Consider the following 124,587-nt stretch of genomic DNA (forward strand, 5'->3'; position numbering starts at 1 on the left):
TGGGGAGCTCTTCTTCTGCAGGGATGCTGATTAAATGCTCAGGAAATGGTGTGAAGCACAGCCAATTCTTGTTATTCACAGTAGTTATTATCTATAAGGTTGTGAATTAGCAAACACTGAACCATTGCTCCCAGGGGAAATTCAGGGTGAGGTTCAGTCCTGGTCCTGGATGAGGTTCCTGAAGCCTCTGGTCATGACATTTTTGTCAGCTGACCAATACATAACCTTGTTTTATGTGCATTTCTATTGAAAGACACCTTATTTACTCTATATTGTTGATTCATTAGCACTGAACTCACCGCCAGCAGTGCTAAGTCAGGCCTAAAGGAAGCTGATCTAACTCATGTAGTAAAGCGTGTCACTGCCTCATTGCACTTAGGAACACTAGAAGGCCCTTCAGCACTACTTTTGGGGCCATTTTCGATATCAAAATCACCAATAAAAAGCACAAAGTATGAAAAGTGGGCACTAAATAGACTGTGAAAAGGACACGTAAGATCATGAGAGCTGAAACAAGAAGGCAGAGCGTGCCTTGTTCAAGCTCAGCAGGGAACAAGTCCATCAGGTCACTAACATTTTTCCACATGTCTAGAATGACCACAAAAGTATTAGGTTGGCTCAAAAGTAATTACTTTTAATGGGAAAAACCGCAATTACTCTTACAGCAATCTAATACTATGAGTAGGCCAGGTGCAGTGGCTCACACCTGTAATCTCAGCACTTTGGGAGGCTGAGGCAGGGGATCACTTGAGCTCAGGAGTTCGAGACCAGCGTGGCCAACACGGTGAAACCCTGTCTCCACTAAAAAACACAAAAATTAGGCCGGGCGTGGTGGCACACGCCTGTAATTCCAGCACTTTGGAAGGCCTAGGCGGGCGGATCACGAGGTCAGGAGATCGATACCATCCTGGCTAACACGGTGAAATCCAGTCTCTACTAAAAAACACAAAAATTAGTCTGGGCGTGGTGGCTCATGCCTGTAATCCCAGCACTTTGGAAGGCCAAGGCAGGCGGATCACAAGGTCAGGAGATCGATACCATCCTGGCTAATATGGTGAAACCCCATCTCTACTAAAAAAATACAAAAAATTTAGCTGGGTGTAGTGGCGGGTGCCTGTAGTCCCAGCTACTTGGGAGGCTGAGGCAGGAGAATGGCATGAACCTGGGAGGTGGAGCTTGCAGTGAGCCGAGATCTCGCCACTGCACTCCAGCCTGGGCGACAGAGCGAGACTCCATCTCAAAAAAAAAAAAAAAATTAGCTGGGTGTGGTGGCACAAGCCTGTAATTCCAGCTACTTGGGAGGCTGAGGTGGGAGAATCGCTTGAACCTGGGAGGCAGAGGTTGCAGTGAGCTGAGAGCACAGCACTGCACTCCATCCAGCCTGGGCAACAGAACAAGACTCTGCATCAAATAAAAAAAAAGTTATATGAGTATTGACTTTTGGATTACAAATAAATTTTAGTGAGTAGGCAAATTTGCCAGTACTTTGGTAGGTAATGAGGATCAACTGTGTGTACAGAAGGAAGCATGAGGCTTCAGGCCGGGCACAGTGGCTCACACCTGTAATCCCAGCACTTTGGGAGGCCAAGGTGGGTGGATCACCTGAGGTCAGGAGTTCGAGACCAGTTTAGCCAACATGGTGAAACCTTGGCTCTACTAAAAATACAAAAATTAGCTGGGTGTGGTGGCACACGCCTGTAATCCCAGCTACTTGGGAGGCTGAGGCAGGAGAATTGCTTGAACCCAGGAGGCAGAGGTTGCAGTGAGCCAAGATCGTGTCATTGCACTCCAGCCTGGGCAACAAGAGCAAAACTCCATCTCAAAAGAAAAAAAAAAAAAAAAAGAATGAGGCTTCAGAGTGGAGAGGAGGGAGCAGCAGACAGAGGATAATTCACAAAGGGGTTACCATGAAGCTAAACTTTGAGGGGTAAGTTAACTTCCCCAGGTAGGAGGGGACTCTGGGTAGAGTGGGCACCATGCACAGGGGCATGAGACAACAGGGGATGAAGTAATGTCTTTAAGGTGATGGTGAAAAAACCAGCGGCGAACATGTCAGGAAGAGCCCTGATGTCCAGGAACCTAGGAAAGGGCAGCACTTCCACACCCACCCCTTTTCACAGGGTTTTTTGTGAGCTGGGTGGTGCCAACTGCTATTACAGAGAAACCCCAACTCAGTGCTTTGACCCAATAAGCATATGATTTTTTGCACACATTAGAGTTCAACATGAGTGATGGGTGAGCAGCTTTTCATGAAGTGATTGAGGGACCTAAACGCCTTCAAAACTGTGTCTCCCCCACCCCTGAGGGCCTCAGAGTCCTGGCTGACGATCAGCAAAGGGGAAAGGTGGAAGGTGGACAGTTGCACAGGGGTGTCTACCTGCCGCACCTTGAAGTGACTCACGTCCCTTCCATCTACAGCCTATCATCACACGGCCCCACCTAGATGGGAGGAGGGATGGGGAATGAAGTCCCCAGCTGGACAGCTGCTTCCTAGGAACATGTCTACTACATGTTCATGTACTCTGGAGGAGAAATGTGACTCTTGGTGGACAGCTAGCTGTTTCTGCCACAGGCCCTCACATTAGTCTATCAGACTACAGGGCAGAACTGAAAAGCTATAGCCGGGCGCAGTGGCTCACCCCTGTAATCCCAGCACCTTGGGAAGCTGAGGCGGGTGGATCACCTGAGGTCAGGAGTTCGAGACCAGCCTCAACATGGAGAAACCCCATCTCTACTAAAAATACAAAATTATCCAGGCATGGTGGTACATGCCTGTACTCCCAGCTACTCGGGAGGCTGAGGCAGGAGAATTGCTTGAACCTGGGAAGCGGAGGTTGCAGTGAGCCAAGATCGCACCATTGCACTCCAGACTGGGCAACAAGAGCAAAACTCTGTCTCAAAAAAAAAAAAAAAAAAAAAAAAAGAAGCTGTGGTCAGTGAAGTCTATGGAAATGGAGTGTCAAGGTGCAGTCTAGACAGAGTAGATAGCCAATAAGTGCTTGGTGAATGAATGAATGAATGAGAAATGCTTTATGCCTCATTCCCAGCCAGCTGGCAGGGAAGGGAGCATTCTCATTTTTCCTGCCGTCAGACACATTGCTTCCTGTACCTGATGTCTGAGTCCATTCAGGCTTCTATTACAGAATACCATAAACTGGTGACTTATAAATGACAGAAATTTATTTCTCACAGCTCTGGAGGCTGGGAAGTCCAAGATCAAGGTGCCAGTAGATTCAGTGTCTGCTGAGAGCCCACTTCCTAGTTGATGGAGGCATCTTCTCACAGTGTCCTCACATGGTAGAAGGGCCAAAAAGCTCCCTGAGACCATTTCACAAGGGCAGTAATCTCATTCCTGAGGTCTCCCCTCTTACCACCTAATCACATCTGAAAGGCCCCACCTCCTAACCATCACCTTGGGAGATTCAAGATTGAATTTTGGGGCGGACACAACATTCAGTCTGTAGCACCTGGAGAGGAAACGTGACCACAGGAATAGAAAGAGGGATGCCCAGAGAGAAGAGGTCTAAGTAACTGCAAGTCTGGTTTGTACCTATGAATATTCTGTCCATTTAATTCAACTTCTTTGGGATTTGGGCTACACAGACCTTCTGCAGGACTTGGAAAACCCAACGCATGACTGAGTGGTTAGAAATGGTTTGAAATAGCCTGGAAAGACTCCAGGGAGGAGAGAACGGAGCGCACACGCGCGCGCGCGCACACACACACACACACACACACAGAGCTGGGGCTTATCTCTAATCTCCATGCGGATTTTAATCCAGCCTTGCATGCAATCGCCTCATAACTCCACATTTCCAATTTATTAATCAAATGCCATCTATGAGGCAATGTTGTGGGCCCCACCGGTGTTTCTGCATTTGATGGTTGCTGAATATCTATGCTTCAGCAACTTCCATCCATGCCAAACAAGAAAAAAACAACCACCACCTTTTCTCCCCAGAGCAAATTCACACTCAGCAAGGATAATCACAAATCCTCCACAGGTGAACAAATCAGAATAAATGAGGAGTCAACACACCCACCAAGGCCTGTGAGTTACGGTATCAAGGCAGCCGTCAGGGAGGGTCGTGGGTTAGGGAGTGCCTCCCTCTTCTAATCACAGGCACCATTTGAAAAATGCAGGAGAGGGGCCAGCTGCATCTGCCAGGGAGACTGCTATAAGTCGTCTGTGTGCTTGTTCCCTGGCATCCCAGGGTCAGGAGTCCTGAAGCTCATCTGGCAGCTGCTGTGACAAAATCTTTCTGATGGCTCAAGACATTGGCCTCTATGATCTCATTTACATTCATTGTGTGTACATTAGAAGGGGAGATATTAATACAAAAGCATGGCTATAGAAAAGGGATGAATTGTTTTTATTCAAACACAGAATGGTCAGTAGCAGACCCAAGGTTGTACTACTTGGAGATAAAAGTCTTTAACTATGGGCCCTAATGCTGTCCCTGCTCCCCACGTGCCTGCCAGACTTCCACCTCCTCCTCATCTGATCCAGCAATCCAGCACACACAGGCTTGGCTGGGATGTGTGCAGAGAGGAGAGCCAGGCTCAGCCAGCTCCTGGCTTCGTGCCCCTGTAGAATGGTGCTTTAGAAATACGTGCTGCACAGATGAGCATGTGACTTAGTCCATGCCCTCTTCTCCTCATTGCCTCCAGCAACTTTCCTAAAGGGAAGGTAAAGTCTTGTCATCCCCCTGCTCCCTCCCCTACAATGTGGAAATGCCTGGGAATTTCTGCCCTTGGACCTCCAAGCCACGCCCCTTGGGAAAGTGCCAGGATAGTGGTGGGGTGCTCAGAGGTGGGGACTCCCACTTACCTGCTTTGGGTGACTCTGGCCTTAGCTGGCCCTGAGTTGGAGGCCGCCTGGGAACTGTGGGTCAGAGGAAGTCAGCTTCAGCTCCCTCAAATGTGGGGATCTTCCATCCCCAAGTGACCCACTCAATCTTTGGGGCTGTCGTGCTGTGAACTGGTCAAGAGAAGTATATGATCCAACTCCTGACTCAAGAATCTTGCCTGCTTGATGGATGAAGAGGGAAGGCGGATGGAACCAGCTGAGTGGAACCAGCCACAGAGCAAGCACGAAGTGACAAATCACCCAGGGACGAAATCATGCAGGCAGGCAGTTGGGCAACCTGAATCCATTTCATCAGCCATTGTTTAATTTATTCTTGGTTATACTTTCTGCTTTATTTCCAACACAATCAAAACCAGATGTGTGCAAAAGTCACGCTATCACCCAGCACAGGATTACCTAAGATCTATTATAATGCAGCTTCATGCCCATTACAGTATTCCCATGCCCCTCACAGGGCAGCGTGCATCTGTTTTAGTGCTACCTAATGTCTGTTAGGTGCAAGCTGGCCCACACATGGCTCCTAGGCAGAACAGTCTACAAGTGACAGCGTGACCAGAGAGCAGAGACAGGAAGGAGGCCCAGACATGAGTGTGGGATGCTGCAGAACAGCAACAGGATGCTTCTGCTATCCCCAAATGTTATCTCAAATACCTCAACATCAATGCTTTCTGTTCCATGTTCCTCTTCTCCCTGGACAGCCCCTCCTTCTGAAAGTCAGAACTGTCTGCTCTTGAGCTTGCCTTGAGGGAAGGAAATAATTTAGATAAGCAGAGAGGAAGACAGGCAAGGGATGTGGTGGGGCAAAGGCAGAGATGTATCTTCACAGGTCCCTGTCCTCAGCACCCAGAATCACCCCTTCCCTGTAGGAGGGAGCTGATAGAAAGAGGGGATCTCCATCCAGGAGCCACCCACCAGGCAGCTGGAAACATTTGCCAACAGCAGGTACACCTAGGGCTCAGCAGAGGGTTGGGTGAGCATGGTCTTGCCCAGTTTGTGCCACACTGAGCACCGGCTGGAGGAGGAAGGGGCCAGAATGCCATCTGGACACAAGTGCTCCCTCACCGCCTGGGCCTGGGTCGCCTCAGGCTTTTGTGTCAGATCAGCCACTCCCTCTACAGATAATGCTGCTCCAGGCAAAGAGGCTTAGGTGGGTCTCCAGGGCAACTGCAGCTCAGGAGCTGGCCCGCCTCCATGGTTCATCAGGGAAGCTGTGGCTCCAGCCTCGCGGGACACATACACGCACGCGCGCACACACACACACACACACACACACACACACACACACACACACACCCCACAAACAATAGTCCAGGCTGGATCTTTCCTCCTGTCTCTTCTCTTGGTAAAACTTCTCAGAGAACCAAAGAGAGGCAAAATCCTGAGGCCAGCCGGCGGCAGCAAAGAAGCTGAGGGAGACTTGAGGATGTAGACTGCCCTGCCCTGCTGTGGCTGCTCAACTTTCTTTTTTTTTCCTGAAAATATCCAGACACTCTCTTCTCCCAGACTGGGAAGCAGAACGCAGGCCCCCTGCTGTGACGCTGCACCTGAGCAGAGGCTGACCTCAGAGGTAAGATGGAGGTCTCCCCAGGAGACAGTGTCTTCCCGACCGGCACCCTGGCACAGCTGCACCTTTGGAAGTTAGGGCTGAGGCTTGAAGCTGGGTGGGGTGGCCTCAAGGGGTGTGGCAGGCTGGGGAGCCTAGAAAGCCGCCCACCTCCGGGACCCAGATGGCCACAGGAAGGCCCCTTTAGTCCTCATCAGTTCCACAGGAGTTGGAACCGATGAGGGTCCTGCAGCTTCCTCGGGGCTATAGCCTGCTCCTTGTTTTGTAAACCTGTGGGAAGCCACTGTTTTTGCCTGTTCTGGAACTGCAAGCCTCTCGGGGAGGACCCAGCTCCAGCAGGTTCCCTTCTGCCTTTATAGAGTGGACACAGGCAGGGGGAAGGAAAGCGAAACCCAAATCAGAGACTCTTGCATGGGTTTGCGAACTGTGATTCAAGCATCTACTAAGTCCAAGGCACAGAGTCAGGCTCTGGGGATGCAGCAGCACCCAGGGCACGAGGGTGATGGATGTGCCTCAGTCCCCTCGAACATGGAGCAGTCTGTGCATCCCTGATAACATGCCCAGGAGAGTGGGCCCAGGCAGATGGGTGCAGGGTGGGGTGCCAGGGAGATCGGGCCTAGAAGGAAAGTCCAGCTGCGACCAAGGGATGAGGGTCAGTCCCCTCCCACTGTGGTCAGTCAGACCTGTGTACACGCCCTCTCCTGGCTGCACCTCTGCCTCAGAATGGGAAGGACTGGCTGCCATTCACTCATTCATTCAGGAACCGCTTATCAAGTGCTATCATGTGCAGCAGATTCAACCCACATTCCTCTCGCCCTTGCAGAATTCATAGCTAGGTGAGGAAGAGATAAATACAACCCAAAATGTGAGAAACGTGTTTGCTAGATGCCATGGTGATGGGCCCTTGTGTCAGGCCCTGGTGGCTGGGATCAGTGCTCCATGGGTGGGGGGAAGTGAGGGGCCGGCTGCAGGGAGGAGTTGTCTCTTGAGGGGTTCCCGACAAATGAGCAGATGTCTGTCAGGTGGGCAGAGGATCCACAGGTCAGGCCCGCTCATACCTGGCTTGGTGGATTACAGGTTTTTTTTTGTGATGCCAAAGAGAAATAAGGTCAATTTGCAATCTGTAAAGTTGGACTTGGGCCTTATCAAACACAGAGCTGGGAGGCAGATTAGCCAGAGAAGCACCTACTCTCTGTCCCCACTGAGAAGTCTCTGCCCAGACTGAGGGTCTGGCGTCAGCAGAGCCAGCCTGCCCCTGCAGTGAAGCTGCCAGTGTTCTGGGACAGCCTGACTCAGGTGCTGCTCCATGCCTGGGCCCAGCGGGTCACACAGGGCAGCCCCTCACCCTGGCCTGCAGATGCCTAGCTCAGCTTCAGAGGTGGAGGACCCGGGCTGGGTCCCCTGGCCGTGGCTCCCTTTGCACTGAGAAATTAGCCTTCCTGGGCAAGGTCTGCACGCCCTCACTGTTTGGCTGGGGCCGGCACAGGGCCTCAGTTCTCACTAGAGGTGAGGGCACTCTCATCCCTCCTGCAGGGGGTCAGAGCCCTGCTTCCAGCTCCAAGGTCACACTCCCCATTGTTCCCACCATTGAGACATCCCTGGTCCCCCTCTGAGTGCCAACTGGAACCAGAGACTCCTCTTGCCCTTGAGGCACAACGCGAGAGTTTTTCCAGCACAGCTAACGAGCCACAGCTGGTAGTGGCGCCTCCCAGGAGCCACAGAAAAGACATTATCCTCAGGGATGTTCAAAAATAGGCTGAAAGGAAGGCTCTGAGAGTGTGGGGGTGGAAGGGGTAATGAAGGAGAAAGGAAAGAGGAAAGAGAAGATCAGAGAATGGAAGATAACGGGCGTGGGTGAGTGACGCCAAAAGGCAGAGACAGAACATGCGATGGCTTCCCCATCATCCACTCTGCTCTGTAAACTCGAGGCCTCACCACCTGGGCCTTCTCTTGAAACAGGGAGGCTCAGCTCTCCCAACACGGTGACCAGAAGCCAGGGCTGGGGAAGGCCAGGAACAAAGTTGGGGTCAAGCTTGCACCAAGCCAGGGGATCCTTTATTTTTGTGCCCCCTTTGGGAGTCTGTGAAGCCTGTGGACACGTTCTTAGAAAAATGCTTCTAAATGCATAAAAGTAAATTCATTGGGGTACAAAGGAAACAAGCTCTATTGAAATGCAGCTATCAAAAAAAAAAAGAAAAAACGATTTATGATATAGTAATATGTGTGCTTCCCTATCAACATGTGAAATAATAAAACCTAGTAGCAAGTCTAATAAATGCCACAATTTCATAGTAGTGATGAGCATACCAGATAATTCAAGAATAACAACTTTAAAGCATTTTGTGAAAAATCTGTGATTTCTGCTGGAGATAAAGCCATGGGGCTACTGATATTACTGTGGTCTATGGCCTTCATTCATAACTAAAGGAAATACCACATTTCAGTTAAAGGTTAGTGGAAATAAAGATGACTTTTTTCCCCACCCAAGTTCATAAATCCCTGAATTTTCCCTAGGACCCAAGGGTAAGAATCTGTACTAAGCGACAATGGTAGCCACTGATCTAGGTGAATCAGCTTATTGTTAGTTTATAAAAATAAAACATTTACACAGACATAATCTCATTTGATTTTCACGGTAACTTGAAGTAGGTACCTTTATTATTCCCTTATAGATTGGGGAAACTGAGGCTTGGGGCCATGAAGGTGACTTGGACACAGGCAGCATACACGGGAGGGGAAGGGCGTAGGAACAAAATTCAGGTTTTCTCTGCTGAAGGCTGCACTGTCTCCCCAAGCCCAGCCTGCTCCACCTGAGCTGGTGATCAAGTAGAGGCGGAGTGGGCGTGCAGCCAGGCCGCCCAGCATGCATCTGAGGTCAAAAGCGGGGGAGGGTACTGGACCCCAGGGCCCAGACTCCACGGAGGGAATATGGGGAGAGGGAACGGAAGGCATGTATGTGTCAATGGACAGCAGCAACTCTGTCCCCACCCCGGCTCCCAGACAAAAGAGGGAAACGCAGCCCAAAGATTCTTACTAAGGACCCCAAGATGGATAGGGGTCTTAACAAGCAGGGCCCAGCCCATGTTCCTAGCTGGCTTTCATTTCTTTTCTTCTTGTTTTGTGTCATCATTGCATTTGGTCATCTGTCTCCTCTCTATAGAGACTTCAAGAACTCTTTCCAGGTGGGGTTTTTTTTTTTTTTGACAGAGTCTTGTTCTGTCACCTAGGCTGGAGTGCAGTGGCACCATCTTGGCTCACTGCAGCCTCCACCTCCCGGGTTCAAGCAATTCTCATGCCTCAGCCTCCTGAGTAGCTGGGATTACAGGCACCTGCAACCACACCTGGCTAATTTTTGTATTTCTAGTAGAGATGGGGTTTCACCATATTGGCCAGTCTGGTCTCAAATTCCTGGCCTCAAGTGATCTGCCTGCCTTGGCCTCCCAAAGTGCTGGGATTACAGTCGTGAGCCACCGCTCCCGGCCTCCAGGTGAACTTTTTAGCCACCTGATTGTGTCTCATAAGAATTACAACCCCTGATCACTGCACAGGATTTGTATAGTTTACCGAATGTTTTCACATATTGTCTCCTGCCCGAATCTCAGAGAAGCCCTGTGGAGTGGGCTGAGCTGGTGTCTGAACACCATTTTATAAATGCAGAAACCAAGGCCTCGCTGGTTAATGAGCAGTAGCGGTTATGCAGAGAACAGGGGGCAGGCACTTCCTGGGCACACCCTGCACTGCTTACACAGCCGAGGCCCAGGAGTCCTCTTCCACTCAGGAGAGCTGTGCCTTTGGTGGCATCGCAATTGCTTGTCTGCTTGTTTTCCCCCCTCTCTTGAGTGTATACTCCTTGAGGGAGTCCCAGCACCTAGCACAGCGACAGGCAGGTCACACACTCCTCCTGTGTCTGCTGAGCGAGTGAGTGGATGAGAACTCAGCCCTGCGCCTCAGTCTCCAGGCCCTAGGCCCTCCCCGCACACGCCACTGTGCAAGGCCTCGATGCCCAGGCTTGTGGGTGAAGAAAGGCACAGCAGCAGAAATGAGCAGAATAGGGACTGCAGGCAGGGGTCCAGAGGAACAACGCAGGCCATCAGGTAGAGTGAATCAGGAAGGCTTCCTGCACAAGTGAGTTTTGAGGTAGAGCTTTCCCAACTTTTAAACTTGAATATGTATAAACATGCAGAAAAGTGTGATAAATATCTATCAATATCCCCCAGATACAACAATTGCTAATATTTTGCCATATTTGCTCTTGTAGGGGCCAAGGGCTTGGCCCTATGAAGGTTCACTTAAAAATCAACTCAAGAAAGGCTGATTAATTGGAGAAAAGGCGTACACATTTATCACAAACGCGTACATGGGGAGAATCACAGAGGAACTGCTCACCCCACTCTGTGATTCGGAAGCTTATATATCATCCTGGCAAAGCAGGTTATGGGAGGGGGAGAACAGCAGTTCTGGTGAGAGGATTACTAGGGAGAATGAACGGGGCAGGGATCAGAAATGAACTTGTACATTATCCTGGGAGAGGGTCTGTTCAGGTGGGGGCTCATTCTCGGTCTTAAGAAAGGGGAAGAAAAAAACCATTGTTCCCTTTGGTGGATCTGGATCTTAGGCAGACAAAGGCTTTGGAAGAGATGGTGGCCGTGGGGAGGGCCAGAGAGACCACGAGGCTTCTTCAGCTCAGCATGTCCAAATGCCATATCTTAGGATATTGGTTTCTGAGCCCCAACACCCTGTTTATGGGGTGTGTGTATACATATTTATGTAATGTTTTCTGAACTATTTGAATGTAAGATATTGTAGACACCCGTAAACATTTCAGCACCTCCCAAGATTGAGCTATTGGCCAATATTCCGCAGATAGTTTTCTTTTTTTCTTTTCTTTTTTTGGAGACAGAGTTTTGCTCTTGTCACCCAGGCTGGAGTGCAATGGTGCAATCTCGGCTCACTGCAACCTTTGCCTCCCGGGTTCAAGCCATTCTCCTGCCTTAGCCTCCCAAGTAGCCGGGATTACAGGCATGCATGCCTGGCTAATTTTTGTATCATTAGTAGAGACAGGGTTTCACCATGTTGGCCAGGCTGGTCTCGAACTCCTGACCTCAGGTGATCCACTTGCACTGGCCTCCCAAAGTGCTGAGATAACAGGTGTGAGCCACCGCGCCCAGCCCCATGGATTATTTTCTAACATCCAGCTCATATTCAGATTTCCTCAGTTATCCTAATTTTTTTTTGTTTGAGTCGGAGTCTCTCTCTGTTGCCCAGGCTGGAGTGCAATGGCACGATCTCAGCTCACTGCAACCTCTGCCTCCCAGGTTCAGTCGATTCTTCTGCCTCCCGAGTAGCTGGAATTACAGGTGCCCGCCATCATGCCCAGCTAATGTTTGTATTTTTAGTAGAGACGGGGTTTCACTGTGTTGCCCAGGCTGGTCTCGAACTCGTGACCTCAGGTGATCCACCCACCTTGGCCTCCCAAAGTGCTGGGATTATAGGTGTGAGCCACCACACCCAGCCTTTTTCTCTTTTAAATATAAAGAAGGGGATCTTTCCTAACTTGATAAAGGGTATCTCCTTTTTTTTTTTTTTTTTTTGAGATGGGGGTCTCACTCTGTCACCCAGGCTGGAGTGCAGTGGCGCGATCTCAACTCACTGCAACCGCTACCTCCCAGGCTCAAGTTAGCTCAAGTTATCCTCCCACCTCAGCCTCCTGAGTAGTTGGAACTACAGGCGCATGCCACAACGCCCAGCTAATTTTTTATATTTTTGGTAGAGACGGAGTTTCACCATGTTGCCCAGGCTGGTCTCAAACTCCTGAACTCAAGCCTCCCAAAGTGCTGGGATTACAGGCATGAGCCACCGTGCCTGGCCTATCCTAATTTTTTAAAACAAGGATTCAATCAGTGTTCATGTGTTTGAGGCAGGTTGTAAGTGCCTTTGACTGAGTGGGAACCATTCATCATGGGAAGACTCTGAGGTCACCGTGGCGCTGCCACTCGCCAGGTGGTGAGCCAAGTGCGGGCGCCTTGGGGCTTACACTGAGGAGTTGGCTCTGCCACGGTGGTGAATCTGGAGCCAGGGAGTGTAGAAAATTGTGCCAGACACTCAGCAAAGGTCACTCTTGCTGTTGTTTAACAGACTCCCCCAGGCACCACGTCCTTCCCAGTCTCAGCCGAGGTTCAGGTTCTGGGGATACCCTGGGATAAGGCGGCCCCCTCTGGAGTCTGTCTAGCCTGCCCTCCTGCCTCTCTGTCTCTGTTCTTCCTCCCTCTGTCTCTCCCTCCCTCCTTTGCCCTTAAGAACTTAATCGGACCCACTGAAGAGTCTTCTGGGGGAGCAGCTGGCACTGGGGACAGAAATAGCACCAGCAGAAATCTTGTTTCTGCCAAAGCCTCCAGTCCTGGCCAGAGTTGCGGGAAGTGAGGGGATGGGGAGGAGATGACTCAGAACACCCTCCTCCCCTGTGAGACCCTACACCTGGGCCAAAGAGGCTTAGAGCCCACAAAATTCAGGACTCAGTTGGGATCACTCCACTCAGCCCCTGCCATCTGGAGTTGGGGGAGGCGGGTCACAAAGCACCTTCTCTAGCGGCCAGCTCAGGTCGGGAGCCTTAAGCCCAGGGAAGCAGGACCCCATACAGGCTGCACCCCAGACTGTACTCGGGCTTGCTTCTGGCCTTACTCTGCCTTGAGGTGAAGTGTCTGGGGGTCCAGGAGACATGCCACCCTGTGGGCACTTCCCTTCGAGATCAGGCTTAGGGACTGAAATTAGAATTCCCTGCCAGACAGTCGCCCGCCCACTTCCCCACAGAAGGGGCCACTGAGCAGGGCAGACAGCACTGCCAGCGAGCAACCCTAAGTCAGAGGGTGGCAAAGAGGTGGCTGGTTGCAGGGGTGTGGCTGGGCCTTGGAGGTGAAAGCTGGGGTGTCCCCACACGTATTTGCAAGGCCCCTTACCATGTGGGATGAAGCGGAGGTGGGAAGAGAGGGAGGCAGGCTGAGGGCCGAGAGCAGTCCCAACCCACCTCCATGTGCCAGAGAAGAACTCTGAGGAGTCCAAGAATGCTGTCTGAATCTCACCCTCCATGTTGTTAGGAAGGTATAGTTCACAAGGGAGGAAACGGAACATACTTTATTTAATAGTTTGTTAGCTTATGTGGCCGTGGCATGGATATTCTGCAGTCAATTTGCCCTGGAGGCAAAAGTTTTCTTCAGTGTCTCCCATTTCTTCTCTCACATTTCTCCCGGCCACAGGAGAACCCTCTACTGCCAAGCCACTCTCTTGCTCTCTTCTTTCAGCTCAAATTCAAACCCAGATTAAGAAGAAAAAAAAGCTCCCTAAGCAGCTTTGGAAAATGCCTTCTTGTTCAGGATCAGGTCAGGTCAGGTCTGTGGGGCTTGTTCCTTGATCCAACTGTTATAGCTTCTCCATCATTTATTTGTTCCTTTGTTCGGGCATTCATTCATTCATTTGTTTGCTATTTATTAAGTGCCTACTGACTACATGTCCAGCCCCGGGGATGGAAAGGTGAATAAGGCACAGGCCCTGACCACATACCACACCCGGGGTCAGGGGAGGTAGGCAGTCACGTTCTGTAAAGTGCTCCTGAGCTCTGAAAAACACCTGTGCAGAGTGCAGTCAGGGGACAAAGTAGAGAGTGGCCACATCTACCTCGGAGATGGGAAGGTCAAGAAAAGCTTCCGAGGGTGCTGACCCTAGACCTGGTCTCCATGCAGAATGGGCAGGCATTTCAGGCAGAGGGAGGAACACGACAAAGGTATGGAGCTGTGCAATAGCCTAGCACATTCAGTAGCCCTTGCAGGAACAGTGACTCCGCATGCTTGTAGTGCTCTTCAGTGGCTACACCATTCACTCTTTTGGTGCTAAGCATCAACCTAACCCATAGACTTTTAAAAATACAAACACTCCAGGGAAAGTGACACATTCAGTTACAGTTACAGTCCTTGTGCCTGAACTGATGGAATCCTTTAGCCTTAGGCGAGGCTCCTGATGCTCATGGCTCTCTGGCCATGACACCCCCACCCCTGCACTCCCACCCCCCAGTACACACAGTACTACCCAACCTCTTTATTCTGGGCACAAAAAGCAGGTAAGGGCTAAGAAGTAAACGTCCTAGCTGCTACTGACCCCAGGAGTAGGGTCTAATGGTTCGTCCTTTCGTCCCACTCTCCCAGGAAGCGGTCAGCTGTGTAATCCGAAGCCTCCATTGATGATAGGCTTAGGTTGCGTGGAGAATGAAAGTTCTCAGATTTCTTTTTTTTTTTTTTTTTGAGTTGGAGTCTCGCTCTGTCACCCAGGCTGGAATGCAGTGGCGCCATCTCAGCTCACTCCGCCTCCCCAGTTCAAGCGATTCTCCTGCCTCAGCCTCCTGAGTAGCTGGGACTACAGGCATGTGCCACCATGCCCAGCTAATTTTTGTATTCTTAGTAGAGACGGGGTTTCACCGTGTTGGCCAGGATGGTCTCAAACTCCTGGCTTCAAGTGAGCTGCCCTCCTCGGCCTCCCAAAGTGCTGGAATTACAGGCATGAGCCATCATGCCTGGCCTGTTTTCAAATTTCTTAATTCTGTTGGTTGCTAAAGGAGTTGGTCATTCAAGTCTCCATCGGTAAGTAGAGATTTAGCTGTGGCCTTCCAGAAGGCTGCTGCTACCCCATCATAATATTCTCCTTTGTGTCTGATTATCTACATTAACAATTCATTTCTCTGGGTTAAGCCCTGGGGTGCAGGGTGGTGGGAGGGTGGCCTAAAAATACATGTGTCCTCTGGAGGTGACACCTCCTTCATCACCATGCTGTTGAGACTGAGTTCATCTGACCTCTTTTCTCTGCATATGGAGGATCTAAGCAGAAATGGGATCATTGGTGCATGGAAGGGGGAACGGCTTGGAGGGAGAAAGGTGCAGAAAGGTGAAGTGAGACCCCTCGAAGACCCACTTCAGGCTTTAGCTCGGGAATGTCATTTCCCTTCACTGTTGTCAGAAGCACAGACCACATCTGACAGGTCATGGAGTAGCTCATTCACCCATTCATTCATTCGTTCATTCATCTACTCGGTCTGTCCTTCACTAAATTTGTATTGAGCAGGCCTGTGTGGGGGCTCCATGATGAGTTAGGCTCGCTGCTGTCAGACCTCCACCTGTCTCACCTTGTTCTATGGCCGGATCCTCCCTCCACCTGGGACCCCTTCTCCATCAGCCCATGTGTCTGAAGCCCACACTCACCTCTCAGCCCACTCTGGCCCCTTTCACCACCTAGAGTCACTCCTTCCCTTCCCACATCAGTGCTGACTCTATGCTTCACCAGCAGAGTTCCCTCTCTCCATTGATGTTGCAGCGTTTACTCAACAAATCTTGCCTCTCCTGGAGAGCAGGATCCTGGCATCATCCTTTCATGTTTATGTCCCTCCACAGATGTGTACACAGTGCTTGATTAATGCTGAATGAATGAATGGTGGGTAAGTTGGTTTTTTTCAGGTTAATGTTAATCCATACAGTTTTTTTTTTTTCAGACGGAGTTTTGCTCTTTTTGTCCAGGCTGGAGTACAATGGTGTGATCTTGGCTCACCCCAACCTCCACCTCCCGGGTTCAGGCAATTCTCCTGCCTCAGCCTCCCGAGTAGCTGGGATTACAGGCATGCACCACCACACCTGGCTAATTTTGTATTTTTAGTAGAGACAGGGTTTCTCCATGTTGGTCAGGCTTGTCTTGATCTCCCAACCTCAGGTGATCTGCCCACCTTGGCCTCCCAAAGTATTGGGATTGCAGGTGTGAACCACCATGGCTGGCCAACCCCATAGAGTTCTAAGTGTCTTTCGTCAATAGGCTGGAGGCATTTAGAAACTGAGGATGTTTTCCTGGTAGACTGACATAGGATGTATCTGTTCTGAGTGTGTGTGTGTGTATGTGAGTGTGTGTGTGTGTGTGTGTTCCCCTTAAATCATAGGGAAAGCTTGTGCTCAGCCATAGTCCATGTGTTTCCAGCTTTGTTGGGAGTTAGTGGGGATTCAGGAGGCCCTTTCTCTGGGCACAATCCTGGGGATGCTTTAAGGATCATAATCACAAGAGTCTCTTACTTTTATGTGATGTTTACAGTGTACAAAGTTTATTCACAACTGCTTCTCACAACAGCCCTATCTTGTCTTACAGAATTAGAAATGATTGCTCAGGGAAATTAAGCCACCTACTTGAGGCCACTCAGCTGTTAGGGCAGAGCAGGTCTTCTCCCCTGGGTCCCAGCTCTCCTCTCTCCTCCTTGGGTTCCCAGGTTCCCCACCCTGACTAACAGAGGAGCCCAGGAAAGATGCACATCTGTCCTGTCTCAGCAGGGCCAGGGGCTATGTCTCTCATCTCACGGCTTCGGTGGAACGAGGCCCCATCCCGGCTGTCCACCAGGAGCCCTGCTGAGATGGTGCTGGAGACACTTATGATGGAGCTGACAGGGCAGATGCGAGAGGCTGAGAGGCAGCAGCGGGAGCGCAGCAATGCAGTCAGAAAGGTCTGCACCGGTGTGGACTACAGCTGGCTGGCCAGCACACCCCGGCCCACCTATGACCTCAGCCCTATTGAGCGGCTGCAGCTGGAGGATGTCTGCGTTAAGATCCACCCATCCTATTGTGGGCCTGCTATCCTCAGGTGAGCACTGGCATGGGGACCCTTGCTAGGCTGCAGGCTCCAGGAAAGGTGGCTGCAGTGGCAGGGGCCTGAGGCCACCAGGACTAGAGTCAGGGAGCCTGGATGACCTAGTTATCTGTTAGAAGGAGCAAGAGGGAAAAAGGAGTCTGAAAGAGACCATGAAACGCTGGGCTAGGGTTAGGGGTCCAGCGGGAGGCAGGAGGCAGCTCCTGGAGGCGTGTGAGTTTTGATTCAAGAGAACACAATACTTTTGAGTTTTCTCTTCTTCCTGCCCAGATTGTTATTGTCCTGGATTTTAACTTACCTGGCTTCTTTTCTTTTGTCAGTTTATCTTCAATATTACCTTCTTGGAGAAGTTTTCCAGACATTTCTCCAAAGTCAGATTCTTAATTATCCTAGCTTATGTTAGCTTTCATGCTAGTCTGACCACAGGTGAGTGTGTGTCTGTGTGTGTGTGTGTGTGTAGGAAGGGTTCAAACAAAACCCTGGGGCACTGCACATTTAGAGCTTGGGTGCAACAATGTTCCTTGAATATAAATGTAACCTTACTGAAGCTGTGACCACATGGTCCTGTCTCAGAAGGATCGGTGCTGATGTCAAAGAAGCATCGAGTAATTTCAAAATAACTCAAGTTCTTTGTCTACATTTCTCTTTGTAAAGGAATATAAATCCACAATAAAACATCTTAAAATTCCTGTTAGTCTCCCAAAATCTTCCCTCACCCATCCCTTTAACCAACATATGCATTTATTGTACACCTTTTTCTTTGAAATTCCCTTTAAAAGCTCCTCTCCTTCAGCCCCTTTCACCTTCTTCAGCCCCGTCCACACTCCTTGGTTTTTGCAGAGCTTTTACCACCCCTCCCCTTTCTTCCTCCAGACAGAGAACCTTACTCTCCCCCAGCTCTGATTCTGTACTGTGGAAGCCTCCAAAGTGTATCTATTCCAGAAGCACCTGGGGACAGGGGTGGGTCATGGGGTGGAGCTGCTGAAAAGGGAATCTGGGCTGGCAAATCAAACCTCAAAAGTGAGGGGGAAGGCTGGGTACACACAGGTCATGATTGTCCTGTCTCATTTCCGGTCTCATGTCACTGCTGGGAAGTCCTGACTCTCAACCTGGTGGAGGAAACCTGGTATTAAATAGACTTGCTAACATTAACTTGTGAGCTCTAAGCAAAGATAGCCTAGGCAGAGTAAACAGCTTGGGAAAACACACAGGGCCTTGGGAGAAGCTGGGACATGTCGGGGCCACAAGTGATTCTTCCCAGCTGATGTGCAGGGTCTTCCAGGGAAGTATCAGGGGACCCCTGTGCATGGCAAACAGCTCACCTGGAAGGAATATCACAGGGGCAGTGACATAATCAGATATAGGTTTCAGAAAGATCATGCTGGCCAGTGGGTGGAGAAGAGACAGGAGAGGCTTAGCCAGAAGGCTGCCACGGCAAAGGGCTCCCTTAATGCTTTGTCATCAACAACCTTAGGTAAGTGTCAGGATCTTTACATATCTTAGTTCATTATAGCTCACACAAAGGCCGCTGTCATCTCAGATTACAGACGAGGAGGCTGAGGCCAACCGAGGCCAGAAGTGGCAGAGCTGGGATTTGAACGCAGGATTGGTTGAAGCAGTAGCAGCGTGGGGTGGTTCCTGATTCGCTTCAGGAGCAGAGTAGAGTGGACTAATTGGCCATGAGGATGCACGGGCAGCCCCTCGGGGTTAGACGCCCGGGGTGCCAGACCCGCTGTTGTGGGTGAATGTCCCCAGCGCCCTCCCCTCCCGCCCAGGTTCCGGCAGCTGCTGGCGGAGCAGGAGCCCGAGGTGCAGGAGGTGTCCCAGCTCTTCCGCTCGGTGCTGCAGGAAGTCCTGGAGAGGATGAAGCAGGAAGAGGAGGCCCACAAGCTGACGCGCCAGTGGAGCCTGCGGCCCCGCGGCAGCCTGGCCACCTTCAAGACTCGCGCGCGCATCTCCCCCTTCGCCAGCGACATCAGGACCATCTCCGAGGACGTGGAGCGGGACACACCGCCGCCACTGCGGTCCTGGAGCATGCCCGAATTCCGGGCGCCCAAAGCCGACTGACCCCGGCGGCTTCCCTGCCCAGAAGCGGAGCCTTCTGCAGGGGGAATGATAGGCCGGTGACCGGAGCGCCGGGCCCTGGAACCTCCCCACCTAGGCCTGACGAGGAGAACCAAGAGGCGGCCCCATCCCAAGACGCTGCTATAAAATGAAGCAACTCCCTGCCCCATCCTCTTCCTCTGGCCACAAAGCTGAGTTAGGTCGTAGAGCGGCACCGCCCTCTCCCTCTCCTGCGCTAGTCTGCAGGAGCAGCCCCTTCCCTAACTGGCAGATTCAAGGTTTTGGAAGACAGACCATTGCCCCATCCTCATCTCCTGGTTCTGTCTAAAAGGGGACAGTTGCCCTGCCTTTTGGCAAGACCTAGGTTCTCACCCCAATTTCAGGGATGTCCCATTCACCCCCCTACCCCCATCCCCAATGAGAAGGGACCTGTTGGCTGGTATGCCTTCTTGCTAGTGACTGGCTGAGCTCACCACTGCAGGTGGGTCACACACAGCCTCATAGGCAGGCACAGCTGGAAGGGACCAGAGAGACAATTAGATCCACTCTCTTCAGCTAGTAAATGTGGAACTTGAGGCTCAGAGAGGGACACTTCTTCTGCCTTTAACTGCAGCCAGCTCCTCATGAACAGTGAGATTGTTCCTGCATGAATAGTGTCTGTTCCTGAGTTTGGAATCCTGGGCTATGAAGGGACAGGTCCAAAGGCTACATCTCTACCTACCTGTGGCCTGATCCATCTCTTACCTTGGCAGTGGGATGAGAATCTAAGCTGCTCTCCAAGAAGTGTAGCTAGGGGTGGAGGTAGGTTACTCATTATCCCACGCCACAATGTCATCGCATGGGCTGTGGCCAGTCCCTAACAGCTTCTTCCAGAGGCTCAGCTCCAAGGCCTTCAGATGCTGCCCTGAAGAGCCCAGGTTTCTCAATTCCAGGGTTCCGCTTTCTGCAGCTGGTCACACCTGCTCTCTGGCTTTCTCCAGAAAGTGATGCCCAAACCCCTGACTGACCTTGAGGCAGCTGAGTGAAATGTTCTAGAAGAGCTTCCTGCAACTTCATTGTCCTTCCCTTTTCTAACATGGTTAGGCCTTGATGATGGGCATGTGGATTACCCAATGTGTGGATCACCCATGGAAAATCTGGAAGGCCGGGAGGCCTTCCCACACACTCTGGGGTTGAAGTGGGGTGTAAGGGGGATGGGTGGGGAAGTGTCTACCCTCAACTACCAGCGCACATGCAGAAAATGCAAGTGGACCTTAATAGTAGCCTAAATAAAATACCCAGAGGAGATATAATCAACAGGGGGGAAAAGTCTGTGTATTCCCTCAGTGGAAAAAAGTTCTTTTGGATGATTTGGTTTTGAACTTCCCTTTTGAAGTTTTTTTGGATTTTCACTTGAATCTGGACAGAGAATCATAGGATGGTGGAAAACCTCTGATCCAACAGTATCAAGATGAAAGAGTTGATTGGCTTATTAATGTAATTGGTAGAAGTTGAGAATCACTTAAAATATACATCTTAAACATCTTACGTATTTTATTTGAAGACATAAAAAGTTCACTTGGTTGCCAAACTTTTTTTTTTTTTTTTTTTTGAGACTGAGTCTCACTCTGTTACCCAGGCTGCAGTGCAGTGGCGTGATCTCGGCTCACCACAACCTCTGCCTCCCGGGTTCAAGTGATTCTTCTGCCTCAGCCTCCTAAATAGCTGGGACTACAGGCACGTGCCACCACCCCAGCTAATTTTTGTATTTTTATTAGAGATGGGGTTTCACTATGTTGCCCAGAATGGTCTTGAACTCCTGACCTCGTGATCCACTCGCCTTGGCCTCCCAAAGTGCTGGGATTACAGGCATGAGCCACTGTGCCTGGCTGCCAAACTTTTGATGTGGGTCCAAGCTGTGCTTTTTTGTGACCTATATGTTTTGTCTGGTGGGAGTTCTACACTTAAGTTTTCTTGGTTTGCACTTTAATCATAACAATAAGAACAACTGGCGTAAAAGAGTTTTGGAACAAGCAGAAGTGACCCTTGGTAAGCAGACCGCTCAGCTGGTAGGGGCAAAAGTGTTGGGGGAGGATTAGAAAAAGGCCTCCACATTGTGGGCTTTCCGGGTGCCCTGGATGTGGGTCAGCAAATGTTTTAGAGGAAGTAGTTAACCTGGAGGGAGATTCAAAGGAGGCTGGATAAGAGAATGTCTATTTTTCTCCTTCCCTATCACCTTACATGTACCTATTCTCCCCAAAGAGAAGGAAGACCTTAGGCTTTCAATGTGGTGTTCTTTCTTAAGTTTAAGTAACTGGCTGCCAATGAAAACCTTCCCTTCGAGCCGCAGGCATGTGGACAGAATCCACCACCCTCCTTAGACACTCCTCAGACTACTACAGGCTATCCCCAGCTGGTGGCTCTCAAATTCATGAGGGTCCAGAAGTTGTTCCTCTGGATTCAGGTTGTTAAAGGGACTAATGAGGTCTGCTTCCATTACTATTATTGAAACCTCAATAACCACAAATAAAAGAACAAAAAGTTTGAGAGTGTCCTTGTAAGTATCTGATGAGTGGCTGGTGGTATTTTGGAGGGGACAGGTTGAGTGTGTTCAAGACTACCACAGCCAGCCTGTTTGCACCCAGCTCAATACCACTAGCCACTAGAGGGCGTGGGTGGGAGGCTTGTACTACTTGGTGACTACATTTTTTTTTTTAACTTATGAAAATCTTCAAACACAAAAATGTAGAGGGAAAAGTTTAAGAAGCCCCATATACCTACCATGAAAGTTTAATAGTTACTAACATTTGGCCATATTGTCTTTATTTTTGTGTGTGGAGTATTTTAAGATAAATCCCAAGGTGTTGTGACAATTCACCCCTGAATACTTCAGTATGCACTACATAGGAATAAAAACTTCTTCCTATGTAACTATACTACCATTATCACTCCTAACAAAATTAACAGTGATTCTTTAATATTACCTAATGCCCTGTCCATATTCACATTTCCCTGTTCCCAAGAAATGATTCTTGCCATTTATTCCTTTGAACAAGGATCTAATCAAGTCCCACACATTGACAAGAAAGTTGCAGTTTATTTTTTTGTTGTTGTTATTTTATTATATTTTATTTGCAGTTTGTTTTACAGTGGTCATATAGTATTATGTAATTCCATAATGAAGCATTGCTTAAAGATAGAGTGCTTACGGAACACTCATGTTAACATGCAATAAGTTAGTGACTGAACACAAATGATAAAAATTCTGCAAATTAGCCTAATGATACGCTTTACTCAGATCCTCGTTATGTTATTTGATTAAAATTCTTCCATAGTTGGAACCAAGATTCCTTCATACTTTGAAACGTAATGTTAAAAACTGGTAGTGGCCTGGGCATGGTGGCTCACACCTGTAATCCCAGCACTTTCGGAGGCCACGGCGGGGTGGGGGGGCAGATCATGTGAAGTCAGGAGTTCAAGACCAGCCTGGCCAATATGGTGAAACCGCATCTCTACTAAAAATATGAAAATTATCCGGGCATGGAGACACATGCCTGTAATCCCAGCTACTTAGGAGGCTGAGGCAGGAGAATCGCTTGAACCTGGGAGGTGGAGGTTGCAGTGAGCTGAGATGGTACCACTGCACTTCAGCTGGGCGACAGAGCCAGACTTTGTCCCCCCCCAAAAAAAATTGATAGTGACAATATATCTAGCCCGACTTTTCATTTGATGAAAATACTTGTCACATCATATGTTTTATTTACTAGGACATGCTTGCAAATAGCAACCTAAAACCTTCTCCCTTTTTCTTGCCATTTAGAAACAAAACACTAACATTTATCAAAATAACTCAGGGGAAATCTGAAGAATTCCAATAGCAGATAATGAAAAAAGTTTGTCTATTTTTGATGCCATTGTTCATCACATAGTTAAATTTCAGTCTATGTCTTAATATTCATATGGTCTCCCAAAAAAACACAATGTTACTTCAAAATTTATTCATAGACAAATTATTTTTAGAAAATTATTTTGATTTATTACCTTGACTCATTTGTTAAAAGGGGAAATTGACATCTATTTCCCTTTACAAATATTATTACATATTGCATCAAATTAGCATTATAATATTAAGGTGCTAAAGACAAAAACAAAAATTATTTCTTTAACATATTCAAGGCAAAAATAATAATTTAAGTTTCTAAAAATGTGCAAGTTTTTATATAACTGTAAAAGGTGTTCACAAGCCAATAGAGGTTGGGAAGTGTTTTCTAAAACATTTTATTGTATTGCATTCCAGTTACAATTCCCTTGTTGAAACAAACACAATATTCTTAAAGCTCGGCAATAAAACTTGGAAGTTTTCCAGCTCAGTCTCCCAACTCAGCTAGGATTTGATTCAGGGAAAATTACATTCCAGGAACAAGCTGTTCCTCTCTAAGTGAACTGAGCACTGCAGCTAACTGCTTCGAAGCCACTTCTGGCACCTGCTCAGGGCCATAGGCCTCTCTAGAATCCAAGGCAAAGGGGGATACAGTTGAAGTTAGCCTCTCCTTAGTAGAAAAGAAATCAAGCCACTAGGGAAAAAAAAAAAAAGTCTCCAAACTGTAAAAGGAACAGGGGAAATGTGTACTTTATCCAAATAAGCCAGCCCAATAATATTGCTGTGGACAGAAAAGGCTTTGTCATCAAGAAACTCTTTTATTAACATTTTAATGACCCTTTACAGTTTACAAAGTGCTTTCACTCATGTCATCTCACTTGATCTTGACCAGGGATTGAGGTGCATTATGTTTTGTTTCAGATTGGGCATTACGTGGCTGCCTAGAACTGGAAGCCAGAGTTCCTTCCACATGCTGTCAGCATTATAGATCTTTCTGTGTTCTTGGAACAGTCCCCAACTACTCTATCACTGTACTTATCACAAAGTGATGTCAATGCACATGCTTTTGCTGTTGCTTCTTCCTCTCACTTTGCTGTTCCCCCGCCTCCAGTAGTTTGTGAAATCCTTAAGTGCAGGAAGTAGGTCTTTTACTTCTGTGTCCCCATCTTCTGTGCACACAGTAGGTACTTTACAAATGCACTTAACAGATAGGTGAATAGGGACACCAACATAGAGAGCTTACCTAGGACAGAGGCAGAGTGAAGAGAGGAGTGAACACTGAGGCAATTATGATACATCTGTATCATTCATTAGATTATACATTCTTTGAGGCACTGTGGTGCTCATGTCTCATTTCAGTTTGTGTAACTCAAGATATGTCACTCAGACAGTAGTCAAAAACCTAAGAATGTATTCCTTTACTCATCAAATATTTACTGAACAACACCATGGGTAATAATTATAAAGGAAATGGGGCAGAGGTGTGGTTACCCATAAGCCTTCCAGCCAGATAAGACTCTTGCTGTCTTGAAATTATTAATGATTTTTTAACAAAGGTCTCCAAATTTAATTTTGCCCGTATGTAGCTGGTCCTGATGGCACCCATAATTGGGAAGTTCAGGGTTGTTACTGACCAAACCTGAGCGCAATGGAATGTGCTCTCTCTCCTCCTCCTCTTTTCCTCCTTCTCTCAGTCTCTTTTCTCTTCCTCTCCTTCTCCTTCTTTTTTTCCATCTCTTAGCTCTGTCTTCTTCTGTGTGGTGGTTGACTCTTTTTTTTTCTTTTTCTTTTTTTTTTTTTTTTGAGACTCCAAGTCTTCCTCTGTCGCCCAGGCTGGAGTGCAGTGGCGCGATCTCAGCTCACTACAAGCTCTGCCTCCTGGGTTCACGCCATTCTCCTGCCTCAGCCTCCCGAGTAGCTGAGACTACAGGCACCCGCCACCACACCCGGCTAATTTTTTGTATTTTTAGTAGAGACGGGGTTTCACCGTGTTAGCCAGGATGGTCTCGATCTCCTGACCTCGTGATCCGCCCGCCTCGGCCTCCCAAAGTGCTGGGATTACAGGCGTGAGCCACCGTGCCCGGCCAGTGGTTGACTCTTAATCACCTCTTTAGTGTGATCACATCCCTCCCTGCAACTAGAAAAGATGGCTGCTGGTAGTTCAGGCTGATGTGTCCCCAGTTTAGCACTCCCAACACCCATATACTAATCCCAGAGGAAGACCTTGTGGCAGAGCCTGGCGAGTTAGTCACCAAACCTGCTTTTCGTTCTGCTGAACTCACAACTACATGGCATTTCCAGCCTCCCTTTCCTTAGCAGTAGCCATGTGACCAAGTTTGGCCAATAGGATGTGAGCAGATATGAAAGCCTCCATTCCAGTTTGGCCCATTAAAAACCTTCCAAAAGTGATTCTCTGTTCTCTTTCCCCATTTGCGGGCTGAATGGAGAGGACTCTGAGACCTAAGAAGAGAGGGTAGTCACAAGATGAAAGGGGCCTGGGTCCCTGAATGACCACATGGAAGGCCATATTGGACTTATGTGAATTACAAATATACTTCTATTTGTTAAACCACTGAGATTTGAAGTTTATCTCTGCAGATGTTGGAGTAACTGATCTGTAACCAACATACACCTTGATTGCCCCTACTTGGGATGTCTACCACCCTTGGACCAATTACTATTGCTGGGGAATGAGGTACTAAGAGTGACCTAGCCTGGATCATGTGCCCTTCTGGGAACCTAGGGCACCAGATCACAGCCCCACTAGGACCACATGAAGTGAAAGGGGGGTGTTGTTGCTACAAGAAAGTGGATGGGAAAATATATGAGATGCCCCTGCCGACCCTGAAATCAGCTCCCAAAGCTCTGCCTAAGAGAGCAATCTAAAATCTCAAAGGGTCAAAAGATGTACTCTTTGAAAATCTGAATAGCTTAATATTAAAATGACTGTTGTAATATCATCTCAGTTCTTCCAAAGACCTTAAAATTACCTTTAATCTCACATCAAGGTAATTCGCAGAAGCTTCCATCCTACTTTTATTCTTGCTTCAAAGACGACAAATAAGGTTCCAACTGAAGGTCTCATGGGTGGGAAAATGAGAAAGTTTTTTTGTCTAACTGTCCGTGGCCATATCAACCTTCTGCCCAGGTGTAGATATATACAGGAAGAAATGACAGTCACTCATTGTCCCTACTGTGAAGTCAGCTCACTATTATTGCTTTCTGAGAAACTTTTCGTTTTGTTTTTTTTTTGTTTTTTCTCTGCCACTCCATCTTATCTTAAAAAGTTTCCTGTTTTTGTTGTTGTTTGGTTGGTTGGTTGGCTTGGTTTTTTAACCCATGAGCAGATTTTGCTCTTACTCAGGGGGACAAAAGGAATTTAATGGTCTAGATAAAATTGTTTGAATTTTGAGGCTATTGAACATTTTGGATTATAGTTCTGGTGAAATTATTCTGCCACTTACATCTTTGCAAATCATTCACTCTCTTGAGGCTCCTGTTCCTTATCTATTAGAGAAGCATAGATACCTTTCTACTGCCCAGGCTTGTGGTGAGGTTTAAATAAGATCAAATGCTTTCCCAACTATAAAATAACTTTCAAGTTTAAGATCTTACAGTTGTCTGTGACAGTCTTCTCTTCAATTAGTATGGGTAACTGAAAGTCGATTGAACACACTGAAGAGCACTTTTCACCTTTCTTCCTCTGGAGTGTCCAGACCTGGCTCTTTAATCATTGCCCTTGAGCCCAATTTCCCTCATCTTTTAGATCTGTGGTTCTCAAGCTTGGCTGCACATTAGATTATCTGGCACCCAGGCCACATCTCAGGCCAGTTAAATCAGAAACTTGGGATGGGACTCAGGCATCAATTTTTCTAAAGTTTTCTAGGTGGTTCCATTGTGCAGCCAAGGCTGAAAACTATGGTTTTAGATTATTCTTTCTGGGGAAATCAGGAAATTCTCTGTTGGCACAACTGAATCTATTTAACTCTAACACATGCACAAATGATTTCATTTCAATAGATTAATGCACTTTGGACCTATTACAATGGTTATGTGATCTTATGTTAGAGATAGATGGTTGCAAAGTAGTTTATCACATAGATGTTTATCAGCTGTGATCGATGTTTATCATCTCCTTAGCAGCATTCAGGAAATGCTTGAAGATGAGATGTATCTTTTTTTTTTTTAGACAGAGTCTCGCTCTGTTGCCCAGCCTGGAGTGGAGTGCAGTGGCACGATCTTGGCTCATTGCAACCTCTGCCTTCCAGTTTAAGCGATTCTCCTGCCTCAGCCTCCCAAATAGCTGGGGTTGCAGGCTATTTTCATATTTTTTTTTACAAATAAAATACCACCATGCCCAGCTAATTTTTGTATTTTTAGTAGAAACAGGATTTCACCATATTGGCCAGGCTGGTCTCGAACTCCTGACCTCAGGTGATCTACCCACCTCAGTCTTCCAAAATGCTGGGATTACAGGTGTGAGCCACCATGCCTGGCCAAAATGTATCTTGTCAAGAGTGCTGCAAATACCATTTTATAGCAACTAGAAGATGGAGAGGGTGATAAGATCTGAGCTTTTTTTATAAACCTGCAAGAATACAATTACATAGGATGAAAATTATCTGGTGTCTGTTATGGACACTATTCATAAGGGGTGAGAGAGAGAGAAGGAGAGAGAGAGAAAAAATGAGAAAGTTGTAATCCAGCAGGTAGAAATAGCTGTCTGGGAATGGGTTGTAGGGAACTCTTTCTTTCCTGCTTCTTGTGCCAAGTGGTAGAACTGGGAGGGAGGCAGCTGGAGCTAGTAAAGGTGAGTGGGAGGGTGCAGGTGCTGCCCTTGTCCTCAGAACAGGTAAAAGTGACATGTTTGACCGTTGGGCTTAAAGCCATCTTCAGATGCGAGCCGGTCCTGGGAATCAAGTTTGTTCTTATTTGCAGAGGTCCCGTGAAGGCCCCCTGGTGGTCATGGGCGGCTCAGCCAGAGAGTCCATTGTGCTGGCTGTGGGATCCCCATGGATCAGCGCCTGTACCAGAGCAGAGTGCGCTCTGAGTGCACCATTCTTCTCCAGCCGGAAGCAGCCTCCCTTTGCAGGTTTGCCCAGGATAGCCTTTGGCAGGACAAGAGACCTGCGCCATCACATCCTCTCTCAGCTGCAGACATGGAGCACCTGCTGTGACATCTACAAACAGTGTGACCTTGGCACAGCTACTTAACTTTGCTGAGTCTCAGTTTTCTCATTTGAGTAACAATATTTGCACGACAATGTGGTTGTGGAAATTAACTGATATCAAGGCATATAAAGCTCCTGGAACCAGAAGGGTGTTCAAAGGCTTCTTGCTGTGTTATGTGTGTGCTCTTATTTTCCACTTGCTCACTTGCCTCTGGGTCCTCAGTGACCTGTCCCCATGGTGTAGCCTCTGTTTCCTGAGGCTTAGCTTGGATGCCTCCCACCTACCACCACATCGCATTGCTTTCCTTCAGTTCATTTTCTCATTTGACCTCCACACTAACTCTGGGAGGTAGATGAGGAAGCAACATCCTTTCCAGTGTAGCCAGGAGCTAAGCAATTTGCCCACCATCAAACAGGAAATCACTGGCAAGAGTAGCAAGAAAATGACCCACCATTTTGGGACACTTACTATGTGAGTAAGGCACATGCTGAGCATGGTGCATGCATTATCTCATTTTATCCTCACAAACAACATGGTGAGGCAGGTATTTTTATCTCCATTTTACAGGTACAGAAGCAGAGGTTTAGATGGCTGACTTTTCAAAGTTGTAAAGAGAGTAGCAGGCATAGCCAGAATTTAAACCCATTTCTCATCAGCTGTAGAGGCCTCTCTGCCTCTCTGGCAGTAACTTGAACTTAGTTCTCTTGATTCCTAGAAAACTGCTTCTTTTGCAACATGATGCTGCTCTAGGAACAACTTAGCATATCCACAGCTACCAAAAGCACAGTGCTTGATTTCTCTTCTCTTTTCCCGGAGACGTTTTTACTTAGGATAACTTACTGCCTAATGCTGAATAGCCAAAAATGTATGCCTCTCAGGACTCAGAATTTTGATGGCCACAATCAGTTGGTCCCCAGAAAAATATCAATCCCCGCTTTGTTCTCACAGGAGAGCTCCAAAAGAGAAGTATAATTCATTTTTTCTTCCTCTTTTCTATTTTCTTAGGTGTCATTCTCTGTTATTCTGTTGGCTGTCATTTTTGTCTTTTGTGGACCAGTTGATATAGACAAACCACCACTAACAACCCAGACAGCCTGAGAATGGATAATACATGTGGCTTGACTGCCTCCTGAGATATTTCATGTCCATTTACCCTGAATGACTAACACGTCTAAGAAAGAACACATACTTCTTTAGCTGAGGATGCTACCCTAACTTGACCCACATAGGAAGCAGATGTTTCCTCCTGGCCATTTGCCCACTCCATGTGACTTGGGCTTTTCACACATGGTGGCTGGGTTCTGAAGGACAGAGAGTGTGCCAAGAGCAAACGGTCCAGGCAGAAGCTACAGGCTTGTTAAAAGCTGGCTATGGACGTTTTAAGACATCATTTTTGCTTTGTCCTATTAATCAAGCAAGTCACTATAGTCAGCCTACTTTTTTGGGAGGGGAATCAGACTCCAGCAGGGAATTGGGGTAGCTGATCCCTCAGCAATATTGTTTTTTTTCTCTCTTTGCTAGTTTGGTAGGATAAAAATGTTATTTTAATTACATTTATTTCATTACAAGAAAGATTGAACATGAAAAGGGACATGTACTGGCAATTTGCATTATCATGTGAATTACCTAGTCAAATATTTTGGCTATCTCTTTCTCTAATTAATCTGTTAGGGTTTTGTCTTAGGACCTTTTGTGTTGCTATGTAGGAGCACCAGACACTGGGTAATTTCTAAAGATAAAAAGGTTTATTTGGCTCATGATTCTGATGACCGGAAAGTTCAAGACCTGGCATCTGCATCTAGTGAGGGGCTCAGGTTGTTTCCTCTCATGATGGAAGGCAAAGGGGAGCCTGTGTGTGCAGAAATCACATGGCAAGACAGAAAGCAAGAGAAGGGAGGACAGAGGCCAGGCTCTTTTTAACAACTAGCTTTCTCAGGAACTCAAAGAGTGAGAACTGACTCACTCCCAAGGGAGGACATTAATCTATTCATGAGGGGCTACCTGCATGACCCAAACATCTCCCACTGGGCCCCACCTTTAGCTTTGGAGATCAAATTTCAACATGAGGGTTGGAGTAAACAAACATCCAAACTATCGCAGACTGCAAATATTAAAAACATTAAATTTTGGTCTATTATATATATTGTGACTTTTTTTTCCAGTTTCAATTTACCTTTTAATTTTTAAAGTTTTTTTCTTTCTTAATCAAAACAGGGTCTTGCTCTGTTACTCAGGCTGGAGAACAGTGTGTGATCCTACCTCACTGCGGCCTCAAACTCCTGGGTTCAAGTGACCATGCTGCCTCAGCCTCCTAAGTAGCTGGGACTACAGGCATGCACCACCACACCCAGTAAATTTTTTTAAAATTTTAAACTTTTGGTAGAGACAGGGTCTTGCTATGTTGTCCTGCCTTGGCCTCCCAAAGCACTGGGTTCTTTTAATATTTTACAGTGCTTTTAAAAAATTATCAATTATAAGCTGGGCGTGGTGGGTCACACCTGTAATCCCAGAACTTTGGGAGGCTGAGGCAGGCGGGTCACTTGAGGTCAGGAGTTTGAGACCAGCCTAGCCAACATGGTAAAACCCCGTCTCTACTAAAAAAAAAAATTAAAAAGTTAGCCAGGCGTGGTGGCGGATGCCTGTAATCCCAGCTACTTGGGTGGCTGAGGCAGGAGAATCGCTTGAACCCCAGAGGCAGAGGTTGCAGTGAGCCAAGATTGGGCCACTGAACTCCAACCTGGGTGACAGAAGGAGACTCTGTCTCAAAAAAAAAAAAATTCAATTATTCCATTAGATTCCAGTTTCAAATTTTTTTTCAGCTTCAATAATGTGTAGTTAACAAAAATTGTATATATTTGTAGCACACAATGAGATGTTTTAATATACATTTAATTGTGAAATGATTAAATTAAGCCAATTAACTTATTCATCACCTGACATACTTATTTTTTGTGTGTGGTGAGAACATTTAAGATCTACTCTCTTAGCAGTTTTCAAGTATACCATGCATTATTAAGTACAGTCACCATGCTGTACAGTACATCTCCAGAACTTATTCATTCTGTCCAACTGAAACTTTATACCCTCTCTATTAGTCTGTTTTTATGCTGCTGATAAAGACATACCTGAGACCGGGAATAAAAAGAGGTGTAATTTGACTTACAGTTCCACATGGCTGGGGAGGCCTCAGAATCATGGCGGGAGGTGAAAGGCACTTCTTACATGGCAGCAGCAAGAGAACATGAGGAAGAAGCAAAAGTGGAAACCCCTGATAAAACCATCAGATCTCGTGAGACTTATTTACTATCATGAAAATAGCATGGGAAAGATCGGCCCCCATGATTCAATTACCTCCCCTTGGGTCCCTCCCACAACACATGGGAATTCTGGAAGATACAATTCAAGCTCTTGTAGGGCAGGCCTGGTGGTGACAAAATCTCTCAGCATTTGTTTGTCTGTAAATGATTTTATTTCTCCTTCACTTATGAAGCTTAGTTTGGCTGGATATGAAATTCTGGGTTGAAAATTCTTTCCTTTAAGAATGTTGAATATTGGCCCCCACTCTCTTCTGGCTTGTAGAGTTTTTGCCAAGAGATCTGCTGTTAGTCTGATGGGCTTCCCTTTGTGGGTAACCCAACCTTTCCCTCTGGCTGCCCTTAACATTTTTTCCTTCATTTCAACTTTGGTGAATCTGACAATTATGTGTCTTGGAGTTGCTTTTCTCAAAGAGTATCTTTGTGGTGTTCTCTGTATTTCCTGAATTTGAATATTGGCCTGCCTTGCTAGATTGGGGAAGTTCTCCTGGATAATATCCTGCAGAGTGTTTTCCAACTTGGTTCCATTCATCCCATCACTTTCAGGTACACCAATCAGACGTAGATTTGGTCTTTCCATATAGTCCCATATTTCTTGGAGGCTTTGTTCGTTTCTTTGTATTCTTTTTTCTCTAAACTTCTCTTCTTGCTTCGTTTCACTCATTTGATCTTCAATCACTGATACCCTTTCTTCCAGTTGATCAAATCGGCTACTGAAGCTTGTGCATTCGTCACGTAGTTCTCGTGCCATATTTTTCAGCTCCATCAGGTCATTTAAGGACTTCTCTACATTGGTTATTCTAGTTAGCCATTCGTCTAATCTTTTTTCAAGGTTTTTATGTTCTTTGCGATGGGTTCAAACTTCCTCCTTTAGCTCAGAGAAGTTTGATCTTCTGAAGCCTTCTTCTCTCAACTCGTCAAAGTCATTCTCCGTCCAGCTTTCTTCCATTGCTGGCGAGGAGCTGCATTCCTTTGGAGGGAGAGAAGCACTCTGATTTTTAGAATTTTCAGCTTTTCTGCTCTGTTTTTCCCCCGTCTTTGTGGTTTTTATCTACCTTTGGTCTTTTGGTGACTTACAGATGGGGTTTTGGTGTGGACGTCCTTTCTGTTTGTTAGTTTTCCTTCTAACAGTCAGGACCCTCAGCTGCAGGTCTGTTGGAGTTTGCTGGAGGTCCACTCCAGACCCTGTTTGCCTGGGTATCAGCAGCGGAGGCTGCAGAACAGCGAATGTTGCTGAACAGCAAATGTTGCTGCCTGATCATTCCTCTGGAAGCTTTGTCTCTGAGGGGTACCCAGCTGTGTGAGGTGTCACTCTGCCCCTACTGGAGGGTGCCTCCCAGTTGGGCTACTCTGGGGTCAGGGACCCACTTGAGGGGGCAGTCTGTCCTTTCTCAGATCTCAAACTCCATGCTGGGAGAGCCACTACTCACTTCAAAGCTGTCAGACAGGGACATTTAAGTCTGCAGAGGTTTCTGCTGCCTTTTGTTTGGCTATGCCCTGCCCTCAGAGGTGCAGTCTATAGAGGCAGGCAGGCCTCCTTGAGCTGTGGTGGGCTTCACCCAGTTCCAGCTTCCTGGCCGCTTTGTTTACCTACTCAAGCCTCAGCAATGGCGGGCGCCCCTCCCCCAGCCTCACTGTGGCCTTGCAGTTCAATCTCAGACTGCTGTGCCAGCAATGAGTGAGGCTCCATGGGCATAGGACCCTCTAAGCCAGGTGTGGGATATAATCTCCTGGTGTGCAGTTTGCTAAGACCATTGGAAAAGCATAATATTAGGGTGGGAGTGACCCGATTTTCCAGGTGCTGTCCGTCGCCACTTCCCTTGGCTAGGAAAGGGAATTCCCTGACCCCTTGTGCTTTGACCTGACCGAGCATGCTTTGGTTCATGCTCAGTGGGCTGCACCGACTGTCCTGCCCCCACTGTCTGACAAGCCCCAGTGAGATGAACCTGGTACCTCAGTTGGAAATGCAGAAATCACCCGTCTTCTGCGTCACTCACGCTGGGAGCTGTAGACTGGAGCTGTTCCTATTCAGCCATCTTGGAACCCACCCGATTTTCTTACTTATTATTGGTCTGTTCAGGTTTTGGATTTCTTCCTGGTTCAATCTTGGTAGGTTGTATTTGTCTAGGAATTTGTCTCTGTCTTCTAGATTTTCCAATTTATTGCCATATGGTTATTCATAGTAAGTCATTAATGATCTTTTGAATTTTTGCAATATCAGTTGTAATGTCTCCTTTTTTGTTTCTGATTTTATTTGTATCTTCTCTGCTTTCTTCTTAGGTAATCTGGTTAAAGGTTTGTCAATTTGGTTTAACTTTTCTTTCTTTTTTTTTTTTCCTGAGACTAAGTCTCGATCTCGGCTCACTGCAACTTCCGCCTCCTGGGTTCAAACAATTCTCCTGCCTCAGCCTCCTGAGTAGCTGGGATTACAGGCACCTGCCACCACGCCCAGCTAATTTTTTTTGTATTTTTAGTAGAGACAGGGTTTCACCATGTTGGCCAGGCTGGTCTCAAACTCCTGACCTCAGGTGATCCACCCGCCTCGGTCTCCCAAAGTACTGGGATTACAGGCATGAGCCACCGTGCCCAGCCTGGTTTAACTTTTCAAAACAACAATATTTTGTTTCATTGATCTTTTGGGTTTTTTATTGCAATTTTATTTCTTTCTGCTCTGATCTTTATTATTGCTTTTCTTCTACTAATTTTAGGTTTGGTTTGCTCTTGCTCTTCTAGTTCTTTTTTTATTTTCTTAGCCTCCCTCACGCCCTGCCACCTTCTGGTTCTTTAAGATGCATTGTCAGATTGTTTATTTGAAGTTTTCCCAAAGTGCTGGGTGGCTCACACATGTAATCCCAGCACTTTGGGAGGCCAAGGTGGGCAGGTCACTTGAGCTCAGGAGTTTGAGACCAGCCTTGGAAACATGGCAAAGCCCTATCTCTACAAAAAATTAGCCAGGTGTGATGGCACACACCTGTAGTCCCAGCTCCTTGAGGGGCCTGAAGTGGGAGGATCACCTGAGCCTGGAAGGTCTCAGCTGCAGTGAGCTGTGATTGTGCCACTGCACTCCAGCCTGGGTGACAGGTGACAGAGTGAGACTCTGTCTCAAAACAAAAAAAAGAAAAGAAAAGAAAGAAAGAAAGAAAAGAAGAAAAGAAAGGAAAAAAAGAAAGAGAAAGAAAAGAAGGAAAGAAAGAAAGAGAAAGAAAGAAAGAAAGGGAAAGTCTTCCTCTTTTTTGATGTAGGCACTTGTAGCTATAAATTCCCTCTTAGTACTGCTTTTGCTGTATCCTATGTTTTGGTATGTGTGTTTCCACAATCATTTGTTTCAAGAAGCTTTTCAATTTCCTTCTAAATTTCTTCATTGACCCACTGGTCATTCAGGAGCATATTGTTTAATTTCCATATATTTGCATAGTTTCCAAGATTCCTCATGTTATTAATTTCTAGTTTTATTCCATTGTGGTCAGAGAAGATGCTTAAATTTTTTTGAATGTTTTAAGACTTGTTTCATAACCTAACATATGGTCTATCCTTGAGAATAATCATGTGTTAAGGAAAAGTATGTGTATTCTGCAGCTGTTGGATGAAATGTTCTGTAAATATCTATTAGATCCATTTGGTCTACAGTGTAGATTAAGTCTGATGTTTCTTTGTTGATTTTCTGTCTGGAAGATCTGTCTAATGCTGAAAGTGGGGTCCTGAAGTCTCCAGCTATTATCGTATCAAGGCCTATCTCTCTCTTTAGCTCCAATAATATTTGCTTTATATATGTGGGTGATCCAGTGTTGGGTGCATATATATTTAAAATTGTTATATTCTCTTGCTGAATTGACCCCTTTATCATTATATAGAGACCTTCTTTGCCTCTTCTTATAGTTTTGGTCTTGAAATTTATTTGTTTGATGTAAGTATACCAACTCCTGCTCTTTTTTGGTTTCCATTGGCATGGAATATCTTTTTCCATCCCTTTATTTTCAGTTTATGTGGGTCTTTATAGATGAAGTGTGTTTCTTACAGAAATAAATCAATGGGTCTTGTTTATTCATCTATTCTGCCACTCTACGCCTTTGACTTGAGAGTTTAGTCCATTTACATTTAATATTATTATTGATAAGTAAGGACTTACTCCTGCCATTTTGTTATTTGTTTTCTGGTTGTTTTGTGTTTTTTTCTTTATTCTTTTTTATTTTTCTCTTTTTAAGGCTACTCAATCTTTCTTCTTTCCTTCTTGTCTTCCTTTAGTTATGATGATTTTCTTTGGTGATATGATTTAGTTTCTTGCTTTTTATTTTTGTGTCTCTATTGTATGTTTTTTGGTTTGAGGTTACCATGAGGCTTGCTGATACTATCTTATGATCCATCATTTTAACCTGATAACAAGTTAACACCGTTTGCATAAAGAAACAATCAAAAAGAAAGTGAATAAAAACTCTATGCCTTAACTTCATCCCCTTGCTTTTTAACTTTTTATTGTCTCTATTTATATCTTATTTTACCAGCTATGTCTTGAAAAGTTGTTGCAGTTATTTTTGATTGGCTCATCTTTTTTTTTTTTTTTTTTTTGAGAATGAGTCTCACTCTGTTGCCCAGGCTGGAGTGCAGTGGTGCAATCTCCGCTCACTGCAACCTCCACCTCCCATGTTCAAGTGATTCTCCTGCCTCATCTTCCTGAGTAGCAGGAATTACAGGTGCCCGGCACCACGCCCAACTAACTTTTGTATTTTTTATAGAGATGGGGTTTTGCCATGTTGGCCAGGCTGGTCTTGAACTCCCGACCTCAAGTGATCCGCCCACCTCAGCCTTCCAAAGTGCTGGGATTACAGGTGTGAGCCACCGACTGCACCCAGCCTGGTTCATCATTTAGTCTTTCTACTTAGGATGAGTAGTTTACACACCACAGTTACAGCGTAATAATATTCTGTGTACTATTACCAGTGAGTTTTGTACCTTTGGGTGATCACTTATTGCTCATTAATGTCCTGAATGAAGTACTCCCTTTAGCATTTCTTGTAGAACAGGTGTGGTGTTGATGAAATCCCTCAGCTTTTGTTTGTTTGGGAAAGTCTTTATTTCTCCTTCATGCTTGAAGAATGTTTTTGCTGAATATACTATTCTAGGGTGAAAGATTTTTTCCTTCATCACTTCAAATATGTCATGACATTCTTTCCTGGCCACTGAAAAATCTGCTGCTAAATGTATTGGCACTCCAATGTATATTATCTGTTTCTTTTCTCTTGATGCTTTTACGGTCCTTTCTTTATCTTTGACCTTTGGGAGTTTGATTATTAAATGCCTTGAGATGGCATTCTTTGGGTTAAATCTGCTTGATGTTCTATAACCTTCTTGTACTTGGATACTGATACCTTTCTCTAGGTTTGGGGAGTTCTCTGTTATTATCCCTTTTCAATAAACTTTCTACCCCTATTTCTTCTCTACTTCCTCTTTAAGGCCAATAACACTTAGATTTGCCCTTTTTAAGCTATTTGCTAGATCCTGTAGGTACGTTTTTATTTTTTCTTTTGTCTCTTCTGTGTATTTTCAAATACACTGTCTTCCAGCTCACTAAGTCTTTCTTCTGCTTGATCAATGCTGCTAAAGGGCTCTGATGAATTTCTCAGTATGCCAACTGCATTTTTTTTTTCAGCCAGAGTTTCGCCGTTGTTACCCAGGCAGGAGTGCAATGGCGTGACCTTGGCTCACTGCAACCTCCGTCTCCCAGGTTCAAGCTATTCTCCTGCCTCAGCCTCCCAAGTAGCTGGGATTACAGGTGCCTGCCACCACATCCAGCTAATTTTTGTTTTTTAGTAGAGACGGGGTTTCACCATCTTGGCCAGGCTGGTCTCGAACTCCTGACCTCAGGTGATCTGCCCACCTTGGCCTCCCAAAGTGCTGGGATCACAGGTGTGAGCCATCTTGCTCGGCTGCCAACTGCATTTTTCAGCTCAAGAATTTCTGCTTGATTTTTAAAAATTATTTTAGTCTCTTTTTAAAATTTATCTGATAGAATTCTGAATTCCTTCTGTTATCTTAAATTTCTTAGAGTTTCCTCAACACAGCTATTTTAAATTATCCATCTGAAAGGTCACATATCTCTTACTCCAGGATTGGTACCTGGTGCCTTATTTAGTTCATTTGGTGAGGTCATGTTTTCCTAGATGGTGATAATGCTAGTAGATGTTCTTCAGTGTCTGGGCATTGAAGAATTATTTATTGTAGTCTTCACTGCCTGGGCTTATTTGTATCTATCCTTCTTGGGAAGACTTTCCAGATATTTGAAAGGACCTAGGTGTTGTGATCTAAGCTGTATCTGCTTTAGGGAGCACCCCAAGGTCAGTAATGCTGTGGTTCTTGAAGACTCATGATGGTCTTGGACAAGATCTGGGAGAATTCTCTGGATTACCAGGAGAGACTCTTGTTCTCTTCCTTTACTTTATCCCAGAGTATTTCTCTTTGTTCTGAGCCACCTAAAGCTGGGTGTGGAGTGACATAAGCATCCCTGTGGCCACCACCACCATGACTGCACCACCACTATGACTGCTGACCTGAAGCCAGCACAGCACTTGGTCTTGCCCAAGGTCAGCTGTAACCACTCCCTGGCTACTGCCTATGTTCGCTCAAGGCCCTGGGGCTGTACAATCAGCAGGTGGCAAAGCCAGCCAGGCCTGTCTCCTTTCCTTTGGGGCAGCAAGGTCCTGCAGGCCCTGGATGAGTCCAGAGGTGCCAACCAAGAGTCAGGGACTAGAGTCGAAAATCTTAGAAGTCTACCTGGCGTTATATTGTACTGTGGCTGAGCTGGCACTCAAATCACAAGACATAGTCCTTCCCACTCTTCCCTCCTCTCCAAAGGCAAAGGAGCATCACCCTGTAGCCACCACCACCCCGGGCCATGAAGCGTACTGCTGGACTATGTCTGATGTTCTCTTAAAGACCAAAGGCTCTTAAGTCAGCTTGTGGTGAATGCTGCCTGGCCTGGGACTCACCCTTTATGGCAGTGGGCCCCCCTCTGGCCCACGGCATGTCCAGAAATACCATCCAAGAGTCAAGTCCTAGAATTAGGGTTTCCATGAGTCCACTTGATGCTCTATCCCCTGTGGCCATGCTGGTTCCTAAGGTGCAAAACAAAGACCCTTTTATTTTTCCCTCTGTTTTTCTCAAGCAGAAGGAGTTTTGCCTCATAGCCATCACAGCTGGTAATATGCTGAGTCTACCCTGAAGCCAGCAAGTCTCAGAGGCTCACCAAGGCCCTCAATGCAGTACCTGGGTATCGCTGCTGGTTATTCAGGGGCCAAGGGCTCTTCATTAGAAAATGATGAATGCTGCAAGGACTGGGTTCTTTCCTTCAAGGCAGCAGATTCCCTTTTGGACCAAGGTGTGTCTAGAAATGTTGCCTAGGAGCTAGGGCCTGCATCAGGGGCCTCATGACTCTGACCGGTGCCCTATCCTGCTGTGGCTGAGCTGGTATATCCAAGATACAAGACAAAGTCCTGCTCACTCTTCCCTCTCCTCTTCTCAAGCAGAAGGAAGGGGTTCCTTTTGGAGTGTGAGCTGTGCAGCATGGGACTAGGGGATGGATAATGCCAGCCCTCCCTTAGCTGCCCTAGCTGGTGTCTCAGTAGGTTGCATGGCCCCCCAGTCCACTGTCTCTGGGCCCAGTTCGGCACTAGGACACGCCTAAGAGTTGCAGTCCTTATGGCCTACACTGTCTTTCAAGTTTACTTGGAGACGCAGAGCACTGTAGCCCTCAGTGGTGAGGTCTGCAGGAACTCAAGTTCCAAACACTGTGATCTGTGATCCCCTTTGGCTAGGGCTGGTTTAAGTGTTCCCTCCATGGGCAGGTGTCACTGAGTCTGGTCCAGTTTTCCTTTCTGCTCTACCAGGACAGCACTGAGTTCACAGCCTCACAATTGCTGTGTTCTCCCTCCCCCAGTGCCCAGAGCAGCTCTCTGCACCATGCCACTGCTGCCAGGGGTGGGGAAGGGGTGGTGGTGGCAATTCGGGACTGTTTTTTCTATCTCTTCAGTGCCTCTTTCAGCGATATGGAGTTAAAACCAGGTACTATGAGTGTTCACCTGATTTTTGGTTCTTATGACGGTGTTCTTTTCTGTGTAGATAGTTGTAAAATTGGGCTCCTTGTGGTGGAGATGATTGGTGAAGCCTTCTATTCTGCCATCTTGCTCTGCCTCTCAAGAAAAATACTCTTGGTGAGGCAGTAAAAAGTAATAATTTTATTAAATCTCAAACCTTGAGTATACATCTTTGTAATATTCTGTGTGACAAAATGGGAAGTGTGTGTAAAGTACATCTGCATGCCAAAGTACAGTGGTTTCTCAAGGAAAACTACTCAAACTGATTGAGTTGCAAGCTGAAATAGCTGTTTTTCTCAGAGACCACCATTTTTATTTGAAAGAAAAACTGACAGAGAAATATGGTTATCCAGATGAGTATTTGGCAGAGATTTTCTCTAAAATGAATGAAATGAGCTTATCATTTCAAGAAAAACATCTGACTGTATTTGTTGCCAATGATAAAACTCAAGAAAAAAATAATTTTGGAAAACACATCCGTAACTCTCATTTCCTTCATCTCACATCATGAGTTTGACATTTTTCCAATACTTAATGACTTTTCTGAAAATACTGGTAGTGATATTGGTATACAATTTTTATGTTGTATAATTAAATGAGTTAATTTTTGGAAGCTCTGTATAACTCAGCAGACCAGTATTTTTCAGATTGTCCAGTGCATGATGTTACAAAATCATGCATGGGTAAAAGAGCCAATTATAGTGCAAGATAGTCCAGTGAATTTTAATGTAACAAAGTATGAAAATCATTGATATAATTTCAGATTCCAACTAACTTCTTTTTGCAACTAACTTCTTTTTCTACCTCTGAATTGCGGGCAATTTAAAAAAATTGTAAAATATACCTAACTTAAAATTTACCATTTTAATTATTTTAAGTGTACAGTACAGTGGCATTAAGTATATTCATATTGGTGATTAAACCATCACCACTGTCCATTTCCAAAGCTTTTTCATCATTCCAAAGAGAAACTCTACCTATTAAACAACGTCCCATTACCCTCCCCTGAGTCCCTGGTAACTTGTATTATACTTTCCTTCTATATGCATTCTAGGTACCTTATATAGATGGAATACTACATTTGTCCTTTGTGTCTGGATTATTTCACTTAGCATAATGTTTTCAAGATTCATCCATATTGCAGCATGTATCAGAATTTCATTCCTTTTTATGACTGAATAATTTTCCATTGTATGCGTATACCACATTTTGTTTATCCATTCATCTGTGATGGATATTTGAATAGTTTTCACCTTTGGCTATTGTGAATAATGCTGATATGAACATTGATGTGCAGGTATCTGATTCTGTTTTCAATTATTCTGGGTATATACCTAGCAGTGAACTTGCTAAATCATATGGAAGTTCTATGTTTTTTGTTTTGTTTTGTTTTGAGACAGAGTCTTACTCTGTCACCCACGCTAGAGTGCAGGGGCGCAATCTCAGCTCACTGCAACCTCCACTTCCTGGGTTCAAGCAATTCTCTTGCCTCAGCCTTCCGAATAGCTGGTATTACAAGCGTGTGCCACCATGCCCAGCTAATTTTTGTATTTTTAGTAGAGACGAGGTTTCATCATGTTGCCAGGCTGGTCTCGAACTCCTGACCTCAGGTGATCCGCCCGCCTCGGCCTCCCAAAAATTGCTGGGATTACAGGCATGAGCCACCGTGCCCAGCCTAACTTTTTAAGGAACCATCATGTTTTCCACGGTGGTTGCACCATTTTATTATACATTCCTACCAAGAATGCAGCAGAATTTCAATTTCTCCACATCCTCAACATTTTTTAAAAATTGTTTTGATAATAGTCATTCTAATGGCTGTGTACAAAGATATATCTCATCGTAGTTTTTTTAGTTTTCATGGTTTTTTATTTGCATTTTCTTAATTATTAGTGATGTGCATCTTTTCATGAGCTTATTGGTCAACTGTATGTCTTTTTTGTAAAAATGTCTATTGAAGTCTTTAGCCAATTTTTAAATTTGGGTTTTTTGTTTTTGTTGTTGAATGTTAGGAGTTCTTTATACTATATTCTGGATATTTATCCCTTTTGAGGATATGTGACTTACAAATATTTTCTCCTTATTCTGTGGGTTACATATTTACCTGTTGATAGTGTTCTTTAATGCACAAAAGTTTAAACTTTGAAGTTCGATTTGTTTGTTTTTCACAATTGTAGCCTGTGCTTTTGGGGTCATATTCAAGAATTCATTGCCAAATCCAATGTCATGAAGATTTCCCCCTATGTTTTCTTCTAAGAATTGCATAGTCTAATCTCTTATGTTTAGGTCTTTGATCCATTAGTTAATTTTTGTGTATGGTGTTGTGTAAGGGTCTAACTTCATTCTTTTGCATGTGGATATCCAGTTTTCTCAGCACCATTTGTTGAAAAGACTGCCCTTTCCCCACTGAGTGATCTTGGCACCCTCGTTGAAAATTACTTGACCATATATGTGTTTGTTTCAGGACTCTCTATTCTATTCCATTGGGCTATATAGTATTTTACACCAGCACTATACTGTTTTGATTACTGTAGCTTTGTAATAAGTTTTGAAATCAAAAAGTGAGTCTTGCTAACTTTATTATTCTTTTCCAAGATTGTTTTGGCAATTTGCGGTCTCTTGATATTCCATGTGAATTTTAGCATGGATTTCCACATTTCTGCAAAAAAAAAGTCATTGGAATTTCAATAAAGATTGTATTGAATCTGTAGAGTACTTTGGGTAGTACTGACATCTTAACAGTATTAAGTCTTCCAATCCATGAACATGGGGTGGCTTTTCATTTATGTGTGTCCTCTTTAATTTCTCACAGCAATACTTACAGTTCTCAATCTACAAATCTTGTACCTTCTTGGTTAATTCCTAAGTATCTTATTCTTTTCAATGCTATTGTAAATGGAATTTTCTTAATTTCCTTTTCAGATTGTTCATTGTTATTGTATAGAAACACCAGTGATTTTTTGAGTGTTGATTTTGTATCCTGCCTTTTTGCTGACTTTGTGGTAACAATTTTGTGGAATCTTCATGGTTTTCTAAATATAAGATCATGTCATCTGTCAGCAGAGATAATTTTACTTTTCTTTCCAATTTGGACATTTTTCCAACTAACATTTAAGAAACTACAACCAGTTGAGTTTTGATGTAGTGCAAAGAAGACTATTCATGATAATCGTAAAAAGCCACTAAAATACAACCTCCCCTTTTCCAGCTACATAACTGATCTGTGTGAGGCTGGATTTTCTTTATGTACTTCAATTAAAACAACATGTTGCAATAGTTGAATGCAGAAGCCAATGTAAGAAGCCATATATAGCAGTTTTCTATTACTGTGTACAAATTATCACTTTAGCAGCTTAAGACAACACTCACTTATTATATCAGTTTTCCATGGGTTGGGAGTCTAGGTTCAGACGAGCTCCTCAGGGCTTTTTCTCAGGGTCTCACAATGCTAAAATCAAGGAGTTGGCCAGGGCTGCAATCTCATCTAAGGCTCAGATCCTTATCCAAGCTCGCTGGTTGTAGGCAGAATTCAGTGTCTTGTAGCACTGAAGGCCTTATTTAATGGCTAGCTGTTGGCTAAGGACTGCTCTAAGCAACCAGAGGTCATCCACAAGTCCTTGCCACATGGTCCTCTCACAACATGGCCACTTATTTCTTCAAAGCCAGCAGGGAAATCTCCCTCCAGTCAGCTATGATAGAGTCTTATATAACATAATATGATTATGGGAGTCACTATATCATCCCTTTTGCCATATTCTTTTGGCTAGAAGCAAGGCACAGATTTTCCTGCACTCACAAAACTCACTGGTAACACCTTAGGGTGTTTGTACCACTCCAGACATTAGATTTGAAAAGTGTAAAACAAAGCTACTGTTTGTTTTGTTGTTGTTGTTGTTTTATTTAAGACAGGGTCTCACTCTGTGTCCCAGGCTGGATGGAGTGCAGTGGTACGATCATGGTTCACTGCAGCCTCGATCTCCTAGGCTCAGGTGATCCTCCTATCTTAGCCTCCCAGGTAGCTGGGACTACAGGCACGTGCTACCATGCCTGTCTAATTTTTAGTAGAGATGGGGTTTCACCATGTTGCCTAGGCTGGTCTCAAAACTAAAGCAATCTGCACACTTTGCCCTCCCAAAGTGTTGAGATTACAGGTGTGAGCTACCACACCTGGCCTAATTATTATTTCATAAACATGTGTATTATTTATGCTAATATATGAGTTTCTAATTGTTATTTTTTTGAATGTTAGAAATTTCTTTATTATTACTTCTTATTAAGTGCCAGCTTAATACTGCAGAAAATTTCAAATAACCCTTGATAACCCACTTTCTTTGCTCCCACCCGAATTCTTGATCAAGAGTTTTTCAAGTAAAGACATGCTCTTCTGGTCTTCTCTCTTCTGTATAAAACTTTATGAAATAAAGGCAAAAGATTGTGTACATCTTGCTGGAAAATGCTGCTCAGGGCTCTGGAGATGGTGGCTGCCTGGGCTCCCTTCACTGTCCAGGTCCTGAAAGACTCTTGTTCATGAACTGTCTCTTCACAAAGCAAGTCCACCACGTGCTGGGTTGATCATTCTGAGGGTTGAAAACTTGCTCACAAAGTCTCAGTCCAGTCTCTTGCCTTAGCTGTTGTAAACAGGCTCTCATCACTTCATCTTCCTGTTTGCAGGTTTGGTATAAATTGCATTAAGTGGAAAACTAGGCTCTCCAGGAATAGGAAAATTATTGATTCCCTGTGTATACATTTCTTTCTCACCTTGGCTTCTGGAATTACACTTTTGGAGTTTCTTCAGACACTCAGAAATGTAGAGAGGTATATATATCAAGGTCCTGTCAGCTTCATTCTTAATTTCATAGTTTTTGAAGAAGACATTGGCCTTGAAGTAATAAATGGCTTCATCCACAATATCTGTATCTTTTGTCTCTCTAGGGGCAGGTCCTTTGAATTGACTTCTGATAGGTAAGAATGCCATGTTTCCAATGAGTTTGTTGTCAGGATCCATGAGAGAAGAGTGGTAAGCCGGCATCTTGGTGGCACCCGGGTTTCCTCTAATTGTTACGTTAAACGAATTAGTAATGAATTATATTTCTTAATTTCAATTTTAATTTCTAAAACAGAAATTAAACCTTTTTTGAGACAGAGTCTCTGTCACCCAGACTGTAGCGCAATGGTGCCATCATAGCTCATAATACAGTAGTTGTTGATAGACACTATTCAGATAAACAGCAGCTCTTTGGGCTTCTTAATAAATTTTAAGAGTATAAAGTGTCGGCTGGGCGCACTGGCTCATGCCTGTAATCCCAGCACTTTGGGAGGCTGAGGTGGGTGGATCACGAGGTCAGGAGATCGAGACCATCCTGGTTAACACGGTGAAACCCCGCCTCTACTAAAATTACAAAAAATTAGCCTGGTGTGGTGGCGGGCGCCTGTAGTCCCAGCTACTCAGGAGGCTGAGGCAGGAGAATGGTGTGAACCCAGGAGGCGGAGCTTGCAGTGAGCCAAGATCACGCCACTGCACTCCAGCCTGGGCGACAGAGCAAGACTCGGTCGCAAAAAAACAAAACAAAACAAAAAAACAAAAAAAGAGTATAAAGTGTCAGAGGGGAGATGGAATGAGAACTATTAATATAATAACACCAAATAGTTGGAATTTTCCAAACATTTTTTGTGATCCATAGAAATGCATTTTACATTGTGACCTAGCACATACATATTACATGGATATATAACTGAGGCAAAGATTTCATGAAATAATGCTTTTTTTTTTTTTTTTTTTCTGAGATGGAGTTTCGCTCTTGTTGCACAGACTGGAGTGCAATGATGCGATTCCAGCTCACTGCAACCTCCGCCTCCCGGGTTCAAGCAATTCTCCTGCCTCAGCCTCCCAAATAGCTGGGATTACAGGTGTGCACCACCACGCCCGGCTAATTTTGTATTTTTAGTAGAGGCAGGGTTTCACCATGTTGGTCAGGCTGTTTTCAAACTCCTGACCTGAAGTGATCCACCTGCCTCAGCCTCCCAAAGTGCTGGGATTGCAGGCATGAGCCACCACGCCCAGCCTGATTTCATGAAATAATACTTATTCTTATGTGAAGTGCACATTGATATTTTCTACTCTATTGCTTATCTTTTAAAATTTCTGGTCACAGTCTAAATCATTGATTTCATTAAAAACTAAATAGGTCAGGACCTAAAGTCTGAAAATACCGATTGATCACTGGAACCAGTTGAAAAGCATTAAAAAATACATATTTCCAGGGCCTCAGAAACTGAGATTCTGGTTTTAATGGGTTGGAGTGGGGAACTAAAATCTCTGTTTATTCTGTTTCCCAAATGCTTTGATAACTTTGGAATCACTGCTGTAGTCTAGATTCTTGCTACTCAAAGGGTAGTTGTCAGACCACCATAAACGTTATCTGGTAGCTTGCTAGAAATGCAGAATCTTGAGCCTCATTTTGAGATCTATTAAATAAGAATCTGCATTTAACAAGATCCCGTAGATCAGCGGTTCGCAACCATTTTGGCACCAAGGACTGGTTTCATGGAGGATATTTTTTCCATGGACTGGCAGGGGATGGGGATGGTTTTGGGATGATTCAAGTACATTGTATTTATTGTGCACTTTTTTTTTTTTTTTTTTTGAGGCAGTCTCGCTCTGTTGCCCAGGCTGGAGTGCAGTTGTGCAATCTTGGCTCACTGCAACCACTGCCTCCTGAGTTTGAGAGATTCTCATGCCTCAGCCTCCAGAGTAGCTGGGACTACAGGCATGTGCCACCACACCCAGCTGATTTTTGTATTTTTTAGTAGAGATGGGGTTTCGTCATGTTGGTCAAGGCAGGTCTCAAACTCCTGGCCTCAAATGATCCACCTGCCTTGGCCTCCCAAAGTACTGGGATTATAGGTGTGAGCCACCATGTCTGGCCAGTGCACTTTACTTCTATTATTATTACATTGTAATATATAATGAAATAATTAATTATACAACTCACCATAATGTAGAATCAGTGGAAGCGCTGATATTGTTTTCCTGCAACTAGGCAGTCCCATCCAGGGGTGATGGGAGTCAGTGACAGATCATCAGGCATTAGATTCTCATAAGGAGCATGTAACCTAGATCCCTCACATGAACAGTTTGCAATAGGATTCGCGCTTCTATGAGAATCTAATGCTGCTGATGATGTGACAAGAGGCAGAGCTCAGGCTGTAATGAGAGTGATGGGGAGTGGGTGTAAATGTAGATGAATCTTCACTCACTTGCCCGCTGGTCACCTCCTGCTGTGCAGCCAGGTTCCTAACAGGCCACAGACCAGTACCAATCTGTGCCCCAGGGAGTGGGAACCCCCACACTAGATGATTAATATTTACATTGAATTTTGAGAAGCACTAGCTGGGCGCAGTGGTTCACACTTTGGGTGGCCAAGGCAGGCAGATCACTTGAGGCCAGGAGTTCGAGACCAGTCTGGCCAACACGGCAAAACCCTGTCTCTACTAAAAATACAAAAATTAGCCGGGTATGGTGGCCTCCCAGCTACTTGGGAGGCTGAGGGAGAAGAATCACTTCAACCCAGGAGGTGCCTTTGAGGCCTAGAGTTCAAGACCAGCCTGGCCAACATGGTGAAACCCCATCTCTACTAAAAATACAAAAAATTTAGCCGGGCATAGTGGTGCGTGCCTGTAGTCCCAGCTAACCGGGTGGCTGAGGCAGGAGAATCGCTTGAACCCAGGAGGCGATGTTGTGGTGAGCTGAGATCACACCACTGCACTCCAGCCTGAGCAACAAAGCAAGACTCTGTCTCAAAATAAATAAAATAGAGATGATAATATCAATAAACCCTTATCAGTGACATACTTGAGAGGTAAAGAGTGCTTCACTATACTTTTTGTAAAATTCCACACAAAGCATTTTAAAATCTAATATATGGGATGTCTTTTTAAAATGGTCACTTCTATAATGTATTTATATTTATAGCACAATTTGTATGCAATAAAAATATAAAATCTACAAATTATGGAATATGCCAGTGTCTCAGTCCATTCCTGCTACTATAACAAAATATCTTAGAGTGGGTAATTTATAAACAACAGAAATTTATTTCTCACAGTTCTGGAGGTTGGAAAATCCAAGATCAGCGCCAGCAGGTTCAGCGTCACTCCCTGCTTCCAAAATGGTGCTTTCTTGGTGCATATTAACATGGTAGAAAGAGTGAAAAGGAACAAGCAGCTTCCTTGCACCTTTTGTAAGGTCATTAATCCCATTCATAAGAGCTCTGCCCTCATGACTTAATTACTTTCTAAAGACCCCACCTCTTAATTGTAGCATATTGGCAATTATGTTTCAATATATGAATTTTGGGGGGTACATTTAGACCACAGCAGCCAATTTCCTAGTCCATGACATATATGTGAACATCCTGGAATACAGAGGGGTTGGGAGTATAAGTAACTCTCCATCTATGTATTTCCACAATCCCAATCACATTTTACACTCATACAGACACTCCAAATACTCTTTCTCCTCTTTCTGTGTTGGTTTCTAGTTTTCTGGTTAGCAATTGCCAAAGCAGGAAAATAAGAAAGCCCACAACAACGGAACTGTCCAGAGTTTCGTTTCTTTATGCAAGAGTATTGTGTCCTGGCTGGGCGCAGTGGCTCACGCCTGTAATCCCAGCACTTTGGGAGGCAGAGGCAGGTGGATCACTTGAGGCCAGGAGTTCGAGGCCAGGAGTTCAAGACCAGCCTGGCCAACACGGTGAAACCCCATCTCTACTAAGAATACAAAAATTAGCCAGGTGTGTTGGCACGTGCCTGTAATCCCAGCTACTTTGGAGGCTGAGGCAGGAGAATAGCTTGAACCCTGGAAGTGGAGGTTGCAGTGAGCTGAGATCATGCCACTGCACTCCAGCCTGGGCGACAGAGTGAGACTCTGTCTCAAAAAAGAAAAAAAAGAATATTGTGTCCCATTAGTTGAAGAATACAGTAATTTAGTTTTGTAGTTTTATTTATTTATTTAGAGACAAGAGTCTCACTGTTGTTCAGGCTGGAATGCAGTGGCTCAATATCGGCTCACTGCAGCCTCCGCCTCCCGGGTTCCAGTGAATCTCCTGCCTCAGCCTCCCAGGTAGCTGGGATTACAAGCGCCTGCCACCATATCCGGCTAATTTTTGTATTTTTAGTAGAGATGGGGTTTCACCATGTTGGCCAGGCTGCTCTTGAACTCCTGACCTCAGCTGATCTGCTTGCCTCGGCCTCCCAAAGTGCTAGGATTACAGGCGTGAGCCACCACACCTGGCCTTTATTATTTTTTTAGAGACAGGATCTGACTGTTATCCAGGCTGGAGTGCAATGGCATGATCATGGGTCACTCACTGCTGCCTCAAACTCCTGGGATCAAGTGATCCTACTGCCTCAGCCTCCCCAGTAGCTCGGACTACAGGTGTGTGCCACTATGCCCAGCTAATTTTTAAATTTTATTTTTGTAGAGACAGGGTTGCACTATGTTGCCCGGGCTTGTCATGAACTCCTGGCCTCAAGTGACCCTCCCACCTCAGCCTCCCAAAGAGCTAGGATAACAGCCATGAGCCACTTTACCTGGCTAGTCTTGTATTTTAATCAATATCTCCATAGAATTTGTACCTATGCTAACAAGGAAATATTATCAATTTGAGTTTTATCTATTTAACTAAAAACTAGGCATTTGGATCCAGGAACATCAGAAATTCAACCGTGATATTTCAGATCTCAGGGAGAGGTTTCTAACTTTATTTTTTAGAGGAAGAAACTAAAGCTTAGAGGGGTAATACGACTTTTCCACGTGAAAGGATAGGGTTTTCTCCCTCCTTTATCCCCTCCTTTGGAAGAGGTCTTTGATGAGGCATAGAAAAGAGAGACTGTTAGCATAACAACCCACTGGAATTATCACAGCAGAAAGTCAGAATTATTAAAAGTGTGTTAGTTTTATAGATATTTCACCCAAACATGATGGAATTATCTATATTGATATTTCAGGAATGAAATCATTTTCATGACTTCTTACTTCATTTTAATCCCTGAATATAATTTAACCTCTTCATTATACAACAAGCTGGGTAATACTAGGTTTTGTGGGGCCTAAAGCTTATATAATTTGAAGGACCCACTAAGAAAAAAGAATAAATACAAAGTCAGGTACTTTTTTTTTTTTTTTTTTTTGAGACGGAGTCTCGTTCTGTCGCCCAGGCTGGAGTGCAGTGGTGCAATCTCGGCTCACTGCAAGCTCTGCCTCTTGGGTTCATGCCATTCTCCTGCCTCAGCCTCCCAAGTAGCTGGGACTACAGGCAGCCGCCACAACGCCCGGCTAATTTTTTTGTATTTTTAGTAGAGACGGGGTTTCACTGTGTTAGCCAGGATGGTCTCCATCTCCTGACCTCGTGATCCACCCGCCTCAGCCTCCCAAAGTGCTGGGATTACAGGTGTGAGCCACCGCGCCCGGCCAAAGTCAGGTACTTTTAAATGTGAATATTTATGTGCAATGGTAACAGAAATTACAAATTATAAATTTTACTTGACACAGCAGAAATATAACAAAATCCAGAAAAATAACATTCTATTTTTATTAACTGCTTGACATATCTATATATTATTTTTTCCAACTTTTTTGGATGCATACTCTTTGTCACTTCACTGTATGACTTTGTAATATCTTTTTTTATATATATAGAGAGAAATTCAGTCCTTCCTCTGGCATAGTTGATAATTTTTTTTAAATTATAGGATACAAAATTCACAAGTATGTCTTTACACAGCTATGTAGGTACACTATTTGTATTACTGCTGCAGGGTTGTGCTAGGTATTGATGAGACCCAAATCCTCTGCTAACAATTTTTCCAATTTTTCGTATCTGATTATTTGACATTTTCTACAGATTACGTTCTACTAGGTACTTTTACTTTTTTTTTTTTTTTTTTTTTTTGAGACAGGGTCTCACTCTGTCACCCAGGCTGCAGGGCAGTGGCATGATCTCGGCTCACTGCAACCTCCACCTCTCAGGTTCAAGCAATTCTCCTATCTCAGCTTCCCAAGTAGCCAGGACTACAGGCGCACACCACCATGCCTGGCTAATTTTTGTATTTTTAGTAGAGACAGGGTTTCACCATGTTGGCCAGGCTGGTCTTGAATTGCTGACCTCAAGTGATCTGCCTGCCTCTGCCTCCCAAAGTGCTGGGTTTACAGGCATGAGCCACTGCGCCCGGCCAGCTCTATACATTTCAAACCCTGTTTTTCCTCTAATACCCATTTAACTTCCAATGCCAGGCAACCTAGGACAGATTCATATTGTGGTAAGACCTCTGGCCCTGCACCTTGGTGTTACGAAAGCATATGACCATGTAAGCCCCATGCTAGGGACCCTCCCAGGGCCTTGGCAGGGGCCCTGAAGCTTAAGCTTCATCAGCTTCCTGGTATCAGGAAGCTCAGCTGATGAAGAAAATGGAGAGGAAAACAGCTTGGGAGGAACAAATTGGCATGAGAGCGCAGGTCTCCTTACTGTGGTCCACAGTGTTTTCCACCAGAACATATTTTAAATCTTTTTAAAATTCTTCTCCATTAAATTACCTCTTGCTTTTGATTTTGTTTACATGATTCTTTCAGTAGATTTAACTTTTATCCCAGAAAGCATTATACCTCTCGAAAGTGAGAGTTTTATTCATAATTTGATCCATCAAAAGCACTATTCATATGGATAAATACAAGCTTGAAATTAAGAACAAATCCAGAGAAGTAATGCACTACTTCAAACTTCATTTAGTCAAACTACTTCTGTTATTCTGTCTTCCAGAGGTATGGTTACTGTTTTAATTAATCTACAAATAACAAAAAACGATTTGAAATAATGTCTAATATCTACATTTTATTATGCCCTTTTGAAGAGACCACGGTTTTCCCATAATTATGAATATTAGTTTTCCTGGAAAAAAGAAACAGTCCATTTATAAACTAAAATGCCTTTATTTCTTCAGTAAATAAGAAAATGAAAAACAAACAAAAATCCCTGTATCCTCTGCTGGTACACTTCAGAAATGTCACCATTTCAAACATAAGGAAACAATTTTCTTGATACATAAATACTAGAAGCCCAAGAAAATATGAGGGGGAAATTATCTATAGTCATATGCTAAATATCTCTGTAATCAAAGATAAAGATGCTTAATTTATCTGCAATCCTATTATAATTTACCTTGAGTTAATATCCTTGGGGAAAAGAATCCTTTAAGGAATTCCATTCAGTAAAACACTACATTAGGATAATATGAACAACATATTGTTTTATTTTTAAAAATAGTTTTAGAGATAGGGTCTTGCTCTGTCACCCTGGCTGGAGTACAGTGGTGTAATCATAGTTCATTGCAGCCTCAAATTCCTGGGCTCAAGCGATCCTCCTACCTCAGCTTCCCAAGTAGCCAGGACTACAGGTTGGCATCATCATGTCTGGCTAATTTTTCTATTTTTTTTTTTTTAGAGATGGGGGTCTCTTTATGTTGCCCAGGCTTGTCTCAAACTCCTGGGGGCTCAAGAGATCCTCCTGCTTTTGGCGTCCCAAAGTGCTGAGATTACAGGCGTGAGCTACTGAGCCTGGCCTACGAACAGCATATTAAATTCTAACATCGGCACAGAATGATACTCAAGATTATTTTTAAGTTGTCTGCCTCAGTGACAACGTAACAGTATCAAAATTTCCAATAAAAAAAATCAATTAGGCACAGTGGCTCACACTTGTAATCTTCATTTTGGGAGGCCAAGGTGGGGCCATTGCTTGAGCCCAGGAGTACGAGACCAGCCGGGGCAACACAGAAAGACCATGTCTCTACAAAAAAAATCTAAAAATTAGCTGGACATGGTGGTGTGCACCTGTGGTCCCAGCTACTTGGGAGGCTGAAGTGGGAGCATCATTTGAATCCAAGAGGTCTAGGTTGCAGTGAGCCATGATCATACTCTCACACTCCAGCCTAGGTAACACAGCCAAGACCCTGAATACATAAATAAATGAATGAATGAATGAATGAATGAATATAAAAAAAATCAACCTAGCCCTCTCTTTCAACATTTACTTCGAACAGGAGTTTGTTTTAAAAGCAAATGTCAAGTACACAGTTAGATGGGATACACATTCAATCATAAACCTAAGTGAGCAAAAATCCCAAGGATCTATAAAACTATCAAAGGCAACATAAAAGGCTTACCTGGCAAATTGCTGTTTTTGTTTGTTGTTTTTTGTAGACAGAGTCTTGCTCTGGCGCCCAGGCTGGAGTGCAGTGGTGTGATCTTGGCTCACCGCAGCCTCTGCCTCCCAAGCTCAAGCAATCCTCCCACCTCAGCCTCCCGAGTAGCTGGGACTACAGGCATGTGCCACCATGCCTGGCTAAATTTGTGTGTGTGTGTGTGTGTGTGTGTGTGTTTGTAGAGACAGAGTTTCACCGTGTGTGTGTGTGTGTGTGTGTGTGTGTGTGTTTGTAGAGACAGAGTTTCACCATTTCGGCCAGGCTGGTCTCAAACTCCTGAGCTCAAGCAATCCGCCTGCCTTGGCCTCCTAAAGTGCTGGGATTACAAGCCTCAGTCACCACGCGTGGTCTGCTTTCTTATTTTATAAAACACTGTGATAATTTTTCTCTTATATAATTTTTATTTTTTTCAACTTTCATTTTAGACTTAGGGGATAGATGTGCAGGTTTGATTCCTGGGTATACTGCATGATGTGATCATTTTTAGACCTGAAAACTTTTTGTTGGAAACCCATAATCAGTGTACCTAATGCAAAGGAACATTACATCATGCTCTAAAAACAAATATTTGAGATTATGAAAACCTGTAATATTTGTTGAAAGAAGAAGACATAATTGCAAATGTAAACATAAAACGCGGGAAGAAAAACTAAGTAAGAAGTACATGGGCCAGGTACGGTGGCTCACACCTGTAATCCCAGCGCTTTGGGAGACTGAAGTGGGTAGATCACCTGAGGTTAGGAGTTCGAGACCAGCCTGGCCAACATGGTGAAACCCTGTCTTTACTAAAAATACAAAAATTAGCTGGGCGTGGTGGTGCGCACCTGTAATCCCAGCTACTTGGGAGGCTGAGGCATGAGACTCGCTTGAACCCAGGAGACAGAGGTTGCAGTGAGCTGAGATGGCGCCACTGCACTCCAGCCTGTATGACAAGAGTGAAACTCCATCTCAAAAACAATAACAACAAAAAAGAAGTACACAGAGGCCAAGCACGGTAGTTCACGCCTGTAATCCCAGCACTTTGGGATGCCGTGGGGAGCAGATAACCTGAGGTCAGGAGTTCGAGAGCAGCCTGGACAAAATAGCGAAACCACGTCTCTACTAGAAATACAAAATCAGCTGGGTGTGGTGGCATGGACCTGTAGTCCCAGATACTCAGGAGGCTGAGGCAGGAGAAGCACTTGAACCTGGGAGGCGGAGGTTGCCGTGAGGCGACACTGGCCCACTGCACTCCAGCCTGGGCGACCAGAGTGAAACTCTGTCTCAAAAAAAAAAAAAAAAAAACATGGAAAAGACTTTATCTTTTTCATGCCATCTGTAAGTCTTCTACCTTGTATAGAACTTTGGTAAAAGTATTTTATACGTAATTAATTAGGCATAGTATTCAAGAAAGCAGACTTATTCTCCTCCTTCCCTACAACACACTTGAATATAAAAAAAAAGTAGGCTAGAATTGCCACAACTGGCTTGGACTTGAGGCTCTCAAGTTTTGCATGTGGGCCTTCAAAAACAAAATATAATTTCCAAACTCTTTATTATGTGGTTTACAGAGCATCTGAAGATTGGTTTCATGAGTCTGAACTTGCTGTGAAAGATGTTCAAATTCAAATCCCCAAGCCAGCGCATCAATGTTTTTGTAGGCTTCACAGTGCTGGGCTCTGCATCCTTCTTTGGCCGCCTTACACCAAAACGCTGAGTTTGGAAATCAAAAGGGTCAGCCCGGTTTCAGCCCCTCTGCAGACAATAAGTAGAACACATTAGAATAGATTTACTACCTATTTTATTATACATAATACTTACAGTAGAAAACAGAAATTTTGGACATCATTGTTTTTAGATGAGAACACGTTAAGCCTTGAAAAGTAAGTTAAATTAACACTGGAGCTTTACTTCAAACTCTAAACATATAGTCTTTAAAACGCTAATAATACTATTAATCATCAAGTTTTACCATTAAATAAATGTTTTAGATACAGCGGCTTTATTTCAGACTCCACTTCCTGTGGCCTAAAAAATGGGGAGAAAAATAAACTTCAACTATAACAATCTAAATTTCAAATGATAAGAGGTTATTCTATGTGGAAAAAACACAAACAAGGATTTATAAAGACTGAGTGGAAATGAAAATAACTGACAGTAAATTTCTTGGATTTGCAAATTTTGAATACTTATTTTGAAGGCTGGAATGTTTAGCAACTTTTAACCTTAAATTATTTCAAATCAACCAAGTACTTTTGTGGAAATTTTGTGAGGGTGAGGCTCATTAGTGAGTTTTTAATTCACAAAAATAAAATCCAATTCCAATTACCAAGTAATATTTTAGAGTTATCTTAGATTGTACAACTGGCCACATATTTTAGGGAGGTACAACAGTTTATAATGGGATACAATACTTTGCACATATTAAATGTTAACTCCTATTGTATCTTTATCCTTTTTTCTCTTAAAATTTTTTTTCATTTTATTTATTCTCACTTTATTATAGTTTTCCTTTTTCCCAGAAATCACCACAACATTACAGTCTGGTATTTAGCATATAAGCATATTTGTTCTTCAGCATAGTTAACATTATCCAGTAGTATCTGATGCCATCCTGCTGTTAATTCTGCTGTTAATTCTGCTGCCTAGATTGCTAGACCCCAACCACAGCTTGGCAGAGAGTGAAGGGAGGTTTTGTTTTTGTACCCCTTTATTCTGGTCTAGTGCAAGAGGAAAGAAGAGCTCTCTGCCATTGCAGGTAGCCAGACTAATGCTAGGAAGGGAAAAGGCTTTAACTCTGAGTATTAAGTTCAGAGTATTTATTATTGCAGCTATCAAGGAGAACATTCAAAACTTGGAAATAAGGTTAAGCGATAGCTGCATGACCTTTTAATGTCATGTTAGGGCACTGTTTAAAAAGGCTGCCTAACAGTCATCTAATTCTCCAGGGAAAGTAATTTTGTTGGACACTGTATTCACTATGGCTTGGAGCTCACATATCTACATAACAAACAATTTTATAGCTAGAGGCTAACTTAAATAAAATGGATGAAGTGTGACAATTCTCTTTTCTGACCAGTAGAAAGGGTAATTTTAAAGATTATACTTTCATTGCCCTATAGAACTGACCAGTTTTGTATCTAATTTAGCAATCTTATCTCAGCATTCCTTTTTCCCCCATTCATTATAAAAAACAATAACCAAGTCTTTAATATTATCATTTCAACTAACTTTTTCATCCTACTGGTTCCCTCACTGAGTTAAATGAAACTTGGGCACATGCCCCCAATCTATTGTATTCTAATTTGAACCTATTTAACTCTCATCTTAGAATTATGTTTCTATGCAGTGGTTCATGCCTGTAATCCCTGCACTTTGGGAGGCAGAGGGCAGGTGGATCAGGAGGTCAGGAGTTCAAGACCAGCCTGGCCAAGATGGTGAAACCCCGTCTCTACTAAAAATACAAAAAATTAGCTGGGCATTGTGGCAGGTGCCTGTTATCCCAGCTACTTGGGAGGCTGAGGCAGGAGAATCGCTTGAACTCAGGCAGCAGAGGTCACAGTGAGCCACGATCGTGCCATTGCATTCCAGCCTGGGTGACAGAACAAGACTCCGTCTCAAAAAAAAGAATAATGTTTCTAAGATTACAAGAATTTTACCTTGTATCACTGGGGCCAGAAATTGTGCTAAATGGCTATTACTAGCTGTAAGGGAGGCTGGGAATTTGAAGATTCACTTTTTAGTCTTTGTAAGCTAAAAAGAAAAACAAGAGCTTTCAAGAGACCAAACCTATAATAACTGTCACTAAAAATGCATGTGTGGTAGTAATGGCAGGGGAATGGTGAGAGAGAATAATCAAGAATGATCCCCAGATCAGGCTTGGGTTGTAAATCTACTAATATGAAGAATTCTGGAGAAGAAGCAGGTCAATACTAAGCACTGAGAAATTAAAAGCTTTATTATTATTATTATTATTATTATGATGATGATGATGAGATGACATCCACTGATTCAGCCCTGACATTATCCACAATTGTTATATGCTGGAGATTTTCTTTCTTTCTTTTTTTTTTTCTGAGATGGAGTCTTGCTCTGTCACCTAGGCTGCCCAGGATGGCAGTGGTGCCATCTAGACTCACTGCAACCTCCACCTCCCAGGTTCAAGCGATTCTCATGCCTCAGCCTCCCGAGTAGCTGGAATTACAAGCATGCACCACCATACCCAGTAATTTCTGTATTTTTAGTAGAGACAGGGTTTCACCATGTTGGCCAGGCTGGTCTTGAACTCCTGACCTCAAGTGATCCACCCACCTCAGCCTCCTAAAGTGATGGGATTACAGGCGTGTGCCACTGGGCCCAGCCTGTGCTGGAGATTTTAAAGGAAGAAAAGTAATTTATAATTATCCAAATCCTTGTAATAGTTGGTCAGTTGGGTGGCAAATCCCAGCCTATCAATTATATAGTAGAGTGCCCCATCCTAATGAAACAGTTTATGACAGAATGCTTGCATTAGACATTGCTTGCATTAGACACTGGATTTGTGGCCTCCAAGAAAATTTTCCAAGCAAATGACTCTATTTACCTCCAATTTACTACAAAACAAACATTTGCAATGTAGGAATTACTTAGAAATTTTAGTTCAAGTGTGTACTAAACACAAATGAAATGTTTTTATAGAGTATAGAAGAACTGTAAAAACACAATGCAATGTTTATTTTGAGATACGGTTGTGCCTCAGTCGACATGGAAGTTTGGTTCCAGGACCTCCACATATACCAAAATTCACGCATACTCAAGTCTCACAGTTAGCCTTGTGGAACCAGCTGACAAAAAGTTGGCCCTCAGTATATGCAGGTTTTGCATCCCACAAATACTGTATTGTCAATCCACATTTGGTTGAAATAAATTTACATGTAAGTGGACTCCTGAAGTTCAAACCATGTTGTTGAAGGGTTAACTATATTTAACTTTATAAATACCATCAGCAACAACCGTATTACCTTTTTCCTAGGAAAAATATCTGATGGTATTTATAAAGTTAAGTATATTTAAATCCTTTATCTGTCAAATATTAATTTTAGAATCTGATAAGGTTTAATTATTTATTAACCAGATTATTCCTCTTCTACAATTTGACTAGTTGATTATGTGGCAAATAAGGACACCAATCACACCAAGGTGGGTTGATATTATAACACTATAGGGTACCTATGACTTACAAGAGTCCTCTACTGAGTATGAAAACTTGTATCCTGCCAAGTCTGCCTGAAGTCCATCAATCTTTATTATACTTATTTTAAAGGAATCATCCATTTTGCAAAACTTTTAATTTCCAAAACTTGTATGCTTTAAATTTGGGAACTTTGTGCACAGTATTAAAAAACCATTTAGGATGATCCTTTAATAAGATTTATCCCATTAAAACAATGCATTTCTATAAAACTATGTCTTCCAGACTTTCGATATCCAGTTAGTAGGTCATACAGATTTTACCTTTGCAATATCTCTTCTATCTGTTCTTTTCAATGCCCCAATCATTGTCTTTAGTCTGATCTATAAATTGGCTGTATTAATATTTATCTTCCTCACTAGGCTACAATAGCTTCCTGTAGGTTTTTTCCTTCCAAATCATTCTGATATTGAATTATATTCCTAGAACAAAGGTTAGAAAATGTCATTTCTGTTTTAAGATGTTCAAATGTTCCCAATGCCTACAGAGTAAAATCCAAACTAGTCCCAAACTACTACTTTGGTCTCATTTCTTACTACATGCCACTTCTCATCTTATGTTCCAGTTTCAACTGCAAATATCCTGATCCAAAATGAACTTTTGTTCCTCTTTACCTTTGCTAATGCTTTTCCCTCAGCCTGGAATGCTCTTTACCCTTTTTTCTGCCTAGTAAAATTTACTCATCCTTTAAGATTTGATTCAAATACCGCCATCTCCTTTGGGGAGGACTACATGATCTACCAATCTGAAACAGATTAATAATTGCTCTGGGCACCCATGGAACTGTACCCTTAGGGAAGTATTTATTTTCTATTAGCTTCTGCCTTCTTGGAGTCCATAGAAAAAAAAGCGTGAATAAATATAAGAAGCATAGTCACAAATACAGACATGAAGTATTCAAGTTCAGATACCATATTAAGCAAGTTAAAGTAATTTTTTTTTCTTTTTTGAGATGGAGTTTTGCTGTTGGTGCCCAGGCTGGAGTGCAATGGCACGATCTCGGCTCACTGCAACCTCCACCTCCTGGGTTCAAGCCATTCTCCTGCCTCAACCTCCCAAATAGCTGGGATTACAGGTGTCTGCCACCACGTTAGGATTACAGGTGTAAGCCAGCACACCAAGTCAAGTTAAAGCAATTTATAAATGTATTTGTAAAGCACCTGATTTGTTAGGGCAGATAGTATCCTAAATATTCTGTACAAGATGAAAACCAACTTTGTCATTTTGATCATATTTGAGAGTCACAGGACATTTTTACTTAAAAAAAATTTTTTTTTTGGCAGGTCGCAGTTGCTCATGCCTGTAATCCCAGCATTTTGGGAGGCCAAGGCAGGTGGATCACCTGAGGTCAGGAGTTTGAGACCAGCCTGACCAATGTGGTGAAACCCCATCTCTACTAAAAATGCAAAAATTAGCCAGGCATGGCGGCATGCACTTGTAGTCCCAGCTACTCGGGAGCCTGAGACAGGAGAATCACTTGAACCTGGGAGGCAGAGGTTGCAGTGAGCAGAGATCATGCCACTGCACTCCAGCCTATGCAACAGAGCAAGACTCCGTCTCAAAAAAAAAAAAAATTTTTGTTGTTGTGAGACAGGGTCTCACTCTGAGTGCAGTGGTGTGATCACAGTTCACTGTAACTTCGAACTCCTGGGCCCAAACTATCCTCTCACTCCAGTCTCCTGAGTAGCTAGAACTATAGATGCATACCATCACACCTGGCTAATTTAAAAATTTTTTTATAGAGATGGGGTCTCAGTATGCTGTCCAGGCTGATCTGAACTCCTTGCCTCAAGCAGTGGTCCTGGCTTGGCCTCTCAAAGTGGTGGGATTACAGGCCACCATGCCTGGCCCATTTGTTATTTTCAATAAATGTTTTTTCTAAGGATATTGTAATTCTGTATTTTAATTATATCATGTGACTTCAAGAACATTATATGAAACTATGCTATGTTAATACATATTTTCAAAAATAAACTTTGAAAGAGACACCTGTTCACTGAATGTCATCTCAGGGTACAGAGATAAAATCCAATTGGCAATTTTTAATGCTTTGAAGTATGTGGGATTGCTACTATTCTTGATATATTTAAGAGATGACAATATATATCTAAAATTTAAAGTATGCAGTTTATATAACCAACAAGAAAAATTATACGCATAATATTTACCTTAACATGTCGTACACTGTGATTTGTAAACCAGGCTGGGTGTGATGGCTCATGCCTCTAATCCCAGCACTTTGGGAGGCCGAGGCAGGAGGATTTCTTGAGCCCAGTTCGAGACCAGCCTGAGCAACACGGCAAACCCCCATGTCTACAAAAAATAGCCAGATGTGATGGCACATGCCTGTAGTCCCAGCTAATCAGGAGGCTGAGGTAGGAGAATTGCCTGAGCCCAGGGAGGTCGAGGCTGCAGTGAGCTGTGATCGTGTCACTGTACTTTAGCCTGGGCGACAGAGTGAGACCCTATCTCAAAAAAAAAAAAAAAAAGTAAACCGACTACCAAAAGTACTGCAAAATAAATTTCTTAAACATGAAACACATGATACCTTGGAAAGGTGACATATGTGGTTGTTTCCTCCTTTTTTTCCTTCTCTTTTTCTTGGTGTTTCATATTTTGTCCTTAAAACAAAAGAAAACATATTAATGATTGCTTCAATAAAAAAAGACACACACCTTATTTTTTAGTAGTGATTATATTCATGGTCCAAAATTTAAATAGCAAAACATCTCCTTTCCACCTGTCAACCAGCCATCTAAATTTTCCCTTAAGACACTTACGGTTGTTATAACAAAATGCCACAGGTGGGTGGCTTAAACAACAGACATTTCTCACAGTTCTAGAGATTTGGAAGCCCAAGATTAGGTTGTCATCAGATTCAATGTCTGGTTAGGGCCCACTTCCTGGTCTCCAGACTACCTCTTATCATGGTATTCCCACAGAGTTGAGAGAGGAAGCTCTAATATCTCGTCATCTTCTTAATTTTTTTTTTTCTTGAGACGGAGTCTCACTCTTTCACCCAAGCTGGAGTGCAGTAGTACAATCTCGGCTCACCGCAACCTCCATCTCCTGGGTTCAATCAATTTTCCTGCCTCAGCCTCCCAAGTAGCTGGGATTACAGGTGTGCACTACCACGCTCCGTCAATTTTTGTATTTTTAGTAGAGTCGGGGTTTTACTATGTTGGCCAGGCTGGTCTCGAACTCCTGACCTCAAGTGATCTGCCTGCCTCAGCCTGCCAAAGTGCTGGAATTACAAGGGTGAGCCACCACGCCTGGCCTCTTCTTCTTGTTATAAGAGCACTAATCCCATCATGGGGTATCTAATCTCATGATCTCATCTAAATCTAATTACCTCCCAAAGTCCCCACCATCTAATACATCATTGGGGGATTAGAATTTCAGCATATGAATTTTGGAGAAACACATTTAGACCATAATATTTCCCAAAGATAACAAGAAATCTTACAATTTTTTTGCATATCTTTCCAAAGATACTTGTATGCATTTATAGGCCACTAAATATATATGTTCTTCCCTTCAACACCACTACTTCCATAAATGGTAACATATTTTTACACACCATCCTGTGTGGCTATAACTTGAAGGCCATTCCTAATCAGTAAGCAAAGGATTACTTAGTATTTTTTGATTGCAATATATTCCACTGTATAGAGATGCCAGAATTTAATCAGCCTACTGCAGATGGACATTTATGTTGTTTCCAATCTTTTACATACAATATTGCTACAAATAACCTGTAAAGGTGGTTTTAAAGGTGTGTGAATAAATTACTAGAAGTGTAATTGAGGACTCTGGATTATATATATTCCTAATTTTAATAGATATTGTCATACTGCCCTCCACTGACGCTGAATCAATGTTCTTTCCCATCAGCAGAAAGTACCTACACTTCCCCGAACCTTGTTCCCCATGTTATCACATGATGTGATAACAAACTTTTGAATCTTTTAACTAATTAGGTGAAAAATGACATGTTTAATTAAAATCTTCATTTTTGTTACCATGAGTAAGTTTGGGCATCTTTAAGTAAATTTAAGAGGCATTTATATCTTCCTTTTGTGAGCTGTCTGGTCATATCTTCTGCACATTTGTCTACTGGGTTGTAAGACCTTTTAAAATTGATTTTTTCCCCATCCTAAATCACATTTTTAGACTATCTGGTGTGGCCAGCCCTATCGTAAATCACATCACCCAAGGCCTCCAGGCAAACAAAGATACAAGTTGAGTATTCTTTATCCAAAATTCCTGGGACCAGAAGTATTTCTAATCTTAAATATTTTGTGATTTTGGAATATTCACATATACAGAATGAGATATCTTAAGGATAGGACCCAAGTTCTAAAAACAAAATTCAAGGCTGGTCGCAGTGGCTCATGCCTGTAATCCCAGCTACTCAGGATGCTGGGGCAGGAGGATCCCTTGAGGCCAGGAGTTTGAGACCAGCCTGTGCAACATAGAGAGATCATGTCTCTAGAAAAAAAAAATTAAAAATTAGCCAGGTGCAGTAGCATGCACCTGTGGTTCCAGCTACTCAGGAAGCTGAGGTGGGAGGATCAATTGAGCCCAGTAGTTCAAGGCTGCAGTGAACTAGGATTGCATCACTACACTTCAGCCTGGGTGACAGAGACAGATCCTGTCTCAAAACAAATAAATTAATTAATAAAATTAGTTTATATTTCACATATACCTTAAACACATAGCCAGAAGATAATTTTATACAATAATTTTTTTTTTTTTTTTGAGACAGAGTCTCGCTCTACCACCCAGGCTGGAGTGCAGTGGTGGGATCTCGGCTCACTGCAACCTCCACCACCTAGGTTGAAGCAATTCTTGTGGCCTTAGCCTCCCAAGTAGCTGGGATTATAGGCACGCTCCACCACGCCCAGCTAATTTTTGTATTTTTAGCAGAGACAAGATTTCACCATGTTGGCCACGCTGGTCTCAAACTCCTGTGATCCACCCACCTTGGCCTCCCAAAGTGCTGGGATTACAGGTGTCAGCCTCCACACCCAGCCAATAATTTTTTGAGACAGAGTCTTGCTCTGTCACCCACACTGGAGTGCAGTGGCACGATCTTGGCTCACTGCAACCTCTGCCTCCTGGATTCAAGAGATTCTTGTGCCTCAGCCTCCGGAGTAGCTGGGATTATAGGCGCGTACTACCATGCCTGGCTAATTTTTGTATTTTTGGTAGAGATGAGGTTTCACCATGTTGGCCAGGCTGGTCTAGAACTCCTGACCTCAAAAGGTCCACCTGCCTTGGCTTCCCAAAGTGCTGGGATTACAGGCATAAGCCATCGTGCCTGACCTATGCAATAATTTTTAATAATTTTGTGCATAAAATAAAATTTGCATGCATCATACCATCAGAAAACAAAGGTGTCACTACCTCAACCACTACCCATGTGGGTAATCTGTGGTTGATGGGCATCACCATTATTCCTGACTCTGAATTTATTTATTTGCTACTGATAAGGAATCCTTTTCCTATACTTATTCACACAAAAGTACATAACAGCAAAAAATATGACATACCAGTAATAGAGTGAAAAATAATGCATTCAGGGTAACTAAGCAGCACAGTAGCACCACCAGAATACCTGTATCAGCTGTGAAACAACAGCAACAACAAACAATGGCAGGCTTTCAGTCCCCACCTATCATGCTGTGTTTTGATTAAAAGGTTACTATACACCATTTTTCTAAGTTATCAGAAGCAGGTGAGAGACCAAGAAGTGGGTCTTCTAAGGGTAAGAAGGCTTTCTGCTGGATGGCTTTTTAAAATGTTTCCTCCAGAGTCATCTGCCTCATTAACAATGCTTTTGATTTAGAAGTCTCTCTTAGACATTATAAACTGTGATGATTTCTTGTTCTTTTATAAATGTGCACTGTTCTATTCCTTCAATAAGCCCAGCACACATTTTCACCATTGCTATCGTTTGGATATTTGACTCTCCAAACCTCATGTTGAAATCTGATCCCCAATGTTGGAAGTGGGGCCTAATGGGGTGTTTGGATCATGGGGCAGATCCTTCATGAATGTCTTGGTGCCATTCTCTCAGTAATGAGTGAGTTCTAACTCTATTAGTTCCCACAACAGTTCACCTAGAACTGGTTGTTGAAAGAGCCTGGTACCTCTTCCTCTCTCTCTTGCCTTCTCTCTCACCATGAGATCTGCAGTTGCAGGCTCCCCTTCACCTTCTGCCATGAGTGGAAGCAGCCTCAGTCTCTTGCCAGAAGCAGATACTGGAGCCATTCTTGTGCAGCCTGCAGAACCATAAACCAAATAAACCTCTTTTCTTTTTTTTTTAGAGACAGGGTCTCACTCTGTTGCCCAGGCTGAGTGCAGTGGCACAATCATAGCTCACTACAGCCTTGAACTTCTGACCACAAGAGATCCTCCTGCTTCAGCCTCCTGAGTAGCTGAGACTATAGGCATGTGCCACCAGGCCTGGCTAATTATTAAAACTTTTTGTAGAGACGCGGTTCTTGCTACATTGCCCAAGCCATTCTCAAACTCCTGGGCTCAAGCAATCCTTCTGCCTCAGCCTCCTGAAGTACTGGGATTACAGGTGTGAGCCACTGCGCCAGGCCAAAGTAAACTTCTTTTCTTTATAAATTAACCAGCCTCAGGCACTCCTTTATAGCAACACAAACAGGCCTAGACAATCATGTTGTCTTTAGGTACTTTTTCTACAGTGTTAACAATATTCATCTTCATTGTCACCATTTTCATGATCACCTTGACTCAGAACCATTTCAGCTATTTCATCCCTGGTCAATGAATGAACAACTGGAGTCTCATTATCAATGTTAAAAACTTCAGTACCCATTTTCTAGCTTTCAGGACTCTGAGGAGTATTTTCTTGCATATATAAGCAGGCCAGACATCATTTTTTCTCATTTGACATATGGAACTCTTCAAAGTCACCATCTTGTTCATCATCACTGAACACAGTCGCAGGCCAGAGGTTGTGCCAAGCATGCACAAATTTGTCTTTAATCACTGTGCTCCAAGTGCTGGCAACAGCATAGATGGTAAACCTCATCCTAAACTCCTGAAAATCTTCCACGGCCATGCCCCTGTTCACTGCTGTTGCATGCAATTCAAGAAAACATTTTTATATTTACTCTTCATTGATCTAAGGACACACTTGTCACATGGCTGAATTAATAGTCACATTCAGGGGAAAGTACATGACATAAACATTATTTTTTATGAGAACTTCAGCTAGAGTATAAGCAGAACAGTTGTCAAGGAATTTTTAAAAATCTTGTAGTCATCACCCAGTGCAGCTTCTGTGCTGTCAGCCTGAGCCACTAGTATACAATTTTTGTGAAACCTATCAGAAAAGATGTTCCTGGTGATTCAAGCTATTTTGTTAGCATAACGATGGACATATAAGAAATTCACCTACTGAAAACAGCAACGACACAGCTTTTGCCTATCACAGCAAGTTTACACTTAATGTGTGCTTACTGCATTAGCCCATATCAGCAGTTATCCTGTCTTTGACATCCTTAATTCTATAGGGGCTGTGTCATCAGCTGTAGTCACTGTCTTTCCAGGGCAATAATGCCAAAACAGTGATATTTCATCCACATTACAGACTTGCTCTGGCATCAGATTTCATCAGCAATGATTTTGGCAAACTCACCAATAAATTTCTCCACTGCTTCATGGAGATGTTTTATCACCACAAATCTTTAAAAGTTTAATGCCATGTCTTCTTGAACATTTCTGTAATTACCTGTTGAACATTCACAGTTCCCTTCAATTTTCAGTTCATTATTATACATCTTTGTTTCATGACCAGCAAACCACTAACTGCAATGCTGGCAGATCCACTCTTTCAATACACAATTGAGACTTTCATTTTCAGCTTTATGCAGTGTTTTTTTTTTTCTTTTTTCTCATTGACTTCTCTTTATCCTTTCAACATAGAACTTCAACAGTTCATGTTTCTGTTTCTTCAGGTCATATATATAATGATCCCAACACCCTATTCTTTTGTAAGACATTTCACATTTACACCACTGTCCAGTTTCTCCAGCCGCTTGACTTTCTCTGTTATACATAAACACAAATGCTTCATTTTTCTTATTACTATTACCCATAAGGGTATCTGCAGGCCTTTTTGGCATTTGTAACAGTATCTTTACACCACAGAGAATAAGCAAAACAAAACAAAACCAGAGTGAGTCATGCACGTAGGTCTTGGCCCCATGTGGGGCACTGTGGGGAACCTGCCATTTGGTGTGTGTGGCCTGCACACGTCATTTTATTGTCTTTTGTGGACATGCTTGCATGGGGGAATCTGGAAAAAAGATATACTGCAGCTAAAGTAGGCTGGAGGCGGAGTCTTTATTTCCTTGGGTTTGCTGAATAAACTGTGTTATATCCCTGTGTTTTGACTGCGACCAATCTCAGGTGTGAAATATTCCACTTGTGGTGTCATACTGGTGTTCAAAAATTTTGGATTTTGAAGTATTTCAGATTTTCAAATTAGAGGGTGCTCAAAGTGTACTCCTATCAAGCATGACATTGGGTTTAGAGACCATCGGGCTTACAGATTAATTCCCAGAAGTCAAGGGCAAGGGCTAGACTTCTCTTAGGGCAAGATGAAATTCTTTACTACACACCTACACTATAATTTATCTGTCTTTTCTATTGTTAATAGATATTTGGGTTTCTTCTATTTTTTGACAATTATGAACAACACTGCCAGGAACATTCTTGTACAGGTACACTGATATAAAAATGCATGAGTTTCTCTGGAGTATATACCTAGCAGTATGACGGCTGAGTCTTTGGGCTTCGGCTACATATGTATTCAATCTATCAATGTTTATCTCAGGGTTTGGGGACTTTGTGACATATATAGAAAGCCTTTCTATATATATTTCTTAATCATCTCTGATTAAGATTTCAAAACTTTCCAATGGTTTCTTCAATTCTTTTATGGTTTCATTTCTTTGCATGTAAATCTTTGATCCATCTGGAATCTATCCTAATATAAAGCTGAGGCATGAATTCAGCTTTAATTTTTCTGCAGATAGCTGGTTGTCTCAACATTATTTTTTAAATATGTCAACTTTTCCCTACTGATTTGAGGTGACTGTTATATGCCAAATTTTGTATGTATTGCTTTTTTCCCCTGAGCTATTTCACTGTTCTGTCCATGTAGCCATGTGTCAATACCTCAATATTTTAACTTTGTATTTTTCATATTTTTCAATATCTGGTATGGCTAGTTCTCCCCCTTATTAGAACAATCTATTCTTGCTTTTTTTTTTTTTTAACTAGAACTTTAGAATAATCTTGTCTAGTTCTACTCTAAAAATGTTGTGGTTTATTTTAAGGTGGATTTAAATGACATTAAAATTTAACCTAAAAATAGTTGATCTCTTTATGATATAGAGTATTCCTGTCCAAGAACATGGTATGCCTTTTCATTTATTTCACGTATCATTATAGTATTTAAATAATTTATTCATAATAACTTGCATATTTCTCAAATTTATTCCTATGTATCTTTTAAAAATTTCCACTGTAAATAGGATTTTTTTCCATAAAATCTAACTGGTATCAATATATGTAAAGATTATTGATTTCCAAATTCACATTTTCACACAGAAATCTAACTGAATTCTATTAGTTTTTAAATAAACTTTACTTTTTAGAGAAGTTTTAGATTCACAGCAAAATACACACAGCAGAAAGTACAGAGAGTTCCTATATACTTCCTGCCCACATACATGCACAGCCTCCCTCACTATCAACATCCAGCGTGAGAATGGAATATGTTATAATCGATGACCCTGCATTAACGGATGATCATCACCCAAAGTCCACAATCTACATTATGGTTCATTCTTGGAGTGGTAAATTTTATGGGTTTTGACAAGTGTATAATGAATGACATATATCTACCATTCTATTATCGTATTAGGGTTCTCTAGAGGGACAGAACTAATAGGATATACTATTTTATATATACATATGTATATGTTGTATTACTAAGGAGTATTAACTCACATGATCACAAGGTCCCACAATAGGCCATCTGCAAGCTGAGGAGCAAGGAAACCAGTCTGAGTCCCAAAACTGAAGAAGTTGGACTCCAATGTTCGAGGGCAGGAAGCATTCAGCATGGGAGAAAGATGTAGACTGGGAGGCTAAGTCAGTCTAGTCTTTTCACATTCTTCTGCCTGCTTTTCATTCTGGCCTTGCTGGCAGCTGACTAGATTGTGCCCACCCAGATTAAGAGTGGGTCTATCTTTCACAGCCCACTGACTCAAATGTTAACCTCCTTTGGCAATACCCTCACAGACACAGCCAAGATCAATACTTTGCATCCTTTAATCCAGTCAAGTTGACACTGAGTATTAACCATCACAATTATCACATAAAATAGTTTTATTGTCCTCAAATTCCTCTATGTTCTGCCTTTTTGTTCCACCCTCCCCCCATAATTTTTAAAGAAATAAACTTTCAACTGATTCTCTGGAGTTGTCCAGGTGTAAGAACACACATCCTAATAATTATAGTAACTTCATCCCTCCTTTTCAATGTATATCTCAATTTAGTTTTAATATTTTTAATTGATATTTCATAGTTATACATATTTTGGGACTATATGTGATATTTTGTTTCTTTTTAAATTTCTTTATTAGCTTATTTGCCAAATCAATAGATGCACAATGTGATATTTTGATACATGTATACTATCTATAATTATCAAGTCAGGGTAAGCGCATATCTATCACCTCAAAAATTTTTCTTTTTTTTTTTTAAGTTAAAAGTCTTTATATGTAGTTCTATCAGCATTTATAATAAACTTGGTAGGGTCAAAACAAGAAACTATAAAGTTCTACCTTCTGGCTTTGAGGCCCTTCCCCCTCATCCACGGCCCCATCCTCTTGCTGGTCATAGGCAGGGCCTCCCAGGATTCGGATTCTCTTCTCACACTGCTTCTTTGCCACAGTCAGTTGGTTGATGTACCTCTTCATGTTCCTGGCCCTCATTGCCACAGTTTCTTTACCTTTGTGCCTCTTCAGTTGGGGAAAGCTGCTAATTGTAGTCGCTTGGATTATTTCCACTACAATTTGATACCTTGCCCAAAAGTCAGTTGTTGAAAACGACCAGCACACATCTTCTACCACTCTTCTCTATCGTTCCTTCAACAGACCTTAGTTGCTTCAAGAACTCCACATCAGAGTTGCTGTTAATGAGCTTGATGAAGTCCTCATAAGAGGGGCCATAGGTGTAGGCTCTCTTGTGATGTTCATTCATCTGCTCTCTGTACTCCAGCTGGGCAAGCAGCATTTGGTTAATGTAATCTGGATTACTCAGTAACTCCACTACCGGCTTCAGGACTTTTGTTGTGAGAATTTCTGCAAGCATTATAGGTAAGCTGAGAGACTGCACATCCTTTGAGGGGAGGAGACAAAACACCAGAACCCGAGAACACGTTTGTAGAAATCTTACTTCATCATCTGAGTTCCTCAAGCATGCGTACAACACAAAAGGTCTTGGCTGTTCATGTCTGGCATTAGCACCTTTCAGGTCACAGAAATGAGTGAGTAAAGTCCTCACAACATCATTGCAGACAACTTTAACCACATCCACGTGACTCAGTCTGTGGTGCAGCTGTCTGGCAATTTCCCAAAAGTCTTCCAAGAGCACATGGTAAAGTTGTCCCTCATCTCTGCTGAGGTTTCCATACCAGGACAGAATGCAATCTCTGTAACTGTAGTCGAACACTTCTTTCAGAGCTTTATCCATATTATGAGAAATTACTACCCTTCTAAACTGAACTGACTCATGTGAGTTTCCATACACAGGACTCCCAGGAGGGCGGCGGGCGGCTGAGGTCGCGGCCAGCCGGCTCCAGGCGGCGGCGAAGTCGGGCGGCGGGGCGCGCGGGCTCCGGCAGACGAGGGCGAACAGGGTCCCCAGCAGGAAGGTGGCCGCAGCGCAGCTCAGGTACAGGCTGAGCCTGAGCAGGACGGAGCTCGGCCCCGCGGCCCCCGCCGCCTCCCCGCTGCCGGGCCCCAGGAAGGAGAGGGCCACGGTGGCAAGTGCGGCCACCGCCACGGGCTTCCACCAGCTCCGGCCGCCCGGGGCCCCCGGCGCCGCCGCTGCTGCCTCCGCGTCGCCCGGGGACTCTGGCCGCCGCTCGCCCCTGAAGCCCGAGACAGGACGGCCGCCGGCGCCTGCGGCCCGCGCGGGGCTGAGGCCGAGGCCGGCGCCGCCACTGTCGGTCGCATCGGGGTGCATGCTGCTTCCTGGGCCGCTAAGGACAGGCACATCTCCTGCCCCGCCGTCCCCCGCCGGCGCTCCGGAGGCAGGGGGAGCCCGCGCTCCTGCCTCGCCCGCGGCCCACGGAGGGAGCGGCCCCCGCAGACGCCGCCGGGCCCCTCTCGGCGACCCCTCAGCGCCGCCAACAGGCGCTGGGCCCGTAGCTGCCGGGCCGGGCGCAGCCAGGGAGCCCCACCGTGTTGTGACTGAAGCCTGGCCAGCCTAAGAATTTATCTTTTCTTTGTTTTGGGAATATTACAATTCTACTCTTCTAGCTGTTTTAAAATATGAACTACATTATTGTTAACTGTAATTTCTCTACTGTACTACTAACACCAGAACTTATTCCTTTTAACTGTATTTTTGTACTCCTTAACCAACTTCTCTTCATCCTGCCCTCTACTCTTCCCCTCCCTGCCTCTCATAGCCATGATTCTACTCTCTACCTCCATGAGATCCAATTTATTAGCTCCCACATGTGAGAGAACAATGTGATATTTGTCTTTCTGTGCCTGGCTTATTTCACTTAATATAATGACCTCCAGTTCCAAATCACATTGCTGCAAATAACATGACTTCATTCTTTTTTATAGCTAAATAATATTCCACTATGTACATAACCACATTTTCTTTATCCACTCATCCGTTGATTGACACTTAAGATGATGCCATACCTTGGCTATTTGTGAATAGTGAGGCAATAAACATAGGAACACCGATTGCAGATATCTCTTTGATGTTAAGATTTTCTTTCTTTTAAATATATACCCAACAGTGAAATTGCTGGATCATATGGTAGTTTTATTTTTAATTTTTTGAGGAACCTCCATACTGTTTTTCATCATGGAGGTACTACTTTACATTCCCACAGTGTAGGTGAGTTCCCCTTTCTCTGCATTCTACCAGCATATGTTATTTTTTGTCTTTTGGCAATAGCCATCCTAATTGGGGTGAGATAGTATTTCATTGTGGTTTTGATTTGCATTTCCTTGATGATTAGTGATGTTGGGCATTTTTTTCCAAATATCTGTTGACCATTTGTGTACCTTCTTTTGAGAAATATTTATTCAGGTCTTTCACTCATTTTAAAAATTGGATTATTTGGTTTTTGCTATTGAGTTCCTTATATATTGTGGCTATTTTTGTTTGTTTGTTTTGAGATGGAGTCTTGCTCTTGTCACCCAGGCTGGAGTGCAATGGCACGATCTTGGCTCACTGCAACCTCAGCCTCCTGCACAGCTGGGATTACAGGCACCCGCCACCACGCCAGGCTGATTTTTGTATTTTTAGTAGAGACAGGATTTCCCCATGTTGGCCACGCTGGTCTCGAACTCCTGACCTTGTGATCTGCCCACCTCAGCCTCTCAAAGTGCTGGGATTACAGGTGTGAGCCACCGTGCCCAGCTAAGGTGATTTTTTTATATGGTAAAAGATGGGGATCTAGTTTCATTCTTCTGCACATGGATATCCAGTTCTCCCAGCACGATTTATTTACTTATTTTTATTTTTTAAGAATGATCCCACTCTGTTGCCCAGGCTGAAGTACAGAGGGACACGCACCGCTCACTGTAGCCTCAAACTCCTAAGCTCAAGTGATCCTTCCACCTCAGCCTCCCAAGTATCTGGGACCAGAAGCACACACCACCATGCCCAGCTAATATTTAATTTTTTGTAGAGATGGGGGTCTCACTATGTTTCCCAGGCTGGTCTTGAACTCCAGGCCTCAAACAATCCTCTTTCCCTGGCTTCCCAAAGTGCTGAAATTACAGGTATGAGCCACTATGCCCAGCCCCAGTATCATTTATAAAAGAGACTACCTTTTTCCCATTGGATGTTCTTGTTACCGTTGTTGAAAATGAGTTGGCTAGAAGTACATGGATTTCTTCTTGGGTTCTCTATTCTGTTCCATTGGTCTGTGTGTCTGTTTTTACAGTACCATACTGTTTTGGTTACTATAGCTTTATAGTATAATTTGAAATCAGGTAGTGTGATGCCTCCTTCTTTTTTCTTTTTGCTCAGGATCATTTAGCTATTCATATGAATTTCAGGATTTTTTTTTTCTATTTCTGTGAAAAATATCACCGGTACTGTGATAGGGATTACACTGAGTCTATAACTCACTCTGGGTAGTATAGACATTCAAACAATATTAATTCTTCCATTCCAGAGCATGGGATATCTCTCATTTTTTTGGTCACCTTTAATTTCTTTCATTGGTGTCTTATAGTTTTCTTTGTAGAGATATTTTACTTCTTTTTTCTTTAGTTACATTTATTCCTAGGTATTTTATTTTTTGTAGCTATTGTAAATGAGATTGATTTCTTTATTTCTTTTTCAGGCTGATTGCTGTTAGCATATAGAAACACTCCTGATTTTTGCATGCTGATTTTGTGTCCTATGATTTTACTAAATTCATTTGTCGGTTCTAAGAGTTTTTGGTGGAGTCTTTGGGCTTTTCTAAATTTAAGATCATGTTGTTTGCAAACAAGGATAACTTGACTTCTTCCTTTCCAATATGGATGTCCTTTATTTCTTTCTCTTGCCTAATTGATGTGGCTGGGCATTTTTGTTTAATTGAATTTGCTGGTATCTTCAAAACAAGAGATAGCAGATGTCCTTTTCTTGTTTTTGACTGTAACAGGAATGCTTTTAGTATTTCCCCAATCTAAAACTTACAGAAAAGTTGCAAATACAGTATTTCCAGTAAGTTGTCATCCAACAAACAAGGACATTCTCCTATGTAACCACAATTTGAGGTCAAAATCAGGAAATTCACACTAATACATTACTATCATCTAATTTTCAAACAGCATCCAAGTTTTCCAAGTCCTTTATAGATAAAAGATTGATGTCCTTTATAGCTAAAGGACTCAGGTCAGAATCAGGCACTGCATTTAAATGGCATGTCTCTTTAATCTCCTTCAATCTGGAACAGTTCTTCAGTTTTACCTTGACTTTAATGATGACAGTTTTGAAGATTACAGACCAGTTGTTTTGTAGAATGTCTCTCAATTTAGGCATGTATAATGATTTCTCATTATTAGATTTAGGTTATGGATCTGCAATGGAATGAATTTTCTGTGTCACCTCCCAAAATTCATACACTGAAACTCTAATCCAATATGATGCTATTTGGAGGTGGCTTTTTTTTTTTGAGATGGAGTCTCGCTCTGCCGCCCAGGCTGGAGTGCAGTGATGCAATCTGAGCTCAACACAACCTCCACCTCCTGGGTTCAAGCCATTCTCCTGCCTCAGCCTCCTGAGTAGCTGGGATTACACCCGGCTAATTTTTGTATTTTTATTAGAGATGGGGTTTCACCATGTTGGCCAGACTGGTCTTGAACTCCTGACCTCAAGTGATCCGCCCGCCTCGGCCTCCCAAACTGCTGGGATTACAGGTGTGAGCCATGGCGCCCGGCCTGGAGGTGGCAGCTTTGCAAGGTAATTAGGTCAGGAGGGTGGAGCCCTCATGAAAGAGGTTAGTGTCCTTATAAAAAGAATAGCTAGCTCTCTTTCTGTCATTTGAGACAGCAAGAAAACCACCTTCTGTAAACCAGGAAAAGGGCATTCACAAAGAACAGAATCACCCTGGCACCCTGATCTTGCATTTTCAGCCTCCAGAAGTGTGAGAAATAAAAGTATGTTGTTTAAGCCACCCAGCCCATGGTAATTTGTTATAGCACTCTGAACTAGGACAACATCTTTGGCAGGAATATCACATCAGTGATGCTGTGTTCTTCTCAATGCATCCCAACAGGAGTCACACAATTTTGATTTGTCTCATTATTGATAATGCTAATTTTGATCACTTGATTCAGTAATGTCTACAAGGCTTCTCCACCACTACAAAATTATTCTTTTTCTCTGTGTTCACTTTCTTGACTTAGCCTTAGAGCCAGCCATTTTACCAAGGAGTAACCAAGGAGTACTAGCTCCTTTTAGTAGAGAATGGTATTTAGAAACCATGAACTGAACACTAGGTGTCTTCATTGCTATTAGGGTACCACTATTTCTAGACCCTTTCAGCTACAGAGGTAGGAAATATTCTAGAAATCCTAAGTTTAAATTGATTAATTTCAAATCTCGATCAAGTCCCACAGGTTCTTCTTTGTCTTCCTCCATTCCGTATTTGTGTCTTCCTTCTTCCACAGTGAAAACCCTGGTGTTTTCAACCACTTCACGTTTATTCATTTGCTCAATCTTACAATAAAAATAATTTAAGAATCACTATACTGATACTAGTAAGAAAAATTCTGTTATTTTACATTTTAATTACTGTATTTTGTTATATTTATTTTATTAGTATTTGATGTGTCTTCTTTTTTATACTTTTGTGGAGGCATAGTATGTATATAATAAAATTTACCCTAAGTATTCAATGATTTTTTAGTAAAATTCAGAGTTGTGCAACCATTACTGCAATCCAGTTTCAGAACATTTCCATCAGCATAAAAAGTTCCCTTCTAGGCTGGGTGCAGTGGCTCACATCATTAATCTCAGCAATGTGGAGGGCTGAGGCAGGCAGATCGCTTGAGCCCAGGAGTTTGAGACCAGCCTAGGCAACATGGTGGAACCTTGTCTCTACAAAAAATACAAAAATTAGCTGGGTGTGGTGGCAAATGCCTGTGGTACCAGATATGGGAGGCTGAGGTGGGAGGACTACTTGAGCCCAGGAGGTTGAGATTGCAGTGTGCTGTGATTGCGCCACTGCACTCCAGCCTGGGCGACAGAGTGAGGCCATCTCAAAAAAGAAAAGAAGAAGAAGAAGAAGAAAAGTTCTCTCTGCCCATATGCAACAAGTCCCCACTTTGACACCTCACAGACTCAAGCCCAGGTCATCACTGGGCTCCACAGATTTGCCCATCCTAAAAATTTTATACAAATGGAATCAAACAATACTAGTCTTTTGTGTCTGACTTCTTTCACTTCATATGATGTTTTTAAGGTTCATCCATCTGCAGCATGTATCAGTAGCCTATGTTTTATTGCTGAATGATATTCCATTACATGTATATACCATATTGTGGTTATCTACTCACCAGCTGATAGACATCTGAACTGTTTCCAGTTTTTGCCTATTACATATAATGCTCCTATGAACATTCACAATAAGCCTTTGTGTAGACATATGTTTTGGGGGTATAGGGGTGGATATGTAGAAATAAAACTGCAGGTATATTTTTAACTGTTTAAGAAATGGCCAAACTGTTTTTCAAAGTGACTGTATCATTTTATGTTCCCACGAGCAATGTATGAGGGTTCTGATTCTTCCTCACCCTCACCAACACTTGGTATTGGCAATCTTTTTTATTTTATTATTGTAGTGGGTGTGTAGTGACATCTCATTGTGGTTTTAATTTGCATTTCCCTAAAGGCTAATGCTATGAAGCATCTTTTCATGTATATATAAGCCATTGTATAAAGAAAACTGTTCTTTAGTTAAAACATAATAAATACTAATTTTTAAATGTTTTTTTATCCCATTTAAAAAACTGGATTATCTTACTATAAAATTATAAGAGTTCTTTATATATTCAGATAAAAGTCCTCTATTACATATAAGATTTGCAAATATTTTTCCCAGTCTATGACTTGTCTTTTAATTCCACTTAATGGTGCCTTTTGAAGAGCAGAATTTTTTCTATTTTGATGAAGTTCAATTTATTAATTCCATTCTCTTGTGGATCATGTTTTTGTTGTCATATCCAAGAAATACCTGTCTAACCCAAAGTCACAAAAATTTTCTCCTTGCCACTTTCTAGAAACTTTATTTAGCTCTTATATGTAAGTCTATGATCCATTTAGAGTTAAATTTTGCACATGGCATGAGATAATTTTTTTTGCATATGGATGTATAATTGTCCCAGCACCATCTGTTGAAAAAATTATCATTTCCCCCACTGAATTATCTTGACGCTTTTGTCAAAAGTCAACTGACCATAAATGTAAGGGTTTTATCCTGGACTTCCAATTCTGTTTCGTTAGTCTGTTATCTATCCTTAAGCCAACAGCACATTGCTGTGATTACTGTTGCTTCATAAGTTTTAAAACTGGGTAGTGTAAGTCCTTAATCTTTGTTCTTTTTCCAAATTGCATTGACTATTTTAAGACTTTTGAATTCCATATACATTTTAGAATCAGTCTGTCAATTTATTTTTTTTTTAAGCCTGATGTGATTTTAGTAGGGAGGGCATTGAATCTACAGATTAATTAGGATAAAATTGCTATCTTAACAATATACTTAACAATATACATGAACATGGAGTATCTCTCAACTTAACTTAGATCTTTAGTTTCTTTCAGAAGTGTACACGTTTTGCACTTATTTTGCTAAGTTTATTGCTATGTATTTTATTCTTTCTGACACTACTGGGAATGGAATTATTTTTATTTTTATTTATTTTTTGATACAGAGTATCACTCTATCACCCAGGCTGGAGTGCAGTGGCACGATCTCGGCTCACTTCTACCTCCACCTCCTGGGTTCAAGCCGTTCTCATGCCTCAGCCACCTGAGTAGCTGAGATTACAGGTGTGCACCACCACACCTGGCTAATTTTTGTACTTTTAGTAGAGACAGGGTTTCGCCACGTTGGCCAGGCTGGTCTTGAAATTCTGACCTCAGAATTCATCCATCTTAGTCTCCCAAAGTGCTGGGATTACAGGCATAAGCCACCACTTCTGGTCTTGGAATTGTTTTTATAATTTTGGTTTAGGTGAGTATTACTAACATATATAGATATGATTTCTGAATAGTGATCTTGCTAAACTTGTTTATTAGTGCTAGTAATTTATTCAGATTACTTTGGATTTTCTATGTCTGCAAATAAAGTTTTAGTTATTTTCTTTCCAATATAACTTAATTTTTCTTGCCTTACTGCACTAGCTAGAATTTCAAGTACACGCTGAAGTGTGAGAAAACATTGTCTTTCACCATTAAGCATAATGTTGGCTGTGGGTCTTTTGTAGATACTCTTTATGAAGTTTAGGAAGTTCTCTTCCATGCCTAGTGTGTTGAGAATTTTATCATTAATGGAAGTTACATTTCATCAAACAAATTTTATGTGTTTACTAGGATGACGACATGGTTTTCCGTTATTAAAGTGGCATATTACATTAATTGATTTTGGAGTACTAAACCATCCTTGTACTCCTGGAATATGGTATATAATCATTTTCTTTTTTCTTTTTTTTTGAGGCAGAGTCTTACTCTGTTGCCCAGGCTGGAGTGCAGCAACATGAGATCTTGGCTCACTGCAACTTCCGCCTCCCAGGTTTAAGCAATTCTAGTGCCTCTGCCTCCCAAGAAGCTGGGATTACAGGCATGCACAACCACACCCAGCTAATTTTTGTATTTTTAGTAGAGATGGGGTTTTACCATGTTGCTCAGGCTGGTCTCGAATTCCTGGTCTCAAGCAATCTGCCTGCCTCGGCCTCCCAAAGTGCTAGGATTACAGGAGTGAGCTACCATGCCCAGACTTCTTTTTATTTTTTTATTGGCATGGTCTCATTCTGTTGCCTAATCCTTCTCAAATGTTGCTGGATTCTGTTACCTAATATTTCATTAAGGAATTCTGTATACATGTTCATGAAGAATACTTGTCTGCAATTTTCCTTCCTTGTGATGTGTTCGCCTGGTTTTGATATCTGAGTAATATTGGTCTCATAAAATGTGTTACAAATTGTTTCCTTTTTATTTCCCCCCCAAAATACTGTAGGATTGGTAATTTTTCTTCCTTAAAAGAAGCCATCCAGGCCTGGGTTTTCCCTTTTGAAAAGATTTCTAATTACCAATTCATTTTAGTCACATTACTTTTCTTCATTTATTATTGTCCTATTGATATTTCCCCCTTCTTCTTGAATCAGTTTTGTTAATTTGCATCTTTCTAGTAATTTGGCCATTTAAGTTGTCTAATTTGTTGACATAAAGTCATTCATAATATTCCCTTATAATACTTTTAACTTCTATAGAGTTGGTAGTGATGTCCTATCTTTTACTCTTACCTTTGGTATTTGTGTCTTTTCTCTGTATTTTTCCCTTGCTCAGAATAGCTAAAGGTTTATCAATTGTGTTGATTAAAGAACAATTTTATTGGAATAGGAACAGCTCCAGTCTACAGCTCCCAGCGTGAGCGACACAGAAGACAGGTGATTTCTGCATTTCCAACTGAGGTACGAGGTTCATCTCACAGGGGAGTGCTGGACAGTTGGTGCAGGACAGTGGGTGCAGTGCACTGAGCTTGAGCCGAAGCAGGGCGAGGCATCACCTCACCCGGGAAGTTCAAGGGGTCAGGGAATTCCCTTTCCTAGTCAAAGAAAGGGGTGACAGATGGCACCTGGAATATCGGGTCACTCCCACCCTAATACTGCGCTTTTCCAATGGGCTTCACAAACGGCACACCAGGAGATTATATCCCACACGTGGCTTGGAGGGTCCTATGCCCACGGAGCCTCACTCATTGCTAGCACAGCAGTCTGAGATCAAACTGCAAGGCGGCAGCAAGGCTGGGGGAGGGGCGCCCGCCATTGCTTAAGCTTGAGTAGGTAAACAAAGCCTCCAGGAAGCTTGAACTGGGTGGAGCCCACCACAGCTCAAGGAGGCCTGCCTGCCTCTGTAGGCTCCACCTCTGGGGGCAGGGCACAGACAAACAAAAGACGCAATAACCTCTGCAGACTTGAATGTCCCTGTCTGACAGTTTTGAAGAGAGTAGTGGTTCTCCCAGCACGTAGTTTGAGATCTGAGAACGGGCAGACTGCCTCCTCAAGAGGGTCCCTGATCCCTGAGTAGCCTAACTGGGAGGCACCCCCCAGTAGGGGCGGACTGACACCTCACACGGCTGGGTACTCCTCTGAGACAAAACTTCCAGAGGAACAATCAGGCAGCAGCATTTGCGGTTCACTAATATCCGCTGTTCTGCAGCCACCGCTGCTGACACCCAGGCAAACAGGGTCTGGAGTGGACCTCCAGTAAACTCCAACAGACCTGCAGCTGAGGGTCCTGACTATTAGAAGGAAAACTAACAAACAGAAAGGACATCCGCACCAAAAACCCATCTGTACGTCACCATCATCAAAGACCAAAGCTAGATAAAACCACAAAGATGGGGATAAAACAGAGCAGAAAAACCGGAAACTCTAAAAATCAGAGCCTCTCTCCTTCTCCAGTGGAACGCAGCTCCTCACCAGCAACGGAACAAAGCTGGATGGAGAATGACTTTGACAAGTTGAGAGAAGAAGTTTTCAGAAGATCAAACTACTCCGAGCTAAAGGAGGAAGTTCAAACCAATGGCAAAGAAGTTAAAAACTTTGAAAAAAACTTAGACAAATGGATAACTAGAATAATCAATGGAGAGAAGTCCTTAAAGTACCTGATGGAGCTGAAAACCACGGCACGAGAACTACGTGACAAATGCACAAGCCTCAGTAACCGATGCAATCAACTGGAAGAAAGGGTATCAGCAAATAAAATGAATGAAATGAAGCATGAAGAGAAGTTTAGAGAAAAAAGAATACAAAGAAACGAACAAAGCCTCCAAGAAATATGGGACTATGTGAAAAGACCAAATCTACGTCTAATTGGTGTACCTGAAAGTGATGGGGAGAATGGAACCAAGTTGGAAAACACTCTGCAGGATATTATCCAGGAGAACTTCCCCAATCTAGCAAGGCAGGCCAACATTCAAATTCAGGAAATACAGAGAACGCCACAAAGATACTCCTCGAGAAAAGCAACTCCAAGACACATAATTGTCAGATTCACCAAAGTTGAAATGAAGGAAAAAATGTTAAGGGCAGCCAGAGAGAAAGGTCTGGTTACCCACAAAGGGAAGCCCATCAGACTAACAGCTCATCTCTCAGCAGAAACTCTACAAGCCAGAAGAGAGTGGGAGCAAATATTCAACATTCTTAAAGAAAAGAATTTTTAACCCAGAATTTCATATCCAGCCAAACTAAGCTTCATAAGTGAAGGAGAAATAAAATCCTTTACAGACAAGCAAATGCTGAGAGATTTTGTCACCACTAGGCCTGCCCTAAAAGAGCTCCTGAAGGAAGCACTAAACATGGAAAGGAATGACCAATACCAGCCACTGCAAAAACATGCCATGTTTTAAAGACCATCGATGCTAGGAAGAAACTGCATCAACTAACGAGCAAAATAACCAGCTAACATCATAATGACAGGATCAAATTCACACATAACAATACTAACCTTAAATGTAAATGGGCTAAATGCTCCAATTAAAAGGCACAGACTGGCAAATTGGATAAAGAGTCAAGACCCATCAGTGTGCTGTATTCAGGAAATCCATCTCACGTGCAGAGACACACATAGGCTCAAAATAAAGGGATGGAGGAAGATCTACTAAGGAAATGGAAAACAAAAAAAAGGCAGGGGTTGCAATCCTAGTCTCTGATAAAACAGACTTTAAACCAAAAAGATCAAAAGAGACAAAGAAGGCCATTACATAACGGTAAAGGGATCAATTCAACAAGAAGAACTAACTATCCTAAATATATACGCACCCAATACAGGAGCACCCAGATTCATAAAGCAAGTCCTTAGTGACCTACAAAGAGAGTTACACTCCCACACAATAATAATGGGAGACTTTAACACCCCACTGTCAACATTAGACAGATCAATGAGACAGAAAGTTAACAAGGATATCCAGGAATTGAACTCAGCTCTGCACCAAGCAGACCTAATAGACATCTACAGAAACTCTCCACCCCAAATCAACAGAATATACCTTCTTTTCAGCACCACACCACACCTATTCCAAAACTGACCACATAGTTGGAAGTAAAGCACTCCTCAGCAAATGTAAAACAGAAATTATAACAAACTGTCTCTCAGACCACAGTGCAATCAAACTAGAACTCAGGATTAAGAAACTCACTCAAAACCGCTCAACTACATGGAAACTGAACAACCTGCTCCTGAATGACTACTGGGTACATAACGAAATGAAGGCAGAAATAAAGATGTTCTTTGAAACCAATGAGAACAAAGACACAACATACCAGAATCGCTGGGACACATTCAAAGCAGTGTGTAGAGGGAAATTTATAGCACTAAATGCCCACAAGAGAAAGCAGGAAAGATCTAAAATTGACACCCTAACATTACAACTGAAAGAACTAGAGAAGCAAAAGCAAACACATTCAAAAGCTAGCAGAAGGCAAGAAATAACTAAGATCAGAGCAGAACTGAAGGAAATAGAGACACAAAGAACCCTTCAAAAAATCAATGAATCCAGGAGCTGGTTTTTTGAAAAGATCAACAAAATTGATAGACCGCTAGCAAGACTAATAAAGAAGAAAAGAGAGAAGAATCAAATAGATGCAATAAAAAATGACAAAGGGGATATCTCCACCAATCCCACAGAAATACAAACTACCATCAGAGAATACTATAAACACCTCTACGCAACTAAACTAGAAAATCTAGAAGAAATGGATAAATTTCTCGACACATACACTCTCCCAAGACTAAACCAGGAAGAAGTTGAATCCCTGAATAGACCAATAACAGACTCTGAAATTGAGGCAATAACTAATAGCTTACCAACCAAAAAAAATCCAGGACCAGATGGATTGACAACCGAATTCTACCAGAGGTACAAGGAGGAGCTGGTTCCATTCCTTCTGAAACTTTTCCAATCAATAGAAAAAGAGGGAGTCCTCCCTAACTCATTTTATGAGGCCAGCATCATCCTCATACCAAAGCCTGGCAGAGACACAACCAAAAAAGAGAATTTTAGACCAATATCCTTGATGAACGTCAATGCAAAAATCCTCAATAAAATACTGGCAAACCGAATCCAGCTGCACATCAAAAAGCTTATCCACCATGATCAAGTGGGCTTCATTCCTGGGATGCAAGGCTGGTTCAACAAACTCAAATCAATAAATGTAATCCAACATATAAACAGAACCAAAGACAAAAACCACATGATTCTCTCAATAGATGCAGAAAAGGCCTTTGACAAAATTCAACAACTCTTCATGCTAAAAACTCTCAATAAATTAGGTATTGATGGGACATATCTCAAAATAATAAGAGCTATCTATGACAAACCCACAGCCAATATCATACTGAATGGGCAAAAATTGGAAGCATTCCCTTTGAAAACTGGCACAACACAGGGATGCCCTCTCTCACCACTCCTATTCAACATAGTGTTGGAAGTTCTGGCCAGGGCAATCAGGCAGGAGAAGGAAATAAAGGGTATTCAATTAGGAAAAGAGGAAGTCAAATTGTCCCTGTTTGCAGATGACATGATTGTATGTCTAGAAAACCCCATTGTCTCAGCCCAAAATCTCAAGCTGATAAGCAACTTCAGCAAAGTCTCAGGATACAAAATCAATGTGCAAAAATCACAAGCATTCTTATACACCAATAGTAGACAGAGAGCCACATCATGAGTGAACTCCCATTCACAATTGCTTCAAAGAGAATAAAATACCTAGGAATCCAACTTACAAGGGATGTGAAGGACCTCTTCAAGGAGAACTACAAACCACTGCTCAATGAAATAAAAGAGGATACAAACAAATGGAAGAACATTCCATGCTCATGGGTAGGAAGAATCAGTATCGTGAAAATGGCCATACTGCCCAAGGTAATTTATAGATTCAATGCCATCCCCATCAAGCTACCAATGACTTTCTTCAAAGAATTGGAAAAAACTACTTTAAAGTTCATGTGGAACCAAAAAAGAGCCTGCATCGCCAAGTCAATCCTAAGCCAAAAGAACAAAGCCGGAGGCATCATGCTACCTGACTTCAAACTATACTACAAGGCTACAGTAACCAAAACAGCATGGTACTGGTACCAAAACAGAGATATAGACCAATGGAACAGAAAAGAGCCCTCAGAAATAATGCTGCATATCTACAACCATCTGATCTTTGACAAACCTGACAAAAACAAGCAATGGGGAAAGGACTCCCTATTTAATAAATGGTGCTGGGAAAACTGCCTAGCCATATGTAGAAAGCTGAAACTGGATCCCTTCCTTACACCTTATACAAAAATTAATTCAAGATGGATTAAAGACTTAAATGTTAGACCTAAAACCATAAAAACCCTAGAGGAAAACCTAGGCAATACCATTCAGGACATAGGCATGGGCAAGGACTTCATGTCTAAAACACCAAAAGCAATGGCAACAAAAGCCAAAATTGACAAATGGGATCTAATTAAAATCAAGAGCTTCTGCACAGCAAAAGAAACTACCATCGGAATGAACAGGCAACTTACAGAATGGGAGAAAATTTTTGCAATCTACTCATCTGACAAAGGGCTAATATCCAGAATCTACAATGAACTCAAACAAATTTACAAGAAAAAACAACCCCATCACAAAGTGGGTGAAGGATATGAACAGACACTTCTCAAAAGAAGACATTTATGCAGCCAACAGACACATGAAAAAATGCTCATCCATCACTGGCCATCAGAGAAATGCAGATCGAAACCACAATGAGATACCATCTCACAGCAGTTAGAATGGTGATCATTAAAAAGTCAGGAAACAACAGGTGCTGGAGAGGATGTGGAGAGATAGGAACACTTTCACACTGTTGGTGGGACTGTAAACTAGTTCAACCATTGTGGAAGTCGGTGTGGTGATTCCTTAGGGATCTAGAACTAGAAATACCATTTGACCCAGCCATCCCATTACTGGGTATATACCCAAAGGATTATAAATCATGCTGCTATAAAGACACATGCACACGTATGTTTATTGCGGCACTATTCACAATAGCAAAGACTTGGAACCAACCCAAATGTCCAACAATGATAGACTGGATTAAGAAAATGTGGCACATATACACCATGGAATACTATGCAGCCATAAAAAAGGATGAGTTCATGTCCTTTGTAGGGACATGGATGAAGCTGGAAACCATCATTCTCAGCAAACTATCACAAGGACAAAAAACCAAACACCGCATGTTCTCACTCATAGGTGGGAATTGAACAATGAGAACACATGGACACAGGAAGGGGAAGATCACACACCGGGGACTGTTGTGGGGTGGGGGGAAGGGCCTCAAGCAATCTTCCTGCCTCAGTCTTTCAAAGTGCTAGGGCTACAGGCATGAGCCACTGTGCCCAGCCTGGGTCAGTTCTTCATTTTTTAGGACCATCACTCATACTACAGGACATTTAATATTTTGGGCCCCTATCCACTAAATGTCAGTAACTCTCCTTAGTCTTTATAACAACCAGATCCATACCCGCGAGGGTGGGGGAGTCATTCAAGGACCAGTGACATAGTTAAGAGAGTAACTGCTTGGGCTTAAATATAAGCTCTGACACTACTGAAAAAATATTGGTCAAATTATTCACCCCTCTGTATCTCAGTTTCCTTATCTGTAAAATCAGAGTATTTTAATTTTGTTAAATATTTTTCTATTGAATTTTGTTGTTGTGATTAGCTGATACATATAAAATTCTTAGAATAGTACCTAAAACAGAGCAAGTGCATGATAAATATTAGCAAGTATTATTCCACAAATTCTGTCATCTTAACAAGTTTTTATATGGCAGGACAATATTTTTGAAATATTAACTTATTTTTCTTGTATTAATTCACTTTTTCCTTGCCCTTTCCTTCCATACTCCCTTTAGTCAGCTAGATAGCTATGAGCTCACTGCTTTGGCGGAGAAAAAAACCAGATTTAAAAACAGAAAAATGATGTATGCATAAACTTTATTTCTAAAACTGTAAGCCTTTATGGGAATAGAGAAAGTTCCATATATACATAAAATATTTGGGAGAAACATAACTAAAAAGAACTGGGCTTTCTTATCTCCCTGTAACCCCACCCCAAGTTATAACAAGCCTAGAAAGAAATTTCCCCAGACTGAGGAAGAAGACAATATGGTGGGAAAGGGATAAGAGTACAGAAATTGACAGATCCTTAAAAAATGAATCCTCTGCCCTGATTCATGGAGTAGCAAAGAAGCAGTAAAAGTCCATACAAACATGAGGGCTCTAAGGCAGGGAGACGAGGAGGGTTAAATCCTGAACCTTGGGTTAATAATATGATACCAGAGAAGAAACGACTGGGAGATAAGACTATGCTGACCAGGCTTTAAGTAGTAGCCTTGCATTTCATATGTCAGCATAGCAGTGAAGGAGAAGAATTATGTATATGCCCCTACATGTAACATGGAATAAAAGAGAGAACATACCTGAAGGTACCAGACAAACAGGAATGACAATATCTTAGTGGCAAATGGTGTGGACCAATGACTGAGGACCAGAAAGGATGATGGACATCTCAGAAGATACCTGCATGAACAGATAACATTGAGGACTAGGTGAATATGAGTACCTTCTCCCTTGTACTCATCTTGGTACTTGTCTTGGTAACACAGAGATCACCCCCACTTCAAAATCAGACTCAAACTATGAAACTACAAACTGACTGAGATCAGGTTTCCGTCCCCCTCCAATGAACGGAGACTTCAAAAAGAAAGTAAGCCGGGCGCGGTGGCTCACGCCTGTAATCCCAGCACTTTGGAAGGCTGAGGCGGGTGGATCACGAGGTCAGAAATTTGAGACCAGCCTGGCTAACATGGTGAAATCCCATCTCTACTAAAAATACAAAAATTAGCTAGGCGCAGTGGTGGGCGCCTATAATCCCAGCTACTCGGGAGGCTGATGCAGGTGAATCGCTTGAACCCGGGAGGCGGAGTCTGCAGTGAGCCAAGATCGCGCCACTGCACTCTAGCCTGGGTGACGGAGTGAGACTCCATCTCAAAAAGAATAAAAATAAAAATAAAGATGATTCATAGAAAATTACAGTAACATTTCTTGCATAATTTTGTGGACACAGATTCATACCCATATGCACAGAGTTGTTCATATAATTGTAAGTTTTTTAAGCTATGTATCTGTTGATGTAGCCCCTTTTTACTTTTGTTCATATCTCCTTTATTTATTTTTATTAGATTGTTAAAGATTTAATCAGTTTTTTGGGATTTTTGAAAAACCCAATTATTAGATGTATATTCTTCCTGTCTCTTAAGTCACTAAGGTTTTTATCTGTGTTATTTCCTTTATTCTGCTTTCCTTTGAGTTGTGTTTCAGTTGTTTTTTTCTAATTTAGTGATTTGATAAATTCTGTTTTCCTAATTGGACCATGAATGATACAGTTGGTAAATTCCTTTTATAGCTTAAATGAGCAAATACAATTTTTATAACATGTATGGCATGATAAGGCATGTATATATGGCAGAAACTTGGTAGCTATCAGAGTTAAAATTTATCTTCAGGACTATTAAACAAATTCTTGGTAGTAAATACTTACTAAGAAAACTTCTTCCATTACTTGGCAAACATTTAAAGAAGTATTTTAGTCATGATTAGAAGAAATAGAGCAAATATGCACTTAAATAAGACCTTTGTCCACCAACCTAAGGTTTTTCTTACTTGTACTACTGAATTCCCTGAAATGTAAATATTATTTGGACCTTTCTCCTTTATCCTATTGAGGACGGTAATGACTAACATAAATTCTCAAAATACTTGGTGGCAAAAAGACTATTTCCTCTCAAGTATTCCTGTTAAATATCATTATGCATTATGGCCTATACTTTCTTTTCATCATAACAGGATGAATCAAAGTATATTTGGATTTTTAATTTTAATTTCTATATTATCCTAAAATAAAGCTTAGATATTACCAATGGAATATTGTAAAAGAAGTGAAGTAATAACAAAAAGTTTATCTTACAATCAAGAGGGAAAATATAGTGTAAGTCTTACAGAATAAGTATCTTCTAAATTCCAGTCCAGGTGTCTCATAGGCTAGATGAAGAAATAGAGGCCTAGATAGGATAACTACTTCAAGATTAAAGGTCAAAAACAGAAGTTGGTCAAAAAACTGGATTCTTTTTGTTTTTTTTTTTTTTTGAGACGGAGTCTCAAAAGAGACAGTCTTGAATTGCTGATGCCTCTCCTCCTTCATCCCCACTGGCAACGGCCATGTGGCATGGAGAGACATTATACGCACTTGGGGAAGGTAAAGTGCGGCGATTGTGGGACTTTGCTCTGGAACTCAGTGCTTCCATGTCACAGCACAAAGCAACACCGGGTAGAACTTACCCTGGTGTTTAGACAAGCTCTAGCCAGAGGCAAATTACTCATCCCAGGGTCAGAACCTAAGTTATAGCAAGCCCTACCACACAGGCTAAAGAACTCTGGGGTCATAAACTTCAAAGGCAGTTTAGGCCACAAGGACTGCAAGTCCTGGTGCTGTCCTGGGGTTGGAGTCAGTGGACTTGTGGGGCATGCAACCAAGTTACATACCAGCTGTGGTAGCCAAGGGAATGCTTGTACCACCCCTCCCCCAACCCCAGGTATGGCTGCTTGCAGCTCCAGGAGAGACTCCTTCCCTCTCCTTGAGGAGAGGAGAGAGAAGAGTAAAGAGAATTTTTGTCTTGCAACTTGGATACAAGTTCAACCACGGTAGGATAGGGGACCAATCAAGAGTTCCAAGGCCTCCATTACAGGCCCTAGCTCCCAGATAACATTTCTAGACATGCCATGGGCCAGAAGGGAACGTGCTGCCTTAAAGTGAAGGACCCAGTCCTGGCAGGACTAATCGCATACTAACAAAAGAGTCCTTGGGCCCTGAATAATCAGCTGTGATGCCCAAGCAGTACTTGCTATGGGCCTTGGGTGAGACCTAGAGATGTGCTGGCTTCAGGTGTGACCTGGCACATTATCCAGCTGTAGTGGCTATAGGGAGAGATGCCAGCTTAAGAAATGGAGAGGGAGGAGTAAAGGGGACTCCGTCTTGGAACTTCAGGTACCACCTTGGCCAAAGTGGGGTAGAGTACCAGGTGGGCTCTTGGAGTCCCTGATTCCAGGCGTTGGCTCTTGGATGGCATTTCTGGACCTACCCTGGGCCACAGGGGGAGCCTACTGCCCTGAGGGGAGAATCCAGGCCTGGAAGCATTCACTACAAGATGACTGAAGAGCCCCTGGCCCTTGAGTGAACATCAGTGGTGGCCAGAAGTACATGCTGTAGGCCTGGGACGATGGTGGCCATGGGAAGAGACTCTTTTGCTTGTGAAAAGGGGAGGGAAAAGTGAAAAGTCTTGTGGCTTGGGTGCCAGCTCAGCTGCAGTAGAATAGAGCACCAGGTAGATACCTAAGGTTTCCAACTCCAGGCCCTAGCTCCTGGATGGCATCTCTGGACCTGGTGGGGCTGAGGGAACTTACCACCCCAAAGGAAAGGACATAGCCTGGCTGGCTTTGCCACCTGCTGATTGTAGAGCCCTAAGGCCTTCAGCAAACATGGGCAGCAGCCAGACAGTGGTTACCATGGGCTTTGGGCAAGACCCAGTGCTGTGCTGGCTTCAGATCTGACCCAACACAGTCCCAGTGATGGTGGCCACAGGGGTGCTTGTGTCACCCCAGCTCCAGGCAGCTCAGCACAGAAAGGGAGAGAGATTGTTTGTTTGGGAGAAAGCAGGAGAAGAGAACAAGTGTATCTTCCTGGTAATCCAGATAATTCTCCTGGATCTTATGTAAGAGCACCATGGTGGTCTACGTTATCGGGCTTGGGGTGTCCCCTAATGAAGATATGGCTGCAATGATTAAAAAATTAGATTACAATACCAAAGTCCCTTTGAATTCCTGGAAAACCTTCCCAAGAAGGATGGGTACAAACAAGCCCAGACTGCAAAGACTACAGTAAATACTTAACTCTTCAGTGTCCAATCACTAAGGAACATCCACAAGTATCAGGATCACCCAGGAAAACATGACCTCACCAAACAAGCTGAATAAAGCACCAGGGACCAATCCTGGGGAAAGACAGAGTTATCTGAACTTTCAGAGAATTCAAAATAGCTATGTTGAGGAAACTTAATGAAACTCAAGATAATACAGAGAAAGAATTCAGAATCCTATCAGATAAATTTAACAAGAGATTGAAATAATTTAAAAGAATCAAGAAGAAATTCTGGAGGTGAAAAATGCAATAGTAATCCCAGCACTTTGGGAGGCCAAGGCGGACGGATCACCTGAGATCAGGAGTTCGAGACCAGTTTGACTAACATGGAGAAACTCCATCTCTACTAAAAATACAAAATTAGCCAGGCATGGTGGCGCATGCCTGTAATTCCAGCTACTCAGGAGGCTGAGGCAGGAGAATTGCTTGAACCCTGGAGGTGGAGGTTGCGGTGAGCCAAGATAGCGCCACTGCACTCCAGCCTGGGCAACAAGAGGGAAACTCCATCTAAAAAAACAAAAAAACAAACAAAAAAAAAGAGGAGGTAGAGAGATATGGTGTAGAAAGTTTATTCAGGCCAGGCGCAGTGGCTGACACCTGTAATCCCAGAACTTTGGGAAGTCGAGGCGGGCAGATCACCAGGTCAAGAGATCAAGACCATCCTGGCCAACATGGTGAAACCCTGTCTCTACTAAAAATACAAAAATTAGCTGGGTGTGGTGGCACGTGCCTGTAATCCCAGCTACTTGGGAGGGTGAGGCATAAGAATCGCTTGAACCCAGGAGGCGGTGGTTGCAGTCAGCCAAGATTGTGCCACTGCACTTCAGCCTGGCGACAGAGTGAGACTCCATCAAAAGAAGGAAAGAAGGAAGGAAGGAAGGAAGGAAGGAAGGAAGGAAGGAAGGAAGGAAGGAAGGAAGGAAGGGAAAGTTAGTTTATTCTAAGAGATAATAACAGAGAATTTCCCTAAAGTAAAGAAAGATATTAATATTCAAGGATAAGAAGGTTTAGAACACCAAGCAGAATTAACCCAAGTATTAATAAGACTACCTCAAAACATTTAATAAACACCCAAAGGTAAAGGATAAAGAAACAATCCTAAAAGCAGCAAAAGAAAAGAAACAAATAACATACAATAGAGCCCCTGAAAACCTTACAGGCCAGGAGAGAGTGACATGACATATTTAAAGTGATGAGGGAAAAAAACTACTTTTATCCTAGAAGAGTATATCCCGCAAAAATATCCTGCAAACGTAAGGGAGAAATAAAGACGTTTCAAGACAAACAAAGGCTGAGGGATTTCATCATTGCCAGCCCTGAACAAAATGAAATACTAAAGGGAGTTCTTCAATCTGAGGGAAAACAGTGTTAATGAGCAATATGAAATCATCTAAAGATGTAAAACTCACTGGTAACAGTAAGTACATAGAAAAACAACAAATATAACACTGTAATTGTGGTGTGTAAACTATATCTTGAGTAGAAAGGTAAAAGGTGAACTGATGAAAAATAATAACTACAACAACTTTTCAAGACGTATAGAGTATAATGAGATAAAAATAGAAACAATAGGAAGTTAAGCAAGGGAGTAAAGTTAAGCTGTAGACTCCATATTTGTTTTCTCTTTGCTTGTTTGTCAGTTTGTTTATGCACTCAGTGTTAAGTTGTCATCAGTTTAAAATTATGGGTTACAAGATATTATTTGCAAGCCTCATGGTAACCTCAAGTCAACAAACATACAACAGATATACAAGAAATTAAATCATATCACCTGAGAAAATCACCTTTGGTAAATGAAAGACAAGAAGGCAGGAAATAAAGAAGGCCACAAAAACAACTGAAAAACAAATAACAAAATGTCTGGGGTAAGTCCTTACTTATAACACTGAATGTAAATGGACTAAATCTCCCCAGTCAAAAGACAGAGTGGCTGAATGGATTTAAAAAAATAATAATAAGACACAATGATCTGTTGCTTACTAGAAACATACTTCACCTATAAAAACACACATAGACTGAAAATAAATGAATGTAAAAGAAATTCCATGCCAATGGAGACCAAATAAGAGCAGGAGTAGCTATACTTGAATCAGACAATATAGATTTCAAGACAAAAACCATAAAAAGAGACAAAGAAGATCATTATATAATGATAAAGGGGTCAATTCAGCAAGAAGATATAATAATTTTAAATATATATGCACCCAACACTGGATAACTCAGATATATAAAGCAAATATTATTAGAGCTAAAGAGAAAGATAGACCCCAATACAATAATAGCTAGAGACTTCAACACCTGACTTTCAGCATTGCACAGATCACCCAGACAGAAAATCAATAAAAATAATCAGACTTAATCTGCATTACAGACCAAATGGACGAAATAGATGTTTACAGAACATTTTATTCAATGGCTACAGAATATACGTTCTTTTCCTCGGCGCATGGTTCATTCTCAATAATATTAATACATCATATGTTAGGCCACAAAACAAGCCTTTAAAAATTCAAGAAAAAAGAAATTATATCAAGCATCTTTGTTGACTACGACAGAATAAACTAGAAATCAGTAACAAGAGGAATTTTGGAAACTATACAAACACATGGAAATTAAACAATATCCTCCTGAATGACTAGTGGGTCAATGAAGAACTTGAGAAGAAAATTTAAAAACTTCTTGAAAGAAATGATAATGGAAATACAACATACCAAATCCTATGGTATACAACAGAAGCAGTACTAAGAGGAGAGTTTATAGCTATAAGTGCTTTTATAGGAAAAGTAGAAAAACTTCAAATAAACAACCCATCTATGCGTCTTAAAGAACTAGAAAAGCAAGAGCAAACCAAACCTAAAATTAGTAGAAAAAAAGAAATAGTAAAGGTCAGAGTAGAAACAAATGAAATTGAAATGAAAATAATAAAAAAGATCAATGAAATGAAAAGCTGGTTTTTGAAAAGATAAATAAAATTGATAAATCCCTAGCCAGACTAAGAAAAATAGAGAAGACCCCAAATAAAATCAGAGACTAAAAAGGAGACATTACAACCAATACAACACAAATTCAAAGGATTATTGGAGGCTCATAAGCAAATATGTGCCAATAAATTAGAAAACCTAGAAAAAATGGATAAATTACTGGACACATACAACCTACCAAGACTGAACCAGGAAGAAATCCAAAATCTGAACAGACCAATAACAAGTAATAAGATCGCAGCTGTAAAAAAGTCTCCAAGGAAGGGTAAGCCTGGGATCTGATGGCTTCACTGCTGAATTTTACCAAAAATTTAAAGAACTAATACCAGTCCTACTCAAACTATTTCAAAAAATTGAGGAGGAAAGAATACTTCCAAATTCATTCTATGAAGTCAGTATTACCCTGATACCAAAACCAGACAAAGACACCTCAAAATAGAAATCTACAAGCCAGTATTCCTGAACATTGATGTGAAAATCCTCAACAAAATATTAGCAAACTGAATTCAACATATTAGTAAGATCATTCATCATGACTAAGTGGGATTTATCCCAGGGATACAAGGATGGTTCAAGATATGCAAATCAATTAATGTGATATATCAACAGAATGAAGGATAAAAACCATACGATCATTTCAATTGATGCTGAAAAATCATTTGATAAAATTCAGCATCCCTTCAATCCTCAAAGAACTGAGTATAGATGGTACATACCTAAACACAATAAAAGCCATATATGACAGACCCACAGCTAGTATTTGCATTGAAGGGGGAAACACTGAAAGCCTTTCCTCTAAGAGCTGGAACATGACAAGGATGCCCACTTTCACCATTGTTTTTTTTTTTTTTTTTTTTTTTTTGAGACGGAGTCTCGCTCTGTCACCCAGGCTGGAGTGCAGTGGCGCGATCTCAGCTCACTGCAAGCTCCGCCTCCCGGGTTCACGCCATTCTCCTGCCTCAGCCTCCTGAGTAGCTGGGACTACAGGCGCCTGTCACCACGCCCGGCTAATTTTTTGTATTTTTAGTAGAGGCGGGGTTTCACTGTGTTAGCCAGGATGGTCTCGATCTCCTGACCTCATGATCTGCCCGCCTCTGCCTCCCAAAGTGCTGGGATTACAGGCGTGAGCCACCGTGCCCGGCCTCACCATTGTTATTCAACCTACTACTGGAAGTCCTAGCTAGAGCAATCACACAAGAGAAAGATATAAAGGGCATCCAAATTGGAAAGAAAGAAGTCGAATTATCCTTGTTTGCAGAGGCTATGATCTTGTATCTGGAAAAACCTAAAGACTCCACCAAAAAACTATTAGACTGATAAACAAATTCAATGAAGTTGCAAAATACAAAATCAGCACACAAACATAAGTAGTATTTCTATATGCCAACGACAAACAATCTGAAAGAGAAATCAAATAGTCCCATTAACAATAGCCACAAATAAAATAGTGAGGAATTAACTTACCCAAACAAGTGAAAGATCTTGGCTGGGTGCGGTGGCTCATGCCTCCCATCGGAAGGCCGAGGTGGGTGGATCATGAGGTCAGGAGTTTGAGACCAGCCTGGTCAACATGGTGAAACCCCATCTCTACTAAAAATACAAAAATTAGCTGGGCGTGCTGGTGGGCACCTGTAATCCCAGCTACTTGGGAGGCTGAGGCAGAAGAATTGTTTGAACCCAGGAGGCAGAGGTTGCAGTGAGCCAAGATCATGCCATTGCACTCCAGCCTGGGCAACAGGGTGAGACTACATCTCAAAAAAACAAAAAAGGAAGAGGTTCCAAGATGGCCAAATAGGAACAGCTCCAGTCTACAGCTCACACCATGAGTGATGCAGAAGATGGGTGATTTCTGCATTTCCAACTGAGGTACCAGGTTCACCTCACTGGGGCTTGTCGGACAGTGGGGGCAGCCCAAGGAGTGTGAGCTGAAGCAGGGCGGGGCATCACCTCACCTGGGAAGCGCAAGGGGTTGGGAAATTCCCTTTCCTAGCCGAGGGAAGCTGTGACAGATGGTACCTGGAAAATTGGGACCCTCCCACCCTAATACTGCGCTTTTCCAATGGTCTTAGCAAATGGCACACCAGGAGATTATATCACGTGCCTGGCTCAGAGGGTCCCACGCCCACAGAGCCTCGCTCACTGCTAGCACAGCAGTCTGAGATCAAACTGCAAGGTGGCAGCGAGGCTGGGGGAGGGGCGCCCACCATTGCTGAGGCTTGAGTAGGTAAACAAAGCTGCCAGGACGCTTGAACTGGGTGGAGCCCACCACAGATCAAGGAGGCCTGCCTGCCTCTGTAGACTCCACCTCTGAGGGCAGGGCATAGCTAAACAAAAGGCAGCAGAAACTTCTGCAGACTTAAACATCCCTGTCTGACAGCTTTGAAGAGAGTAGTGGTTCTCCCAGCATGGAGTCTGAGATCTCAGAACGGACAGACTGCCTCCTCAAGTGGGTCCCTGATCCCCGAGTAGGCTAACTGGGATCCTCCCAGTAGAGGCTGACTGATACCTCATACAGCCCAGTGCCCCTCTGAGACAAAGCTTTCAGAGTAACGATCAGACAGAAACATGTGCCGTTCTGCAATATTTGCTGTTCTGCAGCCTCCGCTGGTGATACCTAGGCAAACAGGGTCTGGAGTGGCCCTCCAGCAAATTCCAACAGACCTGCAGCTGAGGGTCCTGACTGTTAGAAGGAAAACTAACAAACAGAAAGGACTCCACACCAAAACCGCATCTGTACGACACCATCATCAAAGACCAAAGGTAGATAAAACCACAAAGATGGGGAGAAACCAGAGCAGAAAAGCTGAAAATTCTAAAAATCACAGTGCCTCTTCTGCTCCAAAGGAACGCAGCTCCTCGCCAGCAACACAACAAAGCTGGATGGAGAATGACTTTGACAAGCTAGGAGAAGAAGGCTTCAGATGATCGGTAATAACAAACTTCTCCAAGCTAAAGAAGGATGTTTGAACCCAACACAAAGAAGCTACAAACCTTGAAAAAAGATTAGACGAATGACTAACTAGAATAAACAGCATAGAGAAGACCTTAAATGACCTGATGGAGTTGAAAACCATGGCATGAGAACTATGTGATGCATGCACAAGCTTCAGTAGCTGATTCAATCAAGTGGAAGAAAGGGTATCAGTGACTGAAGATCAAATGAATGAAATGAAGCGAGAACAAAAGCTTAGAGAAAAAAGAGTAAAAAGAAACAAACAAAGCCTCCAAGAAATATGGGACTATGTGAAAAGACCAAATCTACGTCTGACTGGTGTACCTGAAAGTGATGGGGAGAAGGGGAGAAAGGAACCAAGTTGGAAAACACTCTTCAGGATATTAACCAGGAGAACCTCCCCAACCTAGCAAGGCAGGCCAACATTCAAATTCAGGAAATACAGAGAATGCCACAAAGATACTCCTCGAGAAGAGCAACTCCGAGACACATAATTGTCAGATTCACCAATGTTAAAATGAAGGAAAAAATGTTAACGGCAGCCAGAGACAAAGGTCGGGTTACCCACAAAAGGAAGCCCATCAGAATAACAGTGGATCTCTCAGCAGAAACTCTACAAGCCAGAAGAGAGTGGGGGCCAATATTCAACATTCTTAAAGGAAAGAATTTTCAACCCTGAATTTCATATCCAGCCAAACTAAGCTTCATAAGTGAAGGAGAAATAAAATCCTTTACAGACAAACAAATGCTGAGAGATTTTGTCACCACCAGGACTGCCTTACAAGAGCTCCTGAAGGAAGCACTAAACATGGAAAGGAACAACCGGTACCAGCCACTGCAAAAACATGCCAAATTGTAAACACCATCGATGCTAGGAAGAAACTGCATCAACTAATGTGCAAAATAATCAGCTAGCATCATAATGATAGGATCAAATTCACACATAACAATATTAACCTTAAATGTAAATGGGCTAAATGCTCCAATTAAAAGACACAGACTGGCAAATTGGATAGAATCAAGTTTCATCAGTGTGCTGTATTCAGGAGACCCATCTCACGTGCGGAGACACACACAGGCTCAAAATAAAGGGATGGAGGAAGATCTACTAAGGAAATGGAAAACAAAAAAAGGCAGGGATTGCAATCCTAGTCTCTGATAAAACAGACTTTAAACCAACAAAGATCAAAAGAGACAAAGAAGGCCATTACATAATGGTAAAGGGATCAATTCAACAAGAAGAGCTAACTATCCTAAATACATATGCACCCAATACAGGAGCACCCAGATTCACAAAGCAAGTCCTTAGAGACCTTCAAAGAGACTTAGACTCCCACATAATAATAATGGGAGGCTTTAACACCCCACAGTCAACATTAGACAGATCAATGAGACAGAAAGTTAACAAGGATATCCAGGAATTGAACTCAGCTCTGCACCAAGCGGACGTAATAGACATCTACAGAACTAACCACCCCAAATTAACAGAATATACATTCTTCTCAGCACCACATCACACTTATTCCAAAACTGACCACATAGTTGGAAGTAAAGCACTCCTCAGCAAATGTAAAAGAACAGAAATTATAACAAACTGTCTCTCAGACCACAGTGCAATCAAACTAGAACTCAGGATTAAGAAACTCACTCAAAACTGCTCAACAACATGGAAACTGAACAACCTGCTCCTGAATGACTACTGGGTACATAACGAAATGAAGGCAGAAATAAAGATGTTCTTTCAAACCAATGAGAACAAAGACGCAACATACCAGAATCTCTGGGACACATTTAAAGCAGTGTGTAGAGGGAAATTTATAGCACTAAATGCCCACAAGAGAAAGCAGAAAAGATCTAAAATTGACACCCTAACATCACAATTAAAAGAACTAGAGAAGCAAGAGCAAACACATTCAAAAGCTAGCAGAAGGCAAGAAATAACTAACATCAGAGTGTAACAGAAGGAGATAGAGACACAAAGAACCCTTCAAAAAATCAATGAATCCAGGAGCTGGTTTTTTGAAAAGATCAACAAAATTGATAGACCGCTAGCAAGACTAATAAAGAAGAAAAGAGAGAAGAATCAAATAGACGCAATAAAAAATGATAAATGGGATATCACCACCGATCCCACAGAAATACAAACTACCATCAGAGAGTACTATAAACATCTCTACGCAAATAAACTAGAAAATCTAGAAGAAATGGATAAATTCCTTGACACATACACCTTCCCAAGACTAAGCCAGGAAGAAGTTGAATCCCTCAATACACCAATAACAGGCTCTGAAATTGAGGCAATAATTAATAGCCCACCAACCAAAAAAAGCCCAGGAAGAGATGGATTCACAGCCAAATCCTACCAGAGGTACAAGGTGGAGCTGGTACCATTCCTTCTGAAACTATTCCAATCAATAGAAAAAGAGGGAATCCTCCCTAACTCATTTTATGAGGCCAGGATCATCCTCATACCAAAGCCTGGCAGAGAAACAACAAAAAGAGAATTTTAGACCAATATCCCTGATGAATATCAATGCAACAATCCTCAATAAAATACTGGCAAGCCGAATCCAGCAGCACATCAAAAAGCTTATCCACCATGATCAAGTGGGCTTCATCCCTGGGATGCAAGGCTGGTTCAACATACACAAATCAATAAACGTAATCCTGCATATAAACAGAACCAAAGACAAAAACCACATGATTCTCTCAATAGATGCAGAAAAGGCCTTTGACAAAATTCAACAACGCTTCATGCTAAAAACTCTCAATAAATTAGGTATTGATGGGACATATCTCAAAATAAAAAGAGCTATTTATGACAAACCCACAGCCAATCTCATACTGAATGGGCAAAAACTGGAAGCATTCCCTTTGAAAACTGGCACAAGACAGGGATGCCCTCCCTCACCACTCCTATTCAACATAGTGTTTGAAGTTCTGGCCAGGGCAATCAGGCAGGAGAAGGAAATAAAGGGTATTCAATTAGGAAAAGAGGAAGTCAAATTGTCCCTGTTTGCAGATGACATGATTGTATTTTTAGAAAACCCCATCATCTCAGCCCAAAATCTCCTTAAGCTGATAAGCAACTTCAGCAAAGTCTCAGGATACAAAATCAATGTGCAAAACCCACGAGCACTCCTATACACCAATAACAGAGAGCCAAATCATGAGTGAACTCCCATTCACAATTGCTACAAAGAGAATAAAATACATAGGAATCCAACTTACAAAGGATGTGAAGGACTCCTTCAAGGAGAACTACAAACCACTGCTCAATGAAATAAAAGAGGACACAAACAAATGGAAGAACATTCCATGCTCATGGATAGGAAGAATCAATATGAAAATGGCCATACTACCCAAGGTAATTTATAGATCCAATGACGTCCCTATCAAGCTACCAATGACTTTCTTCAAAGAATTAGAAAAAACTACTTTAAAGTTCATGTGGAACCAAAAAAGAGCCCACATTGCCAAGACAATCCTAAGCCAAAAGAACAAAGCTGGAGGCATCATGCTACCTGACTTCAAACTATAGTGCAAGGCTTACAGTAACCAAAACAGCATGGTACATGTAGCAAAACAGAGATATAGACCAATGGAACAGAAAAGAGCCCTCAGAAATAATACCACACATCTACAACCATCTGATCTTTGACAAACCTGACAAAAACAAGCAATGAGGAAAGGATTCCCTATTTAATAAATGGTGCTGGGAAAACTGGTTAGCCATATGTAGAAAGCTGAAACTGGATCCCTTCCTTACACCTTATACAAAAATTAATTCAAGATGGATTAAAGACTTAAATGTTAGACCTAAAACCATAAAAACTCTAGAAGAAAACCTAGGCAATACCATTTAGGACATAGGCATGGGCAAGGACTTCATGTCTAAAACACCAAAAGCAATGGAAACAAAAGCCAAAATTGACAAATGGGATCTAATTAAACTAAAGAGTTTCTGCACAGCAAAAGAAACTACCATCAGAGTGAACAGGCAACCTACAGAATGGGAGAAAATTTTTATAATCTACCCATCTGACAAAGGGCTAATATTCAGAATCTACAAAGAACTTAACCAAATTTACAAGAAAAAAATCAAACAACCCCATCAAAAAGTGGGTGAAGGATATGAACAGACACTTTGCAAAAGAAGATATTTATGGAGCCAACAGACACATGAAAAAATGCTCATCCATCACTGGCCATCAGAGAAATGCAGATCGAAACCACAATGAGATACCATCTCACACCAGTTAGAATGGCGATCATTAAAAATTCAGGAAACAACAGGTGCTGGAGAGGATGTGGAGAAATAGGAACACTTTTACACTGCTGGTGGGACTGTATACCAGTTCGACCATTGTGGAAGACAATGTGGCAATTCCTCAAGGATCTAGAACTAGAAATACCATTTGACCCAGCGATCCCATTACTGGGTATACACCCAAAGGATTATAAATCATGCTGCTATAAAGACACACTCACACGTATGTTTACTGCAGCACTATTCACAATAGCAAAGACTTGGAACCAACCTAAAAGTCCTTCAATAATAGACTGGATTAAGAAAATGTGGCACATATAAACCATGGAATACCATGCATCCACAAAAAAGGATGAGCTCATGTCCTTTTCAGGGACATGGATGAAGCTGGAAACCATCATTCTGAGCAAACTATCGCAAAGACAGAAAACCAAACACCGCATGTTCTCACTCATAGGTGGGAACTGAACAATAAGAACACTTGGACACAGGGTGGGGAACATCACACACTGGGGCCTGTCGTGGGGTTGGGGGAGGGGGGAGGGATAGCATTAGGAGATATAACTAATGTAAATGAGGAATTAATAGGTGCAGCACACCAACATGGCACATGTATACATACATACATGTATACAAACCTGCACGTTGTGCACATGTACCCTAGAACTTAAAGTATTAAAAAAACAGTGAAAGATCTTTACAATGAAAAGAATAAAACATTGATGTAAGAAATTAAAAAGACCACAAAAAAGAAAAAATAGTCCATGTTCATGGATTGGAAGAATCAATATTGTTAAAATATCCATACTCTCTAAAGCAGTCTACAGATTTAATGCAATCCCTATGAAAATACCAAATTGGAAAAAAAGTCCTAAAATTTATACAGAACAAGAAAAGACCCAGAATAGCCAAAGCTATCCTGAGCAAAAAGAACAAAACTGGAGGAATCACATTACTTGACTTCAAATTATACTACAAAGCTACAGTAACCCAAACAGCATGGTACTGGCATAAAAACAGACACACAGACCAATGGAACAGAATAGAGAACCTAGAAACAAATACATACATCTACAGTGAACTCATTTTTGACAAAGGTACCAAAAGGATATATTGGGGAAAAGACATTCTCTTCAATAAATGGTGCTGGGAAAATTGGATATCCATATGTAGAAGAATGAAACTAGACCTCCATCTCTTGCCAGATACAAAAATCAAATCAAAATGTATTAAAGACTTAAATTTATGACCAAAAACTATAAAACTACTACAAGAAAACATTAGGAGAAACTCTCTAGGACATTGGACTGGTCAACGATTTCTTGAGTAATACCCTACGAGCACAGGCAACTGAAACACAAATGTACAAATGGGATCATATGAAGTTAAAAAGCTTCTGCACTGCAAAGGAAACAATTAACAAAATGAAGAGACAACCCACAGAATGGGAGAAAATTCCTTCAAACTATCCTTCTGACAAGGGATTGATAACCCTTGAATATAAAACGAGCTCAAACAACTCTATAGGAAAAAATCTAATAATCCTATTTTTAAATGGGCAAAAGGTCTGAATAGACATTTCCCAAAAGAAGACACACAAATGGCAAACAGGCATATGAAAAGGTGCTCAACATCACTGATTATCAAAGAAATGCAAATCAAAACTATAATGAGATATCATCTCACCCTAGGTAAAATCGGTTTTATCCAAAAGACAGGCAATAACAAATGCTGAGAAGGATGCTGAGAAAGGGGAACCCTCATACACTGTTGGCAGGAATATAAATTAGTATAACCACTATGGAGAACAGTTTGGAAGTTCCTCAAAAAACTAAGAAGAGAGCTACCATAAGATCCAACAATCTCATTCCTAGGTATAGACCCAAAAGAAAGGAAATCAGTATGTCAAAGAGATATCTGCACTCTGGTGTTTACTGCAGCATTATTCACAATAGCCAAGATCTGGAAGCAATCTAAACGTCCATCAACAGATGAATGTGGTACAAATACACAACGGAGCATTATTCAGCCAAAAAAAAAAAAAAAAAAATGAGATGCTGTCACTTGCAACAAGGGATGGAAATGGAGGTCATAGTTAAGTGACAAAAGCCAGGCACAGAAAGACAAAATTCACATGTTGTGATGTTGTGGGATGTTTAAGCCAAGAGGAAGGCCATAAACTAGAGGAAATAACAGAAACATCAGCACCAGTATCCACTAGGCCCTCAAACTTTTTTCCTTGAATGTGTATGGTGTAGGTGGGCCGTTGTTTAGAAATTACATTAACCCAATAAGCGGCCTTTTCACTTCCGGAGCCCATCCCAGGGCCACGTGTCTTATCTCCTTCGTTTAAAACGATATTAGGTAGTGAAAGCAATTGAGCTTGTTTAACAGCAGTAAAAGAAACAGGAGCTTGGCCTGGGGAGTGTAATCTATCCTAAGCTCTGATACACACCTTTGTTACTTGTTTTGTGGTAAAAGTATCAAAGTTTAATTGGGCATAAGTATCAGAGAAACTATTGGAGCCTGTGAGCTGAGCCTGAGTAACTAGAATGTCATTGCTCCGATTTAGCTGAGCCTGCAAACAGGCCTCCTCTGACCACCAGGCTGAGATGGAGTTAGAACAGCTTTTTGCCAAAAGGTCACAGTCTAAAGGAAGCAAAGCGACCTCAGTACAAAAAGTTTGCAATACCATTTGAACATAAGGAAAAGTAGGACCATACTGAGTACAAGCATCCTTAAATTGTTTTTAAAAAGGTAAGATTGAGCGGCGCATATCGATGCAGACCGGTTGAGGAACTGAAACGACAGGAGGGTGAGGGGCTGTAGTGGATGGGGGAGGGCCTGGAGAATGATAGGTAAATTGTAGTTTGGTCCCAGAGCCATTAGTTGATGCTGGAGGTTTGAAGAGAGAAGAATTAGCATATCTATGGCACCGGGCTGTGTGAGTCGCAGCCGCAGGAGTTTGAAGTACTGGCTTTTCGTGAGAAGAAGTAAGAAAAGTAGGGGGTAACTTTAAGCCAAAGTTACCAGAGTTAGACATCGAATTTTCAGAATCATTAGGTAGGGGAGGAGTAGCTGAAGGGAGAGTCTGAACGAAGGCCATGTGGGAGAGGAAGGTTGAGAAAAAGGCAGAGAAACTGAGGAAAAGGCAGAAAACTGCGGCAACTGCAGGGGGTCACGAGATTGGCAAGCCACTAAGATGGCATGCACCAAGGCCCAAGCACCCCAAACAGTGATGGGAACATAATACCCTGCCGAGACCAGTTTTCGGAATGCTTTACGAACACAATCACACAATTTTATATACACGGTTCCTTTTTCAGGAAACCAAGGACAGTATTTTTGTACTGCCCTGAATAGAGTGATAACAAAATGACACAATTTTATATACACGGTTCCTTTTTCAGGAAACCAAGAACAGTATTTTTCTACTGTCCTGAATAGAGTGATCATATTTTTCATGGTTACCTGTTTTAACAGGAGTTTCTTAGATTACAAATGACCCATAGTTAACCCAGACCTTACACAGATTACTCACCACTCGTCGGGGAGTTGAACACGCTTATCTGTGGACCAAGCCGATTGATGTTTCACCGCACCTACCAAAGGGAATCGGGTTCCCTCATGCACTTAGGAAAAAAGAAAGACCACGTGGGCGCCAGATATCGGGGGACCTGCCCCGATAATCACGTAGGTTCTCTTCTATTTTCCTAAGCGTCGGCTGGCTTGAGAAATAAAGGGACAGAGTACAAAAGAGAGAAATTTTAAAGCTGGGCGTCCGGGGGAGACATCACACGTTGGTAGGATCCATGATGCCCCACAAGCCACAATAACCAGCAAGTTTTTATTAGGGAGTTTCAAAAGGGGAGGGAGTATACGAATAGGTGTGGGTGACAGACATCAAGTACTTAACAGGGTAATAGAATATCACAAGGCAAGTGGAGGCAGGGCGAGATCACAGGACCACAGGACCGAGGCGAAATTAAAATTGCTAATGAAGTTTTGGGCACCACTGTCATTGATAACATCTTATCAGGAGACAGGGTTTTGAGATCAACCGGTGTGACCAAAATTTATTAGGTGGGAATTTCCTCTTCTTAATAAGCCTGGGAGCGCTATGGGAGACTGGAGTTTATTTCGTCCCGGCAGTCTCAACCATAAGAGACAGGTACGCCCCGGGGGGGCCAGTTCAGAGACCTACCCCTAGGTGTGCATTCTCTTTCTCAGGGACGTTCCATGCTGAGAAAAAGAATTCAGCAACAATAGCCAAGATCTGGAAGCAATCTAAACGTCCATCAACAGATGAATGTGGTACAAATACACAACGGAGCACTATTCAGCCAAAAAAAAAAAAAAAAAATGAGATGCTGTCACTTGCAACAAGGGATGGAAATGGAGGTCATTGTTAAGTGACAAAAGCCAGGCAGAGAAAGACAAAATTCACATGTTGTCACCTATTTGTGGGAGCTAAAAATGAAAACAAATAAACTCATGGTGATACCAGAACGATCGTTACCAGAGGCTTAGAAGGGTAGTTGAAGGTGGGGAAAGGAGGATGATTAATGAGTATAAAAATATAGCTAGAATGTATAAGATTTCGTATTTTATAGCACAACAGGGTGATTACAGTCAACAATAATTTATTGTACATTTAAAAATAACTAAAAGAGGCAGGGCACAGTGGCTCATGCCTGTAATCCCAGCACTTTGGGAGGCTGAAGTGGGCGGATCACATGAGGTCAGGAGTTCGAGACCAGCCTGGCCAACCAGGTGAAACCCTGTCCCTACTAAAAATACAAAAATTAGCCAGGTGTGGTGGTGCATGCGTGTAGTCCTAGCTACTTAGGAGGCTGTGGCAGGAGAATTGCTTGAATCCGGGAGGCAGAGGTTGCAGTGAGCCGAGATCGCATCATTGCACTCCAGCCTGGGCAACAGGACAAGACTCTGTCTCAAAAAAATAAAAATAAATAAAAATAAAAAATAAAATAAAATAACTAAAAGAGTGTAAGTGAATTGTTTGTAACACAAAGAAAGGATAAAAGCTCGAGGTGATGGATACCCCATTTACCCTGACAGGATTATTATGCATTGCATGCCTGTATCAAAATATCTCATATATCCCATAAATACACTAACCTACTGGGTACTCACAAAATCTTTTTTTAAATACAAGGAAAAAAATTAGAAACATCGTAAATGTCCATCCACAGGACAATGGATAAATTGTGCTTTATTCACACAATAGAGTATTATATGGCAGAGAAAATTAATGAATTACAGCTACACAAAAATATGAATACATCATAAAAACAAAATATTGTGTGAAAAAGTAGCTAGAGAAAACTGCAGAAAATATATTATTCTTATAAAACCCCAAACCAAATAAGCTAAACAAAATAATATTTCAACATACATCCATTTGTAATAAAGTGATTTTCAAAAGGCATGAGAAGGAGCAACACAAAATTTAGGATATTACTTTTAATGCAAAGGCAAGTGAATAGAAGAAGGAAGAAAAATACTGAAAGATAATCATAATTGGTAATGTTCTAGTTAAATAGGTTCATGATGCTTTATTATTAAATGTCTGTTTTATATATGTTACAAATAGTTCATAAACTATTATATGAAATAAATTTAGAGAAGCAAATTGATAGACTATTTTTGTTAGCATAAAATTATATGTGTATTATATAGTACATAAAACTATACATATTTATTTATATCAATTTTATTTATTTCCATGTGCACAGAGGAAAAATCTAAGGTTGTACAGCAAATACTTGAGTGATAACCATAGGGAAATTAAATAAAGAGAAAAGAGTGTAGCTATTTTACCTTTCATTTAATTTATGTCTCTATTACTTGCATTTATTTCAAAGCACATAGGCTATTTTATAACTATGTTAACACCAAAATTAAAAAGAATCTAAAGAATTGTAATTATAAGGTTTTACCTGTCTGCATAGTTTTCTGAGAAGTATTTGAAAAGCAGCAAAGGACACTATAAGCTTAGCACCATGTTAACTACCATGTTAACCAATCTTTGACTTTTATCTCTTCAAATTCCTTATAGATTCTGTTTCTTAATTAATACGTACAATATCCTCTAATAGCCAAATCTTATTCTTATATTACTCACAATTACTAACCTTTCTTTTTTCCCTCCATTTATTTGTTTTCTCTCTTCTCTTCTTCTTAATTTTTCCCTTGGCAGCACCTAAAAGTTTAAAAAGATTTGGAAGTTTCAGCTCTAACATTAGAAATTATTTTATTGATTAAAGAATTTGAAGGATTAAAATAATTGATATTTTAATCAACTTTATTATGCTTGTTGGAAGAATCTTACAAGATACAAATAGCAGATAAAACTGTTTAATTTGCCAGGCATGGTGGTGCACATCTGTAATTCCAGCATTTTGGGAGGCCGAAGCAGGCAGATCACTTGAGCTCAGGAGTTTGACACCAGCCTGGGCAACATCGCAAAACCATGCCCCTACCAAAAGTACAAAAATGAGCCAGGCATGGTGGAGTGCACATGTAGTCCCAGCTACTCAGCAGGCTGAGGTGGGAGGATCACTTGAGCCCAGCAGGTCAAGGCTGCAGCGAGCCAAGATCATGCTACTGCACTCCAGCTTGGGTGACAGAGTGAGGCACTGTCTTGAAAAAAAGAAGAAAAAAGAAAAAAGTTTAATTATAGTTGTATCCCAGTATAAATATATGGCATTTAGGAACCCATCTAAAATACAATACTCTCCTAGGTCCACCAGAATGCAACCTCTAGTTAATCTAGGGAGTATAAGGTGTTATTAGCAGAAACTATGTGAATGCAGCTATTAAGCAGTCTACTGGAAAATATAAAAAATGAATTATTTTAATTAGAAAATGGAAAAGGAGGACGGGTGTGGTGGCTCATGTCTGTAATCCCAGCATTTTGGGAGGCCGAGGCAAGTGGATCACTTGAGGTCAGGAGTTTGAGATCAGCCTGGGGAACATGGCGAAACCTCTCTTTACTAAAAATACAAAAATTAGCCATGCATGGTGGTGGACACTTGTAATCTCAGCTACTGAAGAGGCTGAAGCAGGAGAATCATGTGAACCTGGGAGGTGGAGGTTGCAGTAAGCTGAGATTGTGCCACTGCACTCCAGCCTGGGCAACAGAGCAAGACTGTCTCAAAATTAAAAAAAAAAAAAAAAAGAAGAAGAAAAAAAAAAAAAGAAAAAGAACATGGAAAAGGAGAATGTTAATTTGCCACCACATTAACTACTCCGTTCTACAAAAGACAACCATTTTCCTGACTAGAAGCAAAGGTTACCGATGTGATTTTTGTATTATCCAGCTTGGGAATGTCAGTTTCTTGAATCTTTAGTTGATGTCTTTCATCGGTTTCTGGGAAACTTTCAAGCATTATTCTCTTTATATATTGCTTCTTCCTCATTTGCTTTTCTTTCCTTCTTTGATTCCAATTACAATGTTAGATCTCATTACTGTGTCTCACATGTCTCTAACATTTTCTTCTGTATCTTTCTTTTTTTTCCCTCCTGATGTGACTTCTAGTTTACTAATTCTTTGTGTGTGTGTGTCTAATCTACTGAAAAAATCTATCTAAATTGTTAATTTTAGATAATGAATTTTTTATTCCAGGATTTATACCTGATTCTTTCTTACAGTTGATAAATCTCTATTTTCTTAAATATATTAATCATAACTATTTAAACTTCATTGCCAGCTAACTCAACATCTGGATTACCTGTAGGGCTGTTACTATTTTTTTCTCTTGTTTTTCAGTCATGTAGGCATATCTAGTAATTTTTTTATTAAAAGTTATGTATGCTGTATTAAAAAATTCTAGAGATTCTAGATGATGTTATCCATCTCTCAAGATTATTTATCCTCCACTAGGCAAACAGAATGATGGATGATGATCGAAACCCAACCGGGGACTAGGCAGAGATGAGATTACAATTCCAGTAAGGCTCCACTTACCTCTGATTCATTCCTATCCCTCCTGGTTATTCTACAGAGGGTCTGTGTTACTGGAAGCAGAAGTCAATAAAAGAAATTTATGTAATAGTATAAACCCATAACTACAAACTGAATAGGAATTAGCTGCTCATCTTTTTCCTGAAAGTTATAGGTTATCCAGTAAAATAAGGGGAAAATAAAGGAGGAAGAAACAATATGATCCAGAAAATGGGCGACCAAACCCAAAAGAGAGGTAAAGGATATATCCAGAATGAAGACAAAAGAACTTAATATCACAGTTGCTTAACAGGCCTTGAGAACAGTAAGTCCAAATGGAGTATGTTAAATGGATCTAGGAGAGAATCCCGAAATGAAATTAACTGCATACCTGATGTGTCTGAACCTTTTCAAAGGTAATTTATACTACAACACATCACAAACACAGAAAACTAAACAAATTTTATTGACTAGGTGCAGTGGTTCATGCCTGTAATCCCAGCACTTTGGGAGGCCAAGGCAAGCAGATCACGAAGTCAGGAGATCGAGACCATCCTGGCTAACATAGTGAGATCCTATCTCTACTAAAAATAGAAAAAATTAGCCAGGTGTGGTAGCACACCCCTGTAATCCCAGCTACTCAGGAGGCTGAGGCAGGAGAATCACTTGAACCTGGGAGGCAGAGGTTGCAGTGAGCCAAGATCGCACCACTGCACACCAGCCTAGGCAACAGAGCAAGACTCCATCTCAAAAAATAAATAAATAAAATAAAATAATAATAATAATAATAATAATTAACTGTAAGGAATAAAAAAGTTGTGCTAGAAAGGAACCATTATATGGTTCAGCTGTGAACAGCATAGCATCTACATAGCCATAACAATTAAAGTATTAAATTATCAAAGTTACAATAATGAAATCCTATTTAGGTGGATGGGGGGAAGAAAGTAAATGTAGGGGAAATAGTGGTTTAAAAAGTAGCTAAATTCGGCCGGGCGCCGTGGCTCACGCCTGTAATCCCAGCACTTTGGGAGGCAGAGGCGGGCGGATCACAAGGTCAGGAGATTGAGAACATCCTGGCTAACATAGTGAAACTCCATCTCTACTAAAAACACAAAAAATTTGCCAGGCGTGGTCGCGGGCACCTGTAGTCCCAGCTACTCGGGAGGCTGAGGCAGGAGAATGGCGTGAACCTGGGAGGCGGAGCTTGCAGTGAGCCAAGATTGCGCCACTGCACTCCAGCCTGGGTGACAGAGCGAAACTCCGTCTCAAAAAAAAAAAAAAATGAAAAATAAAAAAATTAAAAAATAAAAAGTAGCTAAATTCTAATCATCCATAGAGCCTAAAACTGAAAAATGTAGAAATGATTACATAAACAAATTATGGAATCATATCTATCAGAGATAGGTATCAAAACAGACTGCTAAAAGAGTTTGAAATGCCTGCTTCTGGAAATTGGGTTTGGGAAGAATCATTTTGAAATTATCAATTAGTGGGAGGGTAGAATAATGACATTTTGAGATATGCCAAGACTCAGAAAATTTACTTCCCAGACAACATTTTGTAAAAAGTTATTTGACAGTGTACTCTAACAGTCAAGGCAGAACACTAAGAGAGAGGAAGACATGAATCTAAGAAAACAATGGATCCAACCCAGAAGACCAGTGAGGGGAGATCCTAGGATAAGAGATATAGCAGGCCTTGAGGGTAGAAAATGGTCTAGACTACACTAGGCAGGCAAGAACATCTCCAGAGAAAAGAAATGAACTCTAAGGAATAGTATAATTAAAAGGATGGAAAATCTTTTCATTATGGCAGTTATATGATCTTTTTGTCAACAATAAAAACAAGAGGGAGAACTAGAAACTCTAAGAAAAACAAAAACTATGAGAAAGTGATGGTTCGAATACGAAGCAAAAACTAAGATACAGCATGGTTTTAAGCAACTGATAGAATATAAATGATGTACTTGATGCTGTGACTAAAACATTCTCTTTTGAGAGTCCTAGCAATCATAATATTAGATCCATGAAATGGAAATGCAATTCTTGCATATGACTTGGCACTGTAGTAACACTATTTATATAATGATAGTGATTTAAATGCTAATTATTGGTCTTAAAGATTTAAAGTGAATCTATGAACAAAAAAAGAAAGACAATTCTTGTTGTAGATATTAACTACTGAAAACCTAAAAGAAGACAATGGGGAGAAAAAAATGGAGGAAAGGATAGAGATACCAATATATTTAACTTATGTAAGACAGAATAAAATAACTGACTACAATTGATGGAACAAGAAGCAGAGTTACAAGTATGTTACTTATTAATACCAAATTAGCCGATAGAAAAACTAATTACAACACAACTTACAAACATTGAGAGAGTAAAGGTAGGTGAGACAAAGGAGTAATTTAAAGTGAGCCAGTCAACTGATCTTGTCTAGGGTTGAGTGTGGAGAACATTTGTTATATTTTGATTGCCTAGTATCTGATTCTGCCTCCTATGTTCAGTGAATATTTGTCCACATGCCTTTCACCATCAGTGCTGAAGAAGCCAATCTTGCTTCCCCAGCTCCCTTTGCAGCTGGGACATATTACTTGAATTAGGAACCCAAATGTTAATAGTGGTTAGCACATGCAATTTCTTTAGCCTATAATAAATATTCCGTAATTTCACTTCCTTGCCTTTGCTTGAAAATGCCTATTCATCCTCCACCTCTCAGTTTAGATAATCATTTCCTCTCCAAAGCCCTTCCTTGTCCCCATGACATATGCAGGTGAAGTAATAGCACTCACCTGCATTGTAATGAAGTATTTGCTTGTTTTATTGCCTAATATATTTTCTTTTTTATTCTTTTTAACTCCTCTATCATTCCTAATATTGCTTAATATAATAAAAGTTCCTTGTCTGAAGGGACCATGGCATGTTTACCATTATGTCTGGTACATAGTGAGTATGCTCAATAAATATTAGTTGAATAAACAAAAATTATAACATGTTTAGTATTTTTTTTCTAAATCACCTAACTTATAAATATGAAACCTTAACAGGATGATAAACATACCTTCAATACTTGAATCTGTCTGGCTTCCTGAAGATGATGATGAGGAAGAAGGAAACATAGGATCATCTGAAGAAAAAGATGTCACTGATCTATGTCGGGATCGGTGCTGGTTTTGGTTTTGCTTTCTTCTTTTCTTTCGTTTGTGTTTACCTTAAAGAGATATAAAATGGAACACAATTACTTTCCCAAATATTAGCAACATATGAGAAACATACACATTAATTCATAAAATGTATCTTTAATTACCCAAAAGGCCTTAAAGCAAGCATAAACTCCTACCTTCATATTTGCCAGCCTTGGCATCTTCAGGATTTCTGTGAGTGGACTTCTTATCCATGTCTATTAAACCTCCCTGCCATGTCTATAAAACCAAAATATTGACACATTATTAGAGAATTTAAAATGCAAAATGATATTTCTGGGGACAAAGAAAATGAAAATGATAACAACCTCAGCACTAACATTTTGGGCTGGATTATTCTTTGTTGTGAAGGGCTTTCCTATGGATTTTAGGCTGTTGAGCCACATTTCTGGCCTCTACCCACTAGATGCCAATAGCACCTTTATGTGTGATGACCCAAAATGGCTCCAGACATTAACAACTGTCCCTTGGGGGGCAACCACTGTTGAGAACCACAATTCTATTGAGAACAAATGGACTAGAGTAGTAGTAATAGAGACAGAAAGAAGAGGCTGAATTCAAGAATCAGAATCACCAGGAATTACTGGTGGACTGGCTATGAAGGAAAGAAAGAAATAAGGATAACTTCTAGAATGTTGGCATGACCAATTGGGTAGACAACAATACCATTAACTGAGATATGCCAACACTAAGGAAGGAATATGTTTGGAATAATATTCCACTAAAATATAGAACAGAAAATCATAAAGTTTTTCTTTTTGAGACAAGAGTCTCACTCTGTCAACCAGGCTGGAGCGCAGTCGCGCAATCTCGGCTCACTGCAACCTCTGCCTCCTGGGTTCAAGTGATTCTTGTGCCTCAGCCTCCTGACTAGCTGGGATTACAAGCGCCCACCACCACGCCTGGCTCATTTTTTTTTGCATTTTTAGTAGAGACAGGGTTTCACCATGTTGGGTAGGCTGGTCTTGAACTCCTGACCTCAAACGATCTGCCCGCCTTGGCCTACCAAAGTGCTGGGATTACAGGCGTGAGCCATCATGCCCGGCCCAGAAGTTTCTTTTCAAGGCATACCTAAATAGCAATTTAGTAGATGCCTAGAGACTAAGTAAATATGTTATTTACTTCATGTTGACAACAAAGATTATTTGAATAGAGAAAAGGCACTCACAGTAATAAGTCTGAGAATCTTCAGTACAATATTTGAAGCCACAAGGCTGAATGATACCACAAAAGGAAAACAGCACAAATGGAGTACTAAATACTCATCTTTCATAACTGAAAGTCAAAAGATAATGTCTAAGGTGGATATTGTCTAAATTAGGAAACATTACTATAAATATATTATTTTAAAATATGTATCTAGAGAAAGAGCTAAAAGAATTGAAGGAAGCTGCCTATGGCAAGTTAGATGGAGTACTGTAGTATTTTTTGGTTTTTAAAATGAATAAATATTATTTTGACAAAAATTTAAAAGTAAATAAATCTCCTCCAAGCACACAAAGAGTAAGTGGGAATTCTCATCCAAGATGCCAGACTTCCTTCCTAGTCATATGAAAATTATAGTTAAGCAATAAACAAAGAAAGTAAAAGGTGAGGAGTATAAAAGTGTGGAAAACTGCAGGGGTTCAAAGGAAAAAAAAATCTCAGGATAAAGCTGTTCAAAGGACTCAAGAGCAATAGTTCCAAATAAGAACAAAATATCAATGGGTTCTAACGAAGTTGTTATCAAGAATACTAGCAACATTTCCCTAAAAACCATGGACTTCAAGAGAAATATAACCTAGGCACATTCCTGAGACTTGCAATGAATAATATTTATAAAGTCACAATAAAATGTTATTTTGAGTTTTTATTTTTTCATTTTTATTTTTACCTTATTTATTTATTTAGGCAGGGTGTTGCTTTGCTGCCCAAGCTGAAATGCAGTGGTGCAATCATAGCTTATGACAGCTCCAAACTCCAGGGCTCAAGCGATCCTCCTTCCTAAGTCTCCCAAAGTGTTGAGATTACAGATGTGAGCCACTGAGCCTAACTATTTTCATTGGTTTTTAACATGTGAATCCAATTTACAGAGGAAAACACTTAAGTGTTCATAACAGTTATAGAACAAAAGTTAACTTATCCAATTATAATGCTATAAATGTAAAGGCAGAGCTGTCAGGACACGAAAGGTGGAGAAGAAAAAGAAAAGGTAGCGGGAAAGGAATGCTAATATCCTATGAAACCAAGAGAGAGTGATAAAACTTGTGACAGTGATAGAACAAGAAATATGTGTTTATATATATTAATTGCTTAAGTCTACAAGAGTAAACAAAAGAGAAAATAAAAACACTTTATGAAATCTGTGGAGAAAGCAGCCAGCAGGAGCAGAGGCTGTTAAAATTGAGATGAGCCCTCATCTATCACAGCAGAAACTCAGAGGACAATAAGTAAATTTGACTGAGAAAAAACAGTATGGGCATACTATTTAGAAATGCAGAAACAATCACCAAAATAACTAAACATAAAAAATGTTTACGGTGTTTGTCTCTAGGGATGTGGATCCAGAAAGAGGAGAAAGCAGGTGGGATGGAGACTATTGCTTTTCATTATCAACTCTTACATGCAATTTGATCTTTTAATCATGTGCACATATTATGTTGCTAAATGTTTTTAAAAGTTTTTTTAAAAGAGTGAATTGCGAAGTGAGGAAATAAAAGACAATAAACTATATTTTACCATGAAAGCAGAAAAATGGCATAGTGGTTGGAGGAATTACTGAGGTCGGGGTGAGTTTTTAAAATGAGATTCTAGACTATTGGTTTTTTTCTTAAAAAATTTTTCAGTAAAATTTACTGAAATTTATATACAGTAAATTTATATACAGTAAAATTCACGTGTGTACAGTATTAAGAGTTTTAACACACACATAGATACTTGTAACCACCATTAACAGGATACAGAACAATTCCAATACCCAAAGAATTTCCTCATGCTACTCCCTGGTAGTGAGACCCTCTCCCCACCTTTAACCCTGGGCAACCACTCATCTATCTGTTCACTGTCCGTTTAGTCTTATTTTTTCCAGAATGTCTATAAATGAAATCATAAGTATTTAACCATTTGATATTGGTTTCCTTCACTTCATATAACACACCTGAGATTCATCGAAGCTACTGCATATATCAGTGTTTGTTCCTTTTTACCCAGTCCCATTCCATTGTGAAGATGTACCACACTGTGTTTATCCACATTCACTCACTTAGGGACATTTAGTTCATGTAGTTCTTCTTGTTTAGTCTGCTAATATGGTAGATTACACTGATTAATTTTCAAATGTTGAAACAACCTTTTAGGACATTTTGGGCAATTATAAATAATACTGCTATAAACATTCATTTACAGATTTTTGTGTTAACGTAAATTTTTATTTCCCTAGGATAAACACACAAAAGTGAAATTGCAGGGTTACATAGTAAGTGTATGCTTAACTTCCTAAGAAACTGCACAACTGTTCACCAAAGTGGCTGTAGTAATGCATGAATGTTCTAGTTGCTCCACATCCTTGTCAGGACTTGGTATTATTTTTTAATTCTATCCATTCTGGTAATTGTTTAATATTACCTCCTGGTTTTAATTTGCATCCTAATGATTAATGATGTTGAACGTATTTTCACATGCTTATTTGCTAGCTGTATATCACTGGCGAAGTGTCCAACTTTTTGCCTATTTTTTTAATTGGGTTATTTGGTTTCTTGTTAGGTTTTGGAAATTCTTTATATATTCTGGATATAAAAGCCTTTGGTCAAGTATGTGATTTGCAAATATTTTCTCCTAACATGGTTTGTCTTTCATTCTCTTTACGGTACCCTTTATACAGCAAAATATTTTTTGATGAAATTCAATTGATCTTTTTCTTTATAGATAGTGCTTTTGTTGTTACCTAATAATTCTTTGCCTAACCCAATGTCACAAACATTTTCTTCTATGTTTTCCTAAAGAATTTTAGGTTTTAGGCTGGGCGCCGTGGCTCATGCCTGTAATCCCAGCACTTTGGGAGGCCGAGGCGGGCAGATCACGAGGTCAGGAGATGGAGACCATTCTGGCTAACATAGTGAAACCCCGTCTCTACTAAAAATACAAAAAATTAGCCAGGCATGGTGGCAGGTGCCTGTAGTCCCAGCTACTCAGGAGGCTGAGGCAGGAGAATGGCGTGAACCCAGAAGGTGGAGCTTGCAGTGAGCCAAGATCCTGCCACTGCACTCCAGCCTGGAGGACAGAGCGAGACTCCATCTCAAAAAAAAAAAAAAAAAAAGAATTTTAGGTTTTAAAATCAGGTCATGTGAATCCTTCAGCTCTGCTCTTCATTCTAAAAACTCTTTTGCTAATTTAGTTCCTTTACCTTTCCTTATCAACTTTACAATCAAGTAACCTATGCCTACAAAAATCTTGCTTGGACTTTGACTGTAATCAAATTCATGGATCTATTTAGGGAGAAATGACATTTCAACTATACTGAATTTTCCAATCCATGAACACTATGGGTCTTCTTTCATCAGCATTTTGTAGTTTTTAGCACACAAATCCCACACACACTTTGTTAGATTTATACCAGAGTATTTCACTTGTGAGGGAGGAGAGTGGGTCAGTTTCCAAATCCCACACACACTTTGTTAGATTTATACCAGAGTATTTCACTTGTGAGGGAGGAGAGTGGGTCAGTTTCCAAATCCCACACATACTTTGTTAGATTTCTACCTAAGTATTTCATTTGTGAGGGAGGAGATTGGGTCAGTTTCCAAATCCCACACATACTTTGTTAGATTTCTACCTAAGTATTTCATTTGTGAGGGAGGAGATTGGGTCAGTTTCCAAATCCCACACATACTTTGTTAGATTTCTACCTAAGTATTTCATTTGTGAGGGAGAGTGTGTCAGTTTCCAACGGTTCATTGTTAGTGTAGAAATAGGATTATGTATGTTAAGCTTGTATCCTGCAACCTGCTAAATTTGTTAGCTCTACCAGCTTTTTAAATAGACTTCTTGAGACTTACTATATAATTGTCATCTGCAAATATAATTTTATTTCTTCTTTTCCAATCAGAATGCTTTTTCTCCCATTTTCTTGACTTACTATAATTGCTAGGATTTCCAGTAAAATATTAAACAGTAGTGGAAGAGACATCCTTGCCTAGTTCCCAATCTTGGAGGGTAGAGAGCATTCAGTCTTTCACCATTAAATATAACAATAGCTATGGGTTTTGTCGATGACTTTTATTAGGTTCTCTTCTATTACTTGTTTGCTGAGTTTTAAGAATCATGAATGAATGCTGAATCTTCTTAAGTGTTTTTCTGCATCTATTAATAGTATCATGTAGTTTTTCTTATTTAGTCTGTTAATATGGAGGATTATATGATGTTCAAATATTGAATTCCTGGGATGAGACTTCGTCACAATGTACTATTTTTCTAATATACTGCTGAATTCAATTTGCTATTATTTTTTGAGGAAGTTGTATCTTTGTTCATGAGGGATTTTAACTTTTAGATTTGTTTTTTGTATTGTCTTTATCTGGTTTTGGTATCCAGAAAATGCTGCCTTCATAAAATGAGTTAAGTGTTTCTTCCTTTTCTACGATCCAAAGAGCTTGTAAGAGAACTGTTATTTTTTCGTCCTTGAATGTTTGGTGAAATTTGCCAGTGAAATTATCTCAGCCTGGAGCTTTCTTTTTTTTTAAAGTTATTATTCTTTTTTTTTCTTCCTGGCAAGAAGACTCTTGCCAGGGTTTGTTTTTTGGTTGTTGTTTTGTTTGTTCGTTTTTCTCACAAATTCTATTTCTTTAATACTTATAGGACTATTTCATTTACCTATTTTGTCCTGGGTGAGTTTTGGTAATTTTGATAGTGGCCCATTTCTCTCACATTATCAAATTTATAAGTACAGAGGTGTTCGTGTATTGCCTCATCCTTTTTAATGTCTGTTGGGTTGGGAGTGCTCTTAGAGCACGTATGTTTGTTTCTTTTTAAAATTTGTACTTAAATTTTTATTTGCTGATCTTCTCTGTATCATTCCAATTTTAGTATATGTGCTACTGAAGCAAGCACTAGCACAGATGTTATAGGAATGACTTCAATAAACTACTGAAGACAAGGTAGACCTGCAGCATAACTGATCCTCAAACCTTGTTATCATTGATTTCCTCTTTCAATTCCATATCCAGTCAGATATTTGATTTGTCCTTGTCAATATTTCTTCTGATTTCTCTTCATTCCCAATACTGCTCGGCACAGTCTCCTACCTAAATGATTCCCCTGCCACTTAACTAGTCTCGTTGCTTTTTCCCACTGTCATGCATTTTTCATACTGCTACCAGATTTATCTTTTTAGACCTCAAATGGTTCAACACTGCCCACAAGATAAAGGCCTTCCACATCTGGCTTAGTTCTGGTGTTCTGAATAATACTTTTTCCCTAAATCAAGGGTTTTTAACATTTAAATTTGAGAAGGAGGAGTCAACAAATCTCCTAAAATTAAGCATAAAATGTTATATGGATGTGAATTTTATTTCCAGAGCAAGATCTACAGCTTTTTAAAAAAATTTATTTTTAGGCTGGGTCTCATGGCTCACACCTATAATCCTAGCACTTGGGAAGGCCGGGGTGGGTTGATTGCTTAGGCCAGGAGTTCGAGACCACCCAGGCCAACGTAGCAAAACCCATATCTACTAAAGATACAAAAATTAGTCAGGTGTGATGGTACACACCTATAGTCCCAGCTACTCGGGAGGCTGAAGCATGAGAATCACTTGAACCCAGGAGGCAGATGTTGCAGTGAGCCAAGATTGCACCAGCCTGGGTGACAAAGCAAGACTGTCTCAGAAAAACATAATTTTTATATATTTAGAGGGTACGAGTGCAGAATTCTTAGATGTACATATTGCACAGTGGTGAAGCCTGGGCTTTTAGTGTACCCATTACCAAAATTGTGAGCATTGTTCCCAGTATGTAACTTTTCAACCCTCACCCCCCTCCCATCCTCCCACCTTGTGTAGTCTGCAGTGTCTATATGTACGTGTACCCATCGCTTCTCAGCTCCTGCTTTAAGTGAGAACATGTGATATTTGGCTTTCTGAGTTATTTCGGTTAGGATAATGGCTTCCAGTTCTATCCATGTTGCTGAAAAAACATGACTTTTTAATGGCTAAATAGTATTCCATGGCATACACACACACACACACACACACACACACACCACCACATTTTCTTTACCCAATCCTCTGTTGATGGAGGGTCTACAGATTTTATCAGATATTCAAAATGAGAAAATTGTACTCTGAATCCTTCAACCTTGTCTCTGTATCGAGAACACACTACAGGTGGGGTGCAGTGGCTCATACCTGTAATCCCAGCACTTTGGGAGGCCAAGGTGGGAGGACTGCTTGAAGCCAGGAGTTCAAGACCAGCCTGGGCAACATAGTGAGACCCTGTCTCTACAAAAAATACAAAAATTAGCCGGGCATGGTGGTGCACACCTGTAGTCCCAGATACTCAGGAGGCTGAGGTGGAAGCTGCAGTGAGCTCTGATCACGCCACTGCACTCCAGCCTGGGCGACAGAGTGAGACCCTGTCTCAAAAACAAACAAACAAAAAAAAACCACTAAAAACAAACTACAGCCTCCACCTCCCTCAATAGTGAGTACAGAGTTATCACTCCTCTCTCTGAAATTAGATTTATAATATTTTAGTGACCTAGCCTAACCTTAACATTTTACAGATGAGTAAACACATCTAGCACTTTTACCTGATTTGTCCAAAGTTGCTCTTATACAATTTGTATTCTGTGCAACTGAAATGGGATTTATCTGCTATTTTATGTGGCCTTTTTATGAAGGCCTTTTCATGTTTCTCCTTCAGGTCGGAACTAAACCTCAGAGTTCTTCAAAACCCCAATTACCTTTATTGTCTTACATAAGCTAGCTGCCCAAATGTTTGCTGAGAATAGTGATAACCATTGTCATATTGAGGTAGAGGAAGGGGGCTAGTTGGTGGGTAATGGTTTAGGGGTACTTTTTTAAGGAAGCATGAGCACATTTTGGATATGCAAAATATTATTAAGTTTAGAGCTTAGATTTGGAAAAACAACACTTAAGCGTCTGTGTAAGGAGAGCTCTGAGAAAAGGGTTTTCAGACAGAACCCAAATTTCTCAAGAACCCTCTAAACAGCATTAAGGAAAAAAATTCCTCTGTAGAAGTAACTAAGTAAAAAAGGAATACTCAGTATTTGGGGAAGAGAAAGGAATGAATGATAATAACACCAGATTGAGTAAGCTACACAATAAATCCAAATTTCAGCCCTACCACATCCAACCTATATTGCCTTGAGCAAATTATTAAACTTTTCTGTGCCTCAATTTTCTCATATCTGCCTACTTAAGGACTGCGTGGGAAGATTAAATAAAATGCATGTAAAGCACTTAGGTCAGTGCCTTACTCTTAAGGCACTCTTAAGGGTTTGAGAAGGGAGGGACGTGAAGTGGAATGGCCCTTGGTACATTTTTGTTACGCGGCAGTAGGATTCTGAAACAGAGGGCATAATTACAAAGAAAGTTGGAGTAAGAAGTGGTGGTGCGGGCATCACATTTTCCTGGTGAGTATCTGAGGGCCCATCACAACTGTAGGAAGCGGAAGGGCTAATAAGTGTCAGGCCAAGAGCACACCCTCCAGGGTGCATCTGAGAAGTCGGCGGCCGTCGAGTATTAGCGCTTAAATACTACGAGAGCTTTCATGACAAAGGACATATCTTTTGGGGAAACTCAGAGCTTGGGAGCGGCCTCATTAGCGGGGGACCGGGCAGAGGGGGGCTACCAACAGTCCCCTCGGAGTGACCGAAGGGAGATTGAGGAAAGAGTGAGGTGGGAAGAAAATGGCGGCGCGGCTTCTACCGGTTTGCCTTCACACTCTAGCCACAGCCCCGGCTGGAACGGTCACTTACTGGAAACTGCAGAGAAACAACCTATTTGGTCCGACTTGACAACCTCAACCGGACCGAAGGTGCTGAACAACCAGTGCGGCGAGCGCCGCGAAACCCAACGCCCGACCGCGTAGGGAACGTCACAGCGCGCGCACGCGCAACAGTCGACTAGAAATGTCCGGCCTACGCCACAGAGCGGGGCGGGAGCGGAAGCGACTCTTCCGGTCGCGGGAGCCTTAGGCAAGAGCTGCTGGACTGGAGGGAGGGGAGGGGCGCGGGGACTCAAGCCACGGTTTTTGTGTCCGCGGCTGCACCCCTCTCGAAGCGTTTTCACGCACATGTGAGGAACCTCACACCCTGGGGCCGATTTCTTTAGTAGATTGGCGCCCAAGTGGCAAAGATTTCCAGGGATTTGTTTGGGATTCCATATTTTTGTAGATTTGCTGAGATTGGATACTAGTACAATATTGAGAATTCCCGTCCAGCAATGTGGCTATTTTTTTAAATTAATTCAGTTCTCCCCTTGTTTTTCAGGTAAAGCGTTGCAGTTCGCTTGGTGTTGTGCGCATTTAACATTTTTTCATAGCTATTTTTGTTATTGTAGTTTGTTTTACTAATAGACTATTAATCCATTAGTATCCTTGTATAAGAATGGCTTTTGATTGTTGATCTATCTGGACACTTCACTAAACCTTCGTATTCTAAAAATTTGACAGGCAGTCCTCTTTGATTTGTAGGTAAGAATTTATCTGTAAAGAACAATTTTGGCTTTTCCCAAGAATCCAGTGCAACGCTGAATAGTAGCCGGAGGTACTTATTTCTTACCAGGAGTTATTTTGGATTGCATCTTAGGTTTCATTCAAGATATCTTCTGCAGGTTTATGGTGTGTGTGTGAGTGGGTGTATAGGCAAATTATGTTCTTTTCGTAGTTTACCATATCGTTTTTTTTTTAAATCAGCAAATGACTAAGTTTTACCAAGTATTTTCAGTATCAGTCTTTGAGATGATTGTATGGCCTTTTTTCCATTACTCTACAATAAAATAACTACAATAATAGATTTTCTAATGGTGAGCCAAACTTAGAATCCTGTTATGTTATTTTTTCAGTATATTGCTGGATGCAATTTGCTGTGTAGTTAATTTTGGATTTTCATGTATGCACCTAAGTTAGATTGGCTTATGGTTTTCTTTTGCTGTCCTTGTCTAGTTTTGGTATCAGGTTGTGCTAGGAGTCAGACAGGTTAACTTATTTTTGTATGACCTGGAATAGACATAGCATGTGTGAATGATACATTCCTTAGGTTTTGAAGAACTCATCTTTAAAGCCTTCTGGGTGTGGTGCCATCTTAATGGATAGTTTTGTTTTTTATATAGCGTCCGTCGTTATTGATACCTAGAATTTTTTCTTTTGCTTCTTGAGAAAATTAGTTTTTTCTAGAAAAGTATTGGCCGGGTGCGGTGACTCACGCCTGTGATCCCAGCACATTGGGAGGCCGAGGAGGGCGGATCACGAGGTCAGGAGATCGAGACCATCCTGGCTAACACGGTGAAACTCCGTCTCTACTAAAAATACGACAACGAAAAATTAGCCAGGCATGGTGGCGGGCGCCTGTAGTCCCAGCTACTCAGGAGGCTGAAGCAGGAGAATGGCTTGAACCCGGGAGGCGGAGCTTGCAGTGAGCTGAGATTTCGCTACTGCACTCCAGCCTGGGGGACAGAGCGAGACTCCATCTTAAAAAAAAAAGTATTTCAGCTATATTTTCTAACATTTAAAAAAATTTCATATTGTTCTCAACCATTCTTATATATTCTTATATATATATTCTTATATATATATTCTTATATATTGTATTGGAGTCTTTTTCTTGATCATATTTATCAAACCAGCTTTTGGTTTTATAGATAAAATCTGTCTTAAAAGTAATTTCTCTTTCATTAATGTATGCCTTCATTAATTTCTTCTTATCTCTTTGGGTTTATTTTGTTCTTTTTATAGAATCTTGGAAGCTTAACTTTCCTTTAAAATGTTTAATATGAAATATTACCAGAATGTACAGTTACAGAAAATAATATAATGAACACTTGTATACCGACCATCTAGCTTTATCCCATTTTAACATTTTCTCTTATTTGCTTCAGATTTTAACATTCAGTTAGAGCTCCTTGTGAAACTGCCTGCAATCTCATTCTCCCTCTCTTCCTCTCTGAAATTAACTACTTCATTGAATTTGGTATCTGTCATTCCCATGAAAGCTTTTATGTATGCTCCAAATACATGTAGCGATGTTAAGTAGCATAAGGTACTGTTTTATGCTTTTTAAACCTAATATAAATGATATGCATGTCACTTACTTTTGCCACCTATAATTATGTATGTAAAATTTATCCAGGATGATTCCTGTAGTTCTAGTTTTATTTTAACTGCTGAATAGTATTCCATTGTATAATTGTACCACCATTTATCCATTCTCCAGTTGCTAGCAATTTAATGATTCCTGATTTCTGTCATTATAACATGAGTTAGTTCTTGCACACAGCTTCTTAGACATATGGTAAGAATTTCCTTAGGATAATGTCTAGAAATGGAATTGCAAGGTGGAAGGGTTTGCACAGTTCAACTTTGATATTGCCAAATTGTTCTCCAGTGGTTGTACCAACTTACCCTCCATCAGCAATGTAGGAGAGCTGCTGTTGCTCCATTCCATGCCAACACAGGTTATTTTTTTGCCCCAGTTTTTTTGTTTTGTTGTTTTTTTTTTTTTTGCTGTTACCAACTGCTGACAGTAAATTTTCTTGTACATGTTTCCTGGTACACGTGTGCAAGAGTTTCTCTGACTATAAAGGTAATGCAGTTATTAGCTCTATTTTGTTTTCGGTATGTTTTTTAAAAGCATGTACATGTCCCCCTCATTTGAGATTTCTCCCTGTTAATACTAACACTTAACTTATTCATAGATATATCTCACTCATTTTTTTCTATGTATCATGCTTCCTGTTCTCTTTACTGCCTTTGGTTTGACAATCTTTTTTTCCAGTTTTTTTCCCGCTTTAGTGGTTTGAAAGTTATATCTGATTTTTATTCTATGAATAGTAGTTACTCTTCTAACTCATTTAAAGGTGTATCTTTATATATGTGTGTGTGTGTGTGTTTAGAATTCATCAGTATCCATATGAGGCAGTCTGTGTAGTGGTTAAGAGTGGAGCCTGTGAGGCCAGACTGCCTGGATTCAGATCCTAGCACTACCACTTATTAGCTGAGTAACCTAGAGCTTATTACATAAACTCTCTGTGCCTCAGTTGTTTCATCTGTAAAGTGGGGATAATACAGCATATACCTCATGAGGTTGTTCTAAGATTAATATGTTAATATATGTAACATTCTTAGGACAGTGCCTAATGCTTGGATCTCTTTACCAGATTTTTCATCTATGGAATGGGCAGAAGACTTGCCTATCAGAGTTGTTACAAAAATTCAGTGCATTATTGTATTCATTCATTTTAATACACTGAGCACCTGCTGTGCACTTTTGAATTAGACATGGTTCTCGGCTTCAGTGGTCTCATAAGGGAACAGACATGAAATGCAATTTCAATACGATTTAACCTTAATACTCTTCCCATGTTCTCTCTTGTCCCCCTTCTAATCTGTGCTCCACATTAAGAGGCAAAACATTAATCAGATCATGCATCCTCTGCCCATAATATGTTAACTTTCATTATACTTTACATAAACCATAAACTTCTCACCATGGCCTGAGCCCTCAGGTTCTAAACCCTGTGCCTCCCTCTCTAACCTCATCAACTATCATTCTCCTGATTTCTACCAAATTCCCACCACACTATCCTCTTCTCAGTTCCTTGAGCCAACACTCTTCAGTGCCCTCTGCTCAGATTACTGATCCACCCTGACAGCTCTTCCCACGACTGACTCATCTTTCAGATCTCAGCTTGATTAGGTCAGGCAGTTAGTTACAAGCAACGGAATCCACTCTGGTTGAGAAAGAAAAGGACTTTAAAAAAATCATGTAGCTCACAGAATCTCTAGGAGAGCCAGAGGCCAAATGTGGAAACAACGGTACCCAAACACACTAGAGGATCTAGTGAGAATCCATTGCTGCTGCCACCATTGACACCAAAACTGCAACTTCCACAAACACTGGCGGTCCCCACTGGTAGCCAGAGTTAGGCATGTTTCCTTCTTCATCTTGCTCACTTTTTTTTTTTTTTTTTTTTTGGAGATGGAGTCTCACTCTGTCACCCAGGCTGGAGTGCAGTGGCATGATCTCGGCTCACTGCAACCTCTGCCTCCCAGGTTCAAGCAATTCTCCTGCCTCAGCCTCCCGAGTAGCTGGGACTACAGGTGCCCGCCACCACGCCCGGCTAATTTTTGTATTTTTAGTAGAGACGAGGTTTCACCTGTTGGCCAGGCTGGTCTCGAACTCCTGACCTTGTGATCCGCCCTCCTCGGCCTCCCAAAGTGCTGGGATTACAGGCGCGAGCCACTGTGCCCAGCCTGTCTTGCTCACTTTCAAGTTGAAATTTTGCATTGGCTATGCCTGCTTGGTGGGGCCTAGGTCACATTGCTGTGCTACAAAGGGGGTCAAGGAGGGAAGTTTTCTCATAGGAAATGCCTCAGACTTTATAAGCGTGTTGAAAAGTGCTGGGTATTCAGAAAACATGTCACATGAACATGAGATAATGTGTTACCTCAGCATTAAGGCCTTCTCTGACAACCCCAGTCCATTTTCCCCACAGCAGCCCCATCAATCTTTTCCTGTACTCTGTCATTTTCTTCAAGGCACTTGCCACAACTTGTATTGTTATGTACTTAATTTGTTCAAATGTCTTATAAATTCTGGGGCCATAGAGTCTATGCGTGGAGTTTCAAATAAGTATATTTCAAACAGCCAAAAATAATTTTAAAATGTATTTTAGTCTTTAGCATGGGCCTCTTGAAAGAAAAAAGAATAAAAAAGGCTCCAAGTCACAGTTCCCAGCAGTTCCCGTAGTTTCTGTTTGTTGTTTTGTTTTTTCTTATTTCCATGGCTGCTTTTGCAGTGTTTCCATAGTTTCAAATTCCCTCCTCTCTCTTCTTTAATTCTCCCCAATCCTTATGTGGAT

At 41.8% G+C, this 124,587-nt stretch overlaps 3 protein-coding genes and 1 pseudogene across 5 annotated transcripts; 1 reads left to right on the plus strand and 3 right to left on the minus strand.

The window, feature by feature from the left end:
* Positions 1–16,682: 16,682 nt before the first annotated feature.
* RD3 (RD3 regulator of GUCY2D) lies at positions 16,683–21,677 on the plus strand. The gene is made up of 2 exons (XM_008966806.6): positions 16,683–17,084; positions 18,866–21,677. The coding sequence occupies exons 1-2, from the start codon at positions 16,753–16,755 to the stop codon at positions 19,155–19,157; spliced, it is 624 nt and encodes a 207-aa protein (XP_008965054.1). The 5' UTR covers positions 16,683–16,752; the 3' UTR covers positions 19,158–21,677.
* A 22,297-nt stretch (positions 21,678–43,974) lies between these two features.
* Positions 43,975–44,612, minus strand: LOC100977783 (actin-related protein 2/3 complex subunit 3-like; annotated as a pseudogene).
* A 9,745-nt stretch (positions 44,613–54,357) lies between these two features.
* Positions 54,358–119,622, minus strand: LOC100979123 (putative uncharacterized protein encoded by LINC00467). 3 transcript variants are annotated; one of them, XM_008966810.3, is made up of 7 exons: positions 119,487–119,622; positions 110,653–110,734; positions 110,374–110,523; positions 105,497–105,564; positions 85,584–85,683; positions 60,598–60,670; positions 54,358–54,574 (listed from the first exon to the last, which is right to left on the minus strand). In XM_008966810.3, the coding sequence occupies exons 2-5, from the start codon at positions 110,708–110,710 to the stop codon at positions 85,618–85,620; spliced, it is 342 nt and encodes a 113-aa protein (XP_008965058.1). In that variant the 5' UTR covers positions 110,711–110,734; positions 119,487–119,622; the 3' UTR covers positions 54,358–54,574; positions 60,598–60,670; positions 85,584–85,617. The 3 variants fall into 3 exon arrangements, with proteins under 3 accessions (XP_008965058.1, XP_054964427.1, XP_054964423.1); XM_055108448.1 differs by lacking the exon at positions 54,358–54,574 and adding an exon at positions 58,313–58,471 and having other exon boundaries at positions 60,218–60,670; XM_055108452.1 differs by lacking the exon at positions 85,584–85,683.
* LOC117977075 (sorting nexin-25-like) lies at positions 65,262–75,036 on the minus strand. Its single transcript, XM_034946241.3, has 2 exons — positions 69,262–75,036; positions 65,262–69,185 (listed from the first exon to the last, which is right to left on the minus strand). The coding sequence occupies exons 1-2, from the start codon at positions 70,350–70,352 to the stop codon at positions 68,921–68,923; spliced, it is 1,356 nt and encodes a 451-aa protein (XP_034802132.3). The 5' UTR covers positions 70,353–75,036; the 3' UTR covers positions 65,262–68,920.
* Positions 119,623–124,587: the final 4,965 nt, after the last annotated feature.

The sequence above is a fragment of the Pan paniscus genome, chromosome 1, assembly GCF_029289425.2.
Source record: "Pan paniscus chromosome 1, NHGRI_mPanPan1-v2.0_pri, whole genome shotgun sequence".
NCBI classification, from domain to species: domain Eukaryota; kingdom Metazoa; phylum Chordata; class Mammalia; order Primates; family Hominidae; genus Pan; species Pan paniscus.

Coding starts and splice junctions, on each gene's coding strand:
- LOC100979123 (XM_008966810.3), bottom strand. CDS start 110,710: ATGGATAAGAAGTCCACTCACAGAAATCCTGAAGATGCCAAGGCTGGC. Junction 110,524..110,652: donor CAAGGCTGGCAAATATGAAG/GTAGGAGTTTAT, acceptor TATCTCTTTAAG/GTAAACACAAACGAAAGAAA. Junction 105,565..110,373: donor GACAGATTCAAGTATTGAAG/GTATGTTTATCA, acceptor TTAAACTTTTAG/GTGCTGCCAAGGGAAAAATT.
- RD3 (XM_008966806.6), top strand. CDS start 16,753: ATGCACATCTGTCCTGTCTCAGCAGGGCCAGGGGCTATGTCTCTCATC. Junction 17,085..18,865: donor TGTGGGCCTGCTATCCTCAG/GTGAGCACTGGC, acceptor CCTCCCGCCCAG/GTTCCGGCAGCTGCTGGCGG.
- LOC117977075 (XM_034946241.3), bottom strand. CDS start 70,352: ATGCACCCCGATGCGACCGACAGTGGCGGCGCCGGCCTCGGCCTCAGC. Junction 69,186..69,261: donor GAGTTCTTGAAGCAACTAAG/GTCTGTTGAAGG, acceptor CTTTTGGGCAAG/GTATCAAATTGTAGTGGAAA.